The sequence below is a fragment of the Bombina bombina genome, chromosome 8 (genome assembly GCF_027579735.1).
Source record: "Bombina bombina isolate aBomBom1 chromosome 8, aBomBom1.pri, whole genome shotgun sequence".
In the NCBI taxonomy this organism is placed as follows: domain Eukaryota; kingdom Metazoa; phylum Chordata; class Amphibia; order Anura; family Bombinatoridae; genus Bombina; species Bombina bombina.
This window is the reverse complement of record NC_069506.1, coordinates 3,184,814-3,328,992: the sequence shown is the minus strand read 5'-3', so window position 1 is coordinate 3,328,992 and position 144,179 is coordinate 3,184,814. Positions and strand designations below refer to the sequence as shown.

The 144,179-nt window shown below is 38.1% G+C and overlaps 1 long non-coding RNA gene across 1 annotated transcript; it reads right to left on the bottom strand.

The window, feature by feature from the left end:
• Positions 1-59,439: 59,439 nt before the first annotated feature.
• On the bottom strand, positions 59,440-111,179 carry LOC128637938 (uncharacterized). The gene is made up of 3 exons (XR_008399016.1): positions 111,142-111,179; positions 97,140-97,277; positions 59,440-59,585 (listed from the first exon to the last, which is right to left on the bottom strand). It is a non-coding gene; the product is annotated as an uncharacterized LOC128637938 (long non-coding RNA).
• Positions 111,180-144,179: the final 33,000 nt, after the last annotated feature.

The window sequence follows — 144,179 nt, the reverse complement described above, 5'->3', positions numbered from 1 at the left end:
ACGGCTGAGAGGTGCCTCTACAGAAGGGACGGGGTGCACCTCTCTGAGAGGGGCATTGACCTGTTCCTCTGTAATTTGAGGCGTGCTATACTTAATCATCTATAGGTGTGGCGGCAAGAGGTGAGCCTGTTGGGCTATCTCTTGTGGCGGTTGGTCCGCGCCCCGGTTTGCCATCAGAGGTAGAGTGACGGCTGCCCAGGGGAGGGTGATCTCTGCAGGCGCGCGCCTGGGGTCCCTCCCATTCTAAGATGCCGAGAACTCCCTAAGCTTCTGCGGCAGCTGAGCTCCGCTTGTGTGGGCATTCACGGGCGCGGTCCATTCTCCTAGCAGGGGGTCCCTACTCCTAGCTAGATTGCCGCCACATGTTTTAGCTGGCCCCGTTGAGTCCAGCCGGTTCTCACGTTCTACAATAAATGCGACCTTCGGGTCTTTTCCCATATATCTGTGTCTGCGTGGTTATTTAAGTATTACAGTTTTATACAAAGTTATTTAAGAGTGATAGTTGTACATAGTTAAGTTGTTGAGTCAGTTCTATGGCTCCAGTTATTATTTGTACATAGTTATGTGTTGAGCCAGTTTTATGGCTCCAGTTATTAAGGTTTTCCAGCAAGCCAGGAGGATAGGGCATTTAATTAATTAAGACAGTGGAGGGCAGCATAGCCCAGAACGACCATAATAATTAAGGCCCTTAGGAGTGTGCTGCTGTGAAGGTTGCAACAATGTTGCATTAGTGAGGGTGGGGTTTAGCTTACCTTTAAGTAGTCAGCTCCCAAGGCCCAAACCCTCTTTTCCAGCTCGTCTTCACAGCGTCCCTCCCTCCCTCCCTGCACTTGTTCACACGGCAATCTTTAGGCTGCTACATCACCAGGGTGTTTCAGCTAGGTGTCCGAGGCTGGATGAGAGCTACGTGGCTTGTTTCCTTAAGTCCAAGGACGGTAGTTTATGACTCCCCAGGTAGTGGCATGGAGACGCGTCTAGTCACACCTGGTCCTACTGGTTCGGAGATCGTTACTTTACACCCTGGTTAGGCGGTTGGTCCGCGCCCCGGTTTGCCATCAGAGGTAGAGTGACGGCTGCCCAGGGGAGGGTGATCTCTGCAGGCGCGCGCCTGGGGTCCCTCCCATTCTAAGATGCCGAGAACTCCCTAAGCTTCTGCGGCAGCTGAGCTCCGCTTGTGTGGGCATTCACGGGCGCGGTCCATTCTCCTAGCAGGGGGTCCCTACTCCTAGCTAGATTGCCGCCACATGTTTTAGCTGGCCCCGTTGAGTCCAGCCGGTTCTCACGTTCTACAATAAATGCGACCTTCGGGTCTTTTCCCATATATCTGTGTCTGCGTGGTTATTTAAGTATTACAGTTTTATACAAAGTTATTTAAGAGTGATAGTTGTACATAGTTAAGTTGTTGAGTCAGTTCTATGGCTCCAGTTATTATTTGTACATAGTTATGTGTTGAGCCAGTTTTATGGCTCCAGTTATTAAGGTTTTCCAGCAAGCCAGGAGGATAGGGCATTTAATTAATTATGTGACTATATGTACACACACACATTACATGTATATTACTATATGTCTGTGACTATATGTACACACACACACATTACATGTATATTACTATATGTCTGTGAGTATATGTACACACACACATTACATGTATATTACTATATGTCTGTGACTATATGTACACACACACATTACATGTATATTACTATATGTCTGTGAGTATATGTACACACACATTACATGTATATTACTATATGTCTATGAGTATATATACACACACACATTACATGTATATTACTATATGTCTGTGAGTATATGTACACACACACATTACATGTATATTACTATATGTCTGTGAGTATATGTACACACACACATTACATGTGTATTACTATATGTCTGTGACTATATGTACACACACACACATTACATGTATATTACTATATGTCTGTGAGTATATGTACAAACACACACATTACATGTATATTACCATATGTCTGTAAGTATATGTACACACACACACATTACATGTATATTACTATATGTCTGTAAGTATATGTACACACACACATTACATGTATATTACTATATGTCTGTGACTATATGTACACACACAACATATTTGCAATACTTACTGTCTAAGAGGATAAAGGACTGTCCCTTTCCGAACACAACTGGTTTATTCTTCCCAATTAATGCAATTAAATGCTCCATAAGAAACTTGTCAATTAGATATCCATTTGCACTTACACTAATCTGAAACAGAAATATTATTTTTTTTTTTTTTTTTTTTTTTTTTGACATTTTAAATGTTTATTGGATGAAATAAAGCAATACAGATTAATGCATCAAAAAAAGGAATCACATAGATCATAATGTGAGCGACTTTAACAAAAGCTATACTGATTTCTCGTATTCTGAAAACTTAGCATCCAGCTTTTGTGAATATAATTGTTGTAGTAGTAAACAACATTAATCAACACTTAACAAGGAAACAAAACAAAGGAACATAACAAAACAACAGTTGGTCACTTTGTACACTTAAGTTCTATATCGACAACGCCCATGTACATCTAAGGATTTTTCCTTTCTGTTTAGGTAACTGCAAGATTTGAATTAAGCCCACCTCCCCAATGTGCCTCAATTGATCTAGTTATGCGAAGATGGCAATTAATGTGTGTGCAATCGTGTTTCCCAATAAAATTGTATATTATGGAATGTTTCCATATCTTTTCTAATGAAATAGCCATATTCCTCCAAGCGGATTGTATGTTCCATCAGTGTCTCCCATGCCTGATATGTGGGAATTGTTTGTGATTTCCAGTTGGCGGCTATCAGGGATTTTGCAGTATTTAAGGCTAACTGTACTAGTTTCCGACGTATCTTACACTTACACTGTGGGAGCAAGTTCAACAGAGCCGTGGTGGGTTGGATTTGGTAGTCCCTATCTAGATTACTGATGTTTTTAATATACTCCCCTACTCTTAACCAGAAGGGTTGTAATTTGTTACATGCCCACCAGATGTGAGTCATAGAGCCTTTGCTACCGCAACCTCTCCAGCACATATCCGAAGCTGACGGATAAATCGCCTTAATCCTGACTGGGGTGAGATACCACCTCGTCAGGACCTTGAAGTTTAACTCCAATGACCTGGCTGATACAGAAGATCTTTTTGTATTATACATGATCCTTCTCCATTCCTTATCAGATAATTCACTACCCAATTCCCTATGCCATCTGTCGATATAATTAGGAGTTTCAGTCTTTTCCCCACATAATAGTGCCTTTTTTGCCCATGATAAGGTATGCCTTAAAGGTTGATCTTGTAAGCATTGTTGCTCAAATGAAGTAGGTTGTCTAGTCACTTGTCCCCTATCTGGTGACGTGGCTAAATAGTGGCTGAGTTGGTAATACTTCAGCCATTTTGAGAAGGCCCCCCCTAATATCTCGCCCAAATCAGTTCTCTGTTTGAGTTTGTTACCGCTTAGAAATTTATATATGGGAGCCGTGAATCCTATCTCCCAATTGTGCTGTGTGTTCAATTTTTGTTCTAAACCTCCGTGGAGCTCAGCGTTAGGTGAAACTGGGGACATAGGGGATCTCAGGGAGGAGATTCTATGATCATTTGCTATTATACTATCCCACATCTCGAAAACATGCCGATATAGTGGGAAAGACTTAAGCCAGGGTGGTCGGCTTTTTCTATCTACCCAACATAACACTCCTGGGGTTGGAGTTTTTAAAATATGCGAGTCTAGTGCTACCCATGCCTTACTGCCTCCATTACGATGCCAATCCAGTATTTTTTGTAGACAAGTCGCCTTATAGTATATTTCTAAATTTGGAAGTCCTAGGCCTCCGTTCTGTGTGGAACGATACATTGTATTTTTAATGATTCTAGGTTTGATTTTACCCCAAATAAATTCATTTATCAATTTTTGAAGCATTATGCGGAAAGCATTAGTCAGGGAAATCGGCACCGTCTGGAGGACATAAAGAATTCTAGGTAGTATAGTCATTTTCACCGCTTGGATGCGTCCCCACCATGAAATTGATTTATCTCTCCACCCATTTAGCTCTTTATTTAATTCTCTATATAGGTTTTGGTAATTCCACTCAAACAATATATTGGGCTTAGGGGTTAAATAAATACCTAAATATTTAATGGCTTTTTTTTGAGGACTAAATGGACATATTCGTAATAGATCGGCATATTCAGCCTGTGGGACAGAGATGTTTAAAATCTCGGATTTTTGAGCATTTATTAGGAAGTTGGAAAACAATCCAAATTCCTTAAATTCTCTCAGGACTTCAGTTATCGACTCAGTGGGTTTAGTCAATGTGAGTAACACATCATCCGCATAAAGTGTCAATTTATAATCGTCTTGCCCTATTTTAATACCCGATATCAATTTATTTTGCCTGATTCTATGGGCTAGTATCTCCATGCTCAACACAAACAAAAGAGGTGATAGAGGACATCCCTGGCGGGTGCCATTTTGAATAAAAAATGCATCTGATAGCATATTGTTTGCTTTCACCTTAGCCGATGGGCTTTGGTACAAGCTGAAGATTCTGGTAATAATGGTTTCACCGAATCCCATCTTACGCAAAACTGCCTGCAAAAATCTCCAGTCTAAGCGGTCAAACGCTTTTTCGGCGTCAGCGGAGACAATCACCATCCCTACTTTATGAATTTTAGCATAGTCAATTAGTTGTAGTGTTCTGATGGTGTTGTCTCTCGCTTCCCTCCCTGGGATAAAACCAGCTTGATCAAGGTGTACAATTTGGGGTAGTATTTTATTGATGCGCCCTGCCAAAATTTTTGCAAACAACTTCAGGTCCGTGTTGAGCAGAGAAATGGGTCTGTAATTACCGGGAAGATTAAGCGATTTGTTTGGCTTTGGTAACACCGAAATGTAAGCCTCTAAGCATTCCGCAGGAAAACAACCCGACTCATCAATGTGTTGGAATGCCTTCAATAATTGGGGGGCAATTAAAGATTTGTACATCTTATAATAATCATTGGAGTAGCCATCCGGGCCCGGACTTTTGTTATTAGGTAAGGCCTCAATAGCATCTATTATTTCCTTCAAGGTGAAGGGTGACTCTAGAATATCTGCATCTTGTGTTGAAATTCTAGGAGTATCGACGGTTTCTAAGTACCGACCAAGTGCATCTGAATTGCTAGTATCCACTTGTTTTGTAATATTATATAGTTTGGTGTAGTAATCCCCAAAGACATTCGCTATTTTTTTTGGGTCCGTCTCGGCCTGTCCTGTTTCGTTATCAATTTTAAAAATATGGGCCTGAAAGGCTTTTTTCGTTAAAGCTTTTGCTAACCAAGTGCCTGATTTGTTACTGTTGTGAAAATACATTTTTTTAAGGTGAAACGCCTTTTTTATTGAATTTTTTTGCAATAGCTTTCTGAATGCCTCTCTAGCGTTGTTAACAGCTTGTGTAAGATCATCTCTCTGAGGGTTGAGTTTATGTTGTTTCTCCTTTGATTTTAAATTGGAGAGTAAGTTATTATATTCTATGTTATATTGTTTGTTCAGGTATGCTTTCTGCTTTATTAGTTCCCCTCTAATTGTTGCTTTATGTGCCAACCAGTTATTAATACCATTCGTGTCAGTTGAGGTGTTGTGCTGGAAGAATTCCTTTAAATTCTTTTCTATTTGGTTTTTGATGACTGGATTATGTAATAAAACAGGGTCTAGACGCCATATGGATTGGCGCTGAGGGAACGAGGGCCAATTAAGTTCTAGGGTAATAGAGGCGTGATCCGACCAGGAAATCGGAAGGATCTCTGTGTCGGTAGCTATAGCTATATTGTTATGATCCACCATCCAGTAATCAATTCTTGAATATGAGTGTCCCGGATGTGAATAAAAAGTGTAACTTCGTGATCTAGGGTGATGCAGTCTCCAGGCATCAATTAACAGTAATGTATCTAATTTTTGCGTGATGTGCAATCTGTTTTTTTGGGTTATCTGGCTTTTACCTGTGGAGCTATCAGTGAGTGGGTTCAGTGTCATATTCAAATCTCCCCCCACTATCACCATACCCCTCTGCATCTCTACCAATTTGCTTAGAGCTTTATTAAAGAAAGGCTGTTGTCCCGTATTGGGCGCATATATATTCATTAACGTTAGATAGCTGTTATAAATTGTTCCTACCAGTATCAAATATCTGCCCTCTTCATCCCTATAGTGTTCTGTGACTTGAAACGGAATCTCTCTGCTTATCATAATCCCCACCCCATTCTTTTTCTTAATGTTTGAACTAAAAAATTGCTGGGAATAGATTTTAGAGTATAATTTCGGCTCACCCTGCTTGGGGAAATGGGTTTCCTGCAGGAACACTATTGATCCTTGTATTTTTTTAAACCAGGCCAGGGCAATTGATCTCTTATTTGGGGAGTTCAGCCCCTTGCAGTTTTGTGAAACAAGTTTTATATTATAAGACATTATGTATAGTGTTTAACCTAAACCTGCTCAGTCTCTTGCGTTATTCTTACTAAATTTGATTTCATCCCTGTACAGCGTGTTGGAAAGATAGGTAACAAATGGGCATTATAATGTGCCATCCCGTACAACAGTGACCAATACAACAAAATAATCAAAAATAACCCAAGAATCATACAATATAAAAACATCAACAAAAAATTAACCAGAAATACAATTTCCATTCTCCAGAAATCAAAGGAGAATAAAAATAAAAATGTAGGGGGTACCAGGGACCTACATAGGTCTAGACATAGTTAGGGATACAAAGCATTATGATTGCACTTTCTTGTAACTTGTTTAAAAAAATTTTATTTTATTTTTTTTTTTAAATTTTTTTTTTTTTTTTTTTTTTTTCCCTTTTTTATTATGTTATATATAATATGTTTTATTTATTAAATGTAGAAGCATCGAAAACCACTATTCATATTACTGCCTAATTTTTAAATGAAATGTTCCAGAGTCAAGTGGATAATTAAAGGCAAAAAGACCTTCTATATTCTTTTACATATATTCTCAATATTTTCTTAGATGGGTCCCCGAACGTAGGAACCAAAGATACAATAAACTTTAATAACTATATGTAAACTTTTATCTTAAATAGTCAGGAACAGTCCAAAATCACCATTCAGAGTCTCTGTTTTGATTATGCTTGACTCTGGCCTGGAAAATTCTGAATTAAGAGTCACAAGCTCTCACATTTGTGGTATCATGTATATTGAGGTCAAAATATGGCCAGAGTCAAATGAACGTCAAACAAGTTCACAGTCTGACTGTCTCTAGTCTCTTTTAAGTAGAATTATTCTCCACTCTGGAGAGGCCTTATATGATGGTGCACATAAAACAATGAACTGTATTACCTGAATGTAGACTCTCGATCCAAGAAGCAGATACAGACCAGGTTCCTTTTTGCTTCTTCGAATTCCAGCATGGTTTTCTCTAACCTGATAGGACCTGGATCACTTAATTTCCTCGGTGTGGGTGGATGTTGAACTAGCTTTAGCCGGGTCTCTTAACCTCTTTCGCTGAACTGTTTGCCAGCGAGGTCTTTGTTGTAGTGGTCTGGATTCTTCTGATGTTTTTCCCTCACGCAGGGGTGGTAACGAAGGTAGTGGTATATCCAACTGGGTGCAAAAGGTTTCTAGATCTTCTAGGGATTTGTATGTATGCATTCGATTATTTTTCAACACCTTAACACTGAAAGGAAAACCCCACCTGTAGGAGATACCATTGTCTTGTAGATGTTGAGTCAGGAATCGGGTTTCCCTTCTGTTTTGCAGTGTTAATGGGCTAAGATCGGAATAGATTTGTAGTTGGTGTCCTTGAAAGGTTATAAATTGTTGTTGTCTTGCCATTTTCATAATTTTTTCTTTATCAAGAAATTTGTGAAACTTTATAATTACGTCCCTTGGAGGGTCGGCATCTTTTGGTTGCGGGCGCAATGCCCTATGTGCTCTGTCCAAAGGGATTTCAGCGTACTCTGGTTCTTTCAGTATGGTCTTGAACAAGTCCTGGAGGGAGGAGAGCAGATTTTCTGGGGCAATTCGTTCTGGGATACCTCTGATCCTTATATTCTGCCTCCTCCCTCTATTGTCCAGATCCTCTAGTTTTTCTTGCAAGAAAGAGATTTGAGATTCTTGAGCTAATAGTTTTCTATTCATCAAGTCCATGTCATTAGTCTGACTTTCTGATTGTTCCTCTAAGTATTCCACCCTGTTACCGAGCTCATTGACCTCTTTCTTTACTTCCGCCAAACCTTCTTTAATCATACGTCCAACCTGTTGAAAGAATGAAGAGAAGTCCTCCCTAGTAGGGAGATCTTTCAAGTCAGCTCTTGTGAGCGGGACATCCGGAGCCATTTCCTGGCTGTTTTCAGTATCCTCTGGGGTCTGGGCAGAATCCTCATCTTCTGCCATTAGTGCTTGTGATGTCTTGAAAAACATATTCATCTTGTTAGGGATGTTTTTAGCATTTTTATCATTTTTTGCTGATCTTTTAGATGTCATATTGATATCTTTCTAAGGGTCAATTAAACTGTATTTTAAGCTCTCTTTTCCTTTTTTTTTTTTTTTTACTCTGTGCTTGTCTCCTTTGCTTTTAACCTTCTTAGTGATTATTTATTTTTATTGCATACAAAGCTGAGTGATGCTGCACCACTTCCCGTGTGTTTTGTGACACTCAAGTTAATTATTTCATTGCTCTTGAGCTGTTAATTCTTAGGCATAAAACCCCTGTGACAATACTTAAATATGCTTCATCATCCCCTAGTAAGGGCTTTAGGGGGGTGAATAAGAGTTCAAATGGCACAGAGCAGACATAAATTATGACCCCTGATTACATTAGCCCCAATAAACAGATCCTCTGCCTTTTCAAATTCTCAGGTTTAATGGGGATTCCAAACGCTGTGTACTAATATAATATTAATTGTGGAGAGAAGAACAGACTCCCCTGCTCTGCTTGCGACTCAAAGTTCCAGTCGGATGTGGGTGTACTAGCAGTTAACAGTCAGAGGCCGGTCCTATGGGTTGGGCAGCCGTTTGTACACTGTGCTCCCCGGTGAAAGTGCGGCCCAATGGGGAGGCTTAAGTCGTTGGTGCAGCTTAACAGTCACCCTGCCCGGAGCTCTCTGATCTCCTGTTTAATACGGAGCGAGTGAGCAGTACCCCTCTTTGAACGCCTTAATTTTTCCCCCTCTGTGGTCTGCGTGGCACTCACCTCTTATGTGCTTGGGGTAAAAATGACCGCTGCTCACAAGTCCGGCTGATCGGAGGGTTGTCTTGCTTACTAATGTCCCGTACTAGCTGACAAAGAGCACTCGCCTCTACTGGGACCGCATTGATGTCTAGTTGTAACAGCTGAGTGTGTCCTCTCCCTTAAGCTCACCTTCCCCAGTAGCTATAATGGCGGCTTTGGCGCTTCTTTTTTCAAGCGCTAATATGGCGAGTCCTGCCTCCTTCTCTTCAGTTTAGAAATGTTCCCGGAGTTACCGCATACTATTCTAGTGGTATTGTGCAATCAGGTTATTACTACCTAAAGTATTATCCCCTAACCATGTCTATAAATTTGCAGAGCTTCACTTCTGTGCGGCCATTTCAATCCATGGTCGGCTCCGCCCCCCCAGAAATATTATTTTATTACTGATAATACATTGCGTTTCCAAAAGTAATACTGTGGTACACATATACTGAGTCGTGTCAGTCACTATCCCACATGAGAAATATACACAGTAATATATAGATATATATATATACACACAGTAACAGCCGTATATAGCCTGTAGTTTGTCTGTACGCTATACTTGTAATCACCATTCTACCGCCCTCCTTATATACAGTGATATCTCTCAGTCCCTCTCTTTATCTATGTCTATTTATCTATGTCTGTCTATCTCTCTATCTCTGTGTCTGTCTGTCTATTTTTATCTATGGCTAATGAATATATTTGTTTTTACTTTTGCCAGATAAGATGGTTATTGGCTGAACCAGGAGATCTACTGCAATGGCTAAACAAGGTGCAGTATAACCTTTCAAACTTTAGGTTACAACATACGTTCTATAAAATACTCAATACAAATATATTTTAACCCTCTTAAGGACCCTAATAATGTAAGGGAATGTCCTCCCTTTTGGTCCGCATTGAAAGGGGATCCCCGCATTCCTGCACCTGTCCATAGCCCCAAAACTTAGCTCGCAACTGAGGCAGTGTGTCCGGGGTCAGTCAGAGCTCAGGGCAGTCATGTGAACAATGTGATAATGGTTTCTGTAGTGCAAACAGTTATAGTGGGGGTGGATGGCCAAGAAGTGCAGAGGGGAGGGGGATAGAGGGGCGGGATGCTACACTATGGAACCAAGGTTTGGTAAGGAGAGGTAGGGATAGGAAGCTGCACTACAGAAAAACGTCAAATCAAAGTGGGAGGAGGGCTACTAAATGATCACAAGGAGGGGGAGGTGGGGAGGGGAGATTACTACGCTACAGAAAAAAATATTAGTAAGTAAATAAAATGTAAAAATACTCGCATTTGGGTACTAACAGACAGCTGCCAGTAACTAAGATGGCTGCCACTACTGGGGGAGGGTTAGAGAGTTGCATTTGAGGGATCAGGGGGTGGGAGGGTTGAAGAGGGATCATTACACTGCAGGAAAAAAAAAATGAAAAAAAAAAAAAAAAAAAACTAAACCGCTTAGTGGCAGACTGTCTGCCAGTACCTAAGATGGTGGTGAGGAGTGTGGGGAGGAGAGAGCTGTTTGGGAGGGATCAGTTAGGGATCAGGGAACTGGGAAGTATCAGTTGGGAGAGTAATACCTACATTATAATACTATTACCCTTACCAGCTTACTGCCGGAAATAATAGTTGTGTGGTGCGCAGCTGCAATTATTGTTTTTTAATATAACCAAAATGCAATGGCAAAGCCATAATGTCTGTTTCTAAATAAAGGGGACCCTAGAGAAGCTTTTACAACTATTTGTGTCATGATTGCACAAGCGGAATGTAAATAATTTCACTGAGAAACCCAAACACCTAGATTACGAGTCTTGCGTTAGCCTTAAAAAGCAAGGTTGAGAGGTCCCAACGCTGCTTTTTAATGCCCGCTGGTATTATGAGTCTAACAATTCCCAAGTGACAGACAGCACACACCTGATGCTCGTGGTAGAGGGCCACTGCACACACCTCTCTGTTTATGCTTATGAGTAAGGGTTAACAGCCCGAAACGTCGCTTTTTTGCTGCTGTGTGCCAAGTGCTGAAATGGAATAATAACGGCTAAGTTTGTTCAACAATTTTCCTATCATTTTTTGGTGCTGTGGAAATCAGTTGTCTAGGTATTATGAGTCTGGCAAGTACAGGTGTACCGCTCACTTTTCTTCCGCGACTCGAGCATACCGCAAATCCCCTTACGTCAATTGCGTATCCTATCTTTTCCATGGGATTTGCCTAACGCTGGTATTACGAGTCTTGGAAGAAGTGAGCGGTAGACCCTCTCCTGTCAAGACTCCTACCGCATTTAAAAGTCAGTAGTTAAGAGTTTTATGGGCAAACGCCGTAACATAAAACTCTTAACTAAAGTGCTAAAAAGTACACTAACACCCATAAACTACCTATTAACCCCTAAACCGAGCCCCCCCCCCCCCCCCACATCGGAAACACTATAATAAATATATTAACCTCTAATCTGCCGACCGGACATCGCTGCCACTTTAATAAATATATTAACCCCTAAACCGCTGCACTCTCGCCTCGCAAACACTAGTCAAATATTATTAACCCCTAATCTGCCGTCCCTAACATCGACGACACCTACCTACATTTATTAACCCCTAATCTGCCACCCCCAACGTTGCCGCTAGTATATTAAAGGTATTAACCCCTAAACCTAAGTCTAAACCTAACCCTAAACCCCCCCTAACTTAAATATAATTTAAAATAATCTAAATAAAATTACTACAATTAAATAAATTAATCCTATTTAAAACTAAATACTTACCTGAAAAAAAAAAAAACCCTAAGCTAGCTACAATATAACTAATAGTTACATTGTAGCTAGCATAGGGTTTATATTTATTTTATAGGCAAGTTTATATTTATTTAACTAGGTAGAATAGTTATTAAATAGTTATTAACTATTTAATAACTTCCTAGTTAAAATAAAGACAAATATACCTGTAAAATAAATCCTAACCTAAGTTACAATTACACCTAACACTACACTATCATTAAATAAATTACCTAAACTACCTACAATTAATTACAATTAAATTAAATAAACTAAAGTACAAAAGAAAAACCCCCCACTAAATTACAGAAAATAAAAAAATAATTACAAGAATTTTAAACTAATTACACTTAATCTAATCCCCCTAATAAAATAAAAAAGCCCCCCCAAATAATAAAATTCCCTACTTTATACTAAATTACAACTAGCCCTTAAAAGGGCCTTTTGGGGGGCATTGCCCAAAGTAATCAGCTCTTTTACCTGAAAAAAAAGACAATACCCCCCCAACATTACAACCCACCACCCACACACCCAACCCTACTCTAAAACCCACCCAATCCCCCCCTTAAAAAAACCTAACACTACCCCCCTGAAGATCTCCCTACCTTGAGCCGTCTTCACCCAGCCGGGCACAAGTGGTCCTCCAGAGGGGCAGAAGTCTTCATCCGATCCGTTTAGAAGAGGTCCTCCAAGCGGCAGAAGTCTTCATCCAGGCGGCATCTTCTATCCTCATCCGGAGCGGAGCGGGAACATCTTCAATCCAGCCGACGTGGAGCCATCCTCTTCAAACGAAGTACAAGCGAAGAATGAAGGTTCCTTTAAATTACGTCAACCAAGATGGCATCCCTTGAATTCCGATTGGCTGATAGGATTCTATCAGCCAATCGGAATTAAGGTAGGAGAAATCCTATTGGCTGATTGGATCAGCCAATAGGATTGAGCTTGCATTCTATTGGCTGATTGGAACAGTCAATAGGATTTTTCCTACCTTAATTCCGATTGGCTGATAGAATCCTATCAGCCAATCGGAATTTAAGGGACACCATCTTGGATGGCGTCATTTAAAGGAACCTTCATTCTTCTCTTGGACTTCGTTTGAAGAGGATGGCTCCGCGTCGGCTGGATTGGAGATGGACCCGCTCTGGATGGATGAAGATAGAAGATGCCGCCTGGATGAAGACTTCTGCAGCTTGGAGGACCTCTTCTGCCCGGATCGGATGAAGACTTCTGCCCCTCTGGAGGTCCACTTGTGCCCGGTTGGGTGAAGACGGCTCAAGGTAGGGAGATCTTCAGGGGGGTAGTGTTAGGTTTTTTTAAGGGGGATTGGGTGGGTTTTAGAGTAGGGTTGGGTGTGTGGGTGGTGGGTTTTAATGTTGGGGGGGTATTGTATTTTTTTTACAGGTGAAAGAGCTGATTACTTTGGGGCAATGCCCAGCAAAAGGCCCTTTTAAGGGATATTTGTAATTTAGTGTAGGGTAGGGAATTTTATTATTTTGGGTGGCTTTTTTATTTTATTAGGGGGATTAGATTAGGTGTAATTAGTTTAAAATTCTTGTAATTCTTTTTTTTCTGCAATTTAGTTTATTTAATTTAATTGTAATTAATTGTAGGTAGTTTAGGTAATTAGTTTAATTATAGTGTAGTGTTAGGTGTAATTGTAACTAAGGTTAGGCTTTATTTTACAGGTAAAAAAAGTGTTCTGGGGTTAGCGCTAAATTAAACCTTAAAAGAGTAATAAGAGAGATAATATCTCTTGATTAAGAGCAATATCTATGATGTTAGTTTCTAACACAATAATGTAAGTCTCTGTTTGTCGGCAGTTCTTTTATGGTAAATAGATCAAGATCTTGATAAAGGCCCAAGCGGCTGAAACGCGTAGAATTTTGCTCACTCTTTGGAAACATTGTTACTTTTGGATATATCATAAAATTCGGACATAGTGCAGTAGGTTGGGTACTTTGAACTAATCATAAGCATGTGCAGTTCTATAAGTGTAATCCCTAACCCATGATCTGATCACTTTCCTTCTTGTATCTTAACGCTGTGAATACAAGACAGCGGTTACTCAGCAAACAATCCACCTTGCTCCAACCTTGCTCCGGAACCACTTGGAGGTGATCTAATACAACGGAGAATTTACACACAGAAATACAAGGATTTTACAACCACGCTGACACTCTATCCAGCGTATGTAATACGCATCTTGAACTATTACAAACCACAGAGCTGGTATATGAGAATATTTCCAACTTTAGGACACGGACATCTAACCGCAGTGAAAGTTATGGTCGGAACTTTGATCTATTTACCATAAAAGAACTGCCGACAAACAGAGACTGTCTCTGAAATAGGAGACCATAATCAATATAAGATCTAACATTGAGAGGGGAAAATCCAGAATAACCCGGATAACAAGAGCAAGAAGCCCTTGCAAGACCCAACCCAAAGGGAAGAGACCACCCCTTGCAGGAGCCCAGCACTCCAATGAGCCAGGGCCATAAAAGAACACTAGAGCTAACAGGCGTCCAAGCAACAGTAACATAACTGTGCTTGAAAAACGCGGCTAATCCCCCTTAAGGGACACAAGGCGCTGCTCATTTTATCAACCTCGAAAGGAGGAAAGGCTGAGTAGACCTCACCGGGGATTGAACTAGCAACCCCCGGTTTGCTACAGTACAGAGTAGCCACAGAGCATTAGTATGCTGAGCTAGCTGTCCAGCTAGCCACAAGCTCCAGACACAAGGGGAACAGTGAGGACAAGTCACCCGAACAGAGCAACATCACACCTCCACATCACCTCAGATTCAAAGTCAGAGGACAATAAAACATGGGTTTGGATGCCACCTGGATGGCAATACCTGAACCATATGAGTGGAAATCCACTAGGACCTCTTCTATCCCAAGAAAGAGATGCAGAGCATTCCCAACACCGGGAAAGGATCCCTAACCGGACCCAAAAGAACCTCACCGTCTAATGTCCGGAAAAAGGAACAACCAACTCCCGAAGGGAATCCAAGTTCCCCGAAGGCGACCCATCCACAAGGAGAAATGGACAATCCAAGAGGTCTCAATAAAGAAGAGAACCACTAAAGGAACAAGTCCAAAAAGGACATTTCCTAAAGCAACACCGCCGACCGGCGGAAAGAGGCGCTAAACCCTTCCTAGCGGAAACCCTGTTCTTCCAACAAAACTAAGAAGGATCTCAACAACAAGACTTAAAGGAGATTACTTCATCCCCCCATAACGAGGTGAGTCATTCGAAGGAGGAGACTGATGAGTCCCATAACCAAGAAGGATAGGGTCCCCAAACAGCTCAAAAACATGTCTGAGAAGAACGAAGGCGAGCCAGCCTGTAATGAAAGGCACAACACTCAGGAACAGTTACACCCGCAGGGAACTGCACATGCCCTCCTGAGGCCAAGAGACCTGGGGCAATCGGGCACAAACACAATCACAAATAAACATCTGGACTTTGTAGACGCGCAAGCGCCAAAAGCATGAAAACATGCCACAACCTCTGGGGGGAACAATCCACCCTCAGAGGAGGAAAAAACATAACCTGGGTTACCCGCATGTGTAATAGTAGGGAGCGGTAGGGAACTCGCCTCCCAGAGGACAGGGCCCCCCGAGGCGGACGGCTGAGCAGTCCCTTGAATCCCCGAGCCTGAGGAACAAGGCGCTCTAGAATGGCCTAAAGAACATAACTGACTGACCCGAGTCAATGGGGCCAATTCGCATTTGTCACAGGACGAAGAATCTGAATCAGAAAGCTGAACAATCTCAACATCCTCCATAACTGGATTAAGGATATCAAAAATGGACTAATATAAAACAATTTTAACGGCACCTAACACCCACAATGGCTGGGGCACTCACCACCTCCTATGAACCAGACACCAGCGAACTAGATTTCTTCATCGCCAAAAAGTCAGGAATGCAGAAATGGGAGACCAGAATGTAAACACGCCTGGTCATAACGTGAACCGTACAGTCCAATAAAAGCACGCCCGACTGTAAGGTCTTGTCACTTCGAAAGGCCGTTATGTTCCAAAAGCCATGAGCCCAGTTAACACTACACATAAGCAGATTGAATCACATAACAAACATGATTAAAAAAAACCCTGTTCAATAATCCCCCTATGGAGATATTAACCCTTGATTCCAAGATACTAAAGACCCTATATTTTTCCATGTGAGTTCGCAGGAACAAATGAGTTACAGTACAATAATGAATAAGTAAAATTAAACGATCTTACCGGAATCTACGCCGTGAAACAGGAACACGGCCCTTCAAGTGTGGCGGATAGTAGCCTTGCTTCCGCCATGGACTTGAGAGAAGAAAGCAGGCAGCGAAGCAAAGTTCGACAACGCCAATTGCTCATGGAGTTGTTAAAATGAGTCGGGATGGTTTCGCAGAAAGACTCTTCCTGCATCTCCTGACTCTAACTTTCATCCAAGCCCTCACTGAGAGGCTGACAGGATTACTTAAAACTCCCGTCCCATGTCGAAGAGTACTACCCTCCATAAGAGACAAAACAACTTCTGACACTTCTCTGCCACGACGAAAGGCAAAGAATGACTGGGGGATGAGGGGGAGGAGTATTTAAGCCTTTGGCTGGGGTTTCTTTGCCTCCTCCTGGTGGCCAGGTTCTTATTTCCCAAAAGAAATGAATGCAGTTGTGGACTCTTTCCATTTATGAAGAAAAATAGTGCAGGAACTCTGTTCCCGCTCGACTTGACCCATATATATATATACACACATAGATACATATATAAGGCTATTATAAGAAAACTTCCAAGATTAGAAGTGGTATCCAATAATGCAAATAAATGCAAGAGGGAAGATTATAGTTAAAACGTCCATTTTAATTTAGCCATTTAGCTCTGATGAAATCCTTGCGGGCATGAAACACGTCAGCTATCAGTGCTGTGCCCTGCATGTTTTTTTATTTTTTTGTATTTGACAAATAAAATGGACGTTTTAACTATAATCTTCCCTCTTGCATTTATCCACATTATTGGATGCCACTGCTAATCTTGGAAGTTTGCTTGAATTTATTTGTGGGCGTGCCCTTGCAGTTGCATCCATTTTGTCGGCATCTGCGTGTTTTGCAGCCGTTAGCTGAGTGGGAGATACCTTGGAGCCCTTTCTGGATCCTACCTGCATGGCGGTCCCCCGGTGAGACATGTATGATCATGGATGGGGGTGTGGATCCGGTAAGGTGGAAGTTCAACAACAGCATATAACACTGTGAATGATAATCTGACGGATCTGTTGGATTACCAGGGTATTTATATATATAATGTTTCTTCCACTTATTGCATAAGGGATTGCTTGTTTCTCCCGTGAATAGGATTATGTTAAATTTGTATCAGTATCAACTGGCGAATCACCAGAGGGGTTTATATGAACTTTCTTTGCGCAACTCACAGTTTGTTTCATTTTTGTGTATATATGCTTTTATAAGAAAGCCCTATCTGTCCTTAATAAAACAATATACAATATATATGAGTGCACTAAATATAAAAGCAGGAAAGCATGGTTGTCTAAAAACTTGTCAAACATAGCAAGAAAGCTCTGGCCCTTTGTACACAAATGAACATAATGGTCCTGAAGGGGTTAATGCATATGTCACAATTAAGAATGACACACATAATTATTACCTGGTCTTGCTGCAGTTGAAGGAGTTTGTCATCATATTCACGCAGGCTTGTCTGTACTATGTCTGTCACTTCCTCACTAATAACCTCATGTGAAAGATACTTAATGACATTTTCATATTGAATTTCCTCTATTATGTCTTGCAACTACAAAAGAAAAAGCTGTGTTACTCTACCTGCTGTGGGAGGAGGATATGTAAGTATGCAGAAGTATACACAGTGAGGCCTATCTATCAAGCTGCGAATGGAGCTTGATGCCCTGTGTTTCTGGCGAGTCTTCAGGCTCGCCAGAAACAGCAGTTATGAAGCAGCGGTCACAAAGACCGCTGCTCCATAACCCTGTCCGCCTGCTCTGAGCACACAATTCAACCGGATCGAGTATGATTGGGTTGATTGACACCTCAATGCTGGCGGCCGATTGGCCGCGTGTCTGCAGGGGGCGGCATTGCACCAGTAGCTCTTACGAGCTGCTGGTGCAATGCTGAATACGGAGAGCATATTGCTCTCCGCATTCAGCGAGGTCTTGCGGACCTGATCCGCACTGTTGGATCAGGTCCGACAGACCTTTGTTAAATTGGCCTCCATAAGTCATCAGCATACACTGTATTATTTTTCTACAACACTCACTTTAATATTTATGGCGGTTTCATTTTGAGTTAAGCTTTTTTTTACCTTAACGTTTTTCCCAGGCGATGTGTTTAAGCTCTTTCAGCTGTATGATACAATGTATTTATTTTCTTTCAGCTGTATGACACAATGTATTTATTTTCTGTCAGCTGTATGATACAATGTATTTATTTTCTTTTAGCTGTATGACACAATGTATTTATTTTCTTTCAGCTGTATGATACAATGTATTTATTTTCTGTCAGCTGTATGATACAATGTATTTATTTTCTTTCAGCTGTATGATACAATGTATTTATTTTCTTTCAGCTGTATGATACAATGTATTTATTTTCTTTCAGCTGTATGATAGAAGGTATTTATTTTCTTTCAGCTGTATGATACAATGTATTTATTTTCTTTCAGCTGTATGATACAATGTATTTATTTTCTTTCAGCTGTATGATACAATGTATATTATTTTCTTTTAGCTGTATGATACAATGTATTTATTTTCTTTTAGCTGTATGATACAATGTATTTATTTTCTTTCAGCTGTATGATACAATGTATTTATTTTCTTTCAGCTGTATGATACAATGTATTGATTTTCTTTCAACTGTATGATACAATGTATTGATTTTCTTTCAACTGTATGATACAATGTATTTATTTTCTTTCAGCTGTATGATATAAGGTATTTATTTTCTTTCAGCTGTATGATACAATGTATTTATTTTCTTTCAGCTGTATGATACAATGTATTTATTTTCTTTCAGCTGTATGATACAATGTATTTATTTTCTTCCAGCTGTATGATACAATGTATTTATTTTCTTTCAGCTGTATGATACAATGTATTTATTTTCTTTTAGCTGTATGATACAATGTATTTATTTTCTTTTAGCTGTATAATAGAATGTATTTATTTTCTTTCAGCTGTATGATACAATGTATTTATTTTCTTTCAGCTGTATGATACAATGTATTTATTTTCTTTCAGCTGTATAATAGAATGTATTTATTTTCTTTCAGCTGTATGATACAATGTATTTATTTTCTTTCAGCTGTATGATACAATGTATTTATTTTCTTTCAGCTGTACGATACAATGTATTTATTTTCTTTCAGCTGTATGATACAATGTATTTATTTTCTTTCAGCTGTATGATACAATGTATTTATTTTCTTTTAGCTGTATGATACAATGTATTTATTTTCTTTCAGCTGTATGATACAATGTATTTATTTTCTTTCAGCTGTATGATACAATGTATTTATTTTCTTTCAGCTGTATGATACAATGTATTTATTTTCTTTTAGCTGTATGATACAATGTAATGTATTTATTTTCTTTTAGCTGTATAATAGAATGTATTTATTTTCTTTCAGCTGTATGATACAATGTATTTATTTTCTTTCAGCTGTATGATACAATGTATTTATTTTCTTTCAGCTGTATAATAGAATGTATTTATTTTCTTTCAGCTGTATGATACAATGTATTTATTTTCTTTCAGCTGTATGATACAATGTATTTATTTTCTTTCAGCTGTACGATACAATATATTTATTTTCTTTCAGCTGTATGATACAATGTATTTATTTTCTTTCAGCTGTATGATACAATGTATTTATTTTCTTTTAGCTGTATGATACAATGTATTTATTTTCTTTCAGCTGTATGATACAATGTATTTATTTTCTTTCAGCTGTATGATACAATGTATTTATTTTCTTTCAGCTGTATGATACAATGTATTTATTTTCTTTTAGCTGTATGATACAATGTATTTATTTTCTTTCAGCTGTATGATACAATGTATTTATTTTCTGTCAGCTGTATGATACAATGTATTTATTTTCTTTCAGCTGTATGATACAATGTATTTATTTTCTTTCAGCTGTATGATACAATGTATTTATTTTCTTTCAGCTGTATGATACAATGTATTTATTTTCTTTTAGCTGTATGATACAATGTATTTATTTTCTTTCAGCTGTATGATACAATGTATTTATTTTCTTTCAGCTGTACGATACAATATATTTATTTTCTTTTAGCTGTATGATACAATGTATTTATTTTCTTTCAGCTGTATGATACAATATATTTATTTTCTTTTAGCTGTATGATACAATGTATTTATTTTCTTTCAGCTGTATGATACAATGTATTTATTTTCTTTCAGCTGTATGATACAATGTATTTATTTTCTGTCAGCTGTATGATACAATGTATTTATTTTCTTTCAGCTGTATGATACAATGTATTTATTTTCTTTCAGCTGTACGATACAATGTATATATTTTCTTTTACCTGTATGATACAATGTATTTATTTTCTTTCAGCTGTATGATACAATGTATTTATTTTCTTTTAGCTGTATGACACAATGTATTTATTTTCTTTCAGCTGTACGATACAATGTATATATTTTCTTTTACCTGTATGATACAATGTATTTATTTTCTTTCAGCTGTATGATACAATGTATTTATTTTCTTTTAGCTGTATGACACAATGTATTTATTTTCTTTCAGCTGTACGATACAATGTATTTATTTTCTTTTAGCTGTATGATACAATGTATTTATTTTCTTTTAGCTGTATAATAGAATGTATTTATTTTCTTTCAGCTGTATGATACAATGTATTTATTTTCTTTCAGCTGTATGATACAATGTATTTATTTTCTTCCAGCTGTATGATACAATGTATTTATTTTCTTTTACCTGTATGATACAATGTATTTATTTTCTTCCAGCTGTATGATACAATGTATTTATTTTCTTTCAGCTGTACGATACAATATATTTATTTTCTTTCAGCTGTATGATACAATGTATTTATTTTCTTTCAGCTGTATGATACAATGTATTTATTTTCTTTTAGCTGTATGATACAATGTATTTATTTTCTTTCAGCTGTATGATACAATGTATTTATTTTCTTTCAGCTGTACGATACAATATATTTATTTTCTTTCAGCTGTATGATACAATGTATTTATTTTCTTTCAGCTGTATGATACAATGTATTTATTTTCTTTTAGCTGTATGATACAATGTATTTATTTTCTTTCAGCTGTATGATACAATGTATTTATTTTCTTTCAGCTGTATGATACAATGTATTTATTTTCTTTCAGCTGTATGATACAATGTATTTATTTTCTTTCAGCTGTATGATACAATGTATTTATTTTCTTTTAGCTGTATGATACAATGTATTTATTTTCTTTCAGCTGTATGATACAATGTATTTATTTTCTTTCAGCTGTATGATACAATGTATTTATTTTCTTTTAGCTGTATGATACAATGTATTTATTTTCTTTCAGCTGTATGATACAATGTATTTATTTTCTGTCAGCTGTATGATACAATGTATTTATTTTCTTTCAGCTGTATGATACAATGTATTTATTTTCTTTTAGCTGTATGATACAATGTATTTATTTTCTTTCAGCTGTATGATACAATGTATTTATTTTCTTTTAGCTGTATGATACAATGTATTTATTTTCTTTCAGCTGTATGATACAATGTATTTATTTTCTTTTAGCTGTATGATACAATGTATTTATTTTCTTTCAGCTGTATGATACAATGTATTTATTTTCTTTCAGCTGTATGATACAATGTATTTATTTTCTTTCAGCTGTATGATACAATGTATTTATTTTCTTTCAGCTGTACGATACAATGTATATATTTTCTTTTACCTGTATGATACAATGTATTTATTTTCTTTCAGATGTATGATAGATTTTTTTTTTTCTTTCAGCTGTATGATAGAAGTTATTTATTTTCTTTGACTGGTATTGAAAAATAATGGATCAGATTAAGAGTGGAGTGCTAATGATTGCGCCCGTGCGATAAGGTTTTTGTTTTACTGGTGTTTGTGCTCTTTGGATTTACTGCTAGTATTACTAGCTGAAAGTAAATGCATTCGCTTGAGCGCAATCACGATTCATGCTAGAATGATTAACCAGTCCTCAAAGCTCTGGTTGAAGTAACCCTGTTTGACAAAAAGGAAGGAGGGGTGGGTGACAACCCCTGTGTGCCTGCAAAAATAAGGGGTCAAGTATAGGTGAGGAGGGTGGAGAGTAGGAGGTATGGTAAGGGGGTGATAACAGGAAGTGGCAGGAATCTCCCTCCCTCCCAGGTATTTAGTAAAAGTTTATGTCGCAGCATAGGAGTGGCGGATGTTTTTTTGGGAGGCTGTAAGTGTTGGTGGTACCTCCTGCTGGGAAAGCGGGAGAAGTGGGGTTTGTGGGCATGCTTGGCAGAGCTACAATATATTTATTTTCTTTCAGCTGTATGATACAATGTATTTATTTTCTTTTAGCTGTATGATACAATGTATTTATTTTCTTTCAGCTGTATGATACAATGTATTTATTTTCTTTTAGCTGTATGATACAATGTATTTATTTTCTTTCAGCTGTATGATACAATGTATTTATTTTCTTTCAGCTGTACGATACAATATATTTATTTTCTTTTAGCTGTATGATACAATGTATTTATTTTCTTTCAGCTGTATGATACAATATATTTATTTTCTTTTAGCTGTATGATACAATGTATTTATTTTCTTTCAGCTGTATGATACAATGTATTTATTTTCTTTCAGCTGTATGATACAATGTATTTATTTTCTGTCAGCTGTATGATACAATGTATTTATTTTCTTTCAGCTGTATGATACAATGTATTTATTTTCTTTCAGCTGTACGATACAATGTATATATTTTCTTTTACCTGTATGATACAATGTATTTATTTTCTTTCAGCTGTACGATACAATGTATATATTTTCTTTTACCTGTATGATACAATGTATTTATTTTCTTTCAGCTGTATGATACAATGTATTTATTTTCTTTTAGCTGTATGACACAATGTATTTATTTTCTTTCAGCTGTACGATACAATGTATATATTTTCTTTTACCTGTATGATACAATGTATTTATTTTCTTCCAGCTGTATGATACAATGTATTTATTTTCTTTCAGCTGTATGATACAATGTATTTATTTTCTTTTAGCTGTATGATACAATGTATTTATTTTCTTTTAGCTGTATAATAGAATGTATTTATTTTCTTTCAGCTGTATGATACAATGTATTTATTTTCTTCCAGCTGTATGATACAATGTATTTATTTTCTTCCAGCTGTATGATACAATGTATTTATTTTCTTTCAGCTGTATGATACAATGTATTTATTTTCTTTTACCTGTATGATACAATGTATTTATTTTCTTTCAGCTGTATGATACAATGTATTTATTTTCTTTTACCTGTATGATACAATGTATTTATTTTCTTTTACCTGTATGATACAATGTATTTATTTTCTTCCAGCTGTATGATACAATGTATTTATTTTCTTTCAGCTGTACGATACAATATATTTATTTTCTTTCAGCTGTATGATACAATGTATTTATTTTCTTTTAGCTGTATGATACAATGTATTTATTTTCTTTCAGCTGTATGATACAATGTATTTATTTTCTTTCAGCTGTACGATACAATATATTTATTTTCTTTCAGCTGTATGATACAATGTATTTATTTTCTTTCAGCTGTATGATACAATGTATTTATTTTCTTTTAGCTGTATGATACAATGTATTTATTTTCTTTCAGCTGTATGATACAATGTATTTATTTTCTGTCAGCTGTATGATACAATGTATTTATTTTCTTTCAGCTGTATGATACAATGTATTTATTTTCTTTCAGCTGTATGATACAATGTATTTATTTTCTTTCAGCTGTATGATACAATGTATTTATTTTCTTTTAGCTGTATGATACAATGTATTTATTTTCTTTCAGATGTATGATAGATTTTTTTTTTTCTTTCAGCTGTATGATAGAAGTTATTTATTTTCTTTGACTGGTATTGAAAAATAATGGATCAGATTAAGAGTGGAGTGCTAATGATTGCGCCCGTGCGATAAGGTTTTTGTTTTACTGGTGTTTGTGCTCTTTGGATTTACTGCTAGTATTACTAGCTGAAAGTAAATGCATTCGCTTGAGCGCAATCACGATTCATGCTAGAATGATTAACCAGTCCTCAAAGCTCTGGTTGAAGTAACCCTGTTTGACAAAATGGAAGGAGGGGTGGGTGACAACCCCTGTGTGCCTGCAAAAATAAGGGGTCAAGTATAGGTGAGGAGGGTGGAGAGTAGGAGGTATGGTAAGGGGGTGATAACAGGAAGTGGCAGGAATCTCCCTCCCTCCCAGGTATTTAGTAAAAGTTCATGTCGCAGCATAGGAGTGGCGGATGTTTTTTTGGGAGGCTGTAAGTGTTGGTGGTACCTCCTGCTGGGAAAGCGGGGTTTGTGGGCATGCTTGGCAGAGCTTGTTGGCATGTGGTTTTAGGTGGGCGAGCACCCTGGGTTTCATGGTTTTGTAAAATTGGTTATTTAAAAATTGTAATAAAAGTTGGGCTACGGCCTTTTCAACCCATCATTCAGTGTTAGTGGTTATTTATTGGAGTGGGAGTGAACACTAGGGTAGTCACTGTTTCGCTTTATACCACTAGTCATGAGTGGGCATGACCCATGTACTGCATGTTATGCCCAGCACTCTATAATCTGCCCTTGCAGCTTTATACCACTAGCCATGAGTGTGCATGACCCATGTACTGCATGTTATGCCCAGCACTATATAATCTGCCCTTGCAGCTTTATACCACTAGCCATGAGTGTGCATGACCCATGTACTGCATGTTATGCCCAGCACTATATATAATCTGCCCTTGCAGCTTTATACCACTAGCCATGAGTGAGCATGACCCATGTACTGCATGTTATGCCCAGCACTCTATATAATCTGCCCTTGCAGCTTTATACCACTAGCCATGAGTGAGCATGACCCATGTACTGCATGTTATGCCCAGCACTATATAATCTGCCCTTGCAGCTTTATACCACTAGCCATGAGTGTGCATGACCCATGTACTGCATGTTATGCCCAGCACTATATATAATCTGCCCTTACAGCTTTATACCACTAGCCATGAGTGTGCATGACCCATGTACTGCATGTTATGCCCAGCACTATATAATCTGCCCTTGCAGCTTTATACCACTAGCCATGAGTGAGCATGACCCATGTACTGCATGTTATGCCCAGCACTCTATATAATCTGCCCTTGCAGCTTTATACCACTAGCCATGAGTGAGCATGACCCATGTACTGCATGTTATGCCCAGCACTCTATATAATCTGCCCTTACAGCTTTATACCACTAGCCATGAGTGGGCATGACCCATGTACTGCATGTTATGCCCAGCACTATATATAATCTGCCCTTGCAGCTTTATACCACTAGCCATGAGTGTGCATGCCCCATGTACTGCATGTTATGCCCAGCACTATATATAATCTGCCCTTGCAGCTTTATACCACTAGCCATGAGTGTGCATGACCCATGTACTGCATGTTATGCCCAGCACTCTATATAATCTGCCCTTGCAGCTTTATACCACTAGCCATGAGTGTGCATGACCCATGTACTGCATGTTATGCCCAGCACTATATAATCTGCCCTTGCAGCTTTATACCACTAGCCATGAGTGTGCATGACCCATGTACTGCATGTTATGCCCAGCACTATATAATCTGCCCTTGCAGCTTTATACCACTAGCCATGAGTGAGCATGACCCATGTACTGCATGTTATGCCCAGCACTATATAATCTGCCCTTGCAGCTTTATACCACTAGCCATGAGTGTGCATGACCCATGTACTGCATGTTATGCCCAGCACTATATATAATCTGCCCTTGCAGCTTTATACCACTAGCCATGAGTGTGCATGACCCATGTACTGCATGTTATGCCCAGCACTATATATAATCTGCCCTTGCAGCTTTATACCACTAGCCATGAGTGTGCATGACCCATGTACTGCATGTTATGCCCAGCACCCTATATAATCTGCCCTTGCAGCTTTATACCACTAGCCATGAGTGTGCATGACCCATGTACTGCATGTTATGCCCAGCACTATATATAATCTGCCCTTGCAGCTTTATACCACTAGCCATGAGTGTGCATGACCCATGTACTGCATGTTATGCCCAGCACTATATAATCTGCCCTTGCAGCTTTATACCACTAGCCATGAGTGTGCATGACCCAAGTACTGAATGTTATGCCCAGCACTATATATAATCTGCCCTTGCAGCTTTATACCACTAGCCATGAGTGTGCATGACCCATGTACTGCATGTTATGCCCAGCACTATATATAATCTGCCCTTGCAGCTTTATACCACTAGCCATGAGTGTGCATGACCCATGTACTGCATGTTATGCCCAGCACTATATAATCTGCCCTTGCAGCTTTATACCACTAGCCATGAGTGTGCATGACCCATGTACTGCATGTTATGCCCAGCACTATATAATCTGCCCTTGCAGCTTTATACCACTAGCCATGAGTGTGCATGACCCATGTACTGCATGTTATGCCCAGCACTATATAATCTGCCCTTGCAGCTTTATACCACTAGCCATGAGTGAGCATGACCCATGTACTGCATGTTATGCCCAGCACTATATATAATCTGCCCTTGCAGCTTTATACCACTAGCCATGAGTGAGCATGACCCATGTACTGCATGTTATGCCCAGCACTATATAATCTGCCCTTGCAGCTTTATACCACTAGCCATGAGTGTGCATGACCCATGTACTGCATGTTATGCCCAGCACTATATAATCTGCCCTTGCAGCTTTATACCACTAGCCATGAGTGTGCATGACCCATGTACTGCATGTTATGCCCAGCACTATATATTATCTGCCCTTGCAGCTTTATACCACTAGCCATGAGTGTGCATGACCCATGTACTGCATGTTATGCCCAGCACTCTATATAATCTGCCTTTACAGCTTTATACCACTAGCCATGAGTGTGCATGACCCATGTACTGCATGTTATGCCCAGCACTATATATAATCTGCCCTTGCAGCTTTATACCACTAGCCATGAGTGTGCATGACCCATGTACTGCATGTTATGCCCAGCACTATATATAATCTGCCCTTGCAGCTTTATACCACTAGCCATGAGTGTGCATGACCCATGTACTGCATGTTATGCCCAGCACTATATATAATCTGCCCTTGCAGCTTTATACCACTAGCCATGAGTGAGCATGACCCATGTACTGCATGTTATGCCCAGCACTATATATAATCTGCCCTTGCAGCTTTATACCACTAGCCATGAGTGTGCATGACCCATGTACTGCATGTTATGCCCAGCACTATATATAATCTGCCCTTGCAGCTTTATACCACTAGCCATGAGTGTGCATGACCCATGTACTGCATGTTATGCCCAGCACTCTATATAATCTGCCCTTGCAGCTTTATAACACTAGCCATGAGTGTGCATGACCCATGTACTGCATGTTATGCCCAGCACTATATATATTCTGCCCTTGCAGCTTTATACCACTAGCCATAAGTGTGCATGACCCATGTACTGCATGTTATGCCCAGCACTATATAATCTGCCCTTGCAGCTTTATACCACTAGCCATGAGTGTGCATGACCCATGTACTGCATGTTATGCCCAGCACTATATAATCTGCCCTTGCAGCTTTATACCACTAGCCATGAGTGAGCATGACCCATGTACTGCATGTTATGCCCAGCACTATATAATCTGCCCTTGCAGCTTTATACCACTAGCCATGAGTGTGCATGACCCATGTACTGCATGTTATGCCCAGCACTATATATAATCTGCCCTTGCAGCTTTATACCACTAGCCATGAGTGTGCATGACCCATGTACTGCATGTTATGCCCAGCACTATATATAATCTGCCCTTGCAGCTTTATACCACTAGCCATGAGTGTGCATGACCCATGTACTGCATGTTATGCCCAGCACCCTATATAATCTGCCCTTGCAGCTTTATACCACTAGCCATGAGTGTGCATGACCCATGTACTGCATGTTATGCCCAGCACTATATATAATCTGCCCTTGCAGCTTTATACCACTAGCCATGAGTGTGCATGACCCATGTACTGCATGTTATGCCCAGCACTATATAATCTGCCCTTGCAGCTTTATACCACTAGCCATGAGTGTGCATGACCCATGTACTGCATGTTATGCCCAGCACTATATATAATCTGCCCTTGCAGCTTTATACCACTAGCCATGAGTGTGCATGACCCATGTACTGCATGTTATGCCCAGCACTATATAATCTGCCCTTGCAGCTTTATACCACTAGCCATGAGTGTGCATGACCCATGTACTGCATGTTATGCCCAGCACTATATAATCTGCCCTTGCAGCTTTATACCACTAGCCATGAGTGTGCATGACCCATGTACTGCATGTTATGCCCAGCACTATATAATCTGCCCTTGCAGCTTTATACCACTAGCCATGAGTGTGCATGACCCATGTACTGCATGTTATGCCCAGCACTATATATAATCTGCCCTTGCAGCTTTATACCACTAGCCATGAGTGTGCATGACCCATGTACTGCATGTTATGCCCAGCACTATATATAATCTGCCCTTAGCAGCTTTATACCACTAGCCATGAGTGTGCATGACCCATGTACTGCATGTTATGCCCAGCACTATATATAATCTGCCCTTGCAGCTTTATACCACTAGCCATGAGTGTGCATGACCCATGTACTGCATGTTATGCCCAGCACTATATAATCTGCCCTTGCAGCTTTATACCACTAGCCATGAGTGTGCATGACCCATGTACTGCATGTTATGCCCAGCACTATATATAATCTGCCCTTGCAGCTTTATACCACTAGCCATGAGTGTGCATGACCCATGTACTGCATGTTATGCCCAGCACCTATATAATCTGCCCTTGCAGCTTTATACCACTAGCCATGAGTGTGCATGACCCATGTACTGCATGTTATGCCCAGCACTATATAATCTGCCCTTGCAGCTTTATACCACTAGCCATGAGTGTGCATGACCCATGTACTGCATGTTATGCCCAGCACTATATATAATCTGCCCTTGCAGCTTTATACCACTAGCCATGAGTGTGCATGACCCATGTACTGCATGTTATGCCCAGCACTCTATATAATCTGCCCTTGCAGCTTTATACCACTAGCCATGAGTGTGCATGACCCATGTACTGCATGTTATGCCCAGCACTATATATAATCTGCCCTTGCAGCTTTATACCACTAGCCATGAGTGTGCATGACCCATGTACTGCATGTTATGCCCAGCACTATATATAATCTGCCCTTGCAGCTTTATACCACTAGCCATGAGTGTGCATGACCCATGTACTGCATGTTATGCCCAGCACTATATAATCTGCCCTTGCAGCTTTATACCACTAGCCATGAGTGTGCATGACCCATGTACTGCATGTTATGCCCAGCACTATATATAATCTGCCCTTGCAGCTTTATACCACTAGCCATGAGTGTGCATGACCCATGTACTGCATGTTATGCCCAGCACTATATATAATCTGCCCTTGCAGCTTTATACCACTAGCCATGAGTGAGCATGACCCATGTACTGCATGTTATGCCCAGCACTATATAATCTGCCCTTGCAGCTTTATACCACTAGCCATGAGTGTGCATGACCCATGTACTGCATGTTATGCCCAGCACTATATAATCTGCCCTTGCAGCTTTATACCACTAGCCATGAGTGTGCATGACCCATGTACTGCATGTTATGCCCAGCACTATATAATCTGCCCTTGCAGCTTTATACCACTAGCCATGAGTGTGCATGACCCATGTACTGCATGTTATGCCCAGCACTATATATAATCTGCCCTTGCAGCTTTATACCACTAGCCATGAGTGTGCATGACCCATGTACTGCATGTTATGCCCAGCACTATATATAATCTGCCCTTGCAGCTTTATACCACTAGCCATGAGTGTGCATGACCCATGTACTGCATGTTCTGCCCAGCACTATATAATCTGCCCTTGCAGCTTTATACCACTAGCCATGAGTGTGCATGACCCATGTACTGCATGTTATGCCCAGCACTATATAATCTGCCCTTGCAGCTTTATACCACTAGCCATGAGTGTGCATGACCCATGTACTGCATGTTATGCCCAGCACTATATAATCTGCCCTTGCAGCTTTATACCACTAGCCATGAGTGTGCATGACCCATGTACTGCATGTTATGCCCAGCACTATATATAATCTGCCCTTGCAGCTTTATACCACTAGCCATGAGTGTGCATGACCCATGTACTGCATGTTATGCCCAGCACTATATATAATCTGCCCTTACAGCTTTATACCACTAGCCATGAGTGTGCATGACCCATGTACTGCATGTTATGCCCAGCACTATATATAATCTGCCCTTGCAGCTTTATACCACTAGCCATGAGTGTGCATGACCCATGTACTGCATGTTATGCCCAGCACTATATAATCTGCCCTTGCAGCTTTATACCACTAGCCATGAGTGTGCATGACCCATGTACTGCATGTTATGCCCAGCACTATATATAATCTGCCCTTGCAGCTTTATACCACTAGCCATGAGTGAGCATGACCCATGTACTGCATGTTATGCCCAGCACTATATAATCTGCCCTTGCAGCTTTATACCACTAGCCAGAGTGTGCATGACCCATGTACTGCATGTTATGCCCAGCACTATATAATCTGCACTTGCAGCTTTATACCACTAGCCATGAGTGTGCATGACCCATGTACTGCATGTTATGCCCAGCACTATATAATCTGCCCTTGCAGCTTTATACCACTAGCCATGAGTGTGCATGACCCATGTACTGCATGTTATGCCCAGCACTATATATAATCTGCCCTTGCAGCTTTATACCACTAGCCATGAGTGTGCATGACCCATGTACTGCATGTTATGCCCAGCACTATATATAATCTGCCCTTGCAGCTTTATACCACTAGCCATGAGTGTGCATGACCCATGTACTGCATGTTATGCCCAGCACTATATATAATCTGCCCTTGCAGCTTTATACCACTAGCCATGAGTGTGCATGACCCATGTACTGCATGTTATGCCCAGCACTATATATAATCTGCCCTTGCAGCTTTATACCACTAGCCATGAGTGTGCATGACCCATGTACTGCATGTTATGCCCAGCACTATATATAATCTGCCCTTGCAGCTTTATACCACTAGCCATGAGTGTGCATGACCCATGTACTGCATGTTATGCCCAGCACTATATATAATCTGCCCTTGCAGCTTTATACCACTAGCCATGAGTGTGCATGACCCATGTACTGCATGTTATGCCCAGCACTATATAATCTGCCCTTGCAGCTTTATACCACTAGCCATGAGTGTGCATGACCCATGTACTGCATGTTATGCCCAGCACTATATAATCTGCCCTTGCAGCTTTATACCACTAGCCATGAGAGTGCATGACCCATGTACTGCATGTTATGCCCAGCACTATATAATCTGCCCTTGCAGCTTTATACCACTAGCCATGAGTGTGCATGACCCATGTACTGCATGTTATGCCCAGCACTATATATAATCTGCCCTTGCAGCTTTATACCACTAGCCATGAGTGTGCATGACCCATGTACTGCATGTTATGCCCAGCACTATATATAATCTGCCCTTGCAGCTTTATACCACTAGCCATGAGTGTGCATGACCCATGTACTGCATGTTATGCCCAGCACTATATATAATCTGCCCTTGCAGCTTTATACCACTAGCCATGAGTGTGCATGACCCATGTACTGCATGTTATGCCCAGCACTATATAATCTGCCCTTGCAGCTTTATACCACTAGCCATGAGTGTGCATGACCCATGTACTGCATGTTATGCCCAGCACTATATATAATCTGCCCTTGCAGCTTTATACCACTAGCCATGAGTGAGCATGACCCATGTACTGCATGTTATGCCCAGCACTATATAATCTGCCCTTGCAGCTTTATACCACTAGCCATGAGTGTGCATGACCCATGTACTGCATGTTATGCCCAGCACTATATATAATCTGCACTTGCAGCTTTATACCACTAGCCATGAGTGTGCATGACCCATGTACTGCATGTTATGCCCAGCACTATATAATCTGCCCTTGCAGCTTTATACCACTAGCCATGAGTGTGCATGACCCATGTACTGCATGTTATGCCCAGCACTATATATAATCTGCCCTTGCAGCTTTATACCACTAGCCATGAGTGTGCATGACCCATGTACTGCATGTTATGCCCAGCACTATATATAATCTGCCCTTGCAGCTTTATACCACTAGCCATGAGTGTGCATGACCCATGTACTGCATGTTATGCCCAGCACTATATAATCTGCCCTTGCAGCTTTATACCACTAGCCATGAGTGTGCATGACCCATGTACTGCATGTTATGCCCAGCACTATATATAATCTGCCCTTGCAGCTTTATACCACTAGCCATGAGTGTGCATGACCCATGTACTGCATGTTATGCCCAGCACTATATATAATCTGCCCTTGCAGCTTTATACCACTAGCCAGGAGTGTGCATGACCCATGTACTGCATGTTATGCCCAGCACTATATAATCTGCCCTTGCAGCTTTATACCACTAGCCATGAGTGTGCATGACCCATGTACTGCATGTTATGCCCAGCACTATATAATCTGCCCTTGCAGCTTAATACCACTAGCCATGAGTGTGCATGACCCATGTACTGCATGTTATGCCCAGCACTATATATAATCTGCCCTTGCAGCTTTATACCACTAGCCATGAGTGAGCATGACCCATGTACTGCATGTTATGCCCAGCACTATATATAATCTGCCCTTGCAGCTTTATACCACTAGCCATGAGTGAGCATGACCCATGTACTGCATGTTATGCCCAGCACTCTATATTATCTGCCCTTGCAGCTTTATACCACTAGCCATGAGTGTGCATGACCCATGTACTGCATGTTATGCCCAGCACTCTATATAATCTGCCCTTGCAGCTTTATACCACTAGCCATGAGTGTGCATGACCCATGTACTGCATGTTATGCCCAGCACTATATAATCTGCCCTTGCAGCTTTATACCACTAGCCATGAGTGTGCATGACCCATGTACTGCATGTTAAGCCCAGCACTATATAATCTGCCCTTGCAGCTTTATACCACTAGCCATGAGTGTGCATGACCCATGTACTGCATGTTATGCCCAGCACTCTATATAATCTGCCCTTGCAGCTTTATACCACTAGCCATGAGTGTGCATGACCCATGTACTGCATGTTATGCCCAGCACTATATATAATCTGCCCTTGCAGCTTTATACCACTAGCCATGAGTGTGCATGACCCATGTACTGCATGTTATGCCCAGCACTATATATAATCTGCCCTTGCAGCTTTATACCACTAGCCATGAGTGTGCATGACCCATGTACTGCATGTTATGCCCAGCACTATATAATCTGCCCTTGCAGCTTAATACCACTAGCCATGAGTGTGCATGACCCATGTACTGCATGTTATGCCCAGCACTATATATAATCTGCCCTTGCAGCTTTATACCACTAGCCATGAGTGAGCATGACCCATGTACTGCATGTTATGCCCAGCACTATATATAATCTGCCCTTGCAGCTTTATACCACTAGCCATGAGTGAGCATGACCCATGTACTGCATGTTATGCCCAGCACTCTATATTATCTGCCCTTGCAGCTTTATACCACTAGCCATGAGTGTGCATGACCCATGTACTGCATGTTATGCCCAGCACTCTATATAATCTGCCCTTGCAGCTTTATACCACTAGCCATGAGTGTGCATGACCCATGTACTGCATGTTATGCCCAGCACTATATAATCTGCCCTTGCAGCTTTATACCACTAGCCATGAGTGTGCATGACCCATGTACTGCATGTTAAGCCCAGCACTATATAATCTGCCCTTGCAGCTTTATACCACTAGCCATGAGTGTGCATGACCCATGTACTGCATGTTATGCCCAGCACTCTATATAATCTGCCCTTGCAGCTTTATACCACTAGCCATGAGTGTGCATGACCCATGTACTGCATGTTATGCCCAGCACTATATATAATCTGCCCTTGCAGCTTTATACCACTAGCCATGAGTGTGCATGACCCATGTACTGCATGTTATGCCCAGCACTATATATAATCTGCCCTTGCAGCTTTATACCACTATCCATGAGTTCGGAGACATACAGAAATAAAGATATATTTACTCACCATTAGCGGGAACTCCATATGGATAAAGCTGGTGATTGTCTCATCCATACAGTCATAAACTGCCACCCTTAGCAGATGGTCATTAACTAGATCCCTGACGGTGCCCCTGATCACGTGGGCAGACATGCCCTGCAAGGAATCTGCCAGGGGCACCTTCCTCAGTAGCTGTGACTCCAGCGAGTTCCTATGTGACAGTAAACAAAAAGCTAAGCTCTTACAGAAATATTAAAAGTGTCATTTATCTATGTGTATTCCAGTAGCTCACCCACCTGTGTATGATCCTGCAAATAAAGTATTATGAGAACTAATGAGTCAAATATGCACATTAATAGTGCACCATCATCACTGAGTGATATAACATGGTGCTTTAATCTTTATTAGGCTGTTGTTATGGTGACTATAATGACCCTTTACACGTGGTCTACCTATATTTCCATATAAATTGCTGGTGTATTTCATATTCAGCCTATTGAGAGCTATAAACTATCTAGTGGTTTTAAGAATAGTCTGGGAGCTTTGTCCTGTTCACTCTTTTACAACATTGCCTTCCCTATAAGCAAGAACAAAGACCACCTAAAACCCACCCAGCAATTACAGGCAACTCTTCCGAAACACCCATGACACAGTTTAACCTCATCGCCTAACCAAACTCCACTCGTGGGCTAATTGGTATTTAAATCAAATTTTGTTTTTACTGGGAATCTAATAGATGCATCAACTATCTGTTAGTAAATACAGTATACAACAGAAGTGAGCACACCCCTGGGCAATATCACTTAAATATCTATTTATTCAAAATTGTTTTATCTCTCAATAATTGTTTTATTTCTAAGTTGATAAGTAGAGTATTTCCTATTATAAACAATTAAAAACAAATACAGCTCAGACAGTGCTAAGAACATTGCATAATGTCAACTTCTATGGACAGCAACCAAGGAAAAAACCCTTGCTTGCTATTCGGCACAAAACTGCAAGATTAAACTTTGCTAAACAACATGAAAAGCCTGATGAATACTGGGAGCACATTATTTGGTAAGATGGCCAAGACCAAGATACAATTTTCGGCACAGATCGGGTGCAGCATGTTTGGTGTGAACCTGGTCAGGATTATTACAGTGAATGCATAGTCCCAACAGTGAATCATGGAGGTGGGAGTGTGACAATATGGGGCTGCATGACTGCAAAAGGTGTTGGGGAGATGACATTTATAGATGGCACCATGAATGCCTGCAATATACCAAAATACTGGCTGACAAGAAGATGACTCCCAGTCTCCAGAGGTTTGGCAGAGGACGAATATTCCAGCATGATAACGATCCAAAGCACACTGCCAAAATCACAAAGGAGTTTCTAAATAAGAAACAAGTGAATACTATGACCTGGCCAAGTATGTCACCCGACATGAATCCAGTAGATCACCTGTGGGGTATTTTAAAAAGAAAATGGTAGAGCAGCACAACCCCTCCAGCAAAGAGCAGCTGAAAAAAACATCTCTCCAGAAATTTGTACAACACTGGTTTCCTCCACGCCAAAGGCGGATTTAGTCTGTCATCAAAAATAAAGGTGGACATTCAAAGTATTTAAAAAAATAAAAGATTTGAATCTCAGTAATAAAAGGTGCACTGACTTTTGTTGCATTGATTTCCTGCTTTGGGGGTCGGTATTTTTAATATAGTAAATCTAAACTTAGTTTTTAATTTTACATAAGAGCAAATACCCTACTGTAAAACTTAGACGTAATGGAGTTACTGTTAGGTTATACAATTTTGAATCATTTGACATTTAAGTGATATAGCACTGGGGTTTACTCACTTCTGTTGTATACTGTATATAAAAACATATTTCCTTGTTTTGGAGATGCTCCCTCCAAAAAGACATAAAAAGGAGAAAAATACTGCTATAGGGCCCAAAACAAAGACTTGCTTGCAGTGTCAAATCTTCATATAGTAGGTATTATAAAAATACTGCTATAGGGCCCAAAACAAAGACTTGCTTGCGGTGTCAAATCTTCATATAGTAGGTATTATAAAAATACTGCTATAGGGCCCAAAACAAAGACTTGCTTGCGGTGTCAAATCTTCATATAGTATGTATTATAAAAATACTGCTATAGGGCCCAAAACAAAGACTTGCTTGCGGTGTCAAATCTTCATATAGTATGTATTATAAAAATACTGCTACAGGGCCCAAAACAAAGACTTGCTTGCGGTGTCAAATCTTCATATAGTATGTATTATAAAAATACTGCTACAGGGCCCAAAACAAAGACTTGCTTGCGGTGTCAAATCTTCATATAGTATGTATTATAAAATAACTGCTATAGGGCCCAAAACAAAGACTTGCTTGCGGTGTCAAATCTTCATATAGTATGTATTATAAAAATACTGCTATAGGGCCCAAAACAAAGACTTGCTTGCGGTGTCAAATCTTCATATAGTATGTATTATAAAAATACTGCTACAGGGCCCAAAACAAAGACTTGCTTGCGGTGTCAAATCTTCATATAGTATGTATTATAAAAATACTGCTACAGGGCCCAAAACAAAGACTTGCTTGCGGTGTCAAATCTTCATATAGTATGTATTATAAAAATACTGCTACAGGGCCCAAAACAAAGACTTGCTTGCGGTGTCAAATCTTCATATAGTATGTATTATAAAAATACTGCTACAGGGCCCAAAACAAAGACTTGCTTGCAGTGTCAAATCTTCATATAGTATGTGTTATAAAAATACTGCTATAGGGCCCAAAACAAAGACTTGCTTGCGTTGTCAAATCTTTATATAGTATGTATTATAAAAATACTGCTACAAGGTCCAAAACAAAGACTTGCTTGCGGTGTCAAATCTTCATATAGTATGTATTATAAAAATACTGCTATAGGGCCCAAAACAAAGACTTGCTTGCGGTGTCAAATCTTCATATAGTATGTATTATAAAAATACTGCTACAGGGCCCAAAACAAAGACTTGCTTGCGGTGTCAAATCTTCATATAGTATGTATTATAAAAATACTGCTACAGGGCCCAAACCAAAGACTTGCTTGCGGTGTCAAATCTTCATATAGTAGGTATTATAAAAATACTGCTACAGGGTCCAAAACAAAGACTTGCTTGCGGTGTCAAATCTTCATATAGTAGGTATTATAAAAATACTGCTACAAGGTCCAAAACAAAGACTTGCTTGCGGTGTCAAATCTTCATATAGTATATATTATAAAAATACTGCTACAGGGCCCAAAACAAAGACTTGCTTGCGGTGTCAAATCTTCATATAGTATGTATTATAAAAATACTGCTACAGGGCCCAAAACAAAGACTTGCTTGCGGTGTCAAATCTTCATATAGTATGTATTATAAAAATACTGCTACAGGGCCCAAAACAAAGACTTGCTTGCGGTGTCAAATCTTCATATAGTATGTATTATAAAAATACTGCTACAGGGCCCAAAACAAAGACTTGCTTGCGGTGTCAAATCTTCATATAGTATGTATTATAAAAATACTGCTATAGGGCCCAAAACAAAGACTTGCTTGCGGTGTCAAATCTTCATATAGTATGTATTATAAAAATACTGCTATAGGGCCCAAAACAAAGACTTGCTTGCGGTGTCAAATCTTCATATAGTAGGTATTATAAAAATACTGCTATAGGGCCCAAAACAAAGACTTGCTTGCAGTGTCAAATCTTCATATAGTATGTATTATAAAAATACTGCTATAGGGCCCAAAACAAAGACTTGCTTGCGGTGTCAAATCTTCATATAGTATGTATTATAAAAATACTGCTATAGGGCCCAAAACAAAGACTTGCTTGCGGTGTCAAATCTTCATATAGTATGTATTATAAAAATACTGCTACAGGGCCCAAAACAAAGACTTGCTTGCGGTGTCAAATCTTCATATAGTATGTATTATAAAATAACTGCTATAGGGCCCAAAACAAAGACTTGCTTGCGGTGTCAAATCTTCATATAGTATGTATTATAAAAATACTGCTATAGGGCCCAAAACAAAGACTTGCTTGCGGTGTCAAATCTTCATATAGTATGTATTATAAAAATACTGCTACAGGGCCCAAAACAAAGACTTGCTTGCGGTGTCAAATCTTCATATAGTATGTATTATAAAAATACTGCTACAGGGCCCAAAACAAAGACTTGCTTGCGGTGTCAAATCTTCATATAGTATGTATTATAAAAATACTGCTACAGGGCCCAAAACAAAGACTTGCTTGCGGTGTCAAATCTTCATATAGTATGTATTATAAAAATACTGCTACAGGGCCCAAAACAAAGACTTGCTTGCGGTGTCAAATCTTCATATAGTATGTGTTATAAAAATACTGCTATAGGGCCCAAAACAAAGACTTGCTTGCGTTGTCAAATCTTTATATAGTATGTATTATAAAAATACTGCTACAAGGTCCAAAACAAAGACTTGCTTGCGGTGTCAAATCTTCATATAGTATGTATTATAAAAATACTGCTATAGGGCCCAAAACAAAGACTTGCTTGCGGTGTCAAATCTTCATATAGTATGTATTATAAAAATACTGCTACAGGGCCCAAAACAAAGACTTGCTTGCGGTGTCAAATCTTCATATAGTATGTATTATAAAAATACTGCTACAGGGCCCAAAACAAAGACTTGCTTGCGGTGTCAAATCTTCATATAGTAGGTATTATAAAAATACTGCTACAGGGTCCAAAACAAAGACTTGCTTGCGGTGTCAAATCTTCATATAGTAGGTATTATAAAAATACTGCTACAAGGTCCAAAACAAAGACTTGCTTGCGGTGTCAAATCTTCATATAGTATGTATTATAAAAATACTGCTACAGGGCCCAAAACAAAGACTTGCTTGCGGTGTCAAATCTTCATATAGTATGTATTATAAAAATACTGCTACAGGGCCCAAAACAAAGACTTGCTTGCGGTGTCAAATCTTCATATAGTATGTATTATAAAAATACTGCTACAGGGCCCAAAACAAAGACTTGCTTGCGGTGTCAAATCTTCATATAGTATGTATTATAAAAATACTGCTACAGGGCCCAAAACAAAGACTTGCTTGCGGTGTCAAATCTTCATATAGTATGTATTATAAAAATACTGCTATAGGGCCCAAAACAAAGACTTGCTTGCGGTGTCAAATCTTCATATAGTATGTATTATAAAAATACTGCTATAGGGCCCAAAACAAAGACTTGCTTGCGGTGTCAAATCTTCATATAGTATGTATTATAAAAATACTGCTATAGGGCCCAAAACAAAGACTTGCTTGCGGTGTCAAATCTTCATATAGTATGTATTATAAAAATACTGCTATAGGGCCCAAAACAAAGACTTGCTTGCGGTGTCAAATCTTCATATAGTATGTATTGTAAAAATACTGCTACAGGGCCCAAAACAAAGACTTGCTTGCGGTGTCAAATCTTCATATAGTATGTATTGTAAAAATACTGCTACAGGGCCCAAAACAAAGACTTGCTTGCGGTGTCAAATCTTCATATAGTATGTATTGTAAAAATACTGCTACAGGGCCCAAAACAAAGACTTGCTTGCGGTGTCAAATCTTCATATAGTATGTATTATAAAAATACTGCTATAGGGCCCAAAACAAAGACTTGCTTGCGGTGTCAAATCTTCATATAGTATGTATTATAAAAATACTGCTACAGGGCCCAAAACAAAGACTTGCTTGCGGTGTCAAATCTTCATATAGTATGTATTATAAAAATACTGCTATAGGGCCCAAAACAAAGACTTGCTTGCGGTGTCAAATCTTCATATAGTATGTATTATAAAAATACTGCTATAGGGCCCAAAACAAAGACTTGCTTGCGGTGTCAAATCTTCATATAGTATGTATTATAAAAATACTGCTACAGGGCCCAAAACAAAGACTTGCTTGCGGTGTCAAATCTTCATATAGTATGTATTATAAAAATACTGCTACAGGGCCCAAAACAAAGACTTGCTTGCGGTGTCAAATCTTCATATAGTATGTATTATAAAAATACTGCTACAGGGCCCAAAACAAAGACTTGCTTGCGGTGTCAAATCTTCATATAGTATGTATTATAAAAATACTTATGCAACAGATACTGACTCACAAAGTCTATAGTAGACAAAGGTGCAAGTAAAACGTTCATGCCACTGAACTAGAAGCGCCAGCTTCTCAATGCCCAACTGATTATGTCACTATGCATAACACCCATTTTCCAACCGGAAGTGACGTATCGGGAGGGAAAAGACGATAGCGATATTCAATCTCACTTGTGAAAACTGTTGCTAGGTAGAATACACAAAACTTGATTATATAGAAACATTTGTTGTGAATGTTACATAGTGAATGCTTGTTCCTTGAATGATTTATATATTTTATAGGAACATTTCTTTTGCAACAAAGTTATTATTGACTGATAATAAGTAACAAAAGTGTTTCTGCTATGTAGATGTTATACTTATGGCTAGGAAAAAAGCTTAAAATGCTTATTGTGAATAAAAAATAGTAATACATACAGTATATGTGCACCAAAAGTGGAGAATATGGAAAATTGACATATATATATATATATATATATATATATCCCCTATTCTATAAAAGGCCAAGTGTGTTTGTCCGAAGCTGTCATGCATAGTAGAAACTGCGCGAGGACAAACGCACCTGGCCTTCAAGAAGACTGACCTGGCTGGCATGACATCTGGGGTGACCGTGTGTGATGGGGACGGGGGCGGCCGGGCGTGATGTGGGCGGGGCTGGGCGGATCCAGGCATTATGTGGGTGGGGCTGGGCGTGACATGGGCGGGGCCGTGTGGATGTCAGAGAGAGAGCTCAAAAAAAAAGAGGGAGCATAGAGAGACTGCTCAAAAAAGAGGGTGGATAGAGGGAGCAAAAGAGGGGGATAGAGGAAGAGCAAAAGAGATGGGGGAGGGAGAGCAAAAGAGGGGAGATAGAGAGAGCAAAAGAGAGAGACACCAAAAGAGAGAGGGGAGAAAGGGGAGAGAGAGCAAAAAAGGGGAGAGAAAAAGAGCGCAAAAGAGGGGGGGAGAGAGGGAGGAGAGAGCGAGCAAAAGAGATGGGAGAGAGAGAGCAAAATAGAGGGGGGAGAGCACAAAAGACAGGGGAGAGAGAGTGCAAAAGAGAGGGGGGAAAGAGAGGGGAGAGAGAGAGAGAGGGAGAGAAAAAGAGGGGAGAGAGAGAGCAAAAGAGAATGTGAGAGAGAGCATGAGAGAGGGGGGAGAAAGGGGAGAGAGAGCAAAAGAGGGGAGAGAAAGAGAGAGGGAGGAGAGAGCAAAAGAGATGGGAGAGAGAGAGCAAAAGAGAGGGGGGAGAGCACAAAAGACAGGGGAGAGAGAGTGCAAAAGAGAGGAGGAAAGAGAGAGGGGGGAGAGAGAGAGAGAGAGAGAGAGAGAGAGAGAGAGAGAGAGAGAGAGAGAGAGAGAGAAAAAGAGAGGGGAGAGAGAGAGCATAAGAGAGGGGGGAGAAAGGGGAGAGAGAGCAAAATAGGGGGGAGAGGGAGGAGAGAGATTGAGCAAAAGAGATGGGAGAGAGAGAGCAAAAGAGAGGGGGAGAGCACAAAAAACAGGGGAGAGAGAGTGCAAAAGAGAGGGTGAGAGAGAGCATAAGAGAGGGGGAGAAAGGGGAGAGAGAGCAAAAGAGAGGAGAGAGAGAGCAAAAAGAGGGGAAAGAAAGAGAGTGCAAAAGAGATGGGAGAGAGAGCAAAAGAGAGGGTGGATAGAGAGAGCAAAAGAGGGGGGATAGAGAGAGCAAAAGAAAGGGAGAGAGACAGAAAAAGAGGGGGAGAGAGAGCAAAAGAGAGGGGAGAGAGAGAGAGAGCGCAAAAGAGAGGGTGGAGAAAGAGAGGGGAGAGAGAGCAAAAGAGAGGGTGAGAGAGAGCATAAGAGAGGGGGAGAAAGGGGAGAGAGAGCAAAAGAGAGGAGAGAGAGAGCAAAAAGAGTGCAAAAGAGATGGGAGAGAGAGAGCAAAAGAGAGGGGGATAGAGAGAGCAAAAGAGGGGGGATAGAGAGAGCAAAAGAAAGGGAGAGAGAGACAGAAAAAGAGGGGGAGAGAGAGCGCAAAAGAGAGGGTGGGGAAAGAGAGGGGAGAGAGAGCAAAAGAGAGGGGAGAGAGGGAGCATAAAAGAGAGGGGGAGAGAGAGCAAAAGTGAGGGGGGAGAGCAAAAGAAAGGGAGAGAGAGCAAAAGAAAGGGAGAGAGAGAGCAAAAGACAGGGAGAGAGACAGCAAAAGAGAGGGGGGAGAGAACAAAAGAGAGGGGAGAGAGCAAAAGAGAAGGGAGAGAGAGAGCACGCAAAAGAGAGGGTGGGGAAAGAGAGGGGAGAGAGAGTGCAAAAGAGAGGGGAGAGAGAGAGAGTGCAAAAGAGAGGGGGAGAGAGAGTGTAAAAGAGAGGGGGAGAGAGAGCAAAAGTGAGGGATAGAGAGAGAGCATAAGAGAGGGGGAGAGAAAGAGCAAAAGAGAGGGGGAGAAAAAGAGCAAAAGAGAGGGGGAGAGAGAGCAAAAGAGAGGGGGAGAGAAAGAGCAAAAGCAAGGGGGAGAGAAAGAGCAAAAGCAAGGTGGAGATAGACAGCAAAAGAGAGGGGGAAAGAGAGCAAAAGAAAGGGGAGAGAAAGAGAGAGCAAAAGAGGGGGAGAGAGGGCAAAAGAGAGGGGGAGAGAGAGAAAGAGAGAGAGGGAGAGAGAGCAAAAAAGGGGGTAGAGAGAGCAAAAAACAGAGAGATAGCAAAAGAGAGGGGGAGAGAACAAAAGAAAGGGGGGGAGAGAGAGCAAAAGAGAGGGGGGATAGCACAAAAGAGAGGGGGAGAGAGAGCGCAAAAGAGAGGGAGGAAAAGAGAGGGGGGAGAGAGAGCAAAAGAGAGGGGGGAGAGAAAGCAAAATAGAGAGGGGGAGATAGAGAGCAGAAGAGGGGGAGTGAGAGAGCAAAAGAGAGGGGGGAGAGAGAGACAGAGAGCAAGGGGTTGAACCGCTGTACTGCAAAACATTGCTTGTGTACACGGGCTTTAGGACTAGTATATATAAATATATATATATATAAATACAATGCAGATATAAATAAATATTCATATACTCAAATATATATATATATGCAATAAGAAAAATAGAATAATTGCAGAAAAAACATAATTTATGTAAGAACTTACCTGATAAATTCATTTCTTTCATATTAGCAAGAGTCCATGAACTAGTGACGTATGGGATATACATTCCTACCAGGAGGGGCAAAGTTTCCCAAACCTCAAAATGCCTATAAATACACCCCTCGCCACACCCACAAATCAGTTTAACGAATAGCCAAGAAGTGGGGTGATAAGAAAAAAGTGCGAAAGCATAAAAAATAAGGAATTGGAATAATTGTGCTTTATACAAAAAAATCATAACCACCTCAAAAAAGGGTGGGCCTCATGGACTCTTGCTAATATGAAAGAAATTAATTTATCAGGTAAGTTCTTACATAAATTATGTTTTCTTTCATGTAATTAGCAAGAGTCCATGAGCTAGTGACGTATGGGATAATGAATACCCAAGTTGTGGATCTTCCACGCAAGAGTCACTAGAGAGGGAGGGATAAAATAAAGACAGCCAATTCCGCTGAAAAATAATCCACACCCCAAACAAAGTTTAAATCTTATAATGAAAAAAAACTGAAAATATAAGCAGAAGAATCAAACTGAAACAGCTGCCTGAAGTACTTTTCTACCAAAGACTGCTTCAGAAGAAGAAAACCCATCAAAATGGTAGAATTTAGTAAAAGTATGCAAAGAAGACCAAGTTGCTGCTTTGCAAATCTGATCAACCGAAGCTTCATTCCTAAATGCCCAGGAAGTAGAGACTGACCTAGTCGAATGAGCTGTAATCCTTTGAGGCGGAGTTCTACCCGACTCAACATAAGCATGATGAATCAAAGACTTTAACCAAGATTCCAAAGAAATGGCAGAAGCCTTCTGACCTTTCCTAGAACCAGAAAAGATAACAAATAGACTAGAAGTCTTTCGGAAATCTTTAGTAGCTTCAACATAATATTTCAAAGTTCTAACTACATCCAAAGAATGCAACGATCTTTCCTTAGAATTCTTAGGATTAGGACACAATGAAGGAACCACAATTTCTCTACTAATGTTGTTAGAATTCACAACCTTAGGTAAAAATTTTATCCTGATGAAAAATCAGAAAAGGAGACTCACAAGAAAGAGCAGATAATTCAGAAACTCTTCTAGCAGAAGAGATGGCCAAAAGAAACAAAACTTTCCAAGAAAGTAATTTAATATCCAGCGAATGCATAGGTTCAAACGGAGGAGCTTGAAGAGCCCCCAGAACCAAATTCAAACTCCAAGGAGGAGAAATTGACTTAATGACAGGTTTTATATGAACCAAAGCCTGTACAAAACAATGAATATCAGGAAGATTAGCAATCTTTCTGTGAAAAAGAACAGAAAGAGCAGAGATTTGTCCTTTCAAGGAACTTGCAGACAAACCTTTATCCAAACCATCCTGAAGAAACTGTAAAATTCTAGGAATTCTAAAAGAATGCCAAGAAAAATGATGAGAAGAACACCAAGAAATGTAAGCCTTCCAGACTCGATAATATATCTTCCTAGATACAGATTTACGAGCCTGTAACATAGTATTAATTACGGAGTCAGAGAAACCTCTATGACTGAGAATCAAGCGTTCAATCTCCATACCTTCAAATTTAAGGATTTGAGATCCTGATGGAAAAAGGGCCTTGCGATAGAAGGTCTGGTCTTAACGGAAGAGTCCACGGTTGGCAAGTAGCCATCTGGACAAGATCCGCATACCAAAACCTGTGAGGCCATGCTGGAGCCACCAGCAGAACAAACGAACGCTCCTTTAGAATCTTGGAAATTACTCTTGGAAGAAGAAATAGAGGCAGAAAGATATAGGCAGGATGATACTTTCAAGGAAGTGACAATGCATCCACTGCTTCCGCCTAAGGATCTCTGGATCTGGACAGATACCTGGGAAGCTTCTTGTTTAGATGAGAAGCCATCAGATCTATTTCTGGAAGTCCCCACATTTGAACAATCTGACGAAATACCTCTGGGTGAAGAGACCATTCGCCCGGATGTAATGTTTGGCGACTGAGATAATCCGCTTCACAATTGTCTATACCTGGGATATGAACCGCAGAAATTAGACAGGAGCTGGATTCCGCCCATACAAGTATTCGAGATACTTCTTTCATAGCCAGAGGACTGTGAGTCCCTCCTTGATGATTGACATATGCCACGGTTGTGACATTGTCCGTCTGAAAACAAATGAACGACTCTCTCTTTAGAAGAGGCCACGACTGAAGAGCTCTGAAAATCACACAGAGTTTCAAAATATTGATTGGTAATCTCGCCTCCTGAGATTCCCAAACACCTTGTGCTGTCAGAGACCCCCATACAGCTCCCCAACCTGTCAGACTTGCATCTGTTGAGATCACAGTCCAGGTCGGAAGAACAAAAAAAGCCCCCTGAACTAAACGAAGGTGGTCTGTCCACCACGTCAGAGAGTGTCGTACAATCAGTTTTAAAGATATTAATTGTGATATCTTTGTATAATCCCTGCACCACTGGTTCAGCATACAGAGCTGAAGAGGTCGCATGTGAAAACGAGCAAAGGGGATCGCGTCCGATGCAGCAGTCATAAGACCTAGAATTTCCATGCATAAGGCTACCGAAGGGAATGATTGAGACTGAAGGTTTCGACAAGCTGAAACCAATTTCAGACGTCTCTTGTCCGTCAGCGACAGAGTCATGGACACTGAATCTATCTGGAAACCTAAAAAGATTACCCTTGTCTGAGGAATCAACGAACTCTTTGGTAAATTCATCCTCCAACCATGTTCTCGAAGCAACGATACAAGTCGATTCGTATGATAGTGATCTGGATGAATTGGAATATGCAGATATGCATCCTGTAAATCTATTGTGGACATATAATGCCCTTGCTGAACAAAAGGCAGAATAGTCCTTATAGTTACCATTTTGAATGTTGGAATCCTTACATAACGATTCAATATTTTTAAATCCAGAACTGGTCTGAAGGAATTCTCCTTCTTTGGTACAATGAAGAGATTTGAGTAAAACCCCAGCCCCTGTTCCAAAACTGGAACTGGCACAATTACTCCAGCCAACTCTAGATCTGAAACACATTTCAGAAATGCTTGAGCCTTCACCGGATTTATTGGGACACGGGAAAGAAAAAATCTTTTTGCAGGAGGCCTTATCTTGAAGCCTATTCTGTACCCTTGTGAAACAATATTCTGAATCCAAAGATTGTGAATCGAATTGATCCAAATTTCTTTGAAAAATCGTAATCTGCCCCCTACCAGCTGGGCTGGAATGAGGGCCGCACCTTCTTGTGGACTTGGGAGCTGGCTTTGGCTTTCTAAAAGGCTTGGATTTATTCCAAATTGGAGATGGTTTCCAAACTGATACTGCTCCTGTAGGGGAAGGATCAGGTTTTTGTTCCTTATTGTGACGAAAGGAACGAAAACGATTAGCAGACCTAAATTTACCCTTAGATCTTTTATCCTGTGGTAAAAAAGTTCCTTTCCCCCCAGTAACAGTTGAAATAATAGAATCCAACTGTGAACCAAGCAATGTATTACCCTGGAAAGAAAGGGAAATCAAAGTTGACTTAGAAGACATATCAGCATTCCAAGTTTTAAGCCATAAAGCTCTTCTAGCTAAAATAGCTAAAGACATATACCTGACATCAACCCTAATGATATCAAAGATGGCATCACAAATAAAGTTATTAGCATGTTGAAGAAGATTAACAATGCTATGAGTATTATGATCTGTTACTTGTTGTGCTAAAGCTTCCAACCAGAAAGTTGAAGCTGCAGCAACATCCGCCAAAGATATGGCAGGTCTAAGAAGATTACCTGAACATAAGTAAGCTTTTCTTAGAAAGGATTCAATTTTCCTATCTAAAGGATCCTTAAAGGAAGTACTATATGCCGTAGGAATAGTAGTACGTTTAGCAAGAGTAGAGATAGCCCCATCAACCTTAGGGATTTTGTCCCAAAACTCTAATCTGTCAGATGGCACAGGATATAATTGCTTAAACCGTTTAGAAGGAGTAAATGAATTACCCAAATTATTCCATTCCCTGGAAATTACTTCAGAAATAGCATCAGGGACGGGGAAAACCTCCGGAATAACTACAGGAGGTTTAAAAAATGTATTCAAACGTTTAGATTTAGTATCAAGAGGACCAGATTCCTCTATTTCTAATGCAATTAAGACTTCTTTAAGTAAAGAGCGAATAAATTCCATTTTAAATAAATATGAAGATTTATCAGTATCAACCTCTGAAACAGAATCCTCTGAACCAGAAAAATCATTATCAGAAACAGAATCAGAATGATGATGTTCATTTAAAAATTCATCTGAAAAATTAGAAGTTTTAAAAGACCTTTTACGTTTACTGGAAGGAGGAATAACAGACATAGCCTTCTTAATAGATTTAGAAACAAAATCTCTTATGTTAACAGGAACACCCTGAATATTAGATGTTGATGGAACAGCAACAGGTAATGGAACATTACTTAAGGAAATATTATCTGCATTAACAAGTTTGTCATGACATTCATTACAAACAACAGCCGGAGGAACAGTTACCACAAGTTTACAACAAATACACTTAACTTTGGTAGATCCAGCATCAGGCAGCAATTTTCCTGAAGTATCTTCTGATTCAGGGTCAATCTGAGACATCTTGCAATATGTAATAGAAAAAACAACATATAAAGCAAAATTGATCAAATTCCTTAAATGACAGTTTCAGGAATGGGAAAAAATGCCAGTGAACAAGCTTCTAGCAACCAGAAGCAAATAAACAATGAGACTCAAATAATGTGGAGACAATAATGACGCCCATATTTTTTAGCGCCAAAAAGACGCCCACATTATTTGGCGCCTAAATGCTTAAAGCGCCAAAAATGACTCCATATCCGGTGACGCCAACATTTTTGGCGCAAAAAACGTCAAAAAAATGACGCAACTTCCGGCGACAAGTATGACGCCGGAAATGACAAAGAAAATGTTTGCGCCAAAAAAGTCCGCGCCAAAAATGACGCAATATATAGAAGCATTTTCAGCCCCCGCGAGCCTAACAGCCCACAGGAAAAAAGTCAAATTTAAAGCTAAGAAAAATTGATTATTCAAATGCATTATCGGAATAATGAAACTGACTATCTGAAATAAGGAATGTTGAACATCCTGAATCAAGGCAAATAAATGTTTAAACACATATATTTAGAACTTTATATAAAAGTGCCCAACCATAGCTTAGAGTGTCACAAAAATAAGACTTACTTACCCCAGGACACTCATCTACATGTAGTAGAAAGCCAAACCAGTACTGAAACGAGAATCAGTAGAGGTAATGGTATATATAAGAGTATATCGTCGATCTGAAAAGGGAGGTAAGAGATGAATCTCTATGACCGATAACAGAGAACCTATGAAATAGACCCCGTAGAAGGAGATCATTGAATTCAAATAGGCAATACTCTCTTCACATCCCTCTGACATTCACTGCACACTGAGAGGAAAACCGGGCTCCAGCCTGCTGCGAAGCGCATATCAACGAAGAATCTAGCACAAACTTACTTCACCACCTCCATGGGAGGCAAAGTTTGTAAAACTGATTTGTGGGTGTGGTGAGGGGTGTATTTATAGGCATTTTGAGGTTTGGGAAACTTTGCCCCTCCTGGTAGGAATGTATATCCCATACGTCACTAGCTCATGGACTCTTGCTAATTACATGAAAGAAATATACATATATGATGCTGCAAGAAATGGTTAGATTTAGAAGGAGCGCCAAACAAAGAGGCTATAGTACTTGATATGTAGTTAAATTTGATAATAACTTGACCTTATCTTCCTAAATGGCCTTTGGGCTAGACAGATTAGGGTTAAGGTGTGTCCCTATAGGTTATACAGATAGCAATAATGTAAGAGGAAACAAGGAGTATTCCAAATTTCAATGAATGTTTGATTAATGGGTTAACCACTAGTTGGATAAGAAATGATTCACTCTAAAGTATATGTTAGAAGATATATTTGATGCAATTGTAGATAAATTCAAATAAACATAATATATATATATAGTCAGGTTACTAAACAGAAATTAAAAAACATCTGCGCTATTAACCTATATGCGCAAAGTACAATTTAAAAAGCCTAAAATGCAATATAAAATATCTTATGGTATCTGTGAACAAGTGAGTCCAGTAGAAAGACATCTAATAGAACAATAATCCAGATGAGTGTAATTTCGAAAAACCAATTGAATATGATGATACAGTGTTATCAATGTAAGAACAAACACTCATTTAGTGTGAATGGAAAAGATACAATGTATCAGTGTAAGAGCTATAATAGAGGATTATAAGAGAACACTTGTTGTGAGTAAATAACAGGAAAAGGTTAAACGTTATGAGAGAACGTTACTGAGATATACACTTCCAATGTGCAAAATATTTAGATGTGTAAGATGCTACTTATAACGACCATATCGGGCGGCCGTTTTCTAGAAGTTGAGTCTAGTACTTTGTTGTTCTTTGGCGCTGTCCACTACATACTATTTTTTACATATATGATGGTCTCTCTCTCAAACTGAAATCATGACACCTGCTCTTGTATCGACCGTATACTAAACATTACTAGATCACTATATTAGAGGCTCCCCTCTAAGCTACTGTGTGACTATTAAGACCATCACATCTTTCCTTGTAGGTTTTATTCTACAAAGAGACAAGTTTAGTTGTTTTTTTTTCAATAGATATCTATGTTCTCTGTATTAGAGCTGAGGTCTGATATTGGTCTATACAGCATCATTAATACTTCAGTATCTCTTCTGTTAATACCTCTCCCCTATGCAATCAAATAGTATAATGTTGTATCTTGCTACATTATTGCATTTTTTACCAACTGTTAAATCATTATATTCCAATGCCCTTTTATTGCTGCTAATAAAGTAACATTTTCTATAATCAATCTTCATGGTTTTTGTATCATACAATCCTGTAATTTGCTTTTTTAAATTCATACATACTGTATTATTTATATAGATTTTCTTTTAAATATGTCTCCTAACTTGACTTATCAATGTCACAAACCAGAAATGTCCTCATTTAGTATTATCAGCAAAATCAAACACCTTCCAAAACCAGCCCCATAACTGAGCCCTGAGGCACACCAATAGTAACTGATAAATGTACTTACCATCTAACCTTAAAGGGACACTCAGGTTAAATTAAATGTTCATGATTCAGATACAGCATGTAATTTTAAACAACTTTCCAATTTACTTCCATTAAAAAAAAAAAAAAAAATTAAACGTAAATTTTTATTAGGATTCAAAAAAGAAAGAAAATACAAAAAAAAATGCGTAGAGAAAAAGTTAAAAGAAAAAAACAACAACAATTACATAAGATTTTACAGATACTAACAATTTACATCACCTGGAGCATATGTGAAATTAGAATCAAATTTGAAAATACAACTTATGACAAGAAAATCAGGTTGATTAATGAACATTAACACCATCTTTCTGTACCAGCACTAATCTAGCTGTATATACCTCTTTAAATGGACAAACAAAAATAAAAATGAAAAAAATAACTAAATAAATAAATAAAAATTGATACGTTTTACTCCTGCTACCACCCCTCAGCAGAGGTGCTGTCTCCAGAGCATAGGGGAGTTATCTGATAGTACAATTGTAAAAAGGCTGGTGACTTACGAAAATGCCCTAGGAACTGCAATTGGACTTCTCTAGGTTGATCTAAAATTACTTTGTCCCATTTTACCATGTAATTTTTTAATTTTATTTCTTCAAAAATTAATGGATCATTCTGATCCAGAACCATTTGATATATTATATTATGTACAAAAGAGGCTATGCTGGGGGCCTTCTTATCCTTCCAAGCTTAATATCATCTGTTTAGTTAGTAATATTGCAGTATTGATCAGCGACTTATTCTGTATCTTTTCATGTGCCAAAAAGAAAATGTGCGTAGGCTTAAAGGTTATCCTAGATGGCAAAAATCTATTCAGTCAAAATTCAACCTGCTTCCACAGTTTAAGAATTTTAGGGCAGACATAAAAGACATGGTAAAGATCCGCTGATGGAAATTTACATCTATGGCAAGCCATGTCACCCTTCCATTTACTCATTCTCTTAGGCCTCAGGTATGCTCTATTCAGAAGTTTAAGGTGTGACTCTCTTATTGCCATATTAGAAGAATACTTTCTTACTCTATCAAAACTCTTTTGAAAAAGATCCTGTTACAGAAGCATTAGTTATTTTGTTGTGAAGAGCTTATTTCCCAGCAGCAATGCCTGAACCAGCCAAGCCAGCGCCTAAGAAGGGCTCCAAGAAAACCGTAACAAGTATCATTTCATAAAGAGTTAACTTTTTTCAGCTTTTAGAAACTATTTTCTAAATACAAGTTTGCTGGCCTCAGCTCTAATTAAGTTTAGTGTTAAACATTCCCATTGTCTAATCACCTCCGGAGTCAGACTCCTAATTGATAAGATGGACTGCATTGTTTTCTTATGTGTAACTTCTTATCTGAAGTACTGTAATCCTATTGTGGCCTGTCAAAGAACATTGTCTCTCTATCTAAATGTGTGATGGGGGATTTTTTGCTTCCCCCCCTGGGAGTGCCCTGTGTGCATGTAACCTCAATAAAAAGCAGGCTGGGCATCCCAGTCCTGAGTTCTTGGTTGACCCTCAATCGCAGCGTTGACTCGTTTTTGTGGGCAGAAGGGTATCCTAGCTGTACTACAGCTAAGGGGGATTATTTTACATTTGCGAGACTCATATAGAATACTATGGAAAGCAGCTTCTCCCCTCTTCAGCAATAGGGATCCAGGCTACTAAGCGGTCCATCTCTCAGCGAGACTATGGGTAACCGTAACAGATCCAGATTCATTCCAGGGATATCTCGCTTCCATAGGAGAAAGAGATTATTTACTTTAAGTTCTGCCTCTTTAAGCACTAAGATTCATTCTGTAAATATATGATAGAGAGTGGTTACCTGAGGAAAATCTACTGATGATTGTATCCAGTGGACCCAACGACCATGCATCACCTTCCAAAGGTTTCTAATTGTAAAAATAGTGTCTAATTTGGAGGTAAGCAAAGAAGGATCTATTATCTAGATTGAATTCTTTAGATAGGGAGTCGAAAGTTCTAATATGTTTGGTTATTGGATCCATTAACTGAATTAGTAATTTCAGATTATTGTACAACCATTTTTTGAAGGCAGTTGATGTATATCCACTTTCAAAATCTGTGTTTCCTCTAATAGGTAGATATTTGGAAAGCGAGTGTTTCACCTCCAAGAGATTGCATATGTTGTTCCATGCTAGAATTATGTTATGTATTGTATACTTTAAAGTACATTCCCGGGCATTTTTTAATCGAAATGTATGAAGAAGGGCCTTAAGGGAGTAAGGAGCAATTATAGCTTCCTCTATATCGTAATTTGTGACATTGTTGGCTTCCGTTAACCAGTCCATTGAGATTTGAGCCATACATGCCAAGGTTTAATTTTTAATATTAGGGAATGTGAATCCCCCAATATCTTTAGGATGCATTAATCTTGATAAAGAAATACACGGTTTTATTGAACAGTCTAAAAAGATGAAGAGGAGAGAAGCGCAGGACACAATTCAAGTGTAGATTAATGTTTAATACATACAACACGCACAAAATTCTACTCACAAGATAAAATAATAAAATAGGCACATGAGTCTTGTTATATTCTTTAGGCAGATTTTAAGCCCCAAGTCGGTGGATTCCCCCACGCCGTTCAATTCACACATGGAAGCAAGAGTTCAAGGATTGACGCCTGCATGTACGCCTCCAGTCTTGACCGCTACGTAAGGGACACACCTGCACACACCAATAGGAATACCTCTAATGCTGAGCTCACTGCACACGAGGACCTATGGTGGCTTCACAGGGTGAAAATACGAAACGCCACAACTGAGTTCTACGCGTTTCGTCCCGATCGACGGGACGAAACGCATAGAACTCAGTTGTGGTATTTCGTAACAGAAGATTATAACATATATCTAAAAGTCATATATATATTTTATATGCTGCTTACAAACATATAGCCCACGATACACAGTATTTATATAAATTCATTTGTTCATACACTTATTAAAGTTTTGCACATTGCACTTTATATTATTACACTATCGGTTTCTTTTAACAGGAACTTAGAGGACATTGCACACTGCACCTTAGATTAATTTACATGAGATAGATACGCTCACAATTAATTTTATATATTTATTCACTGTATATTTTGATGAACTCCTGTTGAAGGAACTAAATCTAGCTAATCAATTATAATCAATATATCTAGGATCTTAATTCCTTAAGCTTTTGTTAGCGCCCTCACTCCTCACATTTTTCTATTTATTTTTAAAAGTTAGAAGGACTTTTTATTCTAGTGAAGTGTTTGTAATCACAGTCTCCAGCGCTCTACTCACTCACCTATTTATATATTGACTTTTATATATGAACTCTACAAGTACTGGTGATATATAGAATTTTATATGTGATGTATATGTTTATTTATTTATCTAATTAGTATATATGTTTAGCACACATCTTTTATGATAGGTTATATGTTCTGATTTCTGAATTTACTTTTTTATATTTTAGATTATTGTGCAATTTGATTCATTTAACATACTATTTATATCTTGATATTTACTGACACACAGGGTGTTTTTTTCGCTGCTTCATTACTCTGTTGAGTAATTTGGGTTTGTTTACGGTTTTATTGAAGCCCAAAGAAAGCGAGAGCAACTAGAATTACATTTTTGTAAGTCCACCTTTCGTAGGAAGGAGGGGATGTTCTGTAGCAGAAATTAATTTTTTGGAAATGTTTGCATTTTTATTAAGGCTATTCTTGCCGAAAGCGTCAAAGGCAATTTGCTCCATCTCTGTATATCAGAGAGGCACTTTTTCCACATAGGGATATAGTTAGCATCATACCATTCTTCTGGATTTCTAGAAAGATTTATTCCCAGATATTTAATATTTTTTTCGGAGAGTTTAAAAGGGTTCTGAACAAAACTATCCTTGTTTTTGATTACCCACAGAATCTCAGGCTTTGAGAGGTTAATTTGATACCCAGCAAACTTACTAAACTCTGCTATAATAGTCAAGAGAATTGGGATGTTTCTACCTGAGTTCCTTATATAGAAAAAATATCATCTGCATATAGTGACACACAAACAAAATATACCAGCGCTAATCCACTATCGGATTTCTCCAAGAAACAAATAAAATAATGAATTAATAAGTAACACAATAAATAATCAGACACTAAAAAAGTATATAAGACACTGTGACTAATGAAGCCTACAGTTAATTACAGGTGCATAACACAATACATACACACACACAAAATATATATATATAAAAACAAACAACCATACAACATAACTATTACCTAGTCCAAATGTACTTTTAATCTAATCCCAGCCAGAGATGATATTGCACAAGGGAAGAACGTTTGTGATTATCAGGTTTCCAAAAAATGGCTTTAGGGAGCAAAGGGAGTCGATGCTGCTCTCATTAGGTGATGATTCCACTAATCACCAAAATTCTGAAGACACTGGAGCAAAAGAGTAAGAGAAGCGCAAAACGACTTAGGTTTATTCAATGCATTAAAGCAATAATACATAAAAACTTACACTCAGGTAAGCGCAGTCACATATTCCCAAACGGAGAGCAGTCAGAAGCCGCAATAGTCTGAGTCCCGCGCTACTAAAAACGTCCAAGTTCTCAAGTTGTCCGTCTAACTGAAAGACAGCGTCTGACGTCAACGTGAATAAAAGATCCGGAGCATCCTCCGGCATGCGGGTCTCTCTCAGGCTATGAAGCTGTCCGTGAGGCCTTGAAAAACAAATCCCTAAGCTTTTCATCCGTGAACACGGCCGGACTTTATCAAGGGCAAGTAAGTATAGAACTAGTTCAAAGTTGAATATTGGTGCCAAGTCCGATGACTCTTTTATACTAAACGGGAGCGAGCCCTCTGAGGACATAAAAGACCCATTACATACATAAAATATCAAAAAACCTAAAACAATATATCTCTAACGGTATTTGAACCATTTGATACACAATAACAATAAATAGTGGATAAAACATTTGATGCATAATAATATATTTTGAATAATAAATCATAAGCTATATAAACACATAAAGGAACTAAAATATATAAAAATATAAAAAAATAGCCTAAGATATACACATATTGTTAATAATAAACAATGATAAATAACTTCAAAGACACCCTAACGAATAAATATTCATCGATTAATTTTCATAGAAAAAATAATACATCAATTAATTTTATAAAGAATAAGTGTATTAAATGATTTCTAAAAAGTAACATATAATGATCTCATAAGATACTAATAAAAGGAAACACTCGCAATGGTCTCAAGAAAAATCTTATAGAAGACATAATATATAAATAAATAAGTTGATGAGTACCAAAGAAAAAAAATAAAGCATTAGTATGATATGTTATGTTTTATTTTTTTTCTTTGGTACTCATCAACTTATTTATTTATATATTATGTCTTCTATAAGATTTTTCTTGAGACCATTGCGAGTGTTTCCTTTTATTAGTATCTTATGAGATCATCATTTGTTACTTTTTAGAAATCATTTAATACACTTATTCTTTATGAAATTAATTGATGTATTATTTTCTATGAAATTAATCGATGAATATTTATTCGTTAGGGTGTCTTTGAAGTTATTTATCATTGTTTATTATTAACAATATGTGTATATCTTAGGCTATTTTTTATATTTTTTATATATTTTAGTTCCTTTATGTGTTTATATAGCTTATGATTTATTATTCAAAATTTATTATTATGTATCAAATGTTTTATCTAATATTAATTGTTATTGTGTATCAAATGGTTCAAATATCGTTAGAGATATATTGTTTTAGGCTTTTTGATATTTTATGTATGTAATGGGTCTTTTATGTCCTCAGAGGGCGCTCTCCCGTTTAGTATAAAAGAGTCATCGGACTTGGCTCCAATATTCAACTTTGAACTAGTTCTATACTTACTTGCCCTTGATAAAGTCCGGCCGTGTTCACGGACGAAACGCGTAGGGATTTGTTTTTCAAGGCCTCACAGACAGCTTCATAGCCTGAGAGAGACCCGCTTGCCGGAGGACGCTCCGGATCTTCTATTCACGCTGACGTCAGACGCTGTCTTTCAGTTAGACGGCCAACTTGAGAACTTGGACATTTTTAGTAGAGCGGGACTCAGACTATTGCGGCTTCTGACTGCTCTCCATTTGGGGATATGTGACTGCGCTTACCTGAGTGTTTTTATGTATTATTGTTTTAATGCATTGAATAAACCTTCTAATTCGTTTTGCGCTTCTCTTACTCTTTTGCTCCAGTGCATATAATGACAGTATAGATTTATATTGTTTTATCTTTATACCCTCTAGTTCAAAACAACTTTTTACCGCTAAAGGTTCACTAGCTATATTGAATAGGAGCGGAGATAAGGGACACCCCTGTCTTGTTCCTTTATATAGCGTTATAGCTGGAGATAGAACATTATTTATACTGAGGTAAGAGACAGGGTTCTGATAAAGTAAAGATATATAATTATAGAAGTGACCTGAGAAGCCAAAATTATTTAGGCTTGTAAGTAAATGATCCCATTGGACAGAATCAAAGGCGTTTTTTCTGCGTCTATCGTTAACAAAGCAAAGTCTTGTTTTGGTCCTGACTCTGTCCTATGTGATGCCAGTGCAAATTCAATTAAAGTCATTGCCTTTCTTATATTTTTTTGAACTGTTCTACTCGGTATAAAGCCGGTTTGGTCTGGATGTATTATGTCACCTATAACCTTTTTTAATCGGGTTGCTATTATATTTGCTAGGATTTTGTAATCATTGTTGAGTAATGAGATAGGCCTATATGAGTCCATTGAATTTGGATCCTTGTCCTTCTTAAGAATGAGTGTGATATTTGATGCAGTGAAAAGAAGGTTTATACTGATGTAAGAAATATAGATTGAATAAATTGGTCATAGTAGGGGCAACTGTATCTGAAAGCATTTTGTAGAATTCAGCCGGTAATTGATCAGGCCCTGGTGCTTTACCCATGGCTGAATCCTTAATTGCCTACAGTAATCTCTTCATTAATTAATGCTAATTGATCTGAAGACATTTTCGGTACTTTGAGATTATTCCAGAAACAATCTTTTGCCTTCTTATTAATTTCTACTGGTGAATATAATTTTTGGAAGAATATTTAAAATTGCCTATTTTTTTTTCAGAGTATTGTATTTAATACCCTCAGAAACAATTGTCCCAATATAGTTAGTCTTCTTCATGCTTTTAGATATACTAGATGGCATTCTGACCGTTTTTGGGGAAAAACTACCAAATATTGCTTTGTTTTTAAACTCCTCTTAGGTCTGATATTGAGTTAGGAAGATCTCCCTCTCTGTTTTAGCCTTTTGGTAGCTATCCCGGTTATCTCTATTTGGGTTATCTATATATCTTATAAATTTATTTTTTAAGTTGATTTGTCAACTGTAATTCCCTCAGTCTAGACCTTCTTTTCCTTTTAACCATGTATGCCTTTATTTCCCCTCTAAGATAAGCCTTCGCTGCCTCCCAAAATATTTCCATTTTAGACAGATATTCTTTATTCAAGGAGGCATACTCCCTCCATTTTTGTGTCATCCAATTTCTGAAATTAATACTAGAATACAGAAAAGAGGGGAAGAAGAATTTCCCATATTGACTTTCCCTTTTATACCCCAGCTGGATAGATACTGAGATAATCGCATGGTCCGAAAGAATTATGCTCTGAATATCTGTATTGATTTCTAGGTGTAATAACCTTTCACTCACCAAGAACATATCTATTCTTGAAAGGGTGTGATATGATTTGGACTGACATGTAAGCAATCTTTCATCTGGATGTTGTATTCTCCATATATCTCTTAGTTTAAGGCCTTTCGAAAAGGAGGCTAAAATCTTAGCTTCTTTTTTGGACCTATATGATGTCCTAGTTTTAAGCCTATCCAGCTGGGGTGTAAATACACTATTAAAATCACCCCCAATAATAAACTGGGTATCTATCAGATTAATTAGTTTGGCATATAACTTATCCCCAAATCCTGTCTGACATTCATTTGGTGCATATAGATTACATAGTGTATAGTGGGTCTCATTAATCTCTATTTCTATAATCAAAATATCTTCCCTCTATATCTTTATATTGTGATACCAATCGAAAATCTAAGTTTTTGTTAAAGATACAAGCGACTCCCCTTTTTCTCTTTATTGCGGGTGTCGCTAATTTACTTCCATTTAAAAAAATGTGCACAGTCTTTTATATTTACAATTTTTGAGTCACCTGATACTACTGAGCATGTGCAAGAATTCACAGACTTTACGTATATGCATTTGTGATTGGCTGATTGCTATCACATGGTACAAGGGGAGTGGAAATATACATAACTTTGAAATTTGTTATAAAAAGATCTACTACTCATTTGAAGTTCAGACTAAGTGCTATTGCATTGTCTTGTTATCTTGCATTTGTTGATTATGCAAATCTAATGTGTTGACTGGTCCTTTAAGCCAATACTGTAGCCTCTTAACTATAAAACAAGTTTATCATGTGGGAAAGTGTGAAATATGTTACCAAGAATATATTTTTTTCATTGAATAAAAACACTCTAATAATTATTTTTTTTACTGTCAGCAGGTTTCACTGTGCTAGTGAGTGTAGGCAAATGACGCTTAGAATACACTTAAAATAACCCTTAAAAATATATTAATTTATTCATTAGTAACAGATTGGTATAAAAAAAACAAAATAATTATTCTTTTAAGTCTCATCTTACTTTGACATCATTTTCCAGGTTGGTTGTTGTTTATGTGATTTCTGCACTTGCAGCTGCTTCTGTAAAACAAAGCGGTCATTATATCACAGTACAATAATATAATATTCATTTCCAGCACATTTTCTCAGACATTTTTTAAAAATAGTAAATCTACTTTTGTCTTTTCAGACTGCTCCAGGGTGACATAGCATTATAGATATCAATATACCTTAAAGCCACACATGCTCAGTATTAGATGGTGCCTCAGTGTGTATATAACTGTATCATGTGACAGCCATCAGCCAATCACAGACTCATATACATATACACTGTGATCTCTTGCACATGCTCAGTATTAGCTGGTGCCTCAGTGTGTATATAACTGTATCATGTGACAGCCATCAGCCAATAACAGACTCATATACATATACACTGTGATCTCTTGCACATGCTCAGTATTAGATGGTGCCTCAGTGTGTATATAACTGTATCATGTGACAGCCATCAGCCAATCACAGACTCATATACATATACACTGTGATATCTTGCACATACTCAGTATTAGCTGGTGCGTCAGTGTGTATATAACTGTATCATGTGACAGCCATCAGCCAATCACAGACTCATATACATATACACTGTGATCTCTTGCACATGCTCAGTATTAGCTGGTGCCTCGGTGTGTATATAACTGTATCATGTGACAGCAATCAGCCAATCACAGACTCATATACATATACACTGTGATCTCTTGCACATGCTCAGTATTAGCTGGTGCCTCAGTGTGTATATAACTGTATCATGTGACAGCCATCAGCCAATCACAAACTCATATACATATACACTGTGATCTCTTGCACATGTTCAGTAGCAGTTGGTGCCTCAGTGTGTATATAACTGTATCATGTGACAGCCATCAGCCAATCACAGACTCATATACATATACATTGCTCTTTAAGGGTTGCTGTATTGATTCTCTGTTAAAGTAAGATTGTCTAAGTATTATAGTTAGCTAACAAAGCTAATTCATAAATATTTTGCTTTGCAAGGGTTGCATTTTATAAAACAAAATAACTGTTGGTTTGTATCTAAATATATATATTTTTTTTTTCTTGTTTCCTGTGTGGGTAATTAGGGGTGGGATTTTTTTCAGCTGTTTGGGCCTAGCTAGATTATAAATTTAGCACATTTACTCTGGGAGCTTGCTCTTTAAGGGTTGCTGTATTGATTCTCTGTTAAAGTAAGATTGTCTGTTTAAGTATTATAGTTAGCTAACCAAGGTAGTTAGGCAAACAAGGTTTTGGGGTAATCAAGGGGAAATATATTTTATACTTTTAAGTTAAACCTTTTATTAAGAATGTGTGAGAATCTCATTCAGTGTACAGCTTGCCACATGTTTGCATCACTGGAGCAGCCGCTTCTGGGATTATATGTTTGTGGCAAGTGCGAGCATATTGTCTCTTTAGAAACTCGTATTGGGGATCTGGAGGAACGAATTGCAACACTACATGAAATTCAGACACTTGAAAGGGAAATGGATAGGACTGAGCTGGTTGTTAATGGTTCCAGCAGTGGGAATGGGGAGGATTCAGATGAGGAGACTCCAGGATGTAGCTGGGTCACAGTAAGAGGGCGAAGTAAGCGGAAGAGACAGGCCAGTTCTGAGCTGGTACACCCCAATAGATTTGCAAGATTAAGTGAAGATGTTGGGGATATCAGTTCAGGGGTGGCAGTGTCAGAGAGGGCTGTGTTGCCTAGTATAGTGAACAGTCCTTTAGCTGTGGAAGAGGAGCATACTATGGTGGGCAGTCCTTCAGTCATGGAAGAGGGGCATACAAGTCAGGGCCAGAGGCAGATGTTGGTGGTAGGAGACTCTATTATTAGGAAGGTTGATAGGGTAATTTGTCATCCAGACCCTTTACATAGAACAGTTTGCTGTCTTCCAGGGGCTTGTGTTAGGCATATTGTGGAGCGTATTGATAGATTGTTAGAGGGATGTGGGTCTGATCCTGCAGTCATGGTGCATATTGGTACTAATGAAGGAATCGGTGGGAGATGGAGAGTCCTAAAAAATGACTTCAGGGAGTTAGGTAGCAAGCTTAAAGCAAGGACCTCCAAAGTAATATTTTCTGAGATATTACCAGTGCCGTGTGTTAACTCAGTAAGGCAGAAGGAGCTAAGGTCTGTTAATTCATGGCTAAAAACATGGTGTAAAAATGAGGGGTTTGACTTTTTAGAACACTGGGCTGATTTTTCACTAGGGTACAATTTGTACAGTAAGGATGGATTGCACCTGAATGACATGGGTGCAGGTGTGTTGGGGGAAAGGATGGTAGCACGTTTAGAGAACCTTTTAAACTAGGCAAAGGGGGGGAGGGTCAGTTAGAACAAAATAGAACAGAGAGATCAGTCTGTGAATATGACAATCCCTTAATATCTCAAGGAAGGGATGACTTAAGAAATGTCACATTAGAAAATATAAAGGAAAGCACACCAAGTAGCAGCAGAAAGCACATGAAAATTAAATGTATGACAACAAATGCAAGAAGCATGACAGGTAAAATGGGGGAGCTGACGCTCTTAGTTGCAGAAGAGGACTATGATGTTATCAGTATAACTGAAACTTGGTGGGATGATTCACATGACTGGGCAGTTAACTTAGAGGGGTATACATTATTTAGGAGGGACAGGAATAATAAAAGGGGTGGAGGAATCTGCATGTATATTAAACCTAACCTTAAACCTACAATAAGGGAAGATATTTATGATACAAGTGACAATGTAGAGACCCTGTGGGTTGAAATAAAGAGTGGGGGGAAAAATCCTAAAAAAAATATTACTAGGAACATGCTACAAGCCTCCCAACATTAGTGACCCGGAGGAAACTCAACTACTTATCCAAATAGGTAAGGCTGCTAATAACAGTGCTGTAATTATGGGAGATTTTAACTACCCTGATATAAACTGGGCCAATGAAACTAGTAATTCAGCTAAGGGGGATAGATTTTTAAATGTTCTCAGGGATAACTTCTTGTCACAATTAATAGAGGAGCCAACTAGGAGTAAAGCTATATTGGATTTAGTGCTATCAAACAATACAGATATAATATCAAACATAGAAGTTAAAGAACATTTGGGTAACAGTGATCATAACATGGTCACATTTGAAATCTATTTTCAAATGCAGTGTTTTAAAGGCTTAACTAAGACTTTTAATTTCAAGAAAGCAAAATTCAACGATTTAAGGAAATCATTAAATAATATAAATTGGGACAATGTATTTTCTAATAAAAATACAGAGAATAAATGGATAATATTTAAAAATGTGTTAAATAAATATACATATCAACACATACCATATGGTTATAAAAGTAAAAATAAAAAAAACAAAGCCATTATGGCTAAATAAAAATGTGTTAAGAGAAATTAGGAAAAAACGTAGGGCATTTAAATTATTAAAAGAAAATAGTACAGACTCAGCATACAATATTTATAAGGAATGTAACAAAGCATGCAAAAAAGCAATCAAATTAGCCAAAATTGAAAATGAAAAATTAATTGCTAAGGATTCTAAGTCTAACCCTAAAAGGTTCTTTAAGTACATAAATAGCAAAAAATCTAAGAAGGATAATATAGGTACATTAAAATGTGTGGAGGGTAGCATGATAAATAATGACAGGGAGAAGGCTGAGGTACTAAACCAGTTTTTTTCTTCAGTATACACAAGAGAAGAACCATTGAATGATACTTTTGAACATAATAGAACATGCCAGTCCATACCACTAACTGGGTTTTGTTTAGAGGATATCAGGAAAAAACTGGAAAATATTAAGGTAAATAAAACTCCAGGCCCAGATGGAATACACCCAAGGGTGTTGAGGGAACTTAGCACTGTTATAGACAAACCTTTACTCTTAATTTTTCAAGACTCATTATCCTCAGGCATGGTACCCCAGGATTGGCGTAAAGCTGATGTGGTGCCACTCTTCAAAAAGGGAAGCAGGGATGATCCAGGAAGCTATAGACCAGTTAGTCTGACATCAATAGTGGGGAAGATATTTGAAGGGATTATAAGGGATTATATTGATGAGCATATTCGTGTAAACAAGATTATGAGTTCTAATCAGCATGGCTTTAGGAGAAATAGATCATGTCAAACTAATCTGATTAGATTCTACGAGGAAGTAAGTCAAAATATAGATAAAGGGGAATCAGTGGATGTGATATACTTAGATTTTGCAAAGGCATTTGATACAGTGCCACATGAGAGATTAATGCACAAAATTAAGGGACTGGGAATAGCTGAAAATGTTAGCTCATGGATAAATAACTGGATAAAAGATAGGGAGCAACGAGTAGTAGTAAATGGATCATACTCAGATTGGACAAAGGTAATCAGTGGCGTCCCCCAGGGATCAGTACTGGGCCCTGTTCTTTTTAATATTTTTATAAATGACTTGGAGCAAGGATTAAATAGCGACATCTCTATTTTTGCAGATGATACTAAGTTAAGTAAGGTCATAAGGTCAGAGCAGGACGAACTGTCTTTACAAAGGGATTTGCTAAAATTAGAACTATGGGCAAGTGAATGGAAAATGAGATTTAATACGGAAAAATGCAAGGTTCTACATTTTGGAAGTAAAAATAAGCAGGCTACGTATTTTTTAAATGGGACAAGACTTAGCCAAACACAGGAGGAAAGGGATTTGGGAGTAGTAATAGATAACAAGCTAAAGATGGGTGCACAATGCAGGGCAGCGGCTTCAAAGGCTAATAAGATACTAGCATGTATTAAAAGAGGTATTGATTCAAGGGAGGAAAGCATAATTCTGTCATTATATAAAGCCCTGGTAAGACCTCACCTTGAGTTTGGAGTGCAGTTCTGGGGACCAATTGCTAAAAAAGATATTGCAGAACTAGAAAAAGTTCAGAGAAGGGCCACAAAGCTAATAAGGGGATTGGAGAAATTAACCTATGAGGAGAGGCTAGCCAAACTGGGTCTGTTTTCTTTAGAAAAAAGGCGCTTGAGAGGTGACATGATTACTTTATATAAATATATTCAAGGCCCATATACAGAGATGGCAGAAGCTCTGTTTATTCCAAGAAAATTGTTTCTGACAAAAGGTCATAATTTAAGGTTGGAGGAAAGGAGATTTAATCTCCTGCAACGGAAACGTTTTTTCACTGTGAGAGCAATAAAATTGTGGAACTCATTACCAAAGGAGGTAGTGAATGCCAATACCATAGATACATTTAAAAATAGTCTGGATAAGTTTCTGTATACTAACAAAATTCATGGATATGATTGCTAGTATTAAATGGGTCACATTTTAATGGGGTTATTTAAGCTTAACTGGAGCTTTTTGTAAGTATTTTAGATTTGTATAGGTTGAACTCGATGGACTTCAGTCTTTTTTTCAACCTTATCTACTATGTTACTATGTTACTATGTATTGTGATCTCTTGCACATGCTCAGTAGCAGCTGGTGACTCAGTGTGTATATAACTGTATCATGTGACAGCCATCAGCCAATCACAGACTCATATACATATACATTGTGATCTCTTGCACATGCTCAGTATTAGCTGGTGCCTCAGTGTGTATATAACTGTATCATGTGACAGCCATCAGCCAATCACAAACTCATATACATATACATTGTGATCTCTTGCACATGCTCAGTAGGAGCTGGTGCATCAGGGTGTATATAACTGTATCATGTGACAGCCATCAGCCAATCACAGACCCATATACATATACATTGTGATCTCTTGCACATGCTCAGTAGCAGCTGGTGACTCAGTGTGTATATAACTGTATCATGTGACAGCCATCAGCCAATCACAGACTCATATACATATACACTGTGATCTCTTGCACATGCTCAGTAGCAGCTGGTGCCTCAGTGTGTATATAACTGTATCATGTGACAGCCATCAGCCAATCACAGACTCATATACATATACACTGTGATCTCTTGCACATGCTCAGTAGGAGCTGGTGCCTCAGTGTGTATATAACTGTATCATGTGACAGCCATCAGCCAATCACAGACTCATATACATATACACTGTAATCTCTTGCACATGCTCAGTATTAGCTGGTGCCTCAGTGTGTATATAACTGTATCATGTGACAGCCATCAGCCAATCACAGACTCATATACATATACACTGTGATCTCTTGCACATGCTCAGTAGGAGCTGGTGCCTCAGTGTGTATATAACTGTATCATGTGACAGCCATCAGCCAATCACAGACTCATATACATATACACTGTGATCTCTTGCACATGCTCAGTAACAGCTGGTGCCTCAGTGTGTATATAACTGTATCATGTGACAGCCATTAGCCAATCACAGACTCATATACATATACACTGTGATCTCTTGCACATGCTCAGTATTAGCTGGTGCCTCAATTTGTAATATTAACGCAATTAAAACTGCTTGTGAAAGCACAATAATGTTTGCGCCTAACTTGTAATCTAGCCCTATAGATACACAAAGTAGGTTGCACAAGAATGATGAAACATTGACTGCAATAAATGACTGTCTACTACCTACAGAAACTGCGCACGCATTACACAAGTACTATTGCTGTATGAACTACTATAGTATCTATCTGATGCTCAATTAGATCACAGTATCTTGTGCAATTCAAGCTTTAGTGCACGGATATGACTTTAAGGGACAGTCTAGTCAAAATTAAACTTTAATGTTTCAGATGGGGCATGTAGTTTTAAACAACTTTCCAATTTACTTTTATCATAACATTTGCTTTGTTCTATTGGTATTCTTTGTTAAAAATGTCTGTGCCATTGAAGACTGCCTCTTTTCTCAGTGCATGTTGACCGTTTTTCACAGGTAGACACTGTTAGTTCATGTGAATCACATAAATAACCTTGTGCTTACGTCCGTGGAGTTTGGTTATGAGTCAGCATTGATTGGCTAAAATGCAAGTCTGTTAAAAGAACTGAGACAAGGGGGCAGTCTGCAGAGGCTTAGATACAAGGTAATCACAGAGGTAAAACGTATATTAATATAACTGAGATAAGGGGCAGTCTGCAGAGGCTTAGATACAAGGTAATCAGAGAGGTAAAAGTATATTAATATAACTGAGATAAGGGGGAGTCTGCAGAGGCTTAGATACAAGGTAATCACAGAGGTAATAAGTATATTAATATAACTGAGATAAGGAGCAGTCTGCAGAGGCTTAGATAAAAGGTAATCACAGAGGTAAAAGTATATTAATATAACTGAGATAAGGGGCCGTCTGCAGAGGCTTAGATACAAGGTAATCACAGGGGTAAAAAGTATATTAATATAAATGAGACAAGGGGCAGTCTGCAGAGGCTTAGATACAAGGTAATCACAGAGGTAAAAAGTGTATTAATATAACTGAGATAAGGAGCAGTCTGCAGAGGCCTAGATACAAGGTAATCACAGAGGTAAAAAGTATATTAATATAACTGAGATAAGGGGCAGTCTGCAGAGGCTTAGATACAAGGTAATCACAGAAGTAAAAAGTATATTAATATAACTGAGATAAGGGGCAGTCTGCAGAGGGTTAGATACAAGGTAATCACAGAAGTAAAAAGTATATTAATATAACTGAGATAAGGGGCAGTCTGCAGAGGGTTAGATACAAGGTAATCACAGAGGTAAAAAGTATATTAATATAACGAAGATAAGGGGCTGTCTGCAGAGGCTTAGATAAAGGGTAATCACAGAGGTAAAACGTATATTAATATAACTGAGATAAGGAGCAGTCTGCTGAGGCTTAGATACAAGGTAATCACAGAGGTAAAAAAGTATATTAATATAACTGAGATAAGGGGCAGTCTGCAGAGGGTTAGATACAAGGTAATCACAGAAGTAAAAAGTATATTAATATAACTGAGATAAGGGGCAGTCTGCAGAGGGTTAGATACAAGGTAATCACAGAAGTAAAAAGTATATTAATATAACTGAGATAAGGGGCAGTCTGCAGAGGGTTAGATACAAGGTAATCACAGAGGTAAAAAGTGTATTAATATAACTGAGATAAGGAGCAGTCTGCAGAGGGTTAGATACAAGGTAATCACAGAGGTAAAAAGTATATTAATATAACGAAGATAAGGGGCTGTCTGCAGAGGCTTAGATAAAGGGTAATCACAGAGGTAAAACGTATATTAATATAACTGAGATAAGGAGCAGTCTGCAGAGGCTTAGATACAGGGGCGTAACTACCGGTGGTGCTACCAGTGAGGTCCCCCTTAAGGTGGAGGGCAGCTTCAGATTTTTTTTATTTTATTAAGCACAACGTTGACCTGGCTGCACAATGTGCGCGTTCAGACTGTGTCCACTCTCTGACTAGGGGTTTAGAAAGTGTTGTGAAACTTTTACGGTAATGATCCCATTCTCTGTGACATCTGGTGCATTGGCGGTTGGCGCCTCCTCCGCTCCTGACTGACTGCATGCACGTGTAGTCAGTCAGTGAGAGAGAGCGGTGCAACCGTGCGGAGGCAGCGAGCTGAGCGATGAGGGGCCTGAGGGCAACTAGAGACAGTCACGGTGAGTCAAGTGCGAGTGCCTGACTGACCTGTACAGTAAAGTAACAACACCCATACTTTACTGGTGCAGTGGTTTATGGCACCGTGATTTAGTGTGTGAAACCATTAGCGCTATTGCTTAGTGCAACGCAGACCTGCAACTTAGTTCTAATTGATAGTAAACATTACTGGTGAGTGACGGTGTATGATAATAAAACGTCTTTACTATTATACACCGTCACTCACCGGTCATGTTTACTAATATACACCGTCACTCACCGGTCATGTTTACTATTATACACCGTCGCTCACCGGTCATGTTTACTATTATACACCGTCACTCACCGGTCATGTTTACTATTATACACCGTCACTCACCGGTCATGTTTACTATTATACACCGTCACTCACCGGTCATGTTTACTATTATACATCATCACTCACCGGTCATGTTTACTAATATACACCGTCACTCACCGGTCATGTTTACTATTATACACTGCCACTCACCAGTCATGTTTACTAATATACACCGTCACTCACCGGTCATGTTTACTATTATACACCGTCACTCACCGGTCATGTTTACTATTATACACCGTCGCTCACCGGTCATGTTTACTGTTATACACCGTCACTCACCGGTCATGTTTACTAATATACACCGTCACTCACCGGTCATGTTTACTATTATACACCGTCACTCACCGGTCATGTTTACTATTATACACCGTCACTCACCGGTCATGTTTACTATTATACACCGTCACTCACCGGTCATGTTTACTATTATACACCGTCACTCACCGGTCATGTTTACTATTATACACCATCACTCACCGGTCATGTTTACTAATATACACCGTCACTCACCGGTCATGTTTACTATTATACACTGCCACTCACCAGTCATGTTTACTAATATACACCGTCACTCACCGGTCATGTTTACTATTATACACCGTCACTCACCGGTCATGTTTACTAATATACACCGTCACTCACCGGTCATGTTTACTATTATACACCGTCACTCACCGGTCATGTTTACTATTATACACCGTCACTCACCGGTCATGTTTACTATTATACACCGTCACTCACCGGTCATGTTTACTATTATACACCGTCACTCACCGGTCATCTTTACTATTATACACCGTCACTCACCGGTCATGTTTACTATTATACACTGTCACTCACCGGTCATGTTTACTATTATACACCGTCACTCACCGGTCATGTTTACTAATATACACCGTCACTCACCGGTCATGTTTACTATTATACACCGTCGCTCACCGGTCACGTTTACTATTATACACCGTCACTCACCGGTCATGTTTACTATTATACACCGTCACTCACCGGTCATGTTTACTATTATACACCGTCACTCACCGGTCATGTTTACTATTATACACCGTCACTCACCGGTCATGTTTACTATTATACACCGTCGCTCACCGGTCATGTTTACTAATATACACCGTCACTCACCGGTCATGTTTACTATTATACACCGTCGCTCACCGGTCATGTTTACTATTATACACCGTCACTCACCGGTCATGTTTACTATTATACACCATCGCTCACCGGTCATGTTTACTATTATACACCGTCACTCACCGGTCATGTTTACTATTATACACCGTCACTCACCGGTCATGTTTACTATTATACACCGTCACTCACCGGTCATGTTTACTATTATACACCGTCACTCACCGGTCACGTTTACTATTATACACCGTCACTCACCGGTCATGTTTACTATTATACACCGTCACTCACCGGTCATGTTTACTATCATACACCAACACTCACCGGTCATGTTTACTATTATACACCGTCACTCACCGGTCATGTTTACTATTATACACCGTCGCTCACCGGTCATGTTTACTATTATACACCGTCACTCACCGGTCATCTTTACTATTATACACCGTCACTCACCGGTCATGTTTACTATTATACACCGTCACTCACCGGTCATGTTTACTATTATACACCGTCACTCACCGGTCATGTTTACTATCATACACTGTCACTCACCGGTCATGTTTACTATTATACACCGTCGCTCACCAGTCATGTTTACTATTATACACCGTCACTCACCGGTCATGTTTACTATTATACACCGTCACTCACCGGTCATGTTTACTATTATACACCGTCGCTCACCGGTCATGTTTACCATTATACACCGTCGCTCACCGGTCATGTTTACTATTATACACCATCGCTCACCGGTCATGTTTACTATTATACACCGTCACTCACCGGTCATGTTTACTATTATACACCGTCACTCACCGGTCATGTTTACTATTATACACCGTCACTCACCGGTCATGTTTTCTATTATACACCGTCACTCACCGGTCATGTTTACTATTATACACCGTCACTCACCGGTCATGTTTACTATTATACACCGTCACTCACCGGTCATGTTTACTATTATACACCGTCACTCACCGGTCATGTTTACCATTATACACCGTCACTCACCGGTCATGTTTACTATTATACACCGTCACTCACCAGTCATGTTTACTATTATACACCGTCACTCACCGGTCATGTTTACTATTATACACCGTCACTCACCGGTCATCTTTACTATTATACACCGTCACTCACCGGTCATGTTTACTATTATACACCGTCACTCACCGGTCATGTTTACTATTATACACCGTCACTCACCGGTCATGTTTACTATTATACACCGTCACTCACCTGTCATGTTTACTGTTATACACCGTCACTCACCGGTCATCTTTACTATTATACACCGTCACTCACCGGTCATGTTTACTATTATACACCGTCACTCACCGGTCATGTTTAAAATTATACACCATCACTCACCGGTCATGTTTACTATTATACACCGTCACTCACCGGTCATGTTTACTATTATACACCGTCACTCACCGGTCATGTTCACTATTATACACTGTCACTCACCGGTCATGTTTACTAATATACACCGTCACTCACCGGTCATGTTCACTATTATACACTGTCACTCACCGGTCATGTTTACTATTATACACCGTCACTCACCGGTCATGTTCACTATTATACACTGTCACTCACCGGTCATGTTTACTATTATACACCGTCACTCACCGGTCATGTTTACTATTATACACAGTCACTCACCGGTCATGTTTACTGTTATACACCGTCACTCACCGGTCATCTTCACTATTATACACCGTCAATCACCGGTCATGTTTACCATTATACACCGTCACTCACCGGTCATGTTTACTGTTATACACCGTCACTCACCGGTCATGTTTACTATTATACACCGTCACTCACCGGTCATGTTTACTATTATACACCGTCACTCACCGGTCATGTTTACTATTATACACCGTCGCTCACCGGTCATCTTTACTATTATACACCGTCGCTCACCGGTCATGTTTACTATTATACACCGTCGCTCACTGGTCATGTTTACTATTATACACCGTCGCTCACCGGTCATGTTTACTATCATACACCGTCACTCACCGGTCATGTTTACTATCATACACCGTCACTCACCGGTCATGTTTACTATTATACACCGTCGCTCACCGGTCATGTTTACTATTATACACCGTCGCTCACCGGTCATGTTTACTATTATACACCGTCGCTCACCGGTCATGTTTACTATTATACACCGTCACTCACCGGTCATGTTTACTATTATACACCGTCGCTCACCGGTCATGTTTACTATTATACACCGTCGCTCACCGGTCATGTTTACTATTATACACCGTCGCTCACCGGTCACGTTTACTATTATACACCGTCGCTCACCGGTCACGTTTACTATTATACACCGTCGCTCACCGGTCACGTTTACTATTATACACCGTCGCTCACCGGTCACGTTTACTATTATACACCGTCGCTCACCGGTCACGTTTACTATTATACACCGTCGCTCACCGGTCACGTTTACTATCATACACCGTCACTCACCGGTCATGTTTACTATCATACACTGTCACTCACCGGTCATGTTTACTATTATACACCGTCGCTCACCGGTCATGTTTAAAATTATACACCGTCACTCACCGGTCATCTTTACTATTATACACCGTCACTCACCGGTCATCTTTACTATTATACACCGTCACTCACCGGTCATCTTTACTATTATACACCGTCGCTCACCGGTCATGTTTACTATTATACACCGTCACTCACCGGTCATCTTTACTATTATACACCGTCACTCACCGGTCATCTTTACTATTATACACCGTCGCTCACCGGTCATGTTTACTATTATACACCGTCACTCACCGGTCATGTTTACTATTATACACCGTCGCTCACCGGTCATGTTTACTATTATACACCGTCACTCACTGGTCATGTTTACTATTATACACCGTCACTCACCGGTCATGTTTACTATTATACACCGTCACTCACCGGTCATCTTTACTATTATACACCGTCGCTCACCGGTCATGTTTACTATTATACACCGTCGCTCACCGGTCATGTTTACTATTATACACCGTCGCTCACCGGTCATGTTTACTATTATACACCGTCGCTCACCGGTCATGTTTACTATTATACACCGTCACTCACCGGTCATGTTTACTATCATACACCGTCCCTCACCGGTCATGTTTACTATTATACACCGTCACTCACCGGTCATGTTTACTATTATACACCGTCACTCACCGGTCATGTTTACTATTATACACCGTCACTCACCGGTCATGTTTACTGTTATACACCGTCACTCACCGGTCATGTTTACTATTATACACCGTCACTCACCGGTCATGTTTACTATTATACACCGTCGCTCACCGGTCATGTTTACTATTATACACCGTCGCTCACCGGTCATGTTTACTATTATACACCGTCGCTCACCGGTCATGTTTACTATTATACACCGTCGCTCACCGGTCATGTTTACTATTATACACCGTCACTCACCGGTCATGTTTACTATCATACACCGTCCCTCACCGGTCATGTTTACTATTATACACCGTCACTCACCGGTCATGTTTACTATTATACACCGTCACTCACCGGTCATGTTTACTATTATACACCGTCACTCACCGGTCATGTTTACTGTTATACACCGTCACTCACCGGTCATGTTTACTATTATACACCGTCACTCACCGGTCATGTTTACTATTATACACCGTCCCTCACCGGTCATGTTTACTATTATACACCGTCACTCACCGGTCATGTTTACTATTATACACCGTCGCTCACCGGTCATGTTTACTATTATACACCGTCACTCACCGGTCATGTTTACAATTATACACTGTCACTCACCGGTCATGTTTACCATTATACACCGTCACTCACCGGTCATGTTTACTATTATACACTGTCACTCACCGGTCATGTTTACTATTATACACCGTCACTCACCAGTCATGTTTACTATTATACACCGTCACTCACCGGTCATGTTTACTATTATACACCGTCGCTCACCGGTCATGTTTACTATTATACACCGTCGCTCACCGGTCATGTTTACTATTATACACCGTCGCTCACCGGTCATGTTTACTATTATACACCGTCACTCACCGGTCATGTTTACTATTATACACCGTCACTCACCGGTCATGTTTACTATTATACACCGTCACTCACCGGTCATGTTTACTATCATACACCGTCCCTCACCGGTCATGTTTACTATTATACACCGTCACTCACCGGTCATGTTTACTATTATACACCGTCACTCACCGGTCATGTTTACTATTATACACCGTCGCTCACCGGTCATGTTTACTATTATACACCGTCACTCACCGGTCATGTTTACTATTATACACCGTCACTCACCGGTCATGTTTACTATTATACACCGTCGCTCACCGGTCATGTTTACTATCATACACCGTCACTCACCGGTCATGTTTACTATCATACACCGTCACTCACCGGTCATGTTTACTATCAATTAGAACTAAGTTGCAGGTCTGCATTGCACTGAGCAATTGAGCTCAGTTCAAATGTAAACATGACCACTGCCCGCATATTGCCCTCAGAAGCCCATACTGGTAGAACCTACAGACAGCCCTTTGTATAACAGCAGGTAGCACAGTGCCACAAACATAACCTATGTCAAACCCTTTGTATATGTTAAGAGTGTGATCTGTAAATCCAATAATACACGTGACCTGCATAAAACACAGTGACAGGCTTGTAAATGCCAAACAATCTGGGTAAAACAACATAAGCCACTGGCATGGCGACTGAAGACAGGTATATTTCCTATTACTGCCCTAGAACATGACCCCTCACCCTATAACTGCTCTGTACCAATCACTGCCCTATTACATGACCTCTCACCCTATAACTGCCCTGTACCAATCACTGCCCTATTACATAACCTCTCACCCTATAACTGCCCTGTACCAATCACTGCCCTATTACATGACCTCTCACCCTATAACTGCCCTGTACCTATCACTGCCCTATTACATTACCTCTCACCCTATAACTGCCCTGTACCTATCACTGCCCTATTACATGACTCCTCACCCTATAACTGTCCTGTACCTATCACTGCCCTATTACATAACCCCTCACCCTATAACTGCTCTGTACCTATCACTGCCCTACTACATAACCTCTCCCCCTATAACTGCCCTATTACATGACCCTTCACCCTATAACTGCCCTGTACCAATCACTGCTCTATTACATAACCTCTCACCCTATAACTGCCCTGTACCAATCACTGCCCTATTACATGACCTCTCACCCTATAACTGCCCTGTACCTATCACTGCCCTATTACATAACCTCTCACCCTATAACTGCCCTGTATCAATCACTGCCCTATTACATAACCTCTCACCCTATAACTGCCCTGTACCAATCACTGCCCTATTACATAACCTCTCACCCTATAACTGCCCTGTACCTATCACTGCCCTATTACATTACCTCTCACCCTATAACTGCCCTGTACCTATCACTGCCCTATTACATGACTCCTCACCCTATAACTGTCCTGTACCTATCACTGCCCTATTACATAACCCCTCACCCTATAACTGCTCTGTACCTATCACTGCCTTATTACATAACCTCTCACCCTATAACTGCCCTGTACCTATCACTGCCCTATTACATAACCTCTCCCCCTATAACTGCCCTATTACATGACCCCTCACCCTATAACTGCCCTGTACCTATCACTGCCCGATTATATAACCTCTCACCCTATAACTGCCCTGTACCTATCACTGCCCTATTACATGACCCCTCACCCTATAACTGCCCTGTACCTATCACTGCCCTATTACATAACCTCTCACCCTATAACTGCCCTGTACCTATCACTGCCCTATTACATGACCCCTCACCCTATAACTGCCCTGTACCTATCACTGCCCTATTACATAACCTCTCACCCTATAACTGCCCTGTACCTATCACTGCCCTATTACATGACCCCTCACCCTATAACTGCCCTGTACCTATCACTGCCCTATTACATAACTTCTCACCCTATAACTGCCCTGTACCTATCACTGCCCTATTACATGACCCTTCACCCTATAACTGCCCTGTACCTATCACTGCCCTATTACATGACCCCTCACCCTATAACTGCCCTGTACCTATCACTGCCATATTACATGACCCCTCCCCCTATAACTGCCCTATTACATGACCCTTCACCCTATAACTGCCCTGTACCTATCACTGCCCTATTGCATAACCTCTCACCCTATAACTGCCCGGTACCTATCACTGCCCTATTACATGACCCCTCACCCTATAACTGCTCTGTACCTATCACTGCCCTATTACATAACCTCTCACCCTATAACTGCACTGTACCTATCACTGCCCTACTACATAACCTCTCCCCCTATAACTGCCCTATTACATGACCCTTCACCCTATAACTGCCCTGTACCTATCACTGCCCTATTACATAACCTCTGACCCTATAACTGCCCTGTACCTATCACTGCCCTATTACATGACCCTTCACCCTATAACTGTCCTGTACCTATCACTGCCCTATTACATAACCTCTGACCCTATAACTGCCCTGTACCTATCACTGCCCTATTACATGACCCCTCACCCTATAACTGCCCTGTACCTATCACTACCCTATTACATGACCCTTCACCCTACAGGGAGTGCAGAATTATTAGGCAAGTTGTATTTTTGAGGATTAATTTTATTATTGAACAACAACCATGTTCTCAATGAACCCAAAAAACTCATTAATATCAAAGCTGAATATTTTTGGAAGTAGTTTTTAGTTTGTTTTTAGTTTTAGCTATTTTAGGGGGATATCTGTGTCATGTCATTAGATTTTCTTCTTTTATACCCTTTCTTGCCAGCCACGCTGTGGAGTACTTGGAAGCGTGTGATGGAGCATTGTCCTGCATGAAAATCATGTTTTTCTTGAAGGATGCAGACTTCTTCCTGTACCACTGCTTGAAGAAGGTGTCTTCCAGAAACTGGCAGTAGGACTGGGAGTTGAGCTTGACTCCATCCTCAACCCGAAAAGGCCCCACAAGCTCATCTTTGATGATACCAGACCAAACCAGTACTCCACCTCCACCTTGCTGGCGTCTGAGTCGGACTGGAGCTCTCTGCCCTTTACCAATCCAGCCACGGGCCCATCCATCTGGCCCATCAAGACTCACTCTCATTTCATCAGTCCATAAAACCTTAGAAAAATCAGTCTTGAGATATTTCTTGGCCCAGTCTTGACATTTCAGCTTGTGTGTCTTGTTCAGTGGTGGTCGTCTTTCAGCCTTTCTTACCTTGGCCATGTCTCTGAGTATTGCACACCTTGTGCTTTTGGGCACTCCAGTGATGTTGCAGCTCTGAAATATGGCCAAACTGGTGGCAAGTGGCATCTTGGCAGCTGCACGCTTGACTTTTCTCAGTTCATGGGCAGTTATTTTGCGCCTTGGTTTTTCCACACGCTTCTTGCGACCCTGTTGACTATTTTGAATGAAACGCTTGATTGTTCGATGATCACGCTTCAGAAGCTTTGCAATTTTAAGAGTGCTGCATCCCTCTGCAAGATATCTCACTATTTTTGACTTTTCTGAGCCTGTCAAGTCCTTCTTTTGACCCATTTTGCCAAAGGAAAGGAAGTTGCCTAATAATTATGCACACCTGATATAGGGTGTTGATGTCATTAGACCACACCCCTTCTCATTACAGAGATGCACATCACCTAATATGTTTAATTGGTAGTAGGCTTTTGAGCCTATACAGCTTGGAGTAAGACAACATGCATAAAGAGGATGATGCGGTCAAAATACTCATTTGCCTAATAATTCTGCACTCCCTGTATAACTGCCCTGTACCTATCACTGCCCTATTGCATAACCTCTCACCCTATAACTGCCCGGTACCTATCACTGCCCTATTACATGACCCCTCACCCTATAACTGCCCTGTACCTATCACTTCCCTATTACATGACCCCTTACCCTATAACTGCCCTGTACCTATCACTGCCCTATTACATAGGAGGAGAATTAATTGTTCAAGAAGACGTCAATTGAAGAGGATGCTCCACGCCGGATGTCTTGAAGATGGACCCGCTCCACGCCGGATGGATGAAGATAGAAGATGCAGTCCGGATGAAGACTTCTGCCCGGTTGGATGAAGACTTCTGCCGCTTCGTTGAGGATGGATGTCGGGTCTTCAAAAACTGTAAGTGAATCTTCGGGGGTTAGTGTTAGGTTTTTTAAGGGTTTATTGGGTGGGTTTTATTTTTAGATTAGGGTTTGGGTGGAAAAAGAGCTAAATGCCCTTTTAAAGGCAATGCCCATCCAAATGCCCTTTTCAGAGCAATGGGGAGCTTAGATTTTTTTAGTTAGGTTTTTATTTGGGGGGTTGGTTGTATTGGTGGTGGGTTTTACTGTTGGGTGGTTGTTTGTATTTTTTTTACAGGTAAAACAGCTGATTTCTTTGGGGCAATGCCCCGCAAAAGGCCCTTTTAAGGGCTATTGGTAGTTTAGTTTAGGCTAGGGTTTTTTTTTATTTTGGGGGGGGGATTTTTTTATTTTGATAGGGCTATTAGATTAGGTGTAATTAGTTTAAATATTTGTAATTTGTTTTTTTGTGTGTAATATAGTGTTTGTTTTTTTGTAATTTAGTTAATTGTATTTAATTTATGTAATTTATTTAATTGTAGTGTAAGGTTAGGTGTAACTCAGGTTAGGTTTTATTTTACAGGTAAATTTGTATTTATTTTAGCTAGGTAGTTAGTAAATAGTTAATAACTATTTAGTAACTATTCTACCTAGTTAAAATAAATACAAACTTACCTGTAAAATAAAAATAAAACCTAAGCTAGATACAATGTAACTATTAGTTATTTTGTAGCTAGCTTAGGCTTTATTTTACAGGTAAGTATTTAGTCTTAAATAGGAATTATTTAGTATTAATAGTAGGTTTTATTTAGATTTATTTTAATTACATTAAAGTTAGTGGGTGATAGGGTTAGACTTAGGGTTAGGTTTAGGGGTTAATAACTTTAGTATAGTGGCGGCAGTGACGTTGGGGGCGACAGATTAGGGTTTAATAATATTTAACTAGTGTTTGTGATGCAGGAGTGTGGCGGCTTAGGGGTTAATATGTTTATTATATAGTGGCGGTGATGTCCGGAGCGGCAAATTAGGGGTTAATAATTTTATTTTAGTGTTTGCGATGCGGGAGGGCCTCGGTTTAGGGGTTAATAGGTAGTTTATGGGTGTTAGTGTACTTTTTAGCACTTTAGTTATGAGTTTTATGTTACACTTTGTAGCATAAAACTCATAACTACTGACTTTCAGTTTATGTTATGGATCTTGAAGTTTTAGGCTGTAACGCTTACTTTTTGGCCGGAAAGGCAAACTTGTAATACTGGCGCTGTAGAAGTCCCATTGAAAAAGGACTTTTTGAAAGCTGCGGTAGTTACGTTGCGTTACAGCCAAAAAAGTGTGCGGTACAGCTATACCTACAAGACTCGTAATACCAGAGATAGTGAAAAAGAGCCATAGCGCTGCTTTTTCACTCATACCGCAAAACGCGTAATCTAGCCGTATGTTTTTAACAATAACATTTCTGGGGTAGACTGTCCCTTTATTAAGTTCTTGTTTTTTTCTTGTTTTAATACAGGAATCAGACATTTATTTAGTAATTTATGTCCACTTGTTTTACAATTTAGCTAAAACATAGTTGTCATCACATTAAAGACCTTCTTCATATAATAAATCAGAAATAAATCACTGAATGAAATGAAACTCTCAAGAGGTTAACTTTTTATTCTATTTTACTATTATTTACTAAGACCTAGATTACGAGTTTTGCGCTAAACATGGTGCGAAATGAACGCAACAAAAGTTTTGTTATTTCCCCCTCCATATCGCTGCCAAGAGCTAAATGCCCTTTTAAGGGCAATGCCCATACAAATGCCCCTTTAGATATAGATATTTTAATTGGTAGTATTTTTTATTTTATTAGATTAGTTATGTTAGGTTAATTTATGGTTTAATGTTAGGTTTATATTTATTTCACAGGTAAGTTTTTATTTATTTAAATAGAGTTATATTGTAATTTTAATTTAAAGTTAGGGGGTGTTAGGTTTGGGGTTAATATTTTAATTTAGTGTTATGCGATGTGGGGCCCGGCGGTTTAGGGGTTAATAGGTTTATTTAGTGGCTGTGATGTCAGGGAGCGGCGGAAAAGGGGTTAATAATTTTATTATATTGGCGGCGATGTCAGGGTGCGGGGGAATGGGGTTAATATATTTAAATAGTGTTGGCAATGTGGGTAAGAGCAGATTAGGGGTTAATAACTATTGAATAGTTGTGATGTGGGTGGGCGGCAGATTAGGGGTTAATAGGTTTAATATAGTCTTTGAGATGCGGGAGGGTGGAGGTTTAGGGATTAACAGGTAGTTTATGAGTGTTAGTGTACTTTGTAACACTTTAGTTATGAGTTTTGTGAAACATTTTTGTGGCGCAAAGCTCATAACTACTGCATTCAGATGGCAGTATGGATCGTGTTGGTATAGGCTGTAACGCAAGCATTTTAGTCTCACCGCACAACCTTTAATACTGGTGCTATGGAAATCCCACACAAAGAGTATTTTTTTGAGTGTGGGATTGACGTTGCATTACTAATAATAATAATAATATTAAAAGTGTTTAAACAGAGCGCTGGTTATAAAGAGGATACCACACAACTTACAAAGGAGAAAAGATCCTTCTATCTTTTCGAATGTGATAAGAATAGTTATTGGTAGTAAGTGCGCTAAACAGAAGCTAAAGGTATCCAAAATTAGAGGCAAATATTGGGTATATCTAGTATATATATTAAAAAAGTTAGAAATATCCAAAGTGCAAAGTGTAATACGTGTAATAAAAGTTCCGCAGTTCTATTGACAAAAAAAGGGGGGAGGGGGGGGAGGAGAGGATAGTGGATTTATTAAAATGTAACAGTGTTTGTGAAAAAAATAAATTAATATAATGGTGTAAAAATTCCTACTGTAGGATAATGATAGTTAAGCGGTCTATCAAATGTGTAATATTGAGGAAAAAATATATATGTCAAATAGCAGTGTAACAATATATTTGTGAGAAAGTATACTGTGATACTAAAAGGTGAATATATATAGTTACTTTCTAGCGACTTACTTCACCACTCGTGTGGTACCGGTATCTTCTATTCAGCTTCAAGTTTCCAAACCGAATCAGTGCGCCGCGTGTGGCTTGGCGTCTGACGTCATCGGTAAACTTCAACAGCTGTTACCGTGATTATCGGCTTTCTGGATGTTTGAATCGTTAGTTGTTTTGGAGATAATTATTTTTTCTTATTTCAGCCAGAAATAGTTCCCTGCGCTTAGTGCTTCATGCACGCAGGAAAAAAGGAGAGTGTAGGAGATTGTAAATATGTAGATAACCCGGGTTAATAAACAAAGCTATGAAAAAGTCTTTAGATGCAGAATGTCCTCATTCAAGTGATATTTTTGTCAAATAACACAGCCACTCAGATCAACGCGTTTCGCTCACCAGGGAGCTTTTTCAAGAAAAAGCTCCCTGGTGAGCGAAACGCGTTGATCTGAGTGGCTGTGTTATTTGACAAAAATATCACTTGAATGAGGACATTCTGCATCTAAAGACTTTTTCATAGCTTTGTTTATTAACCCGGGTTATCCACATATTTACAATCTCCTACACTCTCCTTTTTTCCTGCGTGCATGAAGCACTAAGTGCAGGGAACTATTTCTGGCTGAAATAAGAAAAAATAATTATCTCCAAAACAACTAACGATTCAAACATCCAGAAAGCCGATAATCACGGTAACAGCTGTTGAAGTTTACCGATGACGTCAGACGCCAAGCCACACACGACGCACTGATTCGGTTTGGAAACTTGAAGCTGAATAGAAGATACCGGTACCACACGAGTGGTGAAGTAAGTAAAAAGAACCTTAAAGCATTAAGATTAATAAGGTTTAATGACTGTATTGTGCTATAAGAAGTCTAAACATTGCTCAACCTTGAACTTGGTCAGCTAAGCCTATCTATAAGGCAACGACAATACACAAAAAGGTCTGATGTAATAAAAAGAGACTGCTTCTCCCTGTATAAACAGAGTGGATTACAAATACATTTCCTCAGCAAAGTTTTTTGCTTACAAAGTATCTGGTGTGGAATATCAACCTGTTTAATATTGATTTTATTATTTTTATTTCTGGGGAGACGTCCCCTTGTTTTAGCTTATATTTGAGTGTGATTGTGTATAAATAAATATTTTTTTATATATGATTTAGGCTGCAAGTAATTTTTAGATAAATTTTAGACAATATATATATTTTTTAGAGAATTTCCCCTTTTTTCACATTTTTTCACATTTTTTGATATCTAACACATTGTTTATTCTTAACACTTTCGCTAGAAAGTAACTATATATATTCACCTTTTAGTATCACAGTATACTTTCTCACAAATATATTGTTACACTGCTATATGACATATATATTTTTTCCTCAATATTACACATTTGATAGACCGCTTAACTATCATTATCCTACAGTAGGAATTTTTACACCATTATATTAATTTATTTTTTTCACAAACACTGTTACATTTTAATAAATCCACTATCCTCTCCTCCCCCCCCCCCTTTTTTTGTCAATAGAACTGCGGAACTTTTATTACACGTATTACACTTTGCACTTTGGATATTTCTAACTTTTTTAATATATATACTAGATATACCCAATATTTGCCTCTAATTTTGAATACCTTTAGCTTCTGTTTAGCGCACTTACTACCAATAACTATTCTAATAATAATAATAATAATATTAATGATAATAATAATAATAATAAAAACAATAATGATAATAATAATAACAATAATAATAATAGTAATGATGATAATAATAACAATAATAATAATAATAATAATAATAATAATAATAATAATAATAAGAAGAAGAACAATAATAGTAATGATAATAACAATAATAATAATAATAATAATGATAAGAAGAAGAACAATAATAGTAATGATAATAATAATAATATTAATGATAATAATAATAATAATGATAAGAAGAAGAACAATAATAGTAATGATAATAATAATAATAATGATAATAATAATAATAATGATAAGAAGAAGAACAATAATAGTAATGATAATAATAATAATAATAATAATAATAATAATAATATTAATGATAATAATAATAATAATAATAATAATAAAAACAATAATAATAATAATAATAATAATAATAGTAATGATGATAATAATAACAACAATAATAATAATGATAAGAAGAATAATAATAGTAATGATAATAATAATAATATTAATGATAATAATAATAATAATGATAATAATAATAATAATAATAATAATAATAATAATAATAATAAAAACAACAATAATAATAATAATAATAATAATAATAATAATAATGATAAGAAGAACAATAATAGTAATGATAATAATAATAATAATGATAATAATAATAATAATAATAATAATACAAATGATAATAATACATTAATATATGTTTACAGAGACAATCTCCCCGCATTAAAAGGCATTGTAAGTATAAAATATATAGAGACATACATCAGGTTTAGTAGATTTATAAGTAAATGATATATTCTAGTGATTAGTGATACTTTATAAAAAGTGAAAATAATAGAATTAATAAAGTATCCACTGTGCACAATTTTAAACAAAAAGTACTTAAGAAAATGAACTCTGATGGAGCTGAGGAAGCGATAGTTCAGCTGTGGTTGTTAGGTAAAAACACATAAAAAGTCCATAGCATTATACTGTTATAAACTTGGATCAGTCATTAGAGGCATTAGAGGAATACAGTGACATAACATTTGACTAAACTGTGTATTTGTGCCTAGAATAGGAATTTCTCAGCGCACAGATTTTATTACAAGACCAGAGACTTCATATTTATGGCTAGATTACAAGTGGAGCGCTAAATTATTGCGCTCCCACAAACGGACAAATTTGCCAATTTGCAGGCACAGAATAATTAAACAGCCATTACAAGTGGCTGGTTATTGCTACCGCAAGCAAATATTGCTTATACAATTAAACAGAGATCAGATCCCTGCGTAATTTTATAAATGTGCCCCCAAACTTAAGTGTTCTTTTTTAAATGTAGCAGTTAAAAATAAAAAAGGAAGAAGAAAACTGTGCTAGGCAACATTTTGGGGGTAAAGTTGGCGGGTGTGGGGTGAAAAGTGCCTTTATATTGCTGTCTATGGGAACTGTGTATTCCCTGTAACTACATATGAATATGATTATATACATGTGTATGTGCTAACACATATATACTGTATGTATTCATATACATATACATTTACACTTTGCTGCTATTTCTGCGTGACTTACCCCCTGTGTCATGGCATGAGAACGAGGATTCCCATTTAAGCCTATGAAAGCGCGTTCTCATGAGTACAATGCTTCCCAGCAATGCGAACGTGAGCCCGCATTCACATTGCTCTCAACTTGTAATACCAGCACACATTAGCATGCACTGGTATTACTCAGTAGAGCACTAATATCGCTTTCAAAAAAGCGATATTTAGTGCTCCACTTGTAATCTGGCCATTAGCTTTTCTTTTCTTTACTACTCAAAATTCAGCTTTCAAGGAAATACATAATAACAGTTGAGAAAAAACTATACAGGTATACAGTGACCAATCGGAGTATCCGTAGTGACCATAAACTGACCATACATTACTAGCCAATGACAGGGCTAGGTTAGAAACAAAGGTAAAAAGTGACCAATCAGAGTATCTGTAGTGACCATAAACTGACCAAACATTACTAGCCAATGACAGGGCTAGGATGAAAACAAAGGTAAAAAGTGACCAATCAGAGTATCTGTAGTGACCATAAACTGACCATACATTACTAGCCAATGACAGGGCTAGGATGAAAACAAAGGTAAAAAGTGACCAATCAGAGTATCCGTAGTGACCACAAACTGACCATACATTACTAGCCAATGACAGGGCTAGGTTAGAAACAAAGGTATACAGTGACTAATCAGAGTATCCGTAGTGACCATAAACTGACCATTCATTACTAGTTAATGACAGGGCTAGGATGAAAACAAAGGTAAAAAGTGACCAATCAGAGTATCTGTAGTGACCATAAACTGACCATACATTACTAGCCAATGACAGGGCTAGGATGAAAACAAAGGTATCCATAGTGACCATAAAGTGACCACTGAGCATCACATGCTCCTCTTCCTTAAAGTGCCCTAATAATAAATATTTTTGTCTTTATTACAATCAGTATTTATCTCCTTATTCTATACCATTTTATTTTACTTCCTACTTCAGTTTGTATTATGTTTCCTCTTTTATTAATTATTTACTTTTATTTGTTTTTCTTTCAAGTTTTTTCAAAATTTAGTTTTTCATTATTATTCTCTGCTCATTATTATTCTCTGCTCATTATTCTCTGCTCATTTTTATTCTCTGCTCATTATTATTCTCTGCTCCTTATTATTCTCTGCTTATTATTATTCTCTGCTCATTATTATTATCTGCTCATTATTATTCTCTGCTCATTATTATTCTCTGCTTATTATTATTCTCTGCTCATTATTATTATCTGCTCATTATTATTATCTGCTCATTATTATTCTCTGCTCATTATTATTCTCTGCTCATTTTTATTCTCTGCTCATTATTATTCTCTGCTCCTTATTATTCTCTGCTCATTATTATTATCTGCTCATTATTATTCTCTGCTCATTATTATTCTCTGCTCATTATTATTCTCTGCTTATTATTATTCTCTGCTCATTATTATTATCTGCTCATTATTATTCTCTGCTCATTATTATTCTCTGCTCATTATTATTCTCTGCTTATTATTATTCTCTGCTCATTATTATTCTCTGCTCATTATTATTATCTGCTCATTATTATTCTCTGCTCATTATTATTCTCTGCTTATTATTATTCTCTGCTTATTATTATTCTCTGCTCATTATTATTCTCTGCTCATTATTATTCTCTGCTTATTATTATTATCTGCTCATTATTATTCTCTGCTCATTATTATTATCTGTTCATTATTATTCTCTGCTCATTATTATTCTCTGCTCATTATTATTCTCTGCTCATTATTATTCTCTTCTCATTATTATTCTCTGCTCATTATTATTCTCTGCTCATTATTATTCTCTTCTCATTATTATTCTCTGCTCATTATTATTCTCTTCTCATTATTATTCTCTGCTCATTATTATTCTCTGCTCATTATTATTCTCTTCTCATTATTATTCTCTTCTCATTATTATTCTCTGCTCATTATTATTCTCTTCTCATTATTATTCTCTGCTCATTATTATTCTCTTCTCATTATTATTCTCTGCTCATTATTATTCTCATTATTATTCTCTGCTCATTATTATTCTCTGCTCATTATTATTCTCTGCTCATTATTATTATCTGCTCATTATTATTCTCTTCTCATTATTATTCTCTTCTCATTATTATTCTCTTCTCATTATTATTCTCTGCTCATTATTATTCTCTGCTCATTATTATTCTCTGCTCATTATTATTCTCTTCTCATTATTATTCTCTTCTCATTATTATTCTCTGCTCATTATTATTCTCTGCTCATTATTATTCTCTGCTCATTATTATTCTCTTCTCATTATTATTCTCTGCTTATTATTATTCTCTGCTCATTATTATTCTCTGCTTATTATTATTATCTGCTCATTATTATTCTCTTCTCATTATTATTCTCTTCTCTTTATTATTCTCTGCTCATTATTAGTCTCTGCTTATTATTATTCTCTGCTCATTATTATTCTCTGCTCATTATTATTCTCTTCTCATTATTATTCTCTGCTCATTATTATTCTCTGCTCATTATTATTCTCTGCTCATTATTATTCTCTGCTTATTATTATTCTCTGCTCATTATTATTCTCTTCTCATTATTATTCTCTGCTCATTATTATTCTCTGCTCATTATTATTCTTCCTTCACTTTTTTCTTTTAAAAAAATTTTACGTTTCCCACACTCTCTCTGTCTCCATTTTTTTCTTGCTGCTGCGCTCTCGCACTTATATTTGCTGCCATCTTAAATCCTGAGTATTTCTTTGCTGACGCCATCTTACCTCCTGAGTATTTCTTTGCTGATGCCATCTTACCTCCTGAGTATTTATTTGCTGATTCCATCTTATCCCAGAGTATTTATTTGCCGACGCCCTCTTACCTCTGAGTATTTCTTTGCTGATGCCATCTTATCTCAGAGTATTTCTTTGCTGATGCCATCTTACCTCAGAGTATTACTTTACTGACCTCATCTTATCTCAGAGTATTTACTTGCTGATACCATCTTACCTCTGAGTATTTATTTGTTGACACCATCTTACCTCTGAGTATTTATTTGCTGACGTCCTCTTACCCTGGAGTATTTATTTGCTGACGCTATCTTACCTCGGAGTATTTCTTTGCTGATGCCATCTTACCTCGGAGTATTACTTTACTGACCTCATCTTACCTCAGAGCATTTATTTGCTGACGTCCTCTTACCCTGGAGTATGTATTTGCTGACGCTATCTTACCTCAGAGTATTTCTTTGCTGATGACATCTTACCTCTTTGTATTTCTTTGCTGACATCCTCTTACCTCAGAGTATTTATTTGCTGACACCATCTTACCTCAGAGTATTTATTTACTGACGCCATCTTGGAGAGTGTCTGTGACATCATTGTTCCCGCCTTTCCACAAGTTCCTCATCAGCTATCACCTGAGCCTTATTACTCCAGTTGTTATGTTGAATATTGATACTTGTTGTCTAAAATTTAATTAGTTTTCTTTTCATATTTTCTTTCACATTTTATGATTTCTTATGCACTGCTGCCCTCCAGTGGTATTGTTATATATTGGCACTTCAAAAAAAAATTCTGTTACAGAAATTTTAATATATATTTACTCTCTCTTCTCAATATTTTACTATATTAAAAATATATATATATTTTCATCTAATTTATTATTAATGTTCATTTAATTAATTAATTTATTTTTAAAAGAGCTTTATGGATCAAAAATATTCCAGTATTACATCAGCAAATCTATGTATACAGAAATAATTAGAACCAGGTTTACAAAACTTAAGAGTGATGACAAAGTACACAGGAGTTCTAATCCCATCCAATTACAGGTTCAAAATGAAAATAGTAGGGAGAAGAATTACCTGTGATAGTCCATATTGAAAAAATGTCCTCTTAGTATCGTTAAATGAGAGTTTTTTTTAAAAAATTCTTTTTTTTTGAATCGAGAACTATTATGGCGTTTAATTTATTTTTTATTCAGTATGTCTCAGCACATACTAAATTATACTGTATGATAGATCATTCCCTACGACAATTAATGAGCCCTATGAATAAGATAAAGGGGTCTCAGCACATACTAAATCATACTGTATAATAGATCATTCCCTAGGACAATTAATGAGCCCTATGAATAAGATAAAGGGGTCTCAGCACATACTAAATTATACTGTATAATAGATCATTCCCTAGGACAATTAATGAGCCCTATGAATAAGATAAAGGGGTCTCAGCACATACTAAATTATACAGTATAATAGATCATTCCCTAGGACAATTAATGAGCCCTATGAATAAGATAAAGGGGTCTCAGCATTCCTCTTCTAACAAAGCTCTCAAAAGAAAAGCACCCTCTACTGCTATTACCACAAAAAAAAAATTCAAGAAACACACACAAACAGAAATCTCAACGAGGAGGCATTTCATTTTGTAGATTCCCTTGGTAATCTAAGGTTTAATGCTGACACTTTACACCATCATCACTCTTCTGAGTTGTTTCCCACTGCAGACTTTGTGGACTCTCCGTTTAAGAAAAAAAACTTTAAAAAAGCGTTCAAGGAATAATATAAAGGTTGAATATCCAAGACCCCTTTTACCCAAAAATAGCAATATCACTCCAGAAATGTACCCAAAAGTTATCAAGTTTATTGGGTTTCCCACCTACAAAATAAAAAAGGTCTTGGCAAGTCTTTTTTTGCGAAATTGCCAAGACAAACTTTTAGATACAATTGCCCGATAACTAAATTGTTTGAATTATCTTAACAAGCATTGTTAGAGGAGTCTACCTTAGACCAATCTATTGTCAGAGAATGGGTACAAAGAACTTTATCTTTTGTTGGTAATACTAATTCTGCCATAATAATTGAAAGACGTAAGAAAAAAAATTGATCAATACATTTCTAATTTTGCTGTAAATGAAATGGCCTACTTTTTGGAGATACCTTTTCAAAAGATCTTAACCAAAACGCAAACACTTTCAACACTCTAAACAAAGTAAAACATCAATGAGAAAATCTTATATTCTCAAAATGTCTCTGACACGGCTAGAAAAGGAAGAGGCCATTTTTCTGGCCGTGTCTCATACCTATCTAGGCTTCAATTCCAACAAAAATACAATTATCCCCAATACCATTAATAAATATATCCACAAGAATTTTCCTCTACTGCCACATTCTTCACATGCCAGACCTTGGCAACAAAGAGGAGTGCGCTCCAGACCAAGATCTCATCCTCCTACAGGTAATTCCATCCTACAGGTAATTCCATCATACAGGTAATTGTCCATCTTTCTTCCCTATTCAAAGTTGGAGGAAGATCAGCCCTTTATGCCAAATTTTGGAATTTAATTACTACGGATCAATGGGTTCTCCAAGCAGTTCATGGCTTTCTAATAGAATTCACTTCTCCCCCAATCCAAATTATAAAACAAAAACCTATTCACTTTTCAGAAACAGACAAAATTCGGGTTCAAAAACAGATTCAACATCTAAATCAAAAAGATGCAATTACTCAATTCGATTCAAATCCTTATCAAATGTTTTTCAGAAAAAACAGTCAATTCAGACCAGGGGGTAGATTTACCAGTGTCTGTCCATCATGATATGCTGTAGCGTACCATGTCCGACAGACATCGCTGAATGCCGACAGCATACGCTGTCAGCATTTATTATTACACATGCAGTTCACCAGACCGTTGCTTTTATAACTGCTGTTTCCGGCGAGCCTAAAGGCTCGCACGGAAATAAGGGGAACAAGGGCCATTCGGCCCTTGTTAAATCTACCCCCAATTATCAATCTAAAATCCCTAAATGCCTAAAATGTCTACAATAATTTCATGATGATTGGCTGGTTCGGTTGGATCTTTCTGATGCTCACCTTACAGTTCCCATAGCTCAGAAGCATTGTAAATATTTGAACTTTTCATGGAAAAATCAAATTTGGAATTTCATATGTCTTCCACTTTGCCTCTCATCCACTCCTTGGATTTTCAAAAAAACAGAATCTCACTTATTTGAGCTTGGCCTAGGTTATAGATCCATACATCTCTCTAGATCAGCTTTCTCAGCTAGACATAACCCTATTAACAACTCTCCTGTAGGTAAACACCCTTTGGTTTGTCGTCTTCTCAAAGCGATCAGATTAAAAAAGACCCTAATTCCAAAACATTCATTACGAACAATATCCAGATGATATGCCTAACAGCCTAATGCGTTTCCTCCGATCTGAGGTCGGGCTTCTTCAAGAGGCACATTAAAAGTTCTGTCTTTTAATGTGCCTCTTGAAGAAGCCTGACCGCAGATCGGAGGAAACGCGTTAGGTTGTTAGGCATATCATCTGGAGATTGTTCGTGTCTCGCAAAACCTTCGTCCCCACGAGCTAAACGGCAGCCTGGCAGAGGATCTGGAACACTTTGCCTGCAGCGGCTTGTTATAGCTATAAGAGGCAGACCAGCACGCCTGCTGTGAGAGACAAGGAGCTGTAAGATCTGAACGCTCCACCTGAATGCTCATTTTTAACTTTATTCTAGTAAGTGCAATTTCTTTAAGGCAATGCCCTACAAAAGGCCCTTTTAGGGGCTATTGGTAGTTTATTGTAGGCTAGGGTTTTTTTATTTTGGGGGCTTTTTATTTTTATAGGGCTATTAGATTAGATGTAATTGTTTTTATTTTGGATAATTTTGTTTGTTATTTTTCGTAATTTAGTGTTTGTTATTTTTCGTACTTTAGTGTTTATTTTTTGTACTTTAGTATTTTTTTTTTTTTTTTAGTATTTTTTGTAATTGTAGACTTAATTTTTTTTAGTAGTGTAAGTTTTTTTTTAATGTGTAATTTAATTTATTTTATTGGTAGTTATTTTAATTTTAGTCTAATAGTAATGTTAGTTTAATTTATAGTTTAAACTTAGTTTTTTTTTATTTCACAGGTAGGTTTTTATTTATTTTAAGATAGGGATCTTGTAATTTTAATTTTAATTTAGGGGGTTGTTAGGTTTAGGGTTAATAGTTTTATTTAGTGTTTTGCGATGTGGGGGCTGGCGGTTTAGGGGTTAATTACTTTATTTAGTGGCGCAGATGTCGGGGAGCGTCGGAATAGGGGTTAATAAATGTTATTAGTGGCAGCGATGTCGGGAGCGGCAGATTAGGGGTTAATAAATTTAATTTAGTGTTTGCGATGTGGGAGGGCCTAGGTTTAGGGGTTAATAGGTAGTTTATGGGTGTGTAGTGTACTTTGTAACAGTTTAGTTATGAGTTTTGTATAACAGTTTTGTTGCGTAAAACTCATAACTACTGCTCTCCGATTGTGTAATGGATCATGCCGGTATAGGGTGTAACACAAGCTTTTTAGCCTCACCGCAAAACTCGTAATGGCTGCGCTATTGAAGTCCCATGCAAAAATGTCATTTTTTTTGAGTGCGGGACTGACGTTGCGTATAAGGGGGATATTTATTAAAGCCTCAACTAAGCTGCATTCGCCAGCACCAATACACTCGCCTAACATCGCGGCCGCGGATGAATGAATACGATCTCCATATTTATTTAAAAAATCCGGCAAAAAGAGGCGCACAAAGTATGGGGCGATGGGCATCGGACTGTTGTTAACTAACATTCATCAATCTCGCGTCTATTCGGCTTTTTACCAACTTCATTTATACCCTGTCAATAAACGCCACGATTATTCTAAAATGTTTAACCCCTATCCCGCCGCTCCTTGACCCCGCCGCAACCTAAATAAAGTTATTAACCCCTATTCTGCCGCTCCCGGACCCCGCCACAACCTAAATAAAGTTATTAACCCCTATCCTGCCACTCCCGGACCTCGCCGCCACTAAAAAAATTTATTAACCCCTAAACCTCTGGCCTCCCACATCGCTAACACTAACTAAACCTATTAACCCCTTAACCGCCAGCCCCCACATCGCCATAAACTAAATTAAGCTATTAACCCCTAAACCTAACAAACCCGCTAACTTTAAATTAAAATTACAACATCCCTATCTTATAATAAATTAAAACTTACCTGTAGAATTAAAAGAAACTATTTTAAAACTATTACTTAACCTACCCTAACTAGTATCCTACAATTAAATTAAACTAGCAATTAAATTAACTAAATTACATATTAAAAAACCCTAACCCTACTCAAATTATTTAAATCTACTATTAAACCTTATGAAAAATTACTAAATTACCAAAAAAAAATAAACGCTAAGTTACAAAAAATAGAAAACACTAAATTACGAAAAAAACAAACCACATTATCAAAAATAAAAAAGAATTACACCTAATCTAATAGCCCTATCAAAATAAAAAAGCCCCTCCAAAATAAAAAAACCCTAGCCTACAATAAACTACCAATGGCCCTTAAAAGGGCCTTTGCAGGGCATTGCCCCAAAGAAATCAGCTCTTTTACCTGTAAAAAAAAATACAAACACCCCCCAACAGTTAAACCCACCACCCAACCAACCAACCCCCCAAATAAAAGCCCTATTTAAAATAACCTAAGCTCCCCATTGCCCAGAAAAGGGCATTTGGATGGGCATATCAGTCTTTTGCCATGCCCTGAAAGGGCAATCAGCTCTTTTACAAGCCCAAACCCTAAAATAAAATAAAAACCCACCCAAAAAAACCTAACACTAACCCCAAGACGATCCACTTACAGTTCTTGAAGTCCCGCTTGAAGGATCCATCCCACCGGCGAAGTCCTCATCCAGGCAGCAAGAAGTCTTCATCCGGGCGCCTCTTCCATCTTCATCCAGCCGACAAAGTCTTCATCCAGACGGCATCTTCTATTATCTTCCATCCGGATGATAAACTGGAACTTGAATGCAAGTGACGTCATCTAAGATGGCGTCCCTTGCATTTCTATTGGCTGAAAGGTTCCAATTAACCAATAGGGTTATCGTTGCTAAAATCCTATTGGCTGATCCAATCAGCCAATAGGATTGAGCAGCTCTTATCCTATTGGCTGTTCCAATCAGCAAATAGGATTGGGCTCTTATCTTATTGGCTGATTGGAAAAGCCAATAGTATGAGAGCTGCTCAAATCCTATTGTCTGATTGGATCAGCCAATAGGATTTTAGAAGCTCTAATCCTATTGGCTGATTGGAACCTTTCAGCTAATAGGAATGCAAGGGACACCATCTTGGATGACGTCACTTGTATTCAAGTTCCAGTTTACGGCAGCGACCGTATTGAAAAGGAGCTCCGCGCCGGATGTCTTCAGATGTCTTCAGGATGGACCCTCTCCGCGCCGAATGGATGAAGATAGAAGATGCTGTCTGGATGAAGACTTCGCCGGCTGGATGAAGATGAAAGAGGGCGCCCAGACGAAGACTTCTTGCCGCCTGGATGAGGATTTCTCTGGCTGGATGGATCCTTCAAGCGGGACTTCAAGAACTGTAAGTGGATCGTCTTGGGGTTAGTGTTAGGCTTTTTTGGGTGGGTTTTTATTTTAGCTTAGGGTTTGGGCTTGTAAAAGAGCTGATTGCCCTTTTCAGGGCATGGCAAAAGACTGATATGCCCATCCAAATGCCCTTTTCAGGGTAATGGGGAGATTAGGTTATTTTAGATAGGGCTTTTATTTGGGGGGGGTTGGTTGGTTGGGTGGTGGGTTTAACTGTTGGGGAGTGCTTGTATTTTTTTTACAGGTAAAAGAGCTGATTTCTTTGGGGCAATGCCCCACAAAAAGCCCTTTTAAGTGCCATTTGTAGTTTATTGCAGGCTAGGGTTTTTTTTTATATTTTGGGGAGGCTTTTTTATTTTGATAGTGCTATTATAGATTACGTGTAATTCTTTTTTATTTTTGATAATGTGTTTTTTTCTCTCGTAATTTAGTGTTTTTTATTTTTTTTAACTTAGCGTTCATTTTTTTTGGTAATTTAGTAATTTTTCATAAGGTTTAATAGTAGATTTAAATAATTTGAGTAGGGTTAGGGTTTTTTAATATGTAATTTAGTTAATTTAATTGCTAGTTTAATTTAATTGTAGGATAATAGTTAGGGTAGGTTATTTAATAGTTTAAAAATAGTTTCTTTTAATTTTACAGGTAAATTTTAATTTATTATAAGATAGCGGCTTGTTAGGTTTAGGGGTTAATAGGCGATGTGGGGGGCTGGCGGTTTAGCGGTTAATAGGTTTAGTTAGTGGTAGTGATGTGGGAGGCCAGAGGTGTAGGGGTTAATACATTTATTTAGTGGCGGTGGGGTCCGGGAGCGGCGGGATAGGGGTTAATAAATTGTATTTATGTTGTGGCGATGTCGGGGCGGCAGATTACTGGGTGTTTAGACTCAGGGTTTATGTTAGGTGTAAACATCACTTGTTTTCTACCATACAAAATCAATGGGATATCTGGCAGCATCGAACATAAGCTTTCACTGCTTTCAGACTCCCATTGATTCCTCTGGCAACCGCGGCCTCCAGGGTGGTGGATTGAAATCCAGGTACGCTGGGCCGGAGTAGCCGCGAGCGTACCTGTTAGAAATTTGATAACTTGCAAAAGGTGTCAGATAGAGCTGAATTTGTATTCAGAACATCTGTAATGACGTAAGCATCGATCTGCGTCGGATTGAGACCGGCGAATCGTATGTTACATCACAAATTTCAACTTTTGCCTGTCTGTAGGGTTTGATAACTAGGTCAGATCAAGCTCGTAACAATTACACTGCGGAATTTCAGCGTATTTGCGATTGACGGCTTGATAAATATCCCCCTAAAAGGCTTGCGGTACAGTTATACCGATAAGACTCGTAATGGCTGCGTTGCTGTTTTAACGCTGAAATGGCCAATTTTTCAGCGTTAAAACACAAATGCAAAACTCGTAATCTAGGTGATTGTTTCTTTTGGGATTTTGATTTAATTTTTTCTCTTTTCAAGTCCTGGCCCTTTAAAGATTCTTTGGGGTAGATTTTACAAATTTGCGGGCGGACATGATTCGCTGTAGTGAATTATGTCCGCCTGACATTGATAAGTGCTGACGGCATACGCTGTCAGCATTTATCATTGCACAAGCATTTGTTGTGAAATGATTGTGCAATGCCGCCCCCTGGACATTCGCGGCCAATTGGCTACCAGCAGGGATGTCAGTCATCCCAATTGTACTGGATCGGGATGATTGCAGTCCACCACCTTAGAGGTGGCGGGTGGGTTAAGCTTCTTAACTCCGGAAAGCTCACGCGGCGCTTAATAAATCGGCCCCTTTGTCTCTAAAAAAACCTTTCTGCTAAATGAGCTACTCTTCTGTGTCCTATTTCTTTCCTTAGAGTTTGTGCTGTTTGGGCATTAGATGGCAAATGTTTCTCCAGAAGATGTCACCTTTTTGCTAAACTAAAACCTTATTGACTTCTATATTCTATAGCTACTTTCTGAACCGTCCCTTTGTGTAGTTTTATGTTTAAAAGAATATGAATCTAGAACTTCTCACTTTCGAGATTTGTCTAGTAGCGTTTGTAGTTCTTTGTTCCCCTCATGCGCAGGTGGCTTAAATGGGTTACGTCTAAAGCTGCTATAGAACTTTTACTTACAGCTGAGCTTCGAGGATCTGGAGCTTCTAAGGCATTGTTTAAATCTGCTCCACTAAAGGCAGAGATTGGTCCTCTGATTGCATTTGTAAGCATTGTTCTGTACAACCCATTCTCACGTGCCCCTCTTATTCTGTGAGTTTGCTTTGCAGAATATGAAGCCTCTGGTCTTGTAATCAAATTCTGATTATCCAAACTTTGTGTCAGAATAATTTATATTTTATTAAAGACACAGAAACAAAAATACCGCTTCTATTCTTTTCACCCACCCTATTTATTATATTTGTATTTTAGTTACCATCTGATCACACTTTGCACAATAAATCCAGATTTGTACCTTTTTATTCATCACAAGTTTCTTTGTGCCCAAGATCTTCTGCATCCTGTGGTTTCTGATCCTTTGTTCATTTTTATGACTTTTCTGTTTTATTGTCAAGTTTTTTTCTAATGAGCATCAAACAAGAAAGGAGAATGGGGTGCTCAGTTTATGGTCACTATGGACACTCTGATTGGTCACTTTTTACCTTTGTATCTAGCGCTGTCATTAGCTGGTAATGTATGGTCAGTTTATGGTCACTATGGACACTCTGATTGGTCACTTTTTACCTTTGTATCTAGCGCTGTCATTAGCTGGTAATGTATGGTCAGTTTATGGTCACTATGGACACTCTGATTGGTCACTTTTTACCTTTGTTTCTAGCCCAATCATTGGCTGGTAATGTATGGTCAGTTTATGGTCACTATGGACACTCTGATTGGTCACTTTTTACCTTTGTTTCTAGCCCAATCATTGGCTGGTAATGTATGGTCAGTTTTTTCTCTTCTGTTTTAAATTTACACAGATATTATTTCTTTCATTAAAAGCTGCAATTGAGTAGTACACGAAAGATAAGGAAAATATTAGTCTCTGTGTCTTTAATAAATTCTAGATTATTCCGTCACAGAGCTATGATAACCGGAAACAACTTGACCTGAGATGTGATTGGCCTGCTGGTAGATGTAACATTCTCTAGAGCTGACTATAGCTGCCGTTGTCTTCATGATAATTTTACGTTGTAGGGCAGGAAAAGAGCGTCTACAAATAACATTGCTGCATGGGCAGTTTTAGAATTGTCCATAAAGGTAGAAGAAAGAAAAAAAGAAGGGAAATAGGAGGCGTTTTTAAGGGAGTAGATTTAATTTAGCAAAGCAGAAACGTTAAATTAAAGTGACACTACCTAAATAAAAAAATCTCACAATAATTAAGAGACTGAATAATAATTATTATTATGGGACATTTTGAGGGCACTGCCCTCACTGCCCCAATGGATCAGCTACCACTGGATGGAGTATAAAAAACAATATTTACACATCATAATAAAGCTTTTACATGTATGCTGAAGGTAGTTAATCATTGTTATTACTTCTGTATAGATAGTACAGTACTGTAACCAGAAAGTAATAGTTTTCTTTTAAATAAATAGACATAAAAACTAAACCAAAGACGCGGGCAGAGACAATTGTGACTTATTGGCAGTGAAAATTATTTTATTTAAAAAAAATATTAATGAGATCTTAATGATAAAGTCTTGGATTTGGGGATTTGGAGATGAAACATTACTGTTATAAAAAACTAAACATCGTGAGACTTACCTGTGCATTGCTGCGAGTCAGGGCCTCTATAACTATGTCTGGTAGAATTAAATCTATTAAAGTGTCCGATATAATTTCATCCACAAAATCCGAGGCAAATGATTTGTTCTCAGTGAAACATGTGACTGCTTCTTGCACCTAAAAGCCATAAATCATACAATAAGTTCTGTGCACAGATAAATGAGCTGCTTGTACTCTGCAGGTGAAGCAAGAGGTGCATTTTACACCCTCTGATGCCCTAAAAAGTCCTTTATCTTCCCTTCTTGGCTATGAGTATAGGAGTTAGGTTTTTTAATATTGCTGCTCCGTTGAATTCAATCGGGTGAATATGATATCGCACATGCAATATCCTCTGGTTAACTTTTTTGCACGCATCGGGTTTTGTGCAAGCGTAACATTTTTACATTCAACTTGTAATACCAGTGCTATCCAATGCACGCAAAAAGTTAACTTCTAGCAATGTTAAAGGTCAAGCAGGAGCGGTAATTACCAATCCACTTGTAATCTAGCCCAAAATGTACCATTATATAACACCCATATGTAATGTGCCATTATATAACACCCATATGTAATGTGCCATTATATAACACCCATATGTAATGTGCCATTATATAACACCTATATGTAATGTGCCATTATATAACACCTATATGTAATGTGCCATTATATAACACCCATATGTAATGTGCCATTATATAACACCTATATGTAATGTGCCCTTATATAACACCCATATGTAATGTGCCATTATATAACACCTATATGTAATGTGCCTTTATATAACACCCATATGTAATGTGCCATTATATAACACCCATATGTAATGTACCATTATATAACACCCATATGTAATGTGCCATTATACAACACCCATATGTAATGTGCCATTATATAACACCCATATGTAATGTGCCATTATATAACACCCATATGTAATGTACCATTATATAACACCCATATGTAATGTGCCATTATATAACACTCATATGTAATGTGTCATTATATAACACCCATATGTAATGTGCCATTATATAACACCCATATGTAATGTACCATTATATAACACCCATATGTAATGTGCCATTATATAACACCTATATGTAATGTGCCATTATATAACACCCATATGTAATGTGCCATTATATAACACCCATATGTAATGTGCCATTATATAACACCTATATGTAATGTGCCATTATATAACACCCATATGTAATGTGCCATTATATAACACCTATATGTAATGTGCCATTATATAACACCCATATGTAATGTGCCATTATATAACACCCATATGTAATGTGCCATTATATAACACCTATATGTAATGTGCCATTATATAACACCCATATGTAATGTGCCATTATATAACACCTATATGTAATGTGCCTTTATATAACACCCATATGTAATGTGTCATTATATAACACCCATATGTAATGTGTCATTATATAACACCCATATGTAATGTGTCATTATATAACACCCATATGTAATGTGACATTATATAACACCCATATGTAATGTGTCATTATATAACACCCATATGTAATGTGCCATTATATAACACCTATATGTAATGTGCCTTTATATAACACCCATATGTAATGTGTCATTATATAACACCTATATGTAATGTGTCATTATATAACACCCATATGTAATGTACCATTATATAACACCTATATGTAATGTGCCTTTATATAACACCCATATGTAATGTGTCATTATATAACACCTATATGTAATGTGTCATTATATAACACCCATATGTAATGTGCCATTATATAACACCCATATGTAATGTGACATTATATAACACCTATATGTAATGTGCCTTTATATAACACCCATATGTAATGTGCCATTATATAACACCCATATGTAATGTGACATTATATAACACCTATATGTAATGTGCCTTTATATAACACCCATATGTAATGTGCCATTATATAACACCTATATGTAATGTGTCATTATATAACACCCATATGTAATGTGCCATTATATAACACCCATATGTAATGTGACATTATATAACACTCATATGTAATGTGTCATTATATAACACCCATATGTAATGTGACATTATATAACACTCATATGTAATGTGTCATTATATAACACCCATATGTAATGTGACATTATATAACACTCATATGTAATGTGTCATTATATAACACCCATATGTAATGTGACATTATATAACACTCATATGTAATGTGTCATTATATAACACCCATATGTAATGTGACATTATATAACACCCATATGTAATGTGTCATTATATAACACCCATATGTAATGTACCATTATATAACACCCATATGTAATGTGTCATTATATACACCCATATGTAATGTGCCTTTATATAACACCCATATGTAATGTGTCATTATATAACACCCATATGTAATGTGCCATTATATAACACCCATATGTAATGTGTCATTATATAACACCCATATGTAATGTGCCATTATATAACACCCATATGTAATGTGCCATTATATAACACCTATATGTAATGTACCTTTATATAACACCTATATGTAATGTGCCATTATATAACACCCATATGTAATGTGTCATTATATAACACCCATATGTAATGTGACATTATATAACACTCATATGTAATGTGTCATTATATAATACATATATGCAATGTGCCATTATATAACACCCATATGTAATGTGCCATTATATAACACCCATATGTAATGTGCCATTATATAACACCCATATGTAATGTGTCATTATATAACACCCATATGTAATGTGTCATTATATAACACCCATATGTAATGTGACATTATATAACACTCATATGTAATGTGTCATTATATAACACCTATATGTAATGTGCCATTATATAACACCCATATGTAATGTACCATTATATAACACCCATATGTAATGTGCCATTATATAACACCCATATGTAATGTGTCATTATATAACACCCATATGTAATGTGACATTATATAACACTCATATGTAATGTGCCATTATATAATACATATATGCAATGTGCCATTATATAACACCCATATGTAATGTGCCATTATATAACACCCATATGTAATGTGCCATTATATAACACCCATATGTAATGTGTCATTATATAACACCTATATGTAATGTGCCATTATATAACACCCATATGTAATGTGCCATTATATAACACCCATATGTAATGTGTCATTATATAACACCTATATGTAATGTGCCATTATATAACACCCATATGTAATGTACCATTATATAACACCTATATGTAATGTGCCATTATATAACACCCATATGTAATGTGCCATTATATAACACCCATATGTAATGTGCCATTATATAACACCCATATGTAATGTGCCATTATATAACACCTATATGTAATGTGTCATTATATAACACCCATATGTAATGTGCCATTATATAACACCTATATGTAATGTGCCTTTATATAACACCCATATGTAATGTACCATTATATAATACCTATATGTAATGTACCATTATATAACACCCATATGTAATGTACCATTATATAATACCTATATGTAATGTGCCATTATATAACACCCATATGTAATGTGCCATTATATAACACCCATATGTAATGTGCCATTATATAACACCCATATGTAATGTGCCATTATATAACACCCATATGTAATGTGTCATTATATAACACCCATATGTAATGTGTCATTATATAACACCCATATGTAATGTGACATTATATAACACTCATATGTAATGTGTCATTATATAATACATATATGCAATGTGCCATTATATAACACCCATATGTAATGTGCCATTATATAACACCCATATGTAATGTGCCATTATATAACACCCATATGTAATGTGTCATTATATAACACCCATATGTAATGTGTCATTATATAACACCCATATGTAATGTGACATTATATAACACTCATATGTAATGTGTCATTATATAACACCTATATGTAATGTGCCATTATATAACACCCATATGTAATGTACCATTATATAACACCCATATGTAATGTACCATTATATAACACCTATATGTAATGTGCCATTATATAACACCTATATGTAATGTGCCATTATATAACACCCATATGTAATGTGCCATTATATAACACCCATATGTAATGTGCCATTATATAACACCCATATGTAATGTGCCATTATATAACACCTATATGTAATGTGTCATTATATAACACCCATATGTAATATGCCATTATATAACACCTATATGTAATGTGCCATTATATAACACCTATATGTAATGTGCCATTATATAACACCCATATGTAATGTACCATTATATAACACCTATATGTAATGTGCCATTATATAACACCCATATGTAATGCGCCATTATATAACACCCATATGTAATGTGCCATTATATAACACCCATATGTAATGTGCCATTATATAACACCTATATGTAATGTGTCATTATATAACACCCATATGTAATGTGCCATTATATAACACCTATATGTAATGTGCCTTTATATAACACCCATATGTAATGTACCATTATATAATACCTATATGTAATGTGCCATTATATAACACCCATATGTAATGTGCCATTATATAACACCCATATGTAATGTGCCATTATATAACACCCATATGTAATGTGCCATTATATAACACCCATATGCAATGTGTCATTATATAACACCCATATGTAATGTGTCATTATATAACACCCATATGTAATGTGACATTATATAACACTCATATGTAATGTGTCATTATATAATACATATATGCAATGTGCCATTATATAACACCCATATGTAATGTGCCATTATATAACACCCATATGTAATGTGCCATTATATAACACCCATATGTAATGTGTCATTATATAACACCCATATGTAATGTGTCATTATATAACACCCATATGTAATGTGACATTATATAACACTCATATGTAATGTGTCATTATATAACACCTATATGTAATGTGCCATTATATAACACCCATATGTAATGTGCCATTATATAACACCCATATGTAATGTGCCATTATATAACACCCATATGTAATGTGCCATTATATAACACCTATATGTAATGTGTCATTATATAACACCCATATGTAATGTGCCATTATATAACACCTATATGTAATGTGCCATTATATAACACCTATATGTAATGTGCCATTATATAACACCCATATGTAATGTGCCATTATATAACACCCATATGTAATGTACCATTATATAACACCCATATGTAATGTGCCATTATATAACACCTATATGTAATGTGCCATTATATAACACCTATATGTAATGTGCCATTATATAACACCCATATGTAATGTGCCATTATATAACACCTATATGTAATGTGCCATTATATAACACCTATATGTAATGTGCCATTATATAACACCTATATGTAATGTGCCATTATATAACACCCATATGTAATGTGCCATTATATAACACCTATATGTAATGTGCCATTATATAACACCCATATGTAATGTGCCATTATATAACACCTATATGTAATGTACCATTATATAACACCTATATGTAATGTGCCATTATATAACACCTATATGTAATGTGCCATTATATAACACCCATATGTAATGTGCAATATATAACACCCATATGTAATGTGCCATTATATAACACCTATATGTAATGTGTCATTATATAACACCTGTATGTAATGTGCCATTATATAACACCTATATGTAATGTGCCTTTATATAACACCCATATGTAATGTACCTTTATATAACACCCATATGTAATGTACCTTTATATAACACCCATATGTAATGTGCCATTATATGACATCTATATGTAATGTGCCATTATATAACACTCATATGTAATATGTCATTATATAACACCCATATGTAATGTGCCATTATATAACACCCATATGTAAAGTGTCATTATATAACACCCATATGTAATGTGTCATTATATAACACCTATATGTAAAGTGTCATTATATAACACCCATATGTAATGTGCCATTATATAACACCTATATGTAATGTGCCATTATATACACCCATATGTAATGTGCCATTATATAACACCTATATGTAATGTGCCATTATATACACCCATATGTAATGTGCCATTATATAACACCTATATGTAATGTGCCATTATATACACCCATATGTAATGTGTCATTATATAACACCTATATGTAATGTGCCATTATATAACACCCATATGTAATGTACCATTATATAACACCCATATGTAATGTGCCATTATATAACACCCATATGTAATGTGTCATTATATAACACCCATATGTAAAGTGTCATTATATAACACCCATATGTAATGTGTCATTATATAACACCTATATGTAAAGTGTCATTATATAACACCCATATGTAATGTGCCATTATATAACACCTATATGTAATGTGCCATTATATAAAACCCATATGTAATGTACCATTATATAACACCCATATGTAATGTGCCATTATATAACACCCATATGTAATGTGTCATTATATAACACCCATATGTAAAGTGTCATTATATAACACCCATATGTAATGTGTCATTATATAACACCTATATGTAAAGTGTCATTATATAACACCCATATGTAATGTGCCATTATATAACACCTATATGTAATGTGCCATTATATAACACCCATATGTAATGTACCATTATATAACACCCATATGTAATGTGTCATTATATACACCCATATGTAATGTGCCTTTATATAACACCCATATGTAATGTGTCATTATATAACACCCATATGTAATGTGTCATTATATAACACCCATATGTAATGTGTCATTATATAACACACATATGTAATGTGTCATTATATAACACCCATATGTAAAGTGCCATTATATAACACCCATATGTAATGTGCCATTATATAACACCCATATGTAATGTGCCATTATATAACACCCATATGTAATGTGCCATTATATAACACCCATATGTAATGTACCTTTATATAACACCCATATGTAATGTGTCATTATATAACACCCATATGTAATGTACCTTTATATAACACCCATATGTAATGTGCCATTATATAACACCCATATGTAATGTGCCATTATATAACACCCATATGTAATGTGCCATTAAATAACACCCATATGTAATGTGTCATTATATAACACTCATATGTAATGTGCCTTTATATAACACCCATATGTAATGTGTCATTATATAACACCCATATGCAATGTGCCATTATATAACACCTATATGTAATGTGCAATTATATAACACCCATATGTAATGTGCCATTATATAACACCTATATGTAATGTGCCTTTATATAACACCTATATGTAATGTGCCATTATATAACACCTATATATAATGTGCCTTTATATAACACCCATATGTAATGTGCCTTTATATAACACCTATATGTAATGTGCCTTTATATAACACCTATATGTAATGTGCCATTATATAACACCCATATGTAATGTGCCATTATATAACACCCATATGTAATGTGCCATTATATAACACCTATATGTAATGTGCCATTATATAACACCCATATGTAATGTGCCATTATATAACACCTATATGTAATGTGCCATTATATAACACCCATATGTAATGTGCCATTATATAACACCCATATGTAATGTGCCATTATATAACACCTATATGTAGTGTGCCATTATATAACACCCATATGTAATGTGCCATTATATAACACCCATATGTAATGTGCCTTTATATAACACCCATATGTAATGTGTCATTATATAACACCCATATGTAATGTGTCATTATATAACACCCATATGTAATGTGTCATTATATAACACCCATATGTAATGTGACATTATATAACACTCATATGTAATGTGTCATTATATAACACCCATATGTAATGTGCCATTATATAACACCTATATGTAATGTGCCTTTATATAACACCCATATGTAATGTGTCATTATATAACACCTATATGTAATGTGTCATTATATAACACCCATATGTAATGTGCCATTATATAACACCTATATGTAATGTGTCATTATATAACACCCATATGTAATGTACCATTATATAACACCTATATGTAATGTGCCTTTATATAACACCCATATGTAATGTGTCATTATATAACACCTATATGTAATGTGTCATTATATAACACCCATATGTAATGTGTCATTATATAACACCTATATGTAAAGTGTCATTATATAACACCCATATGTAATGTGCCATTATATAACACCTATATGTAATGTGCCATTATATAACACCCATATGTAATGTACCATTATATAACACCCATATGTAATGTGTCATTATATACACCCATATGTAATGTGCCTTTATATAACACCCATATGTAATGTGTCATTATATAACACCCATATGTAATGTGTCATTATATAACACCCATATGTAATGTGTCATTATATAACACACATATGTAATGTGTCATTATATAACACCCATATGTAAAGTGCCATTATATAACACCCATATGTAATGTGCCATTATATAACACCCATATGTAATGTGCCATTATATAACACCCATATGTAATGTGCCATTATATAACACCCATATGTAATGTACCTTTATATAACACCCATATGTAATGTGTCATTATATAACACCCATATGTAATGTACCTTTATATAACACCCATATGTAATGTGCCATTATATAACACCCATATGTAATGTGCCATTATATAACACTCATATGTAATGTGTCATTATATAACACTCATATGTAATGTGCCTTTATATAACACCCATATGTAATGTGTCATTATATAACACCCATATGCAATGTGCCATTATATAACACCTATATGTAATGTGCCATTATATAACACCCATATGTAATGTGCCATTATATAACACCTATATGTAATGTGCCTTTATATAACACATATATGTAATGTGCCATTATATAACACCTATATATAATGTGCCTTTATATAACACCCATATGTAATGTGCCTTTATATAACACCTATATGTAATGTGCCTTTATATAACACCTATATGTAATGTGCCATTATATAACACCCATATGTAATGTACCATTATATAACACCCATATGTAATGTGTCATTATATAACACCCATATGTAATGTACCTTTATATAACACCCATATGTAATGTACCATTATATAACACCCATATGTAATGTACCTTTATATAACACCCATATGTAATGTGCCATTATATAACACCCATATGTAATGTACCTTTATATAACACCCATATGTAATGTGCCATTATATAACACCCATATGTAAAGTGTCATTATATAACACCCATATGTAATGTGTCATTATATAACACCTATATGTAAAGTGTCATTATATAACACCCATATGTAATGTGCCATTATATAACACCTATATGTAATGTGCCATTATATAACACCCATATGTAATGTACCATTATATAACACCCATATGTAATGTGCCATTATATAACACCCATATGTAATGTGTCATTATATAACACCCATATGTAAAGTGTCATTATATAACACCCATATGTAATGTGTCATTATATAACACCTATATGTAAAGTGTCATTATATAACACCCATATGTAATGTGCCATTATATAACACCTATATGTAATGTGCCATTATATAAAACCCATATGTAATGTACCATTATATAACACCCATATGTAATGTGCCATTATATAACACCCATATGTAATGTGTCATTATATAACACCCATATGTAAAGTGTCATTATATAACACCCATATGTAATGTGTCATTATATAACACCTATATGTAAGTGTCATTATATAACACCCATATGTAATGTGCCATTATATAACACCTATATGTAATGTGCCATTATATAACACCCATATGTAATGTACCATTATATAACACCGATATGTAATGTGTCATTATATACACCCATATGTAATGTGCCTTTATATAACACCCATATGTAATGTGTCATTATATAACACCCATATGTAATGTGTCATTATATAACACCCATATGTAATGTGTCATTATATAACACACATATGTAATGTGTCATTATATAACACCCATATGCAAAGTGCCATTATATAACACCCATATGTAATGTGCCATTATATAACACCCATATGTAATGTGCCATTATATAACACCCATATGTAATGTGCCATTATATAACACCCATATGTAATGTACCTTTATATAACACCCATATGTAATGTGTCATTATATAACACCCATATGTAATGTACCTTTATATAACACCCATATGTAATGTGCCATTATATAACACCCATATGTAATGTGCCATTAAATAACACCCATATGTAATGTGCCATTAAATAACACCCATATGTAATGTGTCATTATATAACACTCATATGTAATGTGCCTTTATATAACACCCATATGTAATGTGTCATTATATAACACCCATATGCAATGTGCCATTATATAACACCTATATGTAATGTGCCATTATATAACACCCATATGTAATGTGCCATTATATAACACCTATATGTAATGTGCCTTTATATAACACCTATATGTAATGTGCCATTATATAACACCTATATATAATGTGCCTTTATATAACACCCATATGTAATGTGCCTTTATATAACACCTATATGTAATGTGCCTTTATATAACACCTATATGTAATGTGCCATTATATAACACCCATATGTAATGTACCATTATATAACACCCATATGTAATGTGTCATTATATAACACCCATATGTAATGTACCTTTATATAACACCCATATGTAATGTACCATTATATAACACCCATATGTAATGTACCTTTATATAACACCCATATGTAATGTGCCATTATATAACACCCATATGTAATGTACCTTTATATAACACCCATATGTAATGTGCCATTATATGACATCTATATGTAATGTGTCATTATATAACACCCATATGTAATGTGTCATTATATAACACCCATATGCAATGTGCCATTATATAACACCTATATGTAATGTGCCATTATATAACACCCATATGTAATGTGCCATTATATAACACCTATATGTAATGTGCCTTTATATAACACCTATATGTAATGTGCCTTTATATAACACCTATATGTAATGTGCCTTTATATAACACCTATATGTAATGTGCCTTTATATAACACCTATATGTAATGTGCCATTATATAACACCTATATGTAGTGTGCCTTTATATAACACCCATATGTAATGTGCCATTATATAACACCCATATGTAATGTACCATTATATAACACCCATATGTAATGTACCATTATATAACACCCATATGTAATGTGTCATTATATACACCCATATGTAATGTGCCTTTATATAACACCCATATGTAATGTGTCATTATATAACACCCATATGTAATGTGTCATTATATAACACCCATATGTAATGTGTCATTATATAACACACATATGTAATGTGTCATTATATAACACCCATATGTAATGTGCCATTATATAACACCCATATGTAATGTGCCATTATATAACACCCATATGTAATGTGCCATTATATAACACCCATATGTAATGTACCTTTATATAACACCCATATGTAATGTGCCATTATATAACACCCATATGTAATGTGCCATTATATAACACCCATATGTAATGTGCCATTAAATAACACCCATATGTAATGTGTCATTATATAACACTCATATGTAATGTGCCTTTATATAACACCCATATGTAATGTGTCATTATATAACACCCATATGCAATGTGCCATTATATAACACCTATATGTAATGTGCCATTATATAACACCCATATGTAATGTGCCATTATATAACACCTATATGTAATGTGCCTTTATATAACACCTATATGTAATGTGCCATTATATAACACCTATATATAATGTGCCTTTATATAACACCCATATGTAATGTGCCTTTATATAACACCTATATGTAATGTGCCTTTATATAACACCTATATGTAATGTGCCATTATATAACACCCATATGTAATGTACCATTATATAACACCCATATGTAATGTGTCATTATATAACACCCATATGTAATGTACCTTTATATAACACCCATATGTAATGTACCATTATATAACACCCATATGTAATGTACCTTTATATAACACCCATATGTAATGTGCCATTATATAACACCCATATGTAATGTACCTTTATATAACACCCATATGTAATGTGCCATTATATAACACCCATATGTAAAGTGTCATTATATAACACCCATATGTAATGTGTCATTATATAACACCTATATGTAAAGTGTCATTATATAACACCCATATGTAATGTGCCATTATATAACACCTATATGTAATGTGCCATTATATAACACCCATATGTAATGTACCATTATATAACACCCATATGTAATGTGCCATTATATAACACCCATATGTAATGTGTCATTATATAACACCCATATGTAAAGTGTCATTATATAACACCCATATGTAATGTGTCATTATATAACACCTATATGTAAAGTGTCATTATATAACACCCATATGTAATGTGCCATTATATAACACCTATATGTAATGTGCCATTATATAAAACCCATATGTAATGTACCATTATATAACACCCATATGTAATGTGCCATTATATAACACCCATATGTAATGTGTCATTATATAACACCCATATGTAATGTGCCATTATATAACACCCATATGTAATGTGTCATTATATAACACCCATATGTAAAGTGTCATTATATAACACCCATATGTAATGTGTCATTATATAACACCTATATGTAAAGTGTCATTATATAACACCCATATGTAATGTGCCATTATATAACACCTATATGTAATGTGCCATTATATAAAACCCATATGTAATGTACCATTATATAACACCCATATGTAATGTGCCATTATATAACACCCATATGTAATGTGTCATTATATAACACCCATATGTAAAGTGTCATTATATAACACCCATATGTAATGTGTCATTATATAACACCTATATGTAAAGTGTCATTATATAACACCCATATGTAATGTGCCATTATATAACACCTATATGTAATGTGCCATTATATAACACCCATATGTAATGTACCATTATATAACACCCATATGTAATGTGTCATTATATACACCCATATGTAATGTGCCTTTATATAACACCCATATGTAATGTGTCATTATATAACACCCATATGTAATGTGTCATTATATAACACCCATATGTAATGTGTCATTATATAACACCCATATGTAATGTGTCATTATATAACACCCATATGTAATGTACCTTTATATAACACCCATATGTAATGTGCCATTATATAACACCCATATGTAATGTACCTTTATATAACACCCATATGTAATGTGCCATTATATGACATCTATATGTAATTTGTCATTATATAACACCCATATGTAATGTGTCATTATATAACACCCATATGCAATGTGCCATTATATAACACCTATATGTAATGTGCCATTATATAACACCCATATGTAATGTACCATTATATAACACCTATATGTAATGTGCCTTTATATAACACCTATATGTAATGTGCCTTTATATAACACCTATATGTAATGTGCCTTTATATAACACCTATATGTAATGTGCCTTTATATAACACCTATATGTAATGTGCCTTTATATAACACCTATATGTAATGTGCCATTATATAACACCTATATGTAGTGTGCCTTTATATAACACCCATATGTAATGTGCCATTATATAACACCCATATGTAATGTACCATTATATAACACCCATATGTAATGTACCATTATATAACACCCATATGTAATGTACCATTATATAACACCCATATGTAATGTACCATTATATAACACCCATATGTAATGTACCATTATATAACACCCATATGTAATGTACCATTATATAATACCTATATAACCTGTGTACTGTAACTACTATAGGGCATTACCAGAATAGCTTTGGTTTGTGTACGCTTGTCAGTTCTCTTCTGCAAATTAGTTATAGTTTTATCTTCATTGTGCTTCTCTCTGCAGGTAAATACAAAAAATAAAGACGTTAGTATTTAACGGACACTAAACATATATATTGCTGCCATGTATTGGCAGTATTGCAGTATATACTGTATAATTCTGTGTTATGAGATATATATATATATGAAACAGCCAAGCGACTATTTGGTGAAATGATCGTTGGATTTGAGTGTGTGATGTTACGTTGTGGGCGGAGACAACCTTCTGAACTGCAAACCATAATCATAGACATTGTTTACAATATACAGTCTATGTAATATACGGATATTCTAGCTGTGGTTGTTCTCTGTGATTTTAACACGTTTTAATAAATTGTTTTAACATTCATCTGAGTTCACTTCTATCTGCTTCTGCTGGAGTTTCCCATTGCTTTGATATCTAGAGCTTGATGTGATGCGCTGCAGTGAGTATACAACTTACATGTAATTAACCCTGTAGTCTCACAGGACTTCACCATTAGCAGCATTGATCTGTTTAATTTGAGGTTAACCCTTGGGGGTCGACTGCAGCATTCATTTCCACTGAGAAGTAATCCCTTGGATCACTTATGCATATTTGGAGTTGGAATTTAGTCTCCAATTGACTTTTGGACATATCCTTTTTGCGCTAATACATTGTTTTTTGTTTGATTTATTATTGTTTGTGTTTTAACAGGTTAATATTTTTCCTTTTGTGTTAATACATACACACCACATTTACTGGCCACTTTATTAGTTACACCTGTTCAATAGCTTGGTAACACAAATTGCTAATCAGCCAATCACATGGCAGTAACTCAATGCATTTAGGCATCTAGACGCGGTGAAGACGACTTGCTGAAGTTCAAACCGAGCATCAGAATGGGGAAGAAAGGGGATTTAAGTGACTTTGAACATGGCATGGCTGTTGGTGCCAGACAAGGTGGTCTGAGTTTTTGAAAAACTGCTGATCTACTGTGATTTTCACACACAATCATCTGTAGTGTTTACAGAGAATGGTCTGAAAAAGAGAAAATATCCAGTGAGCGGCAGTTGTGTGGATGACAATACCTTCTTGATGTCAGAGGTCAGAGGAGAATGGACAAACTGGTTTGAGATGATAGAAAGGCAACAGTAACTCAAATAACCACTCATTACAACCAAGGTATGCACAATACCATCAAGTTAACTGTAACCAAAGCAGTACTTATACACTATTGCTGAGGCATCATAAACTTCTGTAAGGTTAAAGTCTTTAGCTTGTGCGCTGTACTGAGCCGTGTCTCTCATTTGTGTATAAGTGACGTTTGGCTTACCAAGCTCCTCAGCGCTACGTCTGGTCATAGGGTCGGGGCCACTGCTGTGAATACTTCAGTATTTGATCTCCTCCTTCAGAGTCTCGCTAGTCCATTACAATCAGGCAGTAAAGCTTCAGCTTCAGCCACCCTCGTTTTAGGGGTCACGTGGATGTGGTTACGGCACAATGTCAAGCTGACAATGGTTTAGCATTCCTTATGGTATCTGGTACAACGGACAAGACCATACCCGAGTCCAGTTTAGCTGTGCTGCACTATGGGTCAAAGTGTAGATCAACAATAGTTAAAATTATCCTTTATTCCAAATTCATATAAAAATCCATAAATACATCAAAAGAGATAAAAAGTTGAAGGGGTCAGCAAAACACAGTTGACGCGTTTCGGCTGATAGTCGTACTCAAAAGTTGATGGCCATCATAAATTAACATACTCTACATATAGGCAAATACCTCCTTCTATTGGATATTTCTAAATTGACTGAGTATTCTGATTGGTACTCGATCACAGCCAGTAAATTTAACCATCTCTAGTCCGCTTAGTATCCTACCCGCAATAAGTTATAGGAACTGAGATTCAAATATATCCATATATCAATTGAATATAGGGTATCTATGAATACTACAATTAAAGGGACAGAAGAGTACAAGAACATAATTAGTATATATGTAATATACTCAATAAACTCACTGCACGTGTAACTCTATATTTAGCTGCCTTCCATTGTTCTGTGTAATGTTGTAATTATATCACAAGTTGCGATATTCGCTACAGTTTGGCATTCCTAAAAGGTATAATTACAATGTGATCCTATCTACTATGTGTACTAGTAAATTGCACGGCACCTTAGAATGAATATCCAGAAGATAGTACCAGGACTTCTTGAGGGAGTCTATTGGGCACAGTAAATCTCTAACTGCTGTGTTTGTATGGTTGAGAGATAGTAACAGGACATCTTAAGTAGATTGAGGTGGGTTCCCTGAGTCCATGAAAATATAGTCCTATAGGGCTGATACAGTATACATAATAGCAAAATATGATAACAATGACAACAAATGTATACATATCATATATTCTGGTAGAGAGTATATACTTATTCCATATGCAGAGCAATAAACCTCAGTGCAGGTAAGTTAATAGACTAACATAAGCTGTAACCAGATTTCTGGACATTGGACCATCAATTGTAAGTGTACAAATATGATTGATGGTCCAATATCTGTAAGGGCTGATTAGATAACAGAAACCAGCTGAATAAAAAGTATTACTTAATATAAATGAATACAAAAATACATAAATAAAATGTGGGAGGTAAACAAGATGAAAATCTGAATTAAAACCATTAGGTAATCTTGTCTTGAGTTTAAAAATCCAGAACACTTCTTGTCGGGACAATAATCTCTCCTTATCCCCCCCTCGTGTGGGAGGAAAGACTTTTTCAATAGCTGTCCATTTGAAAGTACCTGTACCTTTGTTGTGTATATTTACAAAGTGGTGTACCAAGGGTGCACTGGCAGTGCCTACTTTGATGCTTGACAGATGTTCCCTTATCCTAGACCTGACCTCATGTGTCGTGAACCTTATGTATTGCATGTCAAGTTCTGAACAGGTTATTAGATATATAAGATATGTTGATCAGCAATTCATGCAGGTTCTTTTTTGAAATGTGTGTCCTGTTACTGACAATTTAAACACTTCACCCATATCAACTATTTAGCATGCAACACAATTAATGTAATTATACTTGAACATGCCATTCGTTCCATCTCTGAATGCACAACACGTTGAACCTAGAAATAGATTGGCTACAGCAGCAGAAGACCACACCTGATGCCACTCCTAACAGCTAAGAACAGGAAACGGAGGCTACAATTTGCACAGGCTCACCAAAATTGGACAATAGAAGATTGGAAAAACATTTCCTGGTCTGATGAGTCTTGATTTCAGCTGCGATATTCAGATGTTAGTGTCCGAATTTGCCATAAATAACATGAAAGCATGGATCCATCTTGCCTTGTATCAATGGTTCAGGCTGCTGGTGGTGGTCTAATGGTGTGGGGATATTTTCTTGGTACACTTTGGGCCCCTTAGTACCAATTGAGCATCATTTAAACGCCATAACCTTCCCGAATATTGCTGCTGACCATGTCCATCCCTCTTCTGATGGCTACTTCCAACAGGATAATGCACCATGTCACAAAGCTCAAATCATCTCAAACTCGTTTCTTAAACATGACAATGAGTTCACTGTACTCCAATGGCCTCCACAGTCACCAGATCTCAATCCAATAGAGAACCTATGGGATTTGGTGGAACGGGAGATTCACATCATGGATGTGCAGCCGACTAATCTGCAGCAACTGTGTGATGCTATCATGTCAATATGGACCAACATGTCTGAGGAATATTTCCAACACCTTGTTAAATCTATGCCATGAAGAATTAAGGCAGTTCTGACAGCAAAATGGGGTCCAACCCAGTACTAGCAAGGTGTACCTAATAAAGTGGCCAGTGAGTGTATATGCTGATACCCCTGTGAAAATCTTTCTACTTATGTATTGCAATGGCTTAGAAAATATAGCCAAAAATCTCATGTGCTGAATATAAAGTTTTTATACAGATAGATGATAGACAGATAGATGGACAGATAGATAGAAAGATAGATGATAGACAGACAGACAAACAGATAGATGTTAGATAGAAAGATAGATAGATAGATGATAGATGATAGACAGACAGACAGACAAACAGATAGATAGATGTTAGATAGAAAGATAGATTATAGACAGATATAAAGATATTTAGATAGATGATAGATGTGACGTTAATCACCAAGATCTGAGGGCCTGTTATAGAACATTCTTTGGGCAGGAGGTACATGGGCTTAAGGATACCCAGAGACTGCATGGAAATGTGGAATTTTATATGCTGGACACCCCATGTACTTTCATAACTCTGTCTTATGTCTATGTCACCCTGTATCCATAAATACAGGATGGGTACAGGGTGTGAGTGCCCCTTGTGGGCGCAATTGTGACTCTATAAACCAAGTGGGCATAAAGGACTTAATAATTAATAAGAGCTGTTATTATATTCTGTAATAAGATGTATTTTATTTACGTTTCAGATCTGATTGTGTCTCAGGAGTCTGTCTGGGTAAACTGATTGGGTTTTGTGTGATTATGTTAACTAGACTGCCCAACATCAGATTGTCTGAGTAAACTTTCTTCCCCAGTTAATTAACTTGATATGTTAATCTGTTTTACCTGTGAATAGACAATTGTTAGAGGTTTTATGTATTGTTCATATGTTTGCTTTACTGTTTAACCAATTCCCTATGTAACCTGAAGCTCTGTGACTCTGGAATGCCAGGCTGTATAAATCTGTGTGCTGCTTTTAAATAAATTGGTCATTTTTGTGTTCAGACCACTGAGTGTTGCATCAGTTCTGTGCCCCTCCATAACTTTAGACTGCGGTCAAAGGGAGATACCAGGAGCTATTGCTCTGGATAAAGGGATATCAACACTCCTATACGATTGGGCTGATTGACACCCCCTGCTAGCAGCCTATTGGGTGGAAATCTGCAGAGGGTGGCATTGCACAAGCAGTTCACAAGAACTGCTCTTGCAATGATAAATGCCGACAGCATATGCTGTCGTTATTTATCGATGTGTGGCGGACATGATACACTACATCATATCATGTCTGCTCGCAATTTGGTAAATTGGCCCCATAGATGTTAAATAGATAGATGATAGACATACATATAGATGTTAGATAGAAAGATAGATAGATGATAGACAGAGAGATAGATGTTAGATAGAAAGATAGATAGACAGACAAACAGATAGATAGATGATAGATAGACAAACAGATAAATAGATGATAGATAAATAGATAAAAAGATGACAGACAGACACAGATTGCTATAACCCAGTACAGGCTTCTATGCGACTATAGATTTTGCAATTATCGCTAAATCATATTTCTGTCACAAATTTCTTCTAGACATATGCTTAAGCATTATACTTATTAAACGTATTAAACAAGTTACCTCTCATGCTGCTTATGAGCTTTATTATAGTGCGTATTTTCTTTCCTAAACAGGTCATCTGACATAGAAACATCCCTCTTGAGGCTTGAAAATAAAACATAAAAAAAGTACAATAAATAAATTTCAACAATGAAAAAACTCACAACCTTTCAAATGGACAATAAATTTAGTTTGTGCCGATAAAGGGCTAGATTATAAGTAGCTCGCTAACTGTAGTGCAACAGCGATAAAGGGTATTTCTCAGCTTTTTGCGCAAAATGGAAATAATGTGCATATTATGAGTTTAAAGTAAATGCGTTCACTTGAGTGCAATAGAATTTTACGAGCGTCGGGATAGTGCAACTTCAGAGATCTGGTTAACTGTTACAAGAGACAAAAAAGTTGCACAAAACACATCAAAAATACATTTAACAATAAAGTTACACTCATAATAACACTATCTAATAAATATTATTAAACAAATATTGCACAAAAAATTTATAAAGATTCAAAGATATGAGATCTCAGGGGCTAGAACAAAAATGAATGCAAAGGCCTTTAACATAGAGGTACATACAGTATCTCACAAAAGTGAGTACACCCCTCACATTTTTGTAAATATTTTATTATATCTTCTCATGTGACAACACTGAAGAAATGACACTTTGTTACAATGTAAAGTAGTAAGTGTACAGCCTGTATAACAGTGTAAATATTTTATTATATCTTTTTATGTGACAACACTGAAGAAATGACACTTTGTTACAATGTAAAGTAGTGAGTGTACAGCCTGTATAACTGTATAAATATTTTATTATATCTTTTTATGTGACAACACTGAAGAAATGACACTACAATGTAAAGTAGTGAGTGTACAGCCTGTATAACAGTGTAAATATTTTATTATATCTTTTCATGTGACAACACTGAAGAAATGACACTTTACTACAATGTAAAGTAGTGAGTGTACAGCCTGTATAACTGTATAAATATTTTATTATATCTTTTTATGTGACAACACTGAAGAAATGACACTACAATGTAAAGTAGTGAGTGTACAGCCTGTATAACAGTGTAAATATTTTATTATATCTTTTCATGTGACAACACTGAAGAAATGACACTTTGTTACAATGTAAAGTAGTGAGTGTACAGCCTGTATAACAGTGTAAATATTTTATTATATCTTTTCATGTGACAACACTGAAGAAATGACACTTTGCTACAATGTAAAGTAGTGAGTGTACAGCCTGTATAACAGTGTAAATATTTTATTATATCTTTTCATGTGACAACACTGAAGAAATGACACTTTGCTACAATGTAAAGTAGTGAGTGTACAACCTGTATAACTGTATAAATATTTTATTATATCTTTTCATGTGACACCACTGAAGAAATGACACTTTGCTACAATGTAAAGTAGTGAGTGTACAGCCTGTATAACAGTGTAAATATTTTATTATATCTTTTCATGTGACAACACTGAAGAAATGACACTTTGCTACAATGTAAAGTAGTGAGTGTACAGCCTGTATAACAGTGTAAATATTTTATTATATCTTTTCATGTGACACCACTGAAGAAATGACACTTTGCTACAATGTAAAGTAGTGAGTGTACAGCCTGTATAACAGTGTAAATATTTTATTATATCTTTTCATGTGACAACACTGAAGAAATGACACTTTACTACAATGTAAAGTAGTGAGTGTACAGCCTGTATAACAGTGTAAATATTTTATTATATCTTTTCATGTGACAACACTGAAGAAATGACACTTTGTTACAATGTAAAGTAGTGAGTGTACAGCCTGTATAACAGTGTAAATATTTTATTATATCTTTTCATGTGACACCACTGAAGAAATGACACTTTGCTACAATGTAAAGTAGTGAGTGTACAGCCTGTATAACAGTGTAAATATTTTATTATATCTTTTCATGTGACAACACTGAAGAAATGACACTTTACTACAATGTAAAGTAGTGAGTGTACAGCCTGTATAACAGTGTAAATATTTTATTATATCTTTTCATGTGACAACACTGAAGAAATGACACTTTGTTACAATGTAAAGTAGTGAGTGTACAGCCTGTATAACAGTGTAAATATTTTATTATATCTTTTCATGTGACAACACTGAAGAAATGACACTTTGTTACAATGTAAAGTAGTGAGTGTACAGCCTGTATAACAGTGTAAATATTTATTATATCTTTTCATGTAACACTGAAGAAATGACACTTTGTTACAATGTAAAGTAGTGAGTGTACAGCCTGTATAACAGTGTAAATATTTTATTATATATTTTCATGTGACAACACTGAAGAAATGACACTTTACTACAATGTAAAGTAGTGAGTGTACAGCCTGTATAACAGAGTAAATATTTTATTATATCTTTTCATGTGACAACACTGATGAAATGACACTTTACTACAATGTAAAGTAGTGATTGTACAGCCTGTATAACAGTGTAAATATTTTATTACATCTTTTCATGTGACAACACTGAAGAAATGACACTTTGCTACAATGTAAAGTAGTGAGTGTACAGCCTGTATAACAGTGTAAATATTTATTATATCTTTTCATGTGACAACACTGAAGAAATGACACTTTACTACAATGTAAAGTAGTGAGTGTACAGCCTGTATAACAGTGTAAATATTTTATTACAGCTTTTCATGTGACAACACTGAAGAAATGACACTTTGCTACAATGTAAAGTAGTGAGTGTTCAGCCTGTATAACAGTGTAAATATTTTATTATATCTTTTCATGTGACAACACTGAAGAAATTACACTTTGTTACAATGTAAAGTAGTTAGTGTACAGCCTGTATAACAGTGTAAATATTTTATTATATCTTTTCATGTGACAACACTGAAGAAATGACACTTTGCTACAATGTAAAGTAGTGAGTGTACAGCCTGTATAACAGTGTAAATATTGTATTATATCTTTTCATGTGACACCACTGAAGAAATGACACTTTGCTACAATGTAAAGTAGTGAGTGTACAGCCTGTATAACAGTGTAAATGTGCTGTCCCCCTCAAAATAACTCACCACACAGCCATTAATGTCCAAACCGTTGGCAACAAAAGTGAGTGCACCCCTAAGTGGAAATATCCAAATTGGGCCCAATTAGCCATTTTCCCTCCCCGGTGTCATGTGACTTGTTAGTGTTACAAGGTCTCAGGTGTGAATAGGGAGCAGGTGTGATAAATTTGGTGTTAACGCTCTCACACTCTCTCATACTGGTCATTGGAAGTTCAAAATTTCACCTCATGGCAAAGAACTCTCTGAGGATCTTAAAAAAAAGAATTGTTGCTTTACATAAAGATGGCCCAGGCTATAAGAAGATTGCCAAGACCATGAAACTGAGCTGCAGCACGGTGAGCAAGACCATACAGCGGTTTCACAGGACAGGTTCCTCTCAGAAAAGTCCTCGCCATGGTCAACCAAAGAAGTTGAGTGTACGTGCTCAGCGTCATATCCAGAGGTTGTCTTTGGGAAATAGACGTATAAGTGCTGCCAGCATTGCTGCAGTGGTTAAAGGGGTGGGGGGTCAGCCTGTCAGTGCTCAGACCATACGCCGCACACTGCATTAAATTGGTCTGCATGGCTGTTGTCCCAGAAGGAAGCCTCTTCTAAAGATGATGCACAAGAAAACCTGCAAACAGTTTGCTGAAGACAAGTAGACTAAAGACATGGATTACTGGATCCCCTCCCTTCGGAGACTGGGCCGCAGGGCAGTACTCCAACATGATGACGAACCCCAAACATACCTCCAAGACGACCACTGCCTTGATAAAGAAGCTGAGGGTAAAGGTGATGGACTGGCCAAGCATGTCTCCAGACCTAAACCCTATTGAGCATCTACGGGGCATCCTCAAACAGAAGGTGGGGGAGTGCAAGGTCTCTAACATCCACCAGCTTTGTGATGTTGTCATGGAGGAGTGGAAGAAGACTCCAGTGGCAACCTGTGAAGCTCTGGTGAACTCCATGCCCAAGAGGGTTAAGGCAGTGCTGGAAAATAATGGTGGCCACACAAAATATTGACACTTTGGGCCAACTTTGGACATTCCCACTTAGAGGTGTACTCACTTTTGTTGCCAACGGTTTAGACATTAATGGCTGTGTGTTGAGTTGTTTTAAGGTGACAGCAAATTTACACTGTTATACAGGCTGTACACTCACTACTTTACATTGTAGCAAAGTGTCATTTCTTCTGTGTTGTCACATGAAAAGATATAATAAAATATTTACACTGTTATACAGGCTGTACACTTACTACTTTACATTGTAGCAAAGTGTCATTTCTTCTGTGTTGTCACATGAAAAGATATAATAAAATATTTACACTGTTATACAGGCTGTACACTTACTACTTTACATTGTAGCAAAGTGTCATTTCTTCTGTGTTGTCACATGAAAAGATATAATAAAATATTTACACTGTTATACAGGCTGTACACTCACTACTTTACATTGTAGTAAAGTGTCATTTCTTCAGTGTTGTCACATGCAAAGATATAATAAATATTTACACTGTTATACAGGCTGTACACTTACTACTTTACATTGTAGCAAAGTGTCATTTCTTCAGTGTTGTCACATGAAAAGATATAATAAAATATTTACACTGTTATACAGGCTGTACACTCACTACTTTACATTGTAGCAAAGTGACATTTCTTCTGTGTTGTCACATGAAAAGATATAATAAAATATTTACACTGTTATACAGGCTGTACACTCACTACTTTACATTGTAGTAAAGTGTCATTTCTTCAGTGTTGTCACATGAAAAGATATAATAAATATTTACACTGTTATACAGGCTGTACACTCACTACTTTACATTGTAGTAAAGTGTCAGTTCTTCAGTGGTGTCACATGCAAAGATATAATAAAATATGTACACTGTTATACAGGCTGTACACTTACTACTTTACATTGTAGCAAAGTGTCATTTCTTCAGTGTTGTCACATGAAAAGATATAATAAAATATTTACAAAAATGTGAGGGGTGTACTCACTTTTGTGAGATACTGTATGTACCTCTATGTTAAAGGCCTTTGCATTCATTTTTGTTCTAGCCCCTGAGATCTCATATCTTTGAACCTTTATAATAAAATATTTACAAAAATGTGAGGGGTGTACTCACTTTTGTGAGATACTGTATGTACCTCTATGTTAAAGGCCTTTGCATTCATTTTTGTTCTAGCCCCTGAGATCTCATATCTTTGAACCTTTATAATAAAATATTTACAAAAATGTGAGGGGTGTACTCACTTTTGTGAGATACTGTACATAAAATGTACATGTCTAAAGATGTATATTTATATATGTGTGTATATATATGTGTATACATATGTATGTATATATGTATTTACATAAATACATTTGTATACATATATAGACATGTGTATATTCATGTCACGGATACCAGACGGCTAAGGCTATCCCCCACCCCCCTACAACCTCACCCCTGTTGTTTCTCAGTGGTTTTGGGCTCCTCAGAGCAACCACCATCTCTGGAAGCTGTTTGTTTGCTTTGTTTTGGCTTGTTTTTGTGTTCAGAGAAGAGTTGGTTTATGACCAGGAAAACCCTCCTAGGCTGGCCGGGCTCCTGGAACTCCCGGTCGGCCGCCTCACAACGGACACCCGCCTAACCCCTCTCAGGCTGGCCAGGCTCCTGGAACTCCCGGTCGGCCACAGGACAGCAGAACACCCACTATCTTTAACTCAGGTCGCTCCAGCAACCATGTGCTGCAGAGCTCAGCTCTTTTGGGGATTAGTAGCCCCTGGGGAGTACAAGGGGTGGGAGAATTGCCAGAGGGGAGCTCCTTTGGGAACCGGGGGTTTTGGACATGCCTAACCCCATAACTTCAACAGACTGTAACTCTGGTCCCCAGAGGACTGTGGAATCTGGGGAATGAGAGCTTTAAAATGACACCCTGGAAGTGCCGCCGCTCTACCCTGAAACCGCCACCCATATGTATTGAGATGATGTGGGACTGTGGCTCCTATGGAGGCGCTGGTCAGTCTGGAGGGGCGGGAATGGCGGGAAAATTGTGGGATTGTCCTTTGTCTTATCAATATGAGTTGTCTGTATAAAAGGAGTGTGTGTTTTCAATAAAATCAGTTCCTGTTTAACCTGAATGCTAGTGTGTCTAGTTATTTGGGTTGGCTCCAGCTAAAACCACTTTCCTGGGCTACATAGCAGCCTTTTGCAGGCAAAGGAAGGACCCTCTGGCAGACCTACTCAGTCGGGGTAGCTGGAGTCTGCCACAGGGTGGGACCCTGAGTACTGGTGCTGTCAGGCATTAGGGGTGGCTACAGGCTGTGGTCACTTGCCAGCTACATAGCTGCAGTCGGCAGGGAGGAAGCAGGACCCCTTTTGGCAGAGCTACCCAGTCGGGGTAGCAGTGGTATCCGTCACATTGGCTGGCAGCGGTGGGATCTGCTTCTTTTACAAGTTTTCTGCTGACAGAGGAGACGTACCACAGTAGCCGGTAAATATGGAGGCAGAGTTCCTAGGGAGAGTACAAAAGACGCTGTCCGGAACAAAGGATCCTTGTTCGGAACAGGACGTTCTGGCATGGAGGAACCTTGCCCTCCGAGACCTTTGGTGGGAGGCTCCGCAACAGGAGCAGGAAAATGGAAAGGTCTTCCCCACGAATGACACGAGATTCCGGGTTCGGTGGACCGTGAGACTGCCTTTCCTGGGAGAACAGCCAAAGAAGGAATGGCTAGCTGTTCTACATAGACTGATCCAGCAAGAGATGTGGATGGAGGACGGCTATCGGGCCCTGCAATGGCTCGCTATGCAAGTGCAGCCATGGCTGGAGGAAAGCTCCCCCACAGAGGGCTTTGGCTTCGGCAGCCCTGGATTGCTGTTTACAAAAAGGACAGAGGACCCACAGTTTGGGAGCGAGACAGACCAGGGTCTGGAGGATATCTCTGGGCTCCAAGAGGAACTGCTGGATCTCTTGGAGGAGACCTGGCTGCTGGACGATCTGGATTTTATAATTTTACCAGGAAGAGGCACTGGTCAAGGAATACAAGAGGCTGCTGGATCTCGCTGAACAGCGTGCCAGGGGCATACAGATCTGGGGTGCAGCCCTCTGGGATTCATGGAGCTCGACCGTGGAGAAGTGGCAGCAAAGAAAAAGGGAACTAGGGCTGCAGGATCCTGATCAGCAGTCTGGCTCTGAGATTATAGACTTGGACAAGGGAGCCACCCCAGCAGGAGTGCTGACAACAGGGCAGAGAGCCGCCAGCCTCTGCCCAGCACCTGTAACAGCTCCAGGAAACCTGGGAGCGGAGGTAGTAGTCCTCCTTCCCCTTACAGAGAACCCCTTGCAGGTAGAGATGGATGTCAATAACTCTCCCCAGCAGCAGAACCCCTTCCCAGGAGAGGAGACAGTTGGTCTCTCTCCCAGCGGCAGAGCCGGGAGAGGAGACAGTCGGTCTCTCTCCCCAGCGGCAGAGCCATCCCCTGGGAGCGGAGGTAGTCATCCTCCCTCCCCGTAAACAGAACCCCTTCCTGGGAGAGGAGACAGTCGGTCTCTCTCCCCAGCGGCAGAGCCAGGAGAGGAGACAGTCTGTCTCTCTCCCCAGCGGCAGAGCCAGGAGAGGAGACAGTCTGTCTCTCTCCCCAGCGGCAGAGCCATCCCCTGGGAGCGGAGGTACTGGTGCTGTCAGGCATCAGGGGTGGCTACAGGCTGTGGTCACTTGCCAGCTACATAGCTGCAGTCGGCAGGAAGGAAGTAGGACCCGTTTGGCGGAGCTACCCAGTCGGGGTAGCCGGGGTATCCGTCACATACCCAATCGGGGTAGCCGGGGGTATCCGTCACAATTCATATTTAATAAAGTGTTATACTATAGGGGATATTTATAAAAGCATCAAATGAAAATACGCTTGAATCCCGCCTCGTCTTTGTCGCAAGATTGATCCGCCATAGTTATCAAAGCGCCGAGATCGTCAAATGTTGAAATGTGTGATGAAATATACGCTCCTGCAATCTCAATCCGATGCAGATCGATGATTGCGTCATTACAGATGTTTTGAATTCACATTCAACTCTATTTGACAATTTTCCCATTTCATCAAACATTTAACAGGTACGCTCGCGTCTATTGCGACACAGCGTACCTAGTTTTCAATCCGCCACCCTTGAGGCTGCGGATGCCATAGAAATCAATGGGAGTCTGAAAACACAGAAAGCTTATGTTCGATGCTGCAAGAGAATGAAGTATATTAAATAATAAAAGTAAATTAGAAACTCTATTAAAATTGTATACCCTTTCTAAATCAAACAAAAATATTGCTACACATTTGGTGCACTAGTAGATATGGGGATAAAAATAAAAAAAAATACATTACTACTTATGGATTTTATTACAAGGACAGAGACTCCTATTTTGCAATAACTTTCCATTTACTGAACAGACAGCAATTAAAAGCATTGAAAAATTTGAATAAATAATACAGAAAAATTCAACCAATGATATCACAGTAACAGGTTAAGCAACCAGATAACAGCCAATAATATCACATCCAAAGGTATAAGAGTTAACAGTCCAAACAGCTAATGCTCTTTTCACTTTGCTGAACAGACGTTAAGTATTATTTAAATTTCATTATTAAATAAATATTGCGCTTTTATTATTGTTTTTATTATTGCCTTTATTTTATTTTATATATATTTTCCCTTTGTCTACTGTTGTTTTTCAACTCTTTTGCCCCAATATTGTTTTTTCACAATTTATGGCTTATTTGTTTATTGCGAATTCTTGTTGACAGTTTGTTAAAATACATTTTATATTTGTTTGCAATCACTTCAACATCGCTTTCGTTCGTTTCCCTTTACCTATGGTCTTTCCCTACTGCTCCGGTACCTCTTCCCTTCTATGTCAGGGTTTCTTCATTTTCGGCCCTTTTCTCCGCCCCATGTTAGTGACGCATCACTCTTTTCTTTTCCCGCCCTCAGACCCGCCTCAGCCGGTCAGCCACGATCTTTACCTCACTGGTTCTCACTAGTTTTTGAGTTTGGCAACATTTGTTGCAAATCGTTGTTTATTTTTTTCACAGTGTATCTTAATTTTATTTGTTAAGTATTTCTTAGCCTGCCAATTCCGCTAATGTTAGTTTAGCTGTGTGGTTAACTTGTCAGCCTTTAGTTCTCAAGGTCCTAGGTTTGATTTCCCCATATTTTCAGGAAAGATATTTAATTTAGAGTTTAGATTGTATATGTTTTAAAATTTATTACAAATTTAAACTCACATATTTTATTAGATGATTTAATATTTTATCTTATTTTAAATGTCTAATGAAAACATATCTGAAGTTCCTAATAAATCTTTGCAAGACATTATGACTTGTCTTCAGCAACAAATGCAGTCTGTCATGGCTGCAGTTAATTCCTCTGGCACTATTCCCAAAAAAGCGACAAGTAAAAGAAAACATTTAAATTCTAATACTAATGATAACTCTACTGTCATTTCTACTGACAAATTAAATAAAAGTCTGTCTAATTCAGACAATGAGTCCGCGCTTATAAAAAATTTAGAAAATGATTCCTCTGGGTATTCTGATACTGTTTCTTTTATAACCAGAAAACAAAAACCTAAGCGCAAAATTGATGTTGACTCTGATTCAACAACTGAGTCTAACGACTCCTATACTTCTGATAAATTTTATGATGATAAAGATTCAATTTATGAGGATGTTTCGGACTCATCGTCCTCTGATGACGATTCCCCTAAATATAAAAGATCCAAAAAGTCTAGTAAGTCCAAAAAACCTAGATTATTAGATAATGCTGGGGAATCTTATTTGGATCCGGATGATATAGAACATCCCAGGTCCTCTAATTGGAGAGCATCAAAAAGAGTCTCCAAATGTATTGCTTTCTATATAAGAAGACCCCTTTCTAAAAAATCTAAAAGTATTTTAAGGGCGGAATGTCCTAGACCAGAGTTACCCAGTTTGGCTCATGCCACTCCTGAAATTGACCTCAACTTATTGAAATTTATTGGCACAAATAATTTTAATATCAGAAAAGGACCTGACAGGTTTTTGAAGGCCTGTCAGGATAAATTACTGGATACTCTGGGTCCAGTGACTAAATAATTGGAATTATCTGAGGACGCAATTTCTCAGAATTCTCAAGTTGACCCTGCTGTGATTAAACAATGGGTTCAGCGGTTGGTGTATTTAATTGGTGATTCCAACTCTGCCTTATCCTGTCAAAGAAGGAGAATTTTACTTAGGAAGATTGATCCCAAATTGTCAGACTTTGCCCCCAAAGAGATAGGTAGAAAGGCTAAAGGCTTTTTATTTGGAGATGCAGGACTAAAAGAACTCTCCAATTATGTTTCATCCCTAAATTCACTTAATAAAATTAAAACTCAAACAAAGAAAATATTCAATCAAAACAACAGAGTTTTTGAAAGGGCTGGGAAAGGAAGGGGCCGCTTTCCTGGCCGTTCATCATTCTCCTCAAGGCCTTTCTTCCAAAACAACCAAGTACCATCAACACCATTCAACAACTTCTTTCCTACAAGAGGCAGACAATGGCCAGCAAGATTATTTAGAGGAAGACCTTCTAGAAGACCCTTTCTCAAGTAAGTCTTGAACATTTATCATTCCATTCCTTTTTCCCCTCAAAAAGTAGGAGGCAGACTTGCCCTATTTATTCACAATTGGAAGAGTATAACACAAGACCCATGGGTACTCCAATCAGTATCAGGTCTCCATCTAAATTTCATATCAATCCCTTATCAGTCTGTTCTTCCAAATCCAATTTTCTTCTCCCTTTCAGACTATCTTCTACTAAACCAAGAGATAAAAATGTAAGCAAGGATAGAGGCGCCTATGGTGCAGGTAAATGATGGTACAATAAGTGCTGATCGCTCACTCTAACACAATGTACTCACATTTGTTGAAGGCACTCCACTTGTGCCTACAGAGGCAGGCTGGATTTTAACAGCAATCCAGCTGGCTGTGACAGGGTGGGAAAGGCTGATTTCTGGGTGTCAGAGTGCAAAGACTCTATAGTAGCATAGCAAGGTGGTACCAAAATAACACTGAGAGTGGATGTGTAATAAAAATGGATTTATTAAAACATATAAAAAATAAAAAGTTAATCCACTCCTCAAAGTGTTAAAAACAACTGGTACATCAGGAATACATGCGACGCGTTTCTCAGTTACAACTGTTTCATCAGGCAGGATGCCTGATGAAACAGTTGTAACTGAGAAACACGTCGCATGTATTCCTGATGTACCAGTTGTTTTAACACTTTGAGGAGTGGATTAACTTTTTATTTTTTATATGTTTTAATAAATCCATTTTTTATTACACATCCACTCTCAGTGTTATTTTGGTACCACCTTGCTATGCTACTATAGAGTCTTTGCACTCTGACACCCAGAAAATCAGCCTTTCCACCCTGTCACAGCCAGCTGGATTGCTGTTAAAATCCAGCCTGCCTCTGTAGGCACAAGTGAGTGCCTTCAACAAATGTGAGTACATTGTGTTAGAGTGAGCGATCAGCACTTATTGTACCATCATTTACCTGCACCATAGGCGCCTCTATCCTTGCTTACATTTTTAGATCTACTTCCATCGGATGCTGATAGAGAAGCTGCCACCTTTTGCTGCCCTTTACAGCCAGCTGGATTGCTGTTAAAACCAGCCTGCATCTACTGGCACAACTGAGTGCCTCTCCTATTGTGAGTACCCTTGTGTTCACATGAGTTTGATATTTTGAAATACCTTTTTGATCTGCACCATTGGCGCCTCCTTCTTGTTACTTTTTCTTAATAAACCAAGAGATATCAGATTTAGACAAAAAACAAGCTATAGAATTAGCTCCATCAGAAAAAGATTCTTTCATCAGCAATATGTTTTGGTCAAAAAGAAAGAAGGATCTTTTCGCCCTTGTTATAAATCTAAGAAATCTAAATTTTTCTCTAGAGTACAATCATTTCAAATGGAGGGAATTCATCTCCTCAGAGACTGTCTCCTTTTCAAGGATTGGTTAGTTCGTTTAGATTTGAAAGATGCTTATCTTTCTATCCCCATTCATCATTCTTTCAGAAATTTTTGAGATTTCTGTGGAAAAAACAACCTTTGGCAATATACATGCCTTCCTTTTGGGCTTTCTTCTGCACCTTGGGCATTTACAAAAATCCTTCGTCCTGTAGTTGCTTGGCTACGGAATGAGAGGTGTTCGTCTTATAATTTATTTGGACGATATCCTCTATCATGCATCAGGAACATTGTTTGATTTCTCATCTCAAACTAACTATAAATCTCCTTCAGAACTTAGGATTTGTTATCAATTTCGACAAATCAGAGATCCATCCTTCTCAGTCTCTAAAATTTCTGGGATTTCTTATAGATTCCCAATCTGCAACTTTGAGTCTTCCTTCAGACAAAATCAACAAAATAAAGAAAGAGATATCTTACCTTCTCAAGAGACCTCTCTTTCCAATTCGGACCTTAGCCCGTATTATTGGTCTTCTTTCCTCATCTATTCAAGCAATTTTCCCGGCTCCCCTCCATTACAGGGCTCTTCAAAGATTGAAGATTTTTTATCTCCGACAAGGTTTCTCTTATTTTCACAAAATCTCCTTGTCTCAAGAAGCAAGATTGGAGTTATTATGGTGGTTAGCCAATTTAGAGGCTTGGAATGGGAGAGCAATTTTTGGTTGTTCTCCCGAAATAATTTTGAATCAGATGCCAGCAATTCGGGGTTGGGGAGCCAGATTGGGTTCTTCCATCACTGGTGGAAAATGGACTTCAGAAGAAAAGAATCTTCATATAAAACTGTCTAGAACTTTTTAGCAGGTTCTTTTGCTGTGAGGAGCTTCATTCATTCAGATCGTCCTATTTCTGTCTTACTCAAGATGGACAATATTTCTGCTGTCAGGTACCTCAACCGTTTAGGAGGTACTACATCAAAAATATTGTCGGATCTAACTTCAGATTTTATCCATTCTTGTTTAGATCGCAACATTTATATTCAAGCAGAATATATTCCAGGTCAAAATAACATCATGGCAGATTGGGGTTCTCGTCATCTTCAGGACACCAGCGATTGGAAACTGAATTCCAAAATTTTTCAGATTCTGTTTTATCGCAGAGATCCTTTCTCAATAGATCTCTTTGCTTCCCGATTGAATCATCAACTGACTCCATATTACAGTTGGAGACCAGATCCTTTTGCTCTAGCGACGGATGCTTTTCTTCAGACATGGCCAGAGAAGGGAGCTTATGCGTTCCCTCCCTTTTCAATGATTCCTCGGACAATATCATTTGTCAGGAGAAATCTTATTTCAATTCTCCTCATAACTCCATGGTGGTCAGCCCAATCATGGTTTCCAGCTCTTCTAGAGATGTCATACCTTCCTCCTCTCCTTCTTCCTCTACAGCAAGATCTTTTGTTGGATCCGTCAGGACAACCTCACAACCTAGTTGTTCAAGGATCCCTTCAACTGATTGCTTGGATGATTTCAGGGGTTCCCGGTCATTCGAAGGACTTTCGGAAGAAGCTAAATCGCTACTCAGAGATTCTTGGGCACCAGGTACTAAGAAATTATACAGATATGCATGGATCAGATGGTCTGATTGGTGCAAGTAGCAGAAATTTGATCCCTTTTCAGCTCCTGTAAATGAAGTAATTAATTATTTAACCTCTCTTTTTAAAGCAGGTCTTGCATATAGGTCTATTAATATTGCTCGATCTGCAATATCAGCTGGACATTGTCCTATAACTAATATTCCCTATTGGACAATTGTCTTCAGTCAAAAACTTCTAAAGGCCATAAGAGTCAAGAAGACTCCAGTTCCTAAACATTCTTATTTTTGGGATGTGGATTTATTAATTAATCTATTTAATGATTGGCCTCTCAATAAAGACCTTTCTCTCAAGCAATTAACTTGTAAATTAGCTTCTTTATTATGTTTACTCTCATGTAAAAGAGTATCTGATGTTAGAGCTATAGATTATAATTCTAAGTTTACCCCTCAAGGTGTAGTCTTTTCTTTATCTCGAAGAACAAAATCTTTATCCTCCTCTATCTTTTATCCTTACTTTTTTGATTATCCTAAATTATGTGTGGTTTCTTGCCTGAAAGAGTATGAATCCAGAACTTTACCATTCAGGTTATCTTCCTCCTCTTCTCAACTACTTATTTCTTTCGTTTCTCCTCATCTATCGGTTTCTACTACAACCATAAGTAGGTGGGTTAAGTGGATTATGTCTTTAGCAGAAATAGAAGACAAATTTTCGGCTCATTCAGTTAGAGGAGCTTCTGCTTCTAAAGCTTTTATCAAATCTGCTTCATTACAAGAAATTTTTAATGCAGCAGATTGGTCCTCTGATTCTGTATTCCGTCAATTTTATTTTAAACCAATTTCTTCAATTCAACATAGCCTTTTATCTTAATTGTTTTGCTTTAAACTTGCAAAATAGGAGTCTCTGTCCTTGTAATAAAATGACGATTATCCTAACAATTGTGACGGTATAATCTAGATTTTATTAAAGAGACAGAGACGAGTATTTTCCCTCCCTTATTTCATATATATTTAATTATATTAAATACATGTTTTTCCCTCCCAATTATTTGTGGGTGTATTTTATATTATGTTATTATTATTTACATTTTATCTTTTTCAGCCCAGAATTCTTCGAATCCCGGATTCCAACAATAATCAAACTTGGGTGTCTGATTCAATTTCACAGAATTCTTCTACACTACGAAAAGATTCAAGATATCTTCAAGAAGTTTCTTATCATCTGTGGAATCAACTTCTGTCAATCAAGTTACACTTACCTTTTATAGCTAGTTAGGAATATGCAGATAACTGGTAGGTGTGACAAAATATCCAAGCCGTTAAAAAAAAAATGATATATATAATTTTTTTCTCGTAAGTCAGTTCTTACCTCTAAAATTGAGCAAAAATGGCAACGCACGTCTTAAACTTATCACAGAGAGTTGAAATATTACATCAAAGGTTTTATGGAAAACCAAAGTATTACGGCAATGTTAACTACTTTAACCACTTCACATCCAGTACCAACTGAATTCCCTAAACCTGCTGTCAGTCCTCCAGAATTTTTTTATGGAGACCGCCTCCAGTACCAAGAATGTAAGAATGCCTGCCAGCTTATGTTTATGTTAAAGCCAAAAACTTATTGTACAGACCGCATAAAAGTCTGTAGTGCAATCTCTTATCTCAGACGTGAACCCAGGGTATGGGCTAACGCTTTCCTCAAACTGAAGACCCAATTCTCAACTCAATGGATCAATTTTTTTCCGCCATGTCCTCCAATTATGCAGATTTCAATACACAGATTAGTGCTGAAACCGCACTAAGGAGTCTGAAACAAGGCAAGAGGCCAGTAGAAGACTTTATAGTTGAATTTAAAAGATGGGCTCAAGACTCAGAGTGGAATAACATCAGTTTACGCAATCAATTTAGTATATCCCTCTCTGAAGCTTTGAAAACAAAATGTATGCTTACCTGATAAATGTATTTCTTTCTTGACACGGCGAACCCACGGATCATCTAATTACTATTGGGAATATCACTCCTGCCCAGCAAGAGGTGGTAAAGAGCACCACAGCAAAGCTGTTAAATATCACCTCCCTCCCTCCAACCCCAGTCATTTGACCGAAGCAAAGGAGAGAAAGGAAGCAACAAGGTGCAGAGGTGTCTGAAGTTTATAACAAAAAACCCTGTCCTTATGAAACAAAAGGGCGGGCCGTGGACTCATCATGTCAAGAAATAAATACATTTATCAGGTAAGCATAAATTTTGTTTTCTTTCTAATGACACGATGAGTCCACGGATCACCTAATTACTATTGGGAATCAATACCCAAGCTAGAGTACACAGATGATAAGGGAGGGACAAGACAGGGAACCTAAACGGAAGGCACCACTGCTTGAAGAACCTTTCTCCCAAAAGCAGCCTAAGCCGAGGCAAATGTATCAAATTTAGAAAAAGTGTGAAGAGAGGACCAAGTTGCAGCCTTGCAAATCTGTTCCACAGAAGCTTCATTTCTGAATGCCCAGGAAGAGGAAATAGCCCTCGTAGAATGAGCTGTAAGAAGGGTTAGGACACAAGGAAGGAACAACAATCTCCTGATTAATGTTCCAATCTGAAACCACTTTAGGGAGAAACCCTAACTTGGTACGTAAAACTGCCTTTTTCGAATGAAAAAATAAGGTAAGGAGGCTCATACTGTAATGCCGAGAGCTCTGAAACTCTATGAGCAGAAGAAATAGCAACAAGAAACAAAACCTTACAAGATAACAACTTAATATCTAAAGAATGCATAGGCTCAAATGGAGCCTGTTGAAGAACTTTAAGAACTAGAGGAGGAGTAACCGGTTTAAACAGAGGCCTGATTCTTACCAAGGCCTGACAGAACGATTGCACGTCTGGTACATCCGCCAGACGTTTATGTAACAAAATAGAAAAGGCAGATATTTGACCCTTTAGGGAGCTTGTCGATAAACCCTTCTCCAAGCCCTCTTGGAGACTAGACAAAGACAATATTCTAGGAATCCGAACTCTACTCCAAGAGTAGCCTTTGGATTCACACCAATGCAGATATTGACGCCATATCTTATGGTAAATCTTTCTAGTCACAGGCTTACAAGCCTGAATCATGGTCTCATTGAACGACTCTGAAAATCCACGCTTAGATAAAATTAAGCATTCAATCTCCAAGCAGTCAGCTTCAGAGAAACTAGATTTGGATGAAGGAAGGGGCCCTGAAGTAGAAGGTCCTTTCTCAATGGAAGTATCCAAGGTGGACAAGATGACATCTCCACCAGGTCTGCATACCAGATCCTGCGAGGCCACGCCGGTGCTATGAGGATCACAGACACCCTCTCCTGTTTGATTCGAGCAATGACTCAAGGGAGGAGACCGAACGGGGGAAATAGGTATGCAAGACTGAAATTCCAAGGTACCGCCAGAGCGTCTATTATTACCGCCTGAGGATCCCTTGACCTCGACCCGTACCTCGGAAGCTTGGTATTCTGCCAAGATGCCATGAGATCCAGCTCCGGCTGTCCCCATTTGTGAATTAAGCTGGAAAACACTTCCGGATGGAGTTTCCACTCCCCCGGGTGAAAGGTCTGTCTGCTCAGAAAATCTGCCTCCCAGTTGTCCACTCCTGGGATGTGGATTGCCGACAGGTAGAAGTTGTGGGACTCCACCCACTGAATTATCTTGGCTACCTCTGCCATGGCCAAGGAAACTCAGAGTTCCCCCCTTGATGGTTGATGTAAGCCACTGAAGTTATGTTGTCCGACTGGAACCTGATAAACCGGGCCGAGGCTAACTGAGGCCAGGCCAGAAGAGCATTGAAGATTGCTCTCAGCTCCAGAATGTTTATGGGTAAAACAGACTTCGACTGAGTCCATGTCTCCAGAGCCTTTAGAGAACCCCAGACTGCTCCCCCATCCCAGTAGGCTGGCGTCCGTTGTCACAATCACACAGGTGGGTCTGCGAAAGCAGGTTCCCTGGGAGAGATGTTCCTGAGACAACCACCAAAGAAGAGAATTCCTTGTCTCCTGCTCCAGATGTATCCGTGGAGACAGATCCGCATAATCTCCATTCCACTGCCTGAGCATGCATAACTGCAGAGGCCTGAGGTGGAAACAGGCAAATGGGATGATGTCCATGGCTGCTACCATCAGACCGATTACCTCCATACATTGAGCCACTGATGGCCGAGGAGAGGACTGAAGCGCTAGACACGAATCGAAAATCTTTGATTTCCTGACTTCTGTCAGAAAAATTTTCATTGATAAGGAATCGATTATGGTTCCCAAGAAAATGACCCTTGTAGTTGGAACTAAAGAACTCTTTTCCAAATTCACCTTCCATCCGTGAGATCGCAGGAAAGATAACAACATTTCTGTGTGGGATCTTGCTTGTTAAAAGGATGGCGACTGAACCGGAATGTCGTCCAGATAAGGCGCCACTGCAATGCTCCGCAATCGGAGCACCGCCAACAGGGATCCCAGAACCTTTGAGAAAATTCTGGGAGCTGTGGCAAGGCCGAATGGAAGACCCACAAACTAGAAGTGTTTGTCTAGAAATGCAAACCTCCGAAACTTGTGATGGTCCCTGTGCATGGGAACATGCAGGTACGCGTCCTTTAAATGTACCGTTGTCATAAATTGACCCTTTTGAACCAAGGGAAGAATGGAACGAATAGTTTCCATCTTGAAGGATGGCACTATGAGGAATTTGTTTAGACTTTTGAGATCTAAAATTGGTCTGAAGGTTCCCTCTTTTTTGGGAACCACGAACAGATTGGGGTAGAACCCCAGACCCTGTTCCTGCATTGGGACAGGAACTATCACTCCCACTTCTCTCTTTTTATCTGGTCTACAGATAATCTTGAAAGCAAAAACCAGCCCCTGGGATGGAAAAGTCTTGAACTCTAGTTTGTATCCCTGGGACACGATGTCCACCGCCCAGGGATCCTGAACATCCTGAACCCAAGCCTGAGCGAAGAAGGAAAGCCTGCCCCCCACAAGATCCGGTCCCGGATTGGGGCAGGCCCTTCATGCTGCTTTTGAGTCAATAACGGGCTTCTTAGATTGTTTACCCTTGTTCCAAGACTGGTTGGGCCTCCAGGAAGGCTTGGACTGTTCCTGCTTGGAAGAAGGAGAGGAAGGCTTACCCTTGAAGTTTCAAAAAGGAATGAAAATTGCTCTGACGTCCCTTATGCTTATTCCTCTTATCCTGAGGGAGGAAATGGCCCTTTCCTCCCGTAATGTCAGAAATTATTTCCGCCAATCCCGGACCAAACAAGGTCTTACCCTTGTAAGGGATTGCTAAAAGCTTAGACTTAGATGACACATCTGCAGACCAAGATTTTAACCATAAAGCTCTGTGGGTCAGTACAGCAAAACCGGAATTTTTTGCTCCCAGTTTAATGACCTGTAGGGAAGCATCCGTAATAAAGGAATTGGCCAACTTAAGGGCCATGATCCTATCCTGGATCTCTTCAAGGGGAGTATCTGTCCGAATAGAATCAGAAAATGCATCAAACCAGAATGCTGCCGCACTAGTGACGGTAGCCAATACACACCACAGGTTGCCATTGTAACCCCTGGTGCACATACATTTTCTTGAGTAACCCCTCTGTTACGGTACCAACTGTGTACCAAGGGTTAATACCAGAGAACAATGTCCTGCATAGGGAATCAGCAATACACAACCCCGCCAGTTTCAGGTTTAAAACAGAATGTCTACTTTTATTTGAAGGCAGCACACAGATTTATACACCCTGGCTTCAGGTTACAAAGGGCATTGGTTTAACAGTAAAGCAGACATATGAACAATGCATCAAACCTCTAACAATTGTCTATTGACAGGTAAAACAGATTAACATATTAAGTTAATTAACTAGGGAAGAACATTTACTCAGACAATCTGATGTTGGGCAGTCTAGTTAACATAATCACACAAGGACACAATCAGTTTACCCAGACAGACTCCTGAGACACAATCAGATCTTAAACATACATAGAATACATCTTATTACTGAATATAGGAAACAGTTCTTATTAACTATTAAGTCCTTTATGCCCCCTTGGTTTATAGAGTCACAATGCTCCCACAAGGGGCACTCACACCCTGTACCCATCCTGTATTTATGGATACAGGGTGACATAGACATAAGACAGAGTTATGAAAGTACATGGGGTGTCCAGCATATAACATTCCATATTTCCATGCAGTCTCTGGGTATCCTTAAGCCCATGTACCTCAGCCCAAAGAATGTTCCATAACAGGCCCTCCAATGTACAATGGCGAGATTGGTTTTGTCACATCTCTCCCCTTTTCCAAACAGACTAACAGGGTATCTGACCTCCTGCCGGTCAGTGCCCTGGTTAGTCCAGCAACCCACCCATAAAACACAATTAGTAGTACAGCCCACCCACAATAAATGGTTACTACACCTGAGTACGGGGAAAACTTGTCCATGTCCAGGTACCTCACCACAGCTGTGTGGGGGACTGGTACGCTGAATTGGTGGGTTGCGAGGTGGGCAGAGACCAGCTGTACTCTGCCCGGGTGCCAGCACTACCATGGAAGTAGCCTGGTGGGAGCCTGGTTGCTGGAGGGGGAGACCGACTGTCTCCCCTTTGGATACATAGCTGTGCTGCTGGAGGGGGAGACCAATCGTCTTCCCTTTGGCTAAACAGCCGTGTTGCTGGGGGACAGGACCAACTGTCCCTACCCCTTTTAACGCAGCCTGCTGCTGGGGAATGGAGTCTGGGCTCCCAAAGTCAGGCTCTGCAAAGGACTCCCATAACAAGCCAGGACCATCAAACTCCTCTCCCTCTGGTTTGTTATGCTCGGCTGTCCAGGGTATATACTGTGCCATATACCACCAGAGCGCCTGGTAGGCATGTCAGTTTGCTGGGACAATCCATCTGTATTCCCGTTATGAGAGAGAATTCCTGTCCATACAAACAAGGGTTCAAATTCCTCAGTGCCCAGACCAGGGCCAAACAGTCCTTCAAAATCCCATCAGCTTCTTTACGAGTTTTCTGTACCTGCTCTTTATAGGTATCCACAATCCCTTCATACTGACATAGGGTGCCCTTGAGTTGCTGCACCTCACTATGAGCCAGCGTCAGCTTCTCCTCAAGTTTCGCTAAGTTTGTCTTTAATGTTTCATGTTCCACTCTCAAGCTGGTGTTTTCTGCAGTCTGTCGGTGCAGCTTGTCTAGCAGAGATTCACGTTCTAAACGTGCCTTTTCCTCTGCGCTCCTCTTCTCCTTCATCAGCGCATTGTAACGGGACTTCCACGTATCAATAGCGGATAGAGATTTGCTGAGCTCAGCGTTCTGGGGCTTAGCAGCAGGGGGGTCAGTCTCTGCTGCACGGATCTGAGCACGGGTAGTCACAGGGTTAACATCAGCGGGACCCATGGGAGCATAGGCAGAAACAAGGGGGGCCAAGTCATTTCCAAGAAGAACATCAGCAGGTAAGTCCTTCTTGACCCCCACATTCACAGGTCTAGCGCCCCACTCCCCAATCCAAATGTACCCTGGGCAACAGGTAGGCTGAACACATCGCCCCCCTGCTACCCTCACAGCCACAGTGTCTCCAGTGTACTGTTTCTCAGACACCAAGTTCTTTTGAAGCAAGGTCATGGTAGCACCAGTATCCCGTAGACCACTGACCTTCTTCCCATTCCACTTTAACCAGTTGCCGGTTATTCCGGTGGGCAGCTTGCACAAGGTCTGCCTCATGTAGGATGCTCCAGCATTCTTGCGCCTCTACGTAGCGGGCCGCAGGCTGAGGATTACGTGGGATTCCGCCGGCGGGTCTTCTCCAGGACTGCGCTTGGTTCGCTGCGTTTAGGGGACACTCTGGTCTTTTGTGCCCTAGTTGCTTACATCCAAAGCACCGAATAGGTTGTGAGTAGCCCCGCGAATTGAACCGGGCACTCTGAGGGTAATTCGTGGCCGGAGGCCGTGTGGTATAGCGGTGCGCCGGGGTTTGGTAACTGGCAGCTGCTGGGGTGACTGGGGGTCTGTACTCCACTCTAGCAGGGGGCTTAAAGGTAGCAGTGTCCAGTTTGCGGGCATCCGTATACTCATCTGCCAAGCGAGCCGCATCCTGCAGGGTGGAGGGTTTACGGTCCCGAACCCACTCTCGAACTCCTGCGGGTAACTTGTCGAAGCAATGTTCCAACAGGAATAGCTGCAGCACCTCTTCCCCAGATATGGCTTGGCACCCCGCTATCCAGTGAGCTGCTGTGCGGTGCACCTTACATGCCCACTCAAGGTAGGAATCTCCAGCTAATTTAACAGTGTCTCTGAACTGCCTCTGGTATGCCTCCGGTGTAACCGCATACCTGGAGAGCAGAGCCTCTTTTACAGTATTATAATCCCTGACTTCCTCATCTGGAATGGCCCGAAAAGCCTCTCTGGCCCGGCCGGATAATTTTCCAGATAATATCGTGACCCAGTCCTCTGCGGGTACCTTGTGTAGTGCACATTGCCTCTCAAAATCCGCAAGGTACCCATCAATCTCTCCTTCTGTTTCCAGGAAGTTTTTAAAAGCTGCAAAATTTACTTTTCTCTTTTCCATCTTAGTCAGTATTGTAATAATCCCCCTCTTCCTGAGGTTACTGGCTTGTGTAGTTGCTCTTCTGGGCGATAAGGTTCATTCCGTCGCTGCCACCAATGTTACGGTACCAACTGTGTACCAAGGGTTAATACCAGAGAACAATGTCCTGCATAGGGAATCAGCAATACACAACCCCGCCAGTTTCAGGTTTAAAACAGAATGTCTACTTTATTTGAAGGCAGCACACAGATTTATACACCCTGGCTTCAGGTTACAAAGGGCATTGGTTTAACAGTAAAGCAGACATATGAACAATGCATCAAACCTCTAACAATTGTCTATTGACAGGTAAAACAGATTAACATATTAAGTTAATTAACTAGGGAAGAACATTTACTCAGACAATCTGATGTTGGGCAGTCTAGTTAACATAATCACACAAGGACACAATCAGTTTACCCAGACAGACTCCTGAGACACAATCAGATCTTAAACATACATAGAATACATCTTATTACTGAATATAGGAACAGTTCTTATTAACTATTAAGTCCTTTATGCCCCCTTGGTTTATAGAGTCACAATTGCTCCCACAAGGGGCACTCACACCCTGTACCCATCCTGTATTTATGGATACAGGGTGACATAGACATAAGACAGAGTTATGAAAGTACATGGGGTGTCCAGCATATAACATTCCATATTTCCATGCAGTCTCTGGGTATCCTTAAGCCCATGTACCTCCAACCCAAAGAATGTTCCATAACAGGCCCTCCAATGTACAATGGCGAGATTGGTTTTGTCACATCGGAAGCATCCGTAATAAAGGAATTGGCCAACTTAAGGGCCATGATCCTATCCTGGATCTCTTCAAGGGGAGTATCTGTCCGAATAGAATCAGAAAATGCATCAAACCAGAATGCTGCCGCACTAGTGACGGTAGCAATACACACCACAGGTTGCCATTGTAACCCCTGGTGCACATACATTTTCTTGAGTAACCCCTCTAATTTCTTGTCCATAGGGTCTTTAAAAGAACAACTATCCTCTACGGGAATAGTAGTCCTCTTAGCTAGAGTGGAAATTGCCCCTTCCACCTTGGGTACTGTCTTCCAAGACTCCTTTATAGAGTCTGCTATAGGAAACATCTTCTTAAATATAGGGGATGGAGAAAAAGGTATACCCAGCCTCTCCCATTCCTTAGCAATAATTTCTGTAGCTCTATCTGGTAAAGGAAAAACCTCCACCATGAAAGGTACATCAAAATATTTGTTTAGTTTACTAGACTTCTTAGGATTGACTACGACAGTAGTGTCAGAGTCATCCAGGGTAGCTAAAACCTCCTTAAGTAACAAACGGAGGTGTTTGAGTTTAAATCTGAAGGATACAACTTCAGTATCAGCAGAAGGAATTACACTGTCTGAGTCTGAGATTTCACCCTCAGATGCTACCGAAGTATCTTCCTCCTCAGGCTTCTGGGAGGGAACATTCGGAATAGCCACGACTGTGTCCGCAACCTTATCTACTGATTCTTTAAATTTCCTCTTGTGCTTTCCCTGCAGCATGGGAAAAGCAGACAACGCATCAGATACCGCAGAGGTGACATAAGGGAAGCGAAGTCTTGCAACGTAACTCCAGGAAGAGTAAGAGAGGAAGCGCAGGGCACTGGATGTGTGGATGATAAATTTTGGGACACTTGAGGAGAAAGCTGCGGCATATCTTGAACATTGTCAGAAGGCTCCTGAACAGCATCCGCCCCAGACAATGTTGGCTCAGAAAAAAAGTCTATCCCTGAACTGTAAAGTTCTCTCAATACATGAGGAACAGAAAGGGATTGGTGGTTCGACATTAGCATCAAAATATAAAGAACATGTAACATCTAGCAGGGCCTCTTGGTCCATCTTTATTCACAATTGAGCAGATTAAAATTAAATAAACCTATATTTTAACTTGAAATTACCCCCACACAAAAAATGTTACCGTCTCTTTAAATGTTAAATGTAACCGTTTTTATTCTGCTTGCAAGAAAAATCTTAAATATTTACAATAATCACCAGACAACCTCCACACCCCTTGCTGAGGTGCCTACCTGCCACCGGAGCGTATATTCTCAGATAGTAGATGTCCGGATTCAATCTAAACAATCTTTATTAACGTTTCTGAGGCTGTTCTCCTGCATCACCATAACACAGTATATAAATACTTCTTAACTGCTATCACCGCTCTCTGTAACACCGGAAATGAAGTGAGATAGAAAAAAAAGGGGGCGCAAACAATGCCGCCTCAGCTAGCTCCGCCCATCATGGGCGTATCAAAATTAAACCTCCCGGTTGGAAAAGGACTGTAAAATAACGCTATTGGGAGTAGTGAAACACACCTAACACATGAGCCACATTATTTATTATTATTATTATACTTTATTTATGAAGCGCCAACATATTCCGCAGCACTATCCATGGATACAATTAATTTAAATTAAACAATACAAGACTTGTAAGAGACAGGACAAAATTTACAAATACATACAGGAGGGACTGAGGGCCCTATTCCAATGGGAACTTACAATCTAGAAGGGTAGGAGGTTGAGAAACAGGAGGTGAGGACTGAAAGATTGAGAAAGATGTTAATACAGAGTTAGATGAGGGAAATGTTAGATAAGTGAAATTAATTTATTATTGAGATGGATGGCAGGCTTCCCTGAACAGAAAAATCTTCAGGGAACATTTAAAAGAAGAAAGATTAGGGCAAAGCCTGACAGCACGAGGGAGAGTGTTCCAGAGGGTAGGTGCTGCACGACTGAAGTCCTGCAGTCTAGGATGAGAGGAGGTGAAAGTTGCGGATGCAAGGAGCAGGTCATTGTTGCCTGCCATTACTGCCCTCATTACATAATCCCCAACTCACAAGGATAATGTCATTTTTTGTGTCCATTATTATAATTAAAGTGCCAATTTTCCTGTATCCCCAGAAAAATAAACTTAGCACTTACCTTAAGAAATCTGCCCGGCAGCAAGGCAGCTCACTAGGTTTGAGAGGTCCTTTCCCTCACATGGACCTGTGGAAAAAGAGATAAAGTCTGAGTAATCTTACTCAGGCTTTCAGCATTAGGGCAGCATTAAATATATGGGAGGCGCAGTGAGGATTGTACCCCACCAGTTCCCATTGCTTAAAAGCCACCACTGCTCTTATGAAGAGACTGATGTGGACTATGGCTACACCCTAGCAGAACAAACAACACAAGCTTGTGCTGTTAAAAAAAATATTAAACTCTTGATTGAAGAATCTATTTATATACCTAACTTTACCACTTTTTTTTGCTCTAACGTAGGCAAAGAGAATGACTGGGGTTGGAGGGAAGGGAGGTGATATTTAACAGCTTTGCTGTGGTGCTCTTTGCCGCCTCCTGCTGGGCAGGAGTGATATTCCCAATAGTAATTAGATGATCCGTGGGCTCACTGTGTCATTAGAAAGAAAGATAAGTTGGCAAGGCTTGAATTGCCCCCAACATTGGAGGAGTTAATGACACTCGCAACGTCTATAGATAGGAGGTTACGGGAATGGAGAGCAGAGCGTGGACACTTTGAACAAACTAGAAAAACACCTAGAGCTGATTTAGACTACCCTCGCGAACAACCTAGCTCTGAACCCATGGAGATTTGCATGGTCAGAGGACCCTTGACCACTGAAGAAAAACAAAGGAGGAGAACTCTCAATTTAAGTCTTTACCGCACTTCAAAGGACCATGATCTAAAGAATTGTTCTCTGCTGAGGAAAACTCACCCTGGTAAGGAAAAAATAAATTCCACGTGTCTATCCATTCAGACTAAACTATCGTCATATTGTACCCTTCCTATTGTTATACAATGGGATCAAGAACTTCAACAAGTTGAATCCATTCTAGATTCTGGAACATGTACAAACTTCATCGATTCTCATTTTGTACTGAAGCAAAAGATACCCATTATCAAGAAATCTTCACCTCTCCCAGTTAGAGTCATTGATGGAACTTCTTTAGCCAATGGGCCCATCACACATCAGACTATCCTCTTACAGATGACTACTTCAAATGGACATACCGAATATATCACATTTGATATAATTCCCTCACCTCTTTATCCATCATGATCTTATACCATCATCATATCAAGATTTCAAGGACGTCTTTAGTAAAACTGACACAGAATCGTTACCACCTCACAGGCCATACGATTTTCCCATTGACCTTATCCCAGGAGCATCAATTCCATATGGCCATTTGTATCCACTCTCAGAACCTGAATTATTAGAACTAAACAATTACTTGGAGTAAAAATATCAGGAAAGGATTTATCACATGATCCTCTTCACCTGCAGGAGCCGGAATGTTCTTCGTCCGCAATAAGGATAAATCTCTTCATCCTATAATAGATTACCGTCTTTTGAATAAAATTACTGTGAAAAACCATTATCCACTGCCTCTCATCCCAGAATTGATTGAAAGGTTACAAAAGGCAATTTTTTTTTTACTAAGTTAGACCTTAGAGGGGCTTATAACTTAGTACGCATAAAAGAAGGAGATGAGTGGAAAACCGCCTTCCGCACCAGGTATTGTCTGTATGAGTACTTAGTCATGCCTTTCGGGCTATGCAATGCCCCAGCAACCTTTCAGTTTTTTATAAACGATATTTTCAGAGATTTACTTGATGTCTGTGTAGTCATTGATTTGGAGGACATCCTGATCTATTCCACCACTGAAACAGAACACATCAAGCATGTATGTTGGGTGTTGGCTAGATTGCGTACTCATCATCTTTATGCTAAACTTGAGAAGTGCATTTTCAATTCTGTCAACATTAGCTTCCTTGGATATAAAATCATGCCAGGTGGTATTCATATGGAGGATGACAAGATACTATCTATAACTAACTGGCCAACTCCTAAAAACAATAAAGCACTACAAAAAAAATTTAGGTTTTGCAAACTTTTACAGAAAATTCATCAAGGATTATTCAGCTATCGTTAAACCTCTAAATAGACTCACCGGAACTACTCCATATCATTGGTCCTCAGAACGCATTTGATTATTTGAAAGGAAGATTTACATCCAAACCCATCTTGCAGATGCCAAATCCTAACTTACAATACATACTAGAAGTGCATGCTTCCGAATACGCTTTAGGAGCAGTACTTTCTCAAAAACAACCTGAGAATAACATTGTCTATCCTATTGCATATCACTCCAGGAGCCTAACTCCAGCAGAAACCAACTATCCCATAGGTGAGAAAGAACTGCTTGCTATAAAGGATGCATTTGAGACATGGAGACATCTATTTGAGGGAACAATCTTACCTGTTATGGTATACTCTGACCATCGGAATTTAGAATATCTCAGATCAAATAAAACAATATCATCTAGACAAGTCTGATGGAGTCTTTACTTTGAGAGGTTTAACTACATCATCAATTATCGTTCAGGTTCAGCCAATGGGGAAGCAGACACTCTTTCCAGAATACAGCCTCTTC